General features: G+C 40.1%; 1 protein-coding gene, 1 non-coding gene and 1 pseudogene across 6 annotated transcripts; 2 read left to right on the top strand and 1 right to left on the bottom strand.

Moving 5' to 3' along the window:
- The first annotated feature begins 30,857 nt into the window (after window positions 1-30,857).
- Window positions 30,858-86,766, top strand: CRCP (CGRP receptor component). 5 transcript variants are annotated; one of them, XM_014794613.2, is made up of 6 exons: window positions 30,858-30,966; window positions 40,858-40,894; window positions 42,790-42,888; window positions 46,628-46,722; window positions 79,613-79,670; window positions 85,054-86,766. In XM_014794613.2, exons 1-6 carry the CDS (start codon window positions 30,959-30,961, stop codon window positions 85,201-85,203), a joined length of 447 nt encoding a protein of 148 aa, XP_014650099.1. In that variant the 5' UTR covers window positions 30,858-30,958; the 3' UTR covers window positions 85,204-86,766. The 5 variants fall into 5 exon arrangements, with proteins under 5 accessions (XP_014650099.1, XP_087273523.1, XP_087273524.1 ...); XM_087417397.1 differs by lacking the exon at window positions 79,613-79,670; XM_087417398.1 differs by lacking the exon at window positions 40,858-40,894.
- LOC147913640 (DAZ-associated protein 2 pseudogene) lies at window positions 70,746-75,974 on the top strand (annotated as a pseudogene).
- Window positions 86,767-91,711: 4,945 nt separating the features above from the next.
- Window positions 91,712-91,818, bottom strand: LOC147913641 (U6 spliceosomal RNA). Its single transcript, XR_015548640.1, has one exon. It is a non-coding gene; the product is annotated as a U6 spliceosomal RNA (small nuclear RNA).
- Between the last annotated feature and the right edge of the window lie 52,361 nt (window positions 91,819-144,179).

Here is a 144,179-nt window from a genome sequence, read left to right on the forward strand (position 1 = left end):
GGTACCTGGGCGCCAGCGGTGAAGGCAGCAGACTGCACCGGGCACTGAGACCGGGCTAGAGGTAGAGGCGAAGACATCGGGCCAGGCCTAGCGGGCTCACAAGATATGTAAGGTGAAAAGGCATGCCCGATCATTCATTCATTCAACAAACATGAGAGCAGCCGGGCAAAAGCCGGGAGGCCAGAATGTCAATGTCCTGCTTGGAGAACAAGAAACCGTTAGGGTGGCTGTAACAAAGGGTTAGGGGCTCCTGGATGGGGATGGGGAGGAAAGGTCAGAAGTAGGTTGGGGCAAGATTGTGAAGGGCTTTGACATCCAGGGAAAGAGTTTGGTTTTGGTCCTGTATGTCATAGGGAGCCCCTATGACTCTCTATGATTTTAAAATTGGCAGAGCCAAAATTTTTTTAGAAAAATAAATCTGGCAACAGTATTGAGAATGGAATGGAGGGGAGAAGAAGAGACCAATGGCTGGGATGCCTTGTGGGTTGAAGGTTTTCAGCCCTCACTAATGAGTGGAATTACTTGGAGTTTCTAGAATTTTCAGGCTATTTCAAGCCTTCTTAAATAGTTTTTTTTTTTTTTTTTTTAAAGATTTTATTTATTCATTTTTTCCCCCCAAAGCCCCAGTAGACAGTTGTATGTCGTAGGTTCACATCCTTCTAGTTGCTGTACGTGGGACTCGGCCTCGCGTTGGACGGAGAAGTGGTGCCTTGGGGCGCGCCCGGGATCCGAACCCGGGCCGCCAGCATCAGAGCGCACGCCCTTAACCGCTAAGCCACGGAGCCGGCCCAGTTTTCAAGCCTTCTTAAATGCTCTTCCCTCAGTGTCTGTCTTGCTACTCCCATTCGTCCATCGGTATTCTAGCCAAGCATCGTCAGTGTCGGGAAGACTCCCAGCTGGTCCAGGTGTCCAGCTCCAGGCTCCTGTGGAATCCTGTAGGAGCATCTAGCAGTCTTGCCCTGAAATGGGGGCATTGTAGTCGTGGCTTCTGGGTTTTCTCTCCCACCCAAATGTGAGCTCCTTGGAAGCAAGGCCTCGTTCACTTTATCTCTGTGACCCCTAGCTCTCTCCTGTCTTCTCCCACGGAAGCCCCAGAACTGGGCTGCAGCAGGCCACTAGAGACAAGCTGTGAGCCATGTGGTCCTGAAAACTGAGAGAGTGTTGTGGCAAGTCCCTGGGATCTACCTGCTAGCGTCAGAGGCCTGGCATCACTTCCTGGGAGGCCAAGCGTGAAAGCCAGTGGTACTTTGCAAACATGAGGTCACATTCCTGAATATCCAGCAACATACAAGGGTCAAGCCTTTTAGCAAATGAATTGAGGCTGGAAAGGGAGCTGGGGAAGATGTTTGACAACCACAATAGCCAGCATTGGTAACTCACCAGGTGCCAGGCTCTGCACTAAAGCCTTCACATGATTAATCTCATTTCATCTTCACAACAGTTCTGTTTACAGATGAAGAAACTGAAGCTGCAAGGGGTCAGGGGTTAGAGAATATGCCTATGGGCACCCAGTTAGAAGGGGACAGTCTAGCTGCCCACACTGTACCACATGACAGAAGAGAGACTGTCACCCCAGGTTTGCTTGCAGCAAATAGCAAGCTTGGCCTGTGTGGAGGCCACTGCAGGGTTGGGGAAGGGAACTCAGGAGAAGGAGGAAGACAAGGAGGTGGCATAAAGGCTTGTGAAGAAAAAGCCCCAGACAAATCAAAGAAGTCTGCAGCTAAGGCCCTCACAGTAGACACTAAAGTGGACATGACCTTTGATCATGAGGAAACATCCTTGGCATTAAAGACTCATGGGAGCAGAGTAGCCAAGTCCCCTCTGAAAAAGTTGAGGCCCCTGAGTAAAACCTCAGGGAGGCTGAGAGAGGCTCAGAGAAGTATGCCTGCCAGTGGCCAGTCTGTTACCAGCGCAGGGAAGATGGGCAGGAGGGACAGGTCATCTCTAATTACCAGGAGGCCACCCTCTGCTGCCTGTAATCCATAGAGAGGTCAGAAAAGGGCTCTGAAGGGTGACTGTCTCAGGCCTTCAGGAGGCAAAACTCAGAGCCAGCTCTGATGACCTAGTGGTTAAAGTTCAGCGCTCTCACCGCTTTGGTGGCCCAGATTCCTTTCCTGGTTGCAGAACCACACCACCCATCTGTCAGTTGCCATGCTGTGGCGGCAGCTCACATAGAAGAACTAGAAGGACTTACAACTAGGATATATAACCATGTACTGGGGCTTTGGGGAGGGAAAAAAAGAGGCAACATTCAGCCCTTACAACAGTCTAGCCACTCATGCCCCAAGTGGGAGATTCTGGTGGACCCTACGGTCCATGTGGGAGCATAACTGGAAGGAAGACTGGGCTCTGGGCCACTGTGGGAAGCAGTTGCAGGTGCCTCATTCTCAGAGACCTTTTTGATCACCATCATACACAGTTCCCCTTCAGACTACCAGGATAGGGTTTCTGGGGTTTGGGGACTGGGGTGAGTCCATTCCCAGGGAATTGCTAGGGTTGTCTGAATCCTATAATGCAAAAGAAATGGTAGCTGGGATTGGATCCAAGTCTCAAGCCTTATTAAAATGACAAGTGCCCAAATTCATTGCCAGGAGACCCAGACTACAGGAAAAGCTAAGGAAGTTCTTCAAGCTGAAGGGAAATGACATCAAATGGAAGCTTGGGTCTACAGAAAGGAATAAAAAACACCAGAAAAGGTAACTATGTATAGATGACTTTTTTTCTTTCTCATCTTAATTTCTTTAAAGACAAATGACTATTGGGCCGGCCCCGTGGCTTAGCGGTTAGGTGTGCGCGCTCTGCTGCTGGTGGCCCGGGTTCGGGTCCTGGGCGTGCACTGACGCACCGCTTCTCCGGCCATGCTGAGGCCGCGTCCCACATACAGCAACTAGAAGGATGTGCAGCTATGACATACAACTATCTACTGGGGCTTTGGGGGCAAAAAACAAATAAATAAAATTATAAAAAAAAAGACAAATGATTATTTAAACTAAAAATAATAACAATGTATTGTTAGTTTTATAACAAAGTGGAAGAGGATACTAAAGAATTATACTGTTGTAAGGTTCTTACGTTTTACATGAAGAGGTGTAATATTAATTCAGGGCAAACTAGGATAGGTTAAGGATTCATATTGTAATCCTTAGAGCAACCACCAAAAAAAGGTACATCTAAAAACCCAATAGAGCGGCCGGCCCGGTGGTGCAAGTGGTTAAGTGCACGTGCTCCACTGTGGTGGCCTGGGGTTTGCCGGTTCGGATTCCAGGTGTGCACCGATGTACCGCTTGGCAAGCCATGCTGTGGCGGCATCCCATATAAGTAGAGGAAGATGGGCAGATGTTAGCTCAGGGCCAGTCTTCCTCAGCAAAAAGAGGAGGATTGGCAGAAGTTAGCTCAGGGCCGACCTTCCTCACCAAAAAAAAAAAAAAACCCAATAGAGGAGATAAAATGGAATAAGAAGTCAGGAATAAAGGACACAAGTACAGATAGAAAAAAAATAGCACGTTGATAGACTTAAACAACTATATCAATAATTACATTAAATGCAAATGAGTTAAATACTCCAATTAAAGGCAGAGGTTGTCAAAATGTGTTTAAAAATTAAGATCCAACTATATGCTATCTACAAAAAATCCACTTAAAATATAAAGACAAAGACAAGTTAAAAATTAAGGGATGGAAAAGATGTACCATGTAAACGCTAATCATAAGAAATTTGGAATGGATATATTCACATCAGACAAAGTAAACTTTAATGCAAGAAATATTAACAGAGAAAAAGAGGATCATTATATAATGATAAAATAGTCAGTTTATCATTAAGAGCTAACAATCCTGAATGCGTATGCTCCTAATAACATAGCTTTAAAATATATGAAGCAAGGGTTAACAGAACTAAAGGGATAAATAAATAATCCTAAAATTATAATTAGAGATTTTAACTTCCCTATCTCTGCAATTGACAGAACTAGTATACAAAAAAATCAAGAAAGATATAGAAAATCTAAATAAAATCATCAACCAACTTGACTTAATTGATATTTATAGAACATGCCACCCAACAATTGCAAAATAAATTATTGGTGCCCTTTGAAAGCAGTAGAGTGATGATAATAATTTTTGTACTTAAAAATGACCCTTGGGGTCGGCCCAGTGGCATAACGGTTAAGTGCGCATGCTCCGCTTTGGTGGCCCAAGGGTTCGCAGGTTCGGATCCCTGGCGCGCAGCGACTCACCGCTTGTCAAGCCATGCTGTGGTGGCATCCCATATAAAGTAGAGGAAGATGGGCATGGATGTTAGCCCAAGGCCAATCTTCCTCGGCAGAAAGAGGAGGATTGGCATCAGATGTTAGCTCAGGGCTGATCTTCCTCACAAAAATAAATAAATAAATAATTAAATGAATAAATAAAATAAATAAAATTTAAAAAAATAAAAATGACTCAAAATATATTACAGTATAAATATATACCATGGAATATAAATCAGCAATAAAAAGAAATGCACTATTGATACATGCAATGACTTGGCTGAATCTCCAGGAAATTATGCTTAGTGAATAAAAAAGCCAATCCCAAAAGGCTACATATTATATGATTCTACTGATAGAACATTTTTGAAATGACAAAATTTTAGAAATGGAGGACAGAGTAACGGTTGCCAGGGATTAGGGATGATGGAGGAGGCAGTTATAAAAGGGCAACATGAGAGATCATTGCGGTGTTGGAACTGTTCAGTGTCTTGACTGTGGTGATGGTTACACAAACCTACACAGTTGCTTAAATTGTGTAGAACTTAACACACATACAGACACACATAAAAAAAGTACAAGTAAAATGGGAAAATCTGAATAAGATCAGTAGATTGTATCACTGACAATATCCTGGTTGTGATATTATACTATAGTTTTGCAAAATGTTACCATTGGAGGAAATGGGGCAGAGTGTAAAGGGATATCCCTGTATTATTTCTTACAACTGCTCGTCAATCTAAAATTACCTCAAGAAAAATTTCAATAAAAATATACTATACAACAAAAACAACCAACCACATAGATATAGAGATTAGATTGGTAGTTACCAGAGGGGAAGCAGGGAGAGGGGAGAGTGAAAGGAGTAAAAGGGCACATGTGTATGGTGGCAGATGGTAATTAGTCTGAGTGGTGAACATGATGTAGTCTACCCAGAAATCGAAATATAATGACGTACACCTGAAATTTATATAGTGCTTATAAACTACTTACCTCAATTAAAAAAACATATTATAAGAGCCATTCACATTCACTTCAGAAAATACCTACAATAAATAATGGCATGAGGTTATGTTTTTTTAAACGTTCTTATCTTTTACAGATACATATTGAAGAATTTTCAGGTGAAATGATATGATATCTGGAGTTTATTTAAAAATACTCCAGGGACTGGCCCTGTGGCGTACCAGTTAAGTGCGCATGCTCTGCTGCTGGTGGCCCGGGTTTGGATCCCGGGCGCGCACCGACACACTGCTTGTCAGGCCATGCTGTGGCAGCGTCCCACATAAAATGGAGGAAGATGGGCATGGATGTTAGCCCAGGGCCAGTCTTCCTCGGCAAAAAGAGGAGGAGTGGCATGGGTGTTAGCTCAGGGCTGATCTTCCTCACACACACACACACAAAAATACTCCAACAACAACAACAACAAAAAAGAATGAGGTGGGTGAGATAGAAGATTTGCAAAACGTCAATAGTAGTTGAAGTGGGTATGTTTGAAAATTTACAAGTGTTGAAAAATGCTCATGGTCCCACTGTTAAAAGTCTAATGAACCTGGATATACGTGTGTGTGTGTGTGTGTGTGTACGTATATATCAACTTTATTGAGATATAATTGGTATACAATAATATATAAATATTTAAAGTGCACAATTTGATGTTTTGACGTATACATACACCCATGAAACCACACCATAATCAAGAGAGTGAATGTATCCATCATACCCAAAAGTATCCTGGTCCCTCTCGCCATCCATCCCCAAGAAAACACTGATCTGCTTCTTGGAACCATGAATTAGTTTTCTATATCTATATTATATGTATATTATATGTTATATATATATAATTATGTGAATATTTATATATATATGGAATTGTATATATGTATAACCTTTTTTCTCTGGTTTTTCTTACTCAGCATAATTATTTTGAGATTTATCCATGTTATTACATGTATCAATAGTTTATTCCTTTTTATTTATAAATAGTATTTCATTGTACAAATATACTACAATTTGTTTATCCAACTGCCTGTTGATGGACATTTGGGTTGCTTCCAATTTTTGGTTATTACAAATAAAGCATGCATGTCCAAGCCCCTCTATGGACATATGCTTTCATTTCCCTTGGGTAAATACCTATGAGTGGAATGGCTGGATCATACGGCAGATGTATGTTTAACTTTTTAGGAAATTACCAAATAGTATTTCAAAGTGGTTGTACAGTTTTACTTTCCCACCAGCAGTATATGAGAGTTCCAGTTCTTCACATCCTTGGCAACACTTACAAAGGTCAATCTTTTTACTTTTAGTCACTCTTATAGGTGCATAGTGGTATCTCATTATTGCTTTAATTTGCATTTCCCTAATGACTACTGCTGAGCATCTTTTCATGTGCTTATTTGCCATCCATGAATCTTCTTTGGTGAGGTGTCTGTTCAATTTTTTGTCCTTTTTCAACTGAGTTGTTTGCTTATTGTTATGTTTTGAGAGTTCTTTTACGTTCTAGATACAAATCTTTCATCCAGATACATGCTTTGCAAGGATTTTTGGCTAGTCTGTGGATTGTCTTTTTTTTCCTCTCAACAGCCTCTTTCTTAGAACAAACTTTTTTTTTTTTTTGAGGAAGATTGGCCCTGAGCTAACATCTGTTGCCAATCTTCCTCCTTTTTTCCTTTTTTGTCCCCAAAGCCCCAGTAGGTAGTTGTATGTCATAGTTGTTCATCCTTCTAGTTGCTCTATGTGGGACGCCGTCTCAGCCTGGCTTGATGAGTGGTGCGTAGGTCTGTGCCCAGGATCTGAAATGGCGAACCCGGGCAGCCGAAACGGAATGTGCAAACTTAACTGCTACGCCACTGGGCCGCCCCAGAGCAAAAGTTTTTAATTTTGAGGATACAAGTCCCTTATCAGACATATGATACATGATCTGCAAATATTTTTTCCCATTCTATGGATTATCTTTTCACTTTCTTGATTGTATTGTTTGCAGCACAAATGTTTTTAGTCTTAATGAAGTCCAGTTTATTTATTTATTTCTTTTGTTGCTTGTACTTTTGGTGTCATATCCAAGAAAACATCACCTAACCCAAAGTCATGAAGATTTACTCTTATGTCAATTTTCAGTTAATTTTTCTGTATGGTGTGAGGTAGGCATCCAATTTCATTCTTTTCCATGTAGATGTGCAGTTACCTTAGCAGCATTTGTTGAAAAGACTATTCTTTCTCCCATTGAATTGTCTTAGCACCCTTGTCAAAAACTCAATTGACCTAAATGTAAGGCTTTATTTCTGGATACTCAATGCTATTCCATTGTTCTATATGTCTATCCTTATGCCAGCACCATACTATCTTGCATACTGTAGCACTGTAGTTAAGTTTTGAAATTGGAAAGTATGGATCCTTCAACTTTTTTCTTCTTTTTCAAAACTGTTTTGGCCATTCTGAGTTCCTTGCATTCCCTTATGAATTTTATAATCAACTTGTCAATTTGTGCAAAACAGTCGGCTGGAATTTTGATAGGGATTGTGTTGCGTCTGTAGATCAATTTGGAAAATATTGATATTTTAACAATATTAAGTCTTCCAGTTATGAACATGAGATGTCTTTAATTTAATTAGATCTTCTTTAATTTTCTTCAATAATGTTTTGTAGTTTTCAGGGCACAAGACTTGCACTACTTTTACTATTGTAAATGAAATTGTTTTCTTGATTTCATTTCCCAACTACTCACTGCTAGTGTACAGAAATACAATTGATTTCTATATATTGATCTTACATCCTGCAATCTTGCTGAACTTGTTTATCTAGTGTTTTTTTAGTCAATTCCTTATGATTTTCTACATAAAATATCATGTCATCTGCAAATATAGATAATTTTAATTCTTCCTTTCCAATCTGAATGCCTTTTATTCCTTTTTCTTGCCTAATTGCTTTGGCTAGAACCTCCAGTAAAATTTTGAATAGAAGTGGTGAGAGTGGACATCTTTGTCTTGTTCCTTATGTCTTATTCCCATATGAATTTTACAATCAACTTTTGGGTTTTCAGGGGGTATATGTATTGGCTGGACATTCTTTGCTTTCCCAGGCTTCCCATCTGCCCACACGTCCTCCTTGTGGGATCTCCGGTGGCAGCAGGTCCGGCAGTGGTGTTTGAACACCTATCAGGGCCGTCTGGAACTGCAAGGATGATTGTTCTGGTGGAACTTGCACCTCGAGCTGGCCTGGAGCAAAAGTCACTTGAACATTCAGTTTACACAGAAGGTTTCCTCCCAGAAGGAGAACAGGGCATTCAGGCATATAAAATTTTTCCAGGGTCCTGCCCAGTGGTGCAAGCAGTTAAGTGCACGTGCTCTGCTTCAGCGGCCCCAAGGGTTCCTAGGTTCGGATCTCAGGCGTGCACCAACGCACTGCTTGTCAAGCCATGCTGTGGTGGCATCCCATATAAGGTAGAAGAAGATAGGCACAGATGTTAGCTCAGGACCAATCTTCCTCAGCAAAAAAAAGAGGAGGATTGGCATTGGGTGTTAGCCAGGCCTGATCTTCCTCACAAAAATAAACAAATAAAATAAAATAAATAAAAAATAAAATAAAATAAAATAAAATAAAATTTTTCCAATTCAAAAGATCCAAGGTAGAGAATGGAGAGTGCATCCAAACAAAGCCAGCCAGTTGCCCTTGTCCATTTATGCCTATGGGATATGGTCACAGTAGAAATTGCCCCACTCCAGGAAGGGCCCCCCGGCCAAATTGTGTCCCTTGTCACTTCCGAGAAGGAGAGAGTCCCTCTCTTAGACCTGGCAATCCTTCAGGCATTTTCCCCTGGACAAGCCGTGGGCCTGGGACAAAGCGGAGGAGGGAGGAGGAGCCAAGGGACTCCTCAGTCCATTGTCCCCCTTTCGCTGATCTAGATATAACAGCATAAATGCTTAAACATAGGGAATTTTATTTTCCTTTCCTTCCTTCTTGTAGAACAGTTCTAGCTGCAAGATCATATCATAATTGAACGACCTGTTTGGGGGCCACTTTTCTTCTGAACCCAGTGACGGGGAGGTGGGGTTCAGGCTACATTACAGTAAAAGTACTTTGAAAAGACCCTTTTCTTTGTCATGAGCTCATAACTGAAATCAGCGCAATTGGCAGCATGCACCCTAGCAGACCCTTTTTTTGGAACAGGTGGAGTGGTGCCCATGGTGATAAAGTTTGTGTCTCACAATTAATGGACCAGGAAAAGGGTGCAGGGCTTGACTCCAGGCGTCCAGATAACTATCGGACTTATCCAAATCCCACTCTGCCGAAGCGTACAGTTCTCACACCAGTGCTAAACAAGCCAAAGAGGCAAGAGGTAAGATCTAATTTCCCAACACCGATGTAGGAGGTCATGTGCCTGGCAGAAAGTTTCTATTTTGCAGGAAGTCCAAGTCCAGCCTACTTTAAGCCCAAACCTAACTTCCACACAATGACAGCAAAGAAGGTGCCAGACAAGACAGACAAAAACGGGGAAAAGATGGTTGGGCTGTACTCTCACAGCTTCCGCCCAAGGGTTAACACACAAACAGCAGTGCCTGCACTGAGGCGTACAATTCCGGAAGGCTTGACACTTGACAGAAAAGGTCCCAAACTTTACCTCCCCACAGATGATGTAACGAGCACTGGAAGTATGCTGTGGGATTCTGACACAGAGAAAAACTGGCACACAGACTAGTGGAACAATACACACGCTCAACAGAACAGATCATACAGGCGTGTACACCACAGAGAAACCAGAGACTAGTCTTCCAGATAACATACTAGGCAGTCTGTACTTTCCTTTATCCCTAAACAATGGTGCCTAAACCAGATGGACCTTGGCCTGCCCAAGGTCCCCAGACAAGGAAAAAGGAATATAGTACCTGGGAGGTGCACTCTGGATGACTCACCTAGTTGCAGACGCAAGCTCGTCAGCATCCCGTCCAGTCCTTCGTTTCCCGATCACTGAGCATTAGAGGCAGTTTGCAAGCAAGGGGAATTCCCCAGGTGGAAAAAGCCGCCTGGCAGCCGCAGAGAAAATCCCAAAACAGCTTCCTCCAAGTCCACTAGCCATGGGCAGAGGCTAGGGTCCCATCTGGGTTGCCAGAATTTGATGCCGAGCAATGGGCTCACTTTGCTCGCTGCAATCAGAGCCAACCAATCACAACAAGTTAGGGATGGAGAAATGAAGTTTTAATTCGATTAGCTAGCATAACCAGGAAGACAGTAGACTAATGTCTCAAAAAAACATCTTCAAAGATTACAGAATCTTGAGGCAGTTACATAGGAAAAGTGGGCAGTAGGGAGGGGGTCCAGGGATGTTGGTCTCCAGGCATGAAGGGCTCCAGGCATTACATTGCTCCATTCTTCTATCAGCTGTGTTGGATACCTTGTAGGTGTGTTTCCCATTTGTGGTCAGCCTGTTCCTGGAGAGAAACTCATAGAACAAAGTTTTTAATTTATCAAGCTATTGGGGAGTACATATATAAGCGGAGGCCATAAATCAGGAGAGCATGTGAATTTTTTGGAGTACGTGCAAGACAGCAAGTAATCAGAGGGAGTCAAGATGGCGGCGTAGGCAGACTCTGAACTCACCTCCTCCCGTGGACACAGCCAATTTACAACTACTCGTGGAAAAATTACCCCTGAGACAGAGCTGAAAACTGGATAAGAGGAACTCCTGCAACAACGGACAATCCTAACTGGGGTGGAAGAGGCAGAGACTCCCTTCCGGAGAGGAAAAACGCCGCCTTCACAAGCCGCCAGCTTCACGGCCGCCGGGAGCAGCTCACAGGTACGCAGCCTCCCTGGAGACACGGGGCCCTGAGCCGGGGAGCGCCCCTGCTGTGGGCATTGTGTGGACCCAGCACAATCGAGACCAGCGGCATAATATCTGACTTTGCTGCTACTAAAGCATTGGGGAGCATCCCCAGAAAACCCGGCTCACAAAGAAACTAAAACTGGCTCTTAAAGGGCCCGCGCACAAACTCACCCGTTCCAGAAAGCATCCTAAAATCACCAGAAAGAAAGGTGCACACTGCTTTGGTGACAAGGGACTCACCTAATAGGCCCTGACTGCATCTCGGTGAGGGTGAGACCTCTCAGGGACTGGGACATTGGCGGCGGCCATTGTTGTGGCCTGGTGTGGCGTGCTGACACAGACGCCATTGGAGTTTTCCCTGAGACCTGCTAGCCCAGGGTCTGCTCCACCCGCTAGAGCACCGATTTAATCCAGCTCAGCCAGGGCAGGCAGCCCACCCTAGAGACTGGCCCCACCTAACAACAAACCCTCAGGCAACGTGTGGGCCTGCATAGATTGGTGACTGGATTTTCTGCAGCCTGGCAACTGAGCTGACTTGAGCGGGGCAGGGTGTGCACAAGGAGCGGGTGGGGAGTGGGGGGTGGTGGCGGAGTGTGTGGGGCTCCCGCGGTGGAGAGACTGGGTCCGCTTGGGAGGTCGGGCGCTCACGGGCAGGACTGTGTTGACTGTGTGTGTGGACCTGTGGGCGGCAGGGCTTGTCAGCTGCAGAAGACTTGTGCTTCTCAAAGACCCACATAGGAGGTTTGCCCCACCTTCCAAAGCCTGAAACAACTGGGTGCTCCTGTGCCTGAGGCCAGCCCCACCCAGCTGCAATCCTCAGAGAGCTGACAAGAGACCTAATAGGCTAGAGGTTTACAGCAATTCTAAGGCCCTGAGCCTAACAACCTGCCACGCTGGGGGCCTACTCACTTAAAAGAAATACTGCAACACAGATGTGGTATTAGAACTTGCAGCCAACTGTGCTGGGGCTCCTCACACCTGATAAAGAGACTGAAGGGCCCACAACAACTACAAGCAGCTGAGCATTACAACAGCTGGCCAGGAGCATAACTCAGCCTCCTGGAGCCTATAGGGAGAGCTAACAGGCCACAATAGAAGGACACACGTAGCCCACATAGGGGCCACCCTGGAACATGGAGATCTGAGAGAAGCACACTGGAAGCCTCCTAAGCCATCACTTACATAAGGTCACCTATCCAAGAGCAGGAGGCGTAGCTGACCTACCTAATACATAGACACAAGCACAGGGAAAGAGGCAAAATGAGGAGGCAAAAGAATACATTCCAAGTAAGGGAACAGGACAAAACCCCAGAAAAGGAACTAAGTGAAACAGAAATGAGCAACCTACCCGACAGAGAGTTCAAACTAAGAGTGTTAAGGATGCTAACTGATCTGGGGAGAAGAATAGATGAACTCAGTGAGAATGTCAACAAAGAAATGGAAGATATAAAAAAGAACCAATCAGAAATGAAGAATACAATACTGGAAATGAAAAATTCATTAGAGGGACTCAAAAGCAGAGTAGAGGATACAGAAGAACGGATCTGTGAGCTGGAAGAAAGACTAGAAGAAATTACCCAAGGTGAACAGGTAAGAGAGAAAAGAATTAAAAAGAGTGAGGACAGTCTAAGGGACCTCTGGGACAACATCAAGCGCACTAACATCCGTGTTATAGGTGTCCCGGAAGGAGAAGAGCGAGACAAGGGAGCAGAGAATCTATTTCAAGAAATAATAGATGAAAACTTCCCTAACCTAAGGAAGGAAACAGACGTCCAGGTACAGGAAGCACAGAGAGCCCCAAACAAGATAAACCCAAAGAGGCCCACACCAAGACACATCATAATCAAAATGTCCAGAATTAAAGATAAAGAGAGAATCCTAAAAGCCGCAAGAGAATGTCAAGTTACATACAAAGGAAACCCCATAAGGCTATCAGCTGACTTCTCAGCAGAAACCTTACAGGCTAGAAGAGAATGGCATGATATATTTAAAGTGCTAAAAGGAAAAAACTTACAGCCAAGAATACTCTACCCAGCAAGGTTATCGTTCAAAATGGAAGGAGAGATCAAAAATTTCCCAGACAAGCAAAAATTAAAGGAGTTTGTCACCAAGAAACCAGTGTTACAAGAAATGTTAAAGGGACTGATTTAAGGGGAAAAGAGAAGACCACAAATAGGAAAAATTATCTATTTCCACGATTAGAGCGTAATGGATACAAATGCACAAAAAGAAGTTGGATATGATATCAAAAACATAAAAGGAGGGAGGAGGGTAGTTAAAGAGTACAGCTTTCAGACAGAGGTCAAACTAAAGTGACCATCAATTCTGTATAGAAGAAGTAAGGAACAGAGAAGGACTACTAAAACACTGAGGGAAAAAAAAAAAAAGTTAAAAAATGGCAGTAAGTACATACTTATCAATAGCTACTTTAAACGTCAATGGACTAAATGCTCCAATTAAAAGGCATAGGGTGGCTGACTGGATCAAAAAACAAGACCCATATATATGCTGCATACAAGAGACACACTTCAGACGTAAAGACACTCACAAACTGAAAGTGAAGGGATGGAAAAAGATACTCCACGCAAATGGCAATGAAAAGAAAGCAGGGGTAGCAGTACTCATATCAGACAAAATAGACTTTAAAACAAAAACTGTAAAACGAGACAAAGAAGGGCATTACATAATGATCAAGGGAACAATCCAACAAGAGGATATAACACTTGTAAATATCTACGCACCCAATGTAGGTGCACCTAAATATATAAAGCAATTATTAACAGACATAAAAACAGAAATAGACAGTAACACAATAATAGTAGGGGACTTTAACACTCCACTTACACCAACGGATAGGTCATCCAAACAGAAGATCAATAAGGAAACATTGGCCTTAACCGACACACTAGAACAGATGGACCTAGTAGATATATACAGAGCATTCCATCCAAAAACCGAAGAATACACGTTCTTTTCAAATGCACATGGAACATTCTCCAGGATTGATCACATATTAGGCCACAAAACAAGTCTCCATAAATTTAAGAAGATTGAAATAATACCAACCATCTTTTCTGACCACAACGGTATGAAACTAGAAATCAACTATAGGAAGAAAATCAGAAAAGCCACAAATACATGGAGATTAAACAAAATGCTACTGAACAATGATTGGGTTAACGAAGAAATCAAAGAAGAAATCAAAAAATACCTGGAGACAAATGAAAATGAAAATACGACATGCCAGAATTTATGGGATACAGCAAAAGCGGTTCTAAGAGGGAAGTTTATAGCAATACAGGCCTATCTCAACAAACAAGAAAAATCTCAAATAAACAATCTAACAATGCACCTAAAGGAACTGGAAAAAGAAGAACAAACAAAGCCCAAAATCAGTAGAAGAAGGGAAATAATAAAAATCAGAGCAGAAATAAATGAAATAGAGACCCAAAAAACAATAGAAAAAGTTAATAAAACCAAGAGCTGGTTCTTTGAAAAGATCAACAAAATTGACAAACCTTTAGCTAGACTCACCAAGAAAAAAAGAGAGAAGGCACAAATAAGTAAAATCAGAAATGAAAGAGGAGAGGTTACAACAGACACCTCAGAAATACAAAAGATTATAAGAGAATACTATGAAAAACTATATGCCAACCAATTCGACAATCTGGAAGAAATGGATAAATTCTTAGAATCATACAACCTTCCAAAACTGGATCAAGAAGAAGTAGAGAATTTGAATAGACCAATCACCAGTAAGGAGATCGAAACAGTAATCAAAAACCTCCCCAAAAATAAAAGTCCAGGACCAGATGGCTTCCCTGGTGAATTCTACCAAACATTCAAAGAAGAGTTAATACCTATCCTTCTCAAACTCTTCCAAACAATTGAGGAGGGGGGGAAGCTCCTAACTCATTCTCTGAAGCTGACATTACCCTGATACCAAAACCAGACAAGGACAACACAAAAAAGAAAATTACAGGCCAATATCACTGATGAACATCGATGAAAATCCTCAACAAAATACTAGCAAATCGCATACAACAATACGTTAAAAGATTATACACCATGATCAAGTGGGATTTATTCCAGGTATGCAGGGATGGTTTAACATTCGCAAATCAATCAACGTAATACACCACATTAATAAAATGAAGAATAAAAATCACATGATCATCTCAATAGATGCAGAGAAAGCATTTGACAAGATACAGCATCCATTTATGATAAAAACTCTGAATAAAATGGGTATAGAAGGAAAGTACCTCAACATAATAAAGACCATATATGACAAACCCACAGCTAATATCATCCTCAATGGTGAAAAACTGAAAGCTATCCCTCTAAGAACAGGAACCAGACAAGGATGCCCACTGTCACCACTCCTATTTAACATAGTATTGGAAGTCCTAGCCAGAGCAATCAGGCAAGAGAAAGAAATAAAGGGATCCAAATTGGAAAGGAAGAAGTGAAACTGTCACTATTTGCAGATGACATGATTTTATATATAGAAAACCCTAAAGAATCCACCAGAAAACTTTTAGAAGTAATAAACGACTATGGTAAAGTTGCAGGATACAAAATCAACATACAAAAATCAGTTGCATTTCTGTACACTAACAACGAAGTAGCAGAAAGAGAAATTAAGAATACCATCCCATTTACAATTGCAACAAAAGAATAAAATACCTAGGAATAAACTTAACCAAAGAGGTGAAAGATCTGTACACGAAAACTATAAAACATTGCTGAAAGAAATTGAAGAGGACACAAAGAAATGGAAAGATATTCCGTGCTCTTGGATTGGAAGAATTAACATAGTTAAGATGTCCATACTTCCTAAAGCCATCTATAGATTCAATGCAATCCCTATCAAAGTTCCAACAACATTTTTCACAGAAATAGAACAAAGAATCCTAAAATTTATATGGAACAACAAAAGACCCCGAATAGCTAAAGGAATCCTGAGAAAAAAGAACAAAGCTGGAGGTATCACACTCCCTGATTTCAAAATATACTACAAAGCTATAGTAACCAAAACAGCATGGTACTGGCACAAAAACAGACACACAGATCAATGGAATAGAATCGAAAGCCCAGAAATAAACCCACACATCTATGGACAGCTAATCTTCGACAAAGGAGCCAAGAACATACAATGGGGAAAAGAAAGTCTCTTCAACAAATGGTGTTGGGAAAACTGGATAGCCACATGCAAAAAAATGAAAGTAGACCCTTACCTTACACCATACACAAAAATTAACTCCAAATGGATTAAAGACTTGAATGTAAGACCTGAAACTGTGAAACTTCTAGAAGAAAACATAGGCAGTACGCTCTTCCACATCAGTCTTAGCAACATCTTTTCAAACACCACATCTGACCAGGCAAGAGAAACAATAGAAAAAATAAACAAATGGGACTACATCAAACTAAAAAGCTTCTGCACAGCAAAGGAAACCATCAACAAAACGAAAAGACAACCTAACAATTGGGAGAAGATATTTGCAAACCATACATCTGATAAGGGCTTAATCTCCAAAATGTATAAAGAACTCAGGCATCTCAACAACAAAAAAACTACCAACCCAATTAAAAAATGGGCAAAAGACCTGAACAGACATTTCTCCAAAGAAGATATACAGATGGCCAACAGACACATGAAAAGATGTTCAAAATCACTAACTATCAGGGAAATGCAAATCAAAACTACAATGAGATATCACCTCACGCCTGTCAGAATGGCTATAATTAACAAGACAGGAAACAACATGTGTTGGAGAGGTTGTGGAGAGAAGGGAACTCTCATACACTGCTGGTGGGAGTGCAAACTGGTGCAGCCACTATGGAAAACAGTATGGAGATTCCTCAAAAAATCAACGATAGAACTACCATATGATCCAGCTATTCCACTGTTGGGTATTTATCCAAAGAACTTGAAAACACCAATTTGCAAAGGTACATGCACCCTGTGTTCATTGCAGCGTTATTCACAATAGCCAAGACTTGGAAGCAACCTAAGTGCCCATCAAGGGACGAATGGATAAAGAAGCTGTGGTATATATACACAATGGAATACTACTCAGCCATAAGAAACGACGAAATCCAGCCATTTGTGACAACATGGATGGACATTGAGGGTATAATGCAAAGTGAAATAAGTCAGAGGGAGAAGGTCAAATACCGTATGATTTCCTTCATTAAGTAGTAGATAATAACAACAATAAACAAACACATAGGGACAGAGATTGGATTGGTGGTTACCAGAGGGGAAGCGGGGAGGGAGGAGGGTGAAAGGGATAATTCGGTACATGTGTGTGGTGATGGGTTGTAATTAGTATTTTGGTGGTGAACATGATGTAGTCCATGCAGAAATAGAAGTACAATGATGTACACCTGAAATTTTTACAATGTTATAAACCAATGTTACTGCAATAAACAAAAAATTAAAAAAAAAAAAAAAAAGACAGCAAGTAATCACGCAGAAGAGGGGCTGCGGCCATTTAGTGTTACAAGATGGCCTCACTTATGTTCACTTACACTAATGGGTATGAGGTGATATCTCATTGCGGTTTTGATTTGCATTGCTCTGATGATTAGTAATGTTGAACATCTTTTCATATGCTTGTTGGCCATTTCTATACCATCTTTGGAGAAATGTCTATTCAAGTCCTTTACTTAACTTTTTGAACATATGGAACACAGTTATAATGATTATTTTAATCACCTCTGATTTATTAATTTCCTTATTACAGGTCATATTTTCTTGCTTTATATCCCTAGTAATCTTTGATTTGATGCTAGACATTAGATCTTTATCTTGTTACATGTCGGATATTTTTGTATGCCTATAAATCTTCTTGAGCTTTACTCTCAGATGCAGTTATGTTACTTGGAAATAGTTTGATCCTTTTGGGTTTTTCTTTCATTATTTCTTAGGCAGGTCAGGAGCAATGCTCAATCTAGTGCTAATTATTCCTCATTAATTTAGGAAGATCTTCCTGAATACTCTACCCAATGAATTATGAGTTTTCCCAGTCTGGCTGGTAAAAATAGTCACTATTCCCTTGAATCCTCTTGGATGGTTCTTTCCCCATACTCAGATAGTTTCCTCATATGCATGCATTGATCAGTAATTCGCTGAATACTTGAGGGGGACCCTCTGTAGATTGTCTGAGTCCTCTCTCTGTATAGTTCTCTTCTCTCTGTTACTCTGTTTTATGAACTCTAGAGGCCTGTGTTGCTTGAGGCTCTCCATTTTGTCTTCGGAATTCAAGGAGTCTGTCAGACTTTATGTCAATTCTCCTTCCCTTCATCACGTCCTGGGAACTTTCTCAAAGTAGTAAACTGGATTATTATAGGACTCACCTCTTTTGTTTCCTGTTCCTCAGTAATCACTATCCTTCACTGAAAACCTGTTCCATGTATTTTGTCTTTTTTTTTTTTAGATTTTTAAAATTTATTTATTTTTCCCCCAAAGCCCCAGTAGATAGTTGTATGTCGTAGTTGCACATCCTTCTAGTTGCTGTATGTGGGACGAGGCCTCAGCATGGCTGGAGAGAAGTGGTGCGTCGGTGTGCGCCCAGGATCCGAACCCGGGCAGCCAGCAGCAGAGCGCGCGCACTTAACCGCTAAGCCACGGGGCCGGCCCTATTTTGTCTTTTTTATTTTTGGTTGTTTCATGTGGGATGGTAAATCAGGTCCAGCTTACTCAGTCTTGGCCAGAAGCAAAAGTCTGGTGGCAGATATTTAACAAAGAAAAAGTAAGAGTGGTGGAGTTGAACTTACCTTGGTTTAAATCCCAACTCTGTCACTTAGTGTAAAATGAGGGGAAAACTTCTATATCCAAATGCCTATTTGATCTTTTTCCTTGGATGTTTAAAAGATATCTAAAACTCAACATGTCCAAACTGAACCCCTGATCTTCTCCCCAAGCATGGTCTCATTTTGTCCTTCCCATGACAGTAAATGGCAACTCCATCCATCTAGTTGCTTAGGCCAAAGACCTTGGAGTCATCCTTGACCCGTTTTTCCACACACCCAAATCCAATCAGACGTATAGGCCTGTTGGATCTACATGAAATTCTATTCAGAATCTTTCTCCCACCTCCATTGCTTCATCCCAGACCGAATCACCATCTTTTGCCCAGGCTATTAATTACAACAGCCTTCATTGGTGTTCCACCCTTGCCCTTCTAGAGTCTCTTCTCAACACAGGAGCCAGAGGGATCCTTTTAAAATTTAAGTTAGATCATGCCACATCTCTGCTCAAAACTCTCTTGTGGTTCCCCATTTCATTCAGAGTGAAAGCCAGCATCTGGCTGGAACTCAGTGACCTGCCCTGCTCCCTCCTTCCTTATCTCTCTATCCTCTTCTCCTGTGACTCTTCTGTCACTCAGTCACCCTCTACTCCAGCCACTCTGACACCTTGTGTTCTTCAAACATCCAGACGTGTTCCTGCCTTGAGGTCTTCATACTTTTTGCTGTTCCCTTTGTCTGGAATGTTGCCCCAGGTCTCACTCCCTCACCTTCTTTGTGTCCTCCACTCACATGTCACCTTCTCACAAAGTGAGGACTTTCCTTGACTACCTTGTTTAAAGGAGCAATTTGTTCTTCCTCCTCTATCTGCTTTCTCACCTTTATATTCCTCCATAGCACTTACCATTCTCTGACACACTATATTTGTCATCTACTTGCTTATTTGCAATCATCCCTGCACGCTAGAATGTGAGCAAGGAATTCTGTCTTTGTTCTTTAATATATTCTAAGCACCTAGAACATTGAAGGAACACAATAAGTATTTATTAAATGAAAAAAAATGAATAAATGAGTATAAATACCTAATTTGTATGATCTGTTGTGTAAATCTGAGTTAATAATATATTTAAAACCTCAAGACTATATCTGGCACCTACATAATCAGCACTCAGTAAGTGTGCTGTCATTGCTATTATCAATAATAACAACTGTGCTCCCAGGAAAAGGGGGAGACAAGGAGGAAAGGGAGAGGTTCTTACTTCATCACACCTCCTGAGCATCATCCTAGGAAATCTCAAGCTCTGGCTCCTGCTTGAGGAAAGGAGAAAAGTTAAGGAGGAAATTTAGAGGTAGACTGAGGTGTCTTGGATACCAAATCAAGTGGGTTCACCTTCTGGTGAGTTAAATGAGACTCTACACCAATGGAAGTTGTCTCACAAAGTAAAGTGTATTTGCAGCAAATAGGAGGCTATGAGGAATCATTTCCAAAGTCTTGGAGTCCCGAACAAAGGGAAGCAGGAACTTTTATTTCAGTTGGGGAATGAATATTCAAAACGGAGAGGCGGGTACACTGCAGATTGTGGTCATGAGGTTTAATCTTCTCCTGAAGAGATCTTCGCATTAAAAATAAGGCAAGGTCATGGGCGTAGCTCTCGTAGGGAGGCTTGGTTAGCTTCAGGGTGGTTGCTGGTTGTGACTCCTTAACATAAAAAAACCACTTGGAAAAAGAGTTAAATGCTTCCAAACCCACCCTTGAGTTCCTCAGGGCACTAGCAAGTGACATTTTCAGTATATAGATACAGCAATAAACAAAATAACAGTGATAGCTTATATTTCTCGAGCTCTAACCATGTGCTAGAAGGCACTATGCTAAACATCTTATATATTAATTATTTCCTTAACTCCTCACAACCACCCCTTGTGGTCAACGTTATAATTACTCCCATTCTACTGATTAGGATACCGAGTCTGGGAGAGATTAAGTGACTTGCCCAACACCACCCAGCTGGGAAGTGGCCGAGCTGGGAATTGAACCCCAGCAGTCTGGCCACAAAGCTTGTCTTCTGCGCAGGGCAGCAATAACATCCATTGGGGGAGCATGCCAAGAGGTTGATTTATCAGAAGTTAATTACCTGATGGGTCAAGTTAAGAACAACTGGCTAATAGGATCCTTACTAAATCTCACACGACAATCAACTGTTTTTCCAGGGCTTGTGAAAACAAAAGTCGGACGAGGAGTCTCAAGGCCTATGGATTGCCGTACTCTCCATTTGCTGAATTAAGATTACCTAGACATATGTGGGCTGAGTGTGCAGAAGCCAGCCTGAAAGAACGCTGCAAGGGATGGCAAGAGCCCCAATCCTGTTAGCTCGTAATGGAGACAGTTGTTGCTGACCCAGCTTGGGCAGAGGCCTTACCAGTGGCATTTTGGAGGGCTCAAGCAGCAGTCACCATACTGGAGGATGCTCTATGACAGGCTCTGAGAGTCAGAGGAGCCAGGGGTTGAATCTAAGCCACATCACTCCTTGGGTGTGGCCTGGTAAACGACTTAACCCCTCGGAGGTTCAGTAAAAAGGAGATAATGACACCCAAGCACTGGGCATTGAGTGAGGGAGAAACTGTATATGTATTATGTCTGACTTATACTAAGTTCTCAATAAATGGTAGTTGTCATTATTAATGAATGCAGCCCTCATGGGCCAGGATGATGCTGGTTTGGACTGCTATTTATTCAGTGCTTTTATGTGCAGTGTTTTACGTGTAAATCAATTATCTATTGCTGTGTAACAAAGCATCCCAAATTGTGAAACAACAACTGTCATAATTATTATTACCTTGGGTCATTCTGGAAGTTGCATGGGCTCAGCTAGGAGGTTCTGGCTTAGGGTTTCTCAGGCAGTTGCAGTCAGACACTGGCTGGAGCTAGGGTCATTTCAAAGGCTTCCACAGTCGCACGTCTGATGCTTTGGTGGGAAGAGTCAAGTGGCTGGGGGCTACAACAGTGTGTATAACTGTGTGGTCTCTCTATGTGGTACTTCCAGAATGGCAGTTTGAAGGTAGATGGGCTTCTTTCAGGTTGACTCAGGACTCTAAAGACCCATGTCCTGGGCTGGCCCCATGGCGTAGCACTTAACTGTGCGTGCTCCACTGTTGGCGGCCCGGGTTTGGATCCCGGACGTGCACCAATGCACCGCTTGTCAGGCCATGCTGTGGCAGTGTCCCATGTAAAGTGGAGGAAGATGGGCACAGATGTTAGCCTAGGGGCAGTCTTCCTCAGCAAAAAGAGGAGGATTGGCATGGATGTTAGTTCAGGGCTGATCTTCCTCATTAAAAAAAAAAAAAAAAAAAGACCCATGTCCTAAGAGACAGCACCAGGTGGGAGCTGTATCAGCTTTCCTGCCCCAGCCTCAGTAGCCATGCAGTGTCACTTCTGCCACCTTCTATTCATTAGAAGTGAGTCACCAAGGCCAGCTCATATTCAAAGTGTGGGGGAATTAGTCTCCACCCCGTGAGGAAGGAGTGTTAGAGAATTTGCAGACAGGTGTTTTTTTTTTTTTAAACAATTCTAGATGAGGATTTATTTATTCATTTTTTGCTAAGGAAGATTTGCCCTGAGTGAATGGTGGGAACCGAACCCGGGCCACCAAAGCAGAGTGTGCTGAACTTAACCACTAGGCCACTGGGCCGGTCCCCGCAGACAGGTTTTAAAACCACTGCGTATTTATTGTCACATTTAATCTTCTTAAGAGGCAGACGCAATTATCACGATTTTACAGATGAGGAAATTTAGAAGATGAGATGCTTAGAAGATTAAATGACTTGCCCAAGGACATAAAGTTAGTAGGTTGTGGAGCCAGGATCCAAACCAAGGCCAGCAGTCCAACCCTAGAACTTCTATATTCTTAATCCCTATGCTATACAAATTATACTAGACGAAAGACATAAAATATGTAGCATTTTTTTATGAGCTCTCTTATGTAGTGCTTACTGTGTGCCAGTTGTAAGCTCTTTTTAGGGAACTACGTAAGTTTCCTGGGAGAAGCACATGGTAGGGGCTCCAGAATTCAGGCCTGGGCTGACTCGGCTGGAGTGGGGGAGCAGGCCCACCAAGGACCAAGGACCCTCCAGAAAAAAGCTCCCTCCCAAGAGTGCAGAGTAAATACTCCTGCTTGGTTGGAAGGCAGGAGACTGTGCCTGTCATTCTAATTGTCCTCTTGAAGCCACATACCTGAGGGTTACCGTAAATATTCGATAAGAACATGATTACCTTTCTTTTTTGTGTGTGTGAAATTTTTGTTGTACATTATTGTTTGTCAGTCATCATATAAATGCCTCCCTTCACCACTTGTGCCCACTCCCCACCCCCCTTACCCCTGGTAACCACCAAACAATTCTCTCTTGTCTGTGTGTTGGTTTATCTTCCACTTATAAGTGAAATCATGTGGTGTTTGTCTTTCTCTTTCTGGCTTATTTCGCTTAACATAAGACCCTCCAGGTCCATCCATGTTGTTGCAAATGGGACAATTTTGTCTTTTTTAATGGCTGAATAGTATTCCATTGTGTATATATAGCACATCTTCTTTATCCAGTCATCAGTCATGGGACATTTGGGCTGCTTCCATGTCTTGGCTATAGTGAATAATGCTGCGATGGACACAGGGGTGCATAAGCCTCTTTGGATTGTTGATTTCAGGTTCGTTGGGTAGATACCCAGTAGTGGGATAGCTGGATCATAAGGTATTTCTATTTTTAATTTTTTGAGGAATCTCCACACTTTTCCATAGAGGCTGTACCAGTTTGCATTCCCACCAGCAGTGGATTAGGGTTCCTGTTTCTCCACAGCCTCTCCAGCATTTGTTGTTTTTTGTCTTGGTGATTATAGCCATTCTAATGGGTATAAGATGATATCTTAGTGTGGTTTTGATTTGCATTTCCCCGATGATGAGTGATGTTCAACATCTTTTCATGTGCCTATTGGCCATCTGTATATCTTCTTTGGAGAAGTGTCTGTTCATTTCCTCTGCCCATTTTTTGATTGGGTTGTTTGTTTTTTTCTTGTTCAGTTGTGTGAGTTCTTTATATATTATGGAGATTAGGCCCTTGTCAGATATATGGTTTGCAAATATTTTTCCCAACTGGTGGGTTGCCTATTCATTTTGCTCCTTGTTTCATTTGCCTTGTAGAAGCTCTTTAATCTGATGAAGTCCCACTTGTTTACTCTTTCTTTTGTTTCCATTATTGAGTAGACATGGAATTCCAGAAGCTCCCTTTATGACCAATGATGAATAGTGTACTGCCTATATTTTCTTCCAGGAGTTTTATAGTTTCAGGTGTCACCTTCAGGTCTTTGAGCCATTTTGAGTTGATTTTTGTGTATGGCGAAAGAAGGTGGTCTACTTTCATTCTTTTGCAAGTGGCTGTCCAGTTTTCCCAGCACCATTTGTTGAAGAGACTTTCCTTTCTCCATTGTATGTTCTCTGCTCCTTTCTCGAAGATCAGCTGCTCATAGATGTGAGGTTTTATTTCTGGGCTTTCAAGTCTATTCCATTGATCTGTGTGTCTGTTTTTGTACCATTACCATGCTGTTTTGATTACTTTCGCTTTGTAGTATGTTTTGAAGTCAGGGATTGTGACACCTCCAGCTTTGTTCTTTTTTCTCAGGATTGGTTTATCTATTTAGGGTCTTTTGTTGCCCCATATTGTTACCACCAGGCTGGCCCTCAATAATGTTGTTACATATTGTTACCACTGGGCTGGCCCTCAATAATGTCTTATAGTTTTCATTGTATAGGTCTTTCACTTCCTTGGTTAAATTTATTCCTAGATATTTTATTCTTTTTGTTGCAATTGTGAATGAGATTGTCTTCTTGAGTTCTCTTTCTGTCAGTTCATTGTTGGCATGTAGAAATGCAACTGATTTCTGTAAGTTGATTTTGTACCCTGCAACTTTTCTGTAGTTGTTGATTATTTCTAATAGTTTTCCAATGGATTCTTTAGGGTTTTCTATATATAAGATCATGTCATCTGCAAACAGCAAGAGTTTCACTTCTTTGTTGCCTATTTGTATTCCTTTTTTTTTTTTTTTGTGAGGAAGATCAGCCCTGAGCTAACATCCATGCTAATCCTCCTCTTTTTGCTGAGGAACACCAGCTCTGAGCTAACATCTATTGCCAATCTCTGCCTTTTTTTTTTTTTCCTTTTTCTCCCCAAAGCCCCAGTAGATAGTTGTATGTCATAGTTGCACATCCTTCTAGTTGCTGTATGTGGGATGAGGCCTCAGCATGGCTGGAGAAGCGGTGTGTCGGTGTGCGCCCAGGATCCCAACCTGGCCGCCAGTAGCGGAGCACGTGCGCTTAACCGCTAAGCCATGGGGCTGGCCCCTATTTGTATTCCTTTTATTTCTCTTTCTTGCCTAATTTCTCTGGCCAGAACCTCCAGTACTAGAACATGATTATCTTTCGACCTTGTTCCCAACACAGATGTAGATGAAAAGAAGTTAATCTTGTCAATTAGCTATTTTCTTTTTTAACCTGATGGGTAACTCAAGGGTCACAAGAATTTATGAGCTTGTTTTGCAGAAGAAAAAGAATGCCTTCAAGGGAGTTGCAATCACCAGATGACCAGCCCCAAGCTGCCATTGATGCCCAGAAGTCAGATTGCCCCAGGGCTTATTTGGAGTGAAGGAAACATGGATTACCCCTTTATTTCTCTGAAACTCCTCCTGCCAAGCCCCTTAGCTCTATAAAATCCCCTGATTTCTTCTCTTGTTATGGAGATTTGGGAGAACCTATCCTCCTCCCTTTGGTTTTGGCCAATTTGAATAAACTTTTTTCATCTCTAAGCACTGATGTCTCAGTGATTGGCTTACTGATCATTGGGCACAGGAACCTGAGATTAAGAGGTTTGGTATCACTCTCACCTGGCCCCACAGACTCAGCCGGAGAATGAAAATAAACTAAAGAAGCCCAAGGTATTTGAAGCAATGGTGTCAGGCAGGAGGCAAGCCTCAGAGCCTGGGAACAACAGCAGCCTACCCTGCTGCAGCAAGACAGCAGCCATCACTGCAAAGAAGTCAGAGGCGGCCACCATAGAGGGGCCCAGAGCTCTGGGTGTGCTCAGGCATGTGTGTGCACACAATGCCTTGAGACACTTGAATCTGTCTAGGAGCCGTTTGATGGCTACTCAGCCTCCTGCAGAAAAGATGGGGGCAGAGCTGGAGAGCAGCCTTTCTTGACTGTGGACAGTGAATAAGCAGGAGGACAGTCTACACGGAACAAAGGATTTGTATGGGAGTGTATTAGTTTTCTATTGCTGCTGTAACAAATGACCACACACAACACCACAGATTCACTATCTCAAAATTCCGTAGGTTAGAAGGCCTTACTGGGCTAAAATTAAGGCTGTAGTCCTTTCTGGAGGCTCCAGTGGAGAATCTATTTCCTTGCCTTTTCCAGTTTCTAGAGGCTGCCAACATTCCTTGGCTCATGGCTCCCCTCTTCCATCTTTTTTTTTTTTTTTGTGAGGAAGATCAGCCCTGAGCTAACATCCATGTTAATCCTCCTCTTTTTGCTGAGGAAGACCAGCTCTGAGCTAACATCTATTGCCAATCCTCCTCCTTTTTTTCCCCAAAGCCCCAGTAGATAGTTATATGTCATAGTTGCACATCCTTCTAGCTGCTGTATGTGGGATGCGGCCTCAGCATGGCCGGAGAAATGGTGCGTCTGTGCGCGCCGGGGATCCGAACCCGGGCCGCCAGTAGTGGAGTGCGCGCACTTAACCGCTAAGCCAGCCCTCCCCTCTTCCATCTTCAGAGCCAGCAACATTACATCTTTCTGACCATTCTTCCATAGTCACATCTTCTTCTGACTCTGACATCAGCTGGGAAAGAATCTCCTCTTTCAGGGACTCATGTGATTAGATTGGGTCCATCCAAATGATCTAGGACAATTTCCCCATCTCAAGGTCCATAACCTTAATCACATCTGCAAAGTCCCTTTGGCCATGTATGGTAACATATCCGCAGGTTCTGGGGCATTAGAGTGTGGACATCTTTAGGGAGTCATTATTCTGTGTACTATACACAGAGACTCCAGGAAAATGCCCCTATAGGGCTGACCACTTGTTCCTGCCCCCACGCCCCTTCCTCAGCTCTGCACTGCCATGTAACAAGTTCTATTACTCGAAGCCTCTAACTCAATTCATGTCAACTGTTCCAAGACAAGATAGGTAATGAAGGGCTTCATGGTTTTCCCAAGAAGACGGACAGCACATCTGCAATGAGGAGAACTAGATGACATCCACATATTATCTTATACTTAAAGCTTTCTTCATTCAAATCTTATTTCCTTGCTTTGGAAATGTAGGATAATAGTTAACATTCCCCCTCACCCCCATGCTTCCCACTTGCCAGGTGGTATTCTAAGCACAACAACTCTGTAAGGTAGAGAACACTGGTATTATTGTTTTACAGATGAGTTAACCAACGTACAGAAAGGTTAAGAAACTTGTTTAAGGCCACACAGCTAGTGAGTGATAGAGCCTGGATTTAACTCAGCCTGTCTGGCTACAGAGCCCACATCTGTAACCACCACACTTGATTGCCTCATTCCTATGTGTCACCAGGAACACAACCCATGATTGGATGTCACCAAGAGTCTACAATTCTTGCTCCTGGCATAGTAAAGAAGGGATCACAACCCCACTCTATTTTGCTAGTGTTTCCTTCAGAATCTTGACCATAGGCAAAGCTTCTGTGTCCATCCTCATTACCAGCTTGGGGGGCCAGAGTTGTTCAGACAATGGATGACACCCATTTTCAGCTGAGAGCTGAGTGCTGTACAGGACTTATCTGCCTCAGAAGAGTGAAAACCTTGCCTGGCCTCTCTCCCCTGAAATTTCCACCTTGGTGCATCAAAATAACTAAGGAAGAGTCTAGTGCAGAACAGGGAGGCATCCCTAATATTGGCAGCTTCAAGTTAGGAAAGCTGCAGGCAGGCGCTGAGTGGGGACGGGTCAACAGGAGTTTCAGCCATTGACTGGCCCAGCTTTGTTGGCTGGGATGTCTCATTGTGCAGGCTCCTTCTGGGCAGCCTTCCCTTGGGAGAGGGCCCCACTCCTGACTACCCGGCTGCCCCTACAGGATAGGTTAGGTGACTGCATATGGTCCCCAAAGTCCTAGGGTGTCCTCCCTTGGAGAACCCACAGCTTAGCCATTTTATTGCGGGGCCCCAAAACGCACTAGCCTCTCTTCCTTGGAAGCCCATCCCTGAAGCCTTGACCTTGCATGCTCCTCCCCCAACCCAGCTCAAACTCCCCTGGCTTTGGGACGCCTCTCCACCTCATTAGTCATTCCCTCACCTGCTCCATCAAGTTGAAACACAGTGTATTGTAGTTATTGATATCCAGAGCTGGTTCCCCAACTAGGTTGTGAGCTGGCCAGGGCAGGAGGCGTGTATTATTCACAGTTGTATCATCGGCACTGAATGGGCCATCACTACATGTTTGCTGAGTGACTAACACGATGAGCATCTTCAGCGCTTCGTGGGGCCCGCTCTCCTCAAGGGAGGTACAGGGGACTCTCCATATGAATCAAGCCCTTGGGTCTGGGGTGGCTTTTTATTTACTTGTTGATTTTTAAGTAAATTCATTGTTTTTAAAAAAATATTTTTGTAATTTAATAATAACATGTGCATTGAAAAATCTTTTTAAAATTCTGAATGTGTGAAGTTAAATGTTAAAAATTCCCCTTCTCTTCCGATTCAATCCCCACAGGCAAACACCAGTTAAAAAAATTCTAACAGCTTTATTGATATATAATTCAGATACCATACAATTCACCCATTTAAAGTGTACAATTCAATGTTTTGTAGTATATTCACAGGGATGTGCAACCATTATCACAATCTAATTTTAGGGCATTTTTGTTTCCCCCAAAAGAAAACTTGGTATCCATTAGTTGTCAATTCCCTTCACCTCCCATGCTCCTATCCCAGCCCTAAGCAACCACTAATGTACTTCTTGTCTCTATAGGTTTGTGTATTCTTGGACATTTCATATAAATGGAATCATACAATATATGGTCTTTTGTGTCTGGCTTCTTTCACTGAGCATGTTTTTGAGGGTCATCCATGTTATAGCATGTGTCAGTACTCCATTCCTTTTTATTGCTAAATAGTATTCCATTGTATTAACATGGCACATTTTCTTTATCCAATTATCGGTCACTATCAACAATTTAATACACCTCCTGTATTTGTTCAGATTGCCTGGGTTTGAATCCCTACTGCACAAGTTCCTAGATGAGTGACCTTGGGCAAATCATAATCTCTCCAAGTTCGCCTCAGTTTCCTCAATAGCAAAATTTGAATAACAATGGAATCTATCTCATAGAGTGACACGGATGTACTGTCACAGTAATTAATATTTGTTGAGCACTTACTATGTGCCAGGCATTTATAAGGATTATCTAACAGATTTATAATTTTCAGATTAAGGAATTGAGGTTAGGAAAGGTTAAGTAGTCTCCCAAGGTCAAACAGCCTCTAGGAAAGTGATTGAGGTAAACAGGATCACAGGCTGTCTGACTGCAAAGCCTGCACCATTAACTGTCAATACCATGGAATAACAAAGTGCTTAGCAAGGACCTTGCAAAGAGAATGAGTTTAGTAAATGATAACCAATAGAACACAAAAGTATAAAAAAGCAGAAAAAAATTAGCAATTGATTCATCATCTAAAGACATCTGCCACTGTTAATATTTTGGCATATTTTCCCCCAGGCTTTAAGAAATATTTCAAACAGGGCCTGGCCAGGTGGTGCAAGTGGGTTAAATGCGCACACTTCGCTACGGCAGCCCGGGTTCGTTGGTTGGGATCCTGGCATTCACCGACACACGGCTTGTCAAGTCATGCTGTAGCAGCGTCCCATATAAAGTAGAGGAACATGGGCATGGATGTTAGCCCAGGGCCAGTCTTCCTCAGCAAAAAAAGAGGAGGATTGGCAGATGTTAGCTCAGGGCCTATCTTCCTCACAAAAAAAAAAATAAGAAAGAAATATTTCAAACATACCAAAAAGTCCAGAAGATAATAGGCATCAACCTCCCACCCCTATTGTTTTGAAAAGACAAAATGTAGTAGATTAGGTGGTTCTATCTCCCATACCCTTAGGTTTTTTTTTTTGCCTATGCATTATTTTTTCTTAGATTATTAGGGTCACACCACATCATTTTCTATCATTTAAAAATCCTATCTTGAGCATTTCCCCAGCATACCAAATATGCTACCTGATTTCTCACGGCTGAATATTATACGGTATGGCTGCAACATGATTTATCAATTCCCCATTCTTCTGCATTTAGGCGCTCTCTGAGGAACAACGTCATTACACATGCGTCGTTCTTCAACCATGTGACAATTCCCTTTGGGTAAAGTCCCAAAAGGCCGGAAGGTCAGAGACCGCGTGCTTGTCGTTCAGGCTTTTTATCCTTTTTTTGCCAAATAGCTCTCAAGGAAGAATGGGAACAGAGAGAAGGGAGGCTGAGATTTTTTCTCACCTTTTAAAACATTTTATTCAATTATAACATACATACAGAAAGGTACACGATAAGTGTACAGCTCACTGAATTTTCAGAAACTGAATTTTCAGAAACTGAACATACCCGCGTACCCAACACCCAGATCATGAAATAGAACATTTCCAGCAGCCTAGAGCCGCCTCCACTCCACCCCACCTCCTCCGTCACTTCTCTCTCAGGGCTGGGATTTTAACGCTGCAAAGGCCTGCTAACCAGATTACGTCTTTGGAAGCTTCATTTATTAATACCCTAATATACGAAATCAACGACACATGAAATAAATTCTGTCTGCAAACGCCTAACAGTCTGAGGCCCGGCTGGGCGAAGGGCACAGACGCCAGCCCGCGAGTAGAGCCCGGCAGCGCGGAGGCCCCCCGCCCCAGGCTCCCGGCGTGCCGCGCGGCGATCCCGGCGTGCACCGCGGCGGTCCCCGCGCCAGGCTCCCGGCGTGCAGCGCGGCGCGCGAAGCCGGCGATTGGGAGCTCGGCGCTGAGAGGTGGCGGTGCGGCGTGGGGCTCGTTCCCTGCTGGCGGTTGGAGGCGACGAGACGGGCTCGACATGGAAGTGTAAGCAGACCGGGGCGCGTTCCCAGCTTTGTCCGACGCTTACAGCTGGGGACGGCTAGAACCCCTGGGAGCCAGAGACGTGGGCTTGGGGCGATCCCTCCTAGGGGCGTGAGGGCAGGGCGCCGGCCCAGTCTGGAAGGATCTGTGGGTCGGGGCGGCGGGGAAGAAAGGGACTCTCGCTCTGCCCCTCTGAACCTTCGGCTCCATTACACCCCCTGTGCTTGGGACACGGGCTGAGTGCTGCTAGGCCCGGCTGCCTTTCATTGTGCTTGCTCCCTCCTTCATTCATTGATTAGCGTTTTCGGGGTCACAGTGGGGAGCCCAGGCCGGTAGCCGAGGGGGGACTTAGAAGGTATAAAGGCCGAGTCCACCCTGGAAGTATCTGGAGGAGAGACGGAGAAGCTTTACCCGGGGCAGTGGGCTCCCGGGGAGCCCTGACTCAGAAGGGGTGGTATCTGAGTTTGATGAGCAGCAGTGAGCCCTGCGAGGGGAGGGGCGGGTTTTGTGGGGAGAAGGCTTGAGCCAGGACTGGGACCGCAGAAACAGCGCGGTGTGTGCGCGTGTGTACGCGTGTGTAGAGGGAGTAAAAGCCGTTCTAACAATTTAACTCCACATCGTCTGTTCCATATTTGCTCATTGTACCGCGTGCCAGTGGAAGTTTTTGCAGCTGCTCTGCATGTGGGTTTTTACGTGGTTGACATGGACTTGTAGGCATACCTATTTTGTGTTCTCTTTGGCACTGATTATTTAATACTCACATTTTGCTTTATGTTCTTTTCCCTCGTGTTTTAATGGTTATGTGTACTGTTTTTTCATACTTTTTAAGAACACAGTATATATATGTAATTGAAATGAAAGCTTCATGAAAAAACACTTACCTTTGCTATAGGCAGTACACTCTGATATTGTCTTTCCTCTTTTATTAAAGATGACTGTTGACCCACTAAATTGATTTTGCACTCCACTAATGGGGTTTAATCTGCAACTTGAAAAACATTTGTTTGTATTACTCTAGCCCAAGCCATCATTAATTTTTCCCTCTTTACTAGAGCATTTCCTGTCAGCATTCAAACCTGCTTTAGTTATCCATCTTAAAAAATCCCTTGTTCCCGCATTCATGCCTGCCTGTTGCTCCATTTCTGCTTTCCATCACAAGAAAACTTCTTAGAAGTGTTGTTTATCCTCTGATTCTCCCAGTCGTTCTGTTGGGCTTTCATCCTCACCAGTCTGCAGAAATCGGGCTTGTGAGGATCGCCTGAATCCTGCATCTTGTCAAATCCAAAAGTTGATTTTCTGGCGCCAACTTTCTTTTGTTGTTGTTGATTGATTGGTTGTTTTATTGATTATAATAAACTTTAAGAGAATACCTTCTAATTTCAAAAATTATATTCCATTGTTTACTGACTTAAATATAATGCTTTTAGTACCACTGCAAGTTGGTTAAAAAACAATATTTTGAGATTACATTTTCCTGTAACTTAATATGTCTTTACATAGAACACTGGCTGGAAACCAGAGCAGAAAATGAACAAGAAAACTAAAGACGTGTTTAAATAACAGAAATACCATCAGTGTTTATTATGGTAGATTATAGAAAGAAGGTTTAATTTTTGTGTATGCAGTTAGGCACTGATGGAGGCATTTAGACACCATTGATTATAAAGTGCATTAAATATAAATTTTGACTCCCTTCAAAGGAACAATTCAGTAAAACCTAAGTTTCTTTCTTGGAATCCATCAGTTCAAGAACATTCGTAGGTGAACACTCGTTAAGTACTAATAACAGTCTTTTATTACTTATACTCCTGCAGCAGTAACAGCAACATATTGAATTTGCATATATCACATTTTATCCAAGGACCTCAAAGTCATTGTATCAAGCAATGAGGTATTGGAAGCTCAAGGTTCCATAGCATATTGTCTGCTTTCTTATGGCATGGGGTGATAGAGTCTCAACAGTGGAACCAAAATAAAAGTTCAAAGAGACAAGCCTAAAGATCTTATGGTTTGTGATTTTTTTGAATTTCCAAATTTGCCACTTGTATCCTACCATACCTACAGCATTGACTATAGGTAAAAATGGTTTTTTTGCTATGAAAATGTTTTTTTTAAAATTTTTATTTAATTTTTATTTTATTCAGGTCATATTGGTTTATAACATTGTGTAATTTCAGGTGTACATTATTATATATCAGTTTCTTTATAGACTGCGTCGTGCTCACCACCAATAGTCTAGTTTTTATCTGTCATCATACATATATGCCCCTTTACTCCTTTCGCCCACCCCTCCACCCGCACTCCCTTCCCCTTTGGTAACCACTGATCTGTTCTCTTTATCCATGTGTTTATTTATCTTCCACATATGAGTGAAATCATGTGATTTTTGTCTTTCTCTGTGTGGTTTATTTCAATTAACGTAGTACGCTCAAGGTCCATCTATGTTGTTGCAAATGGGACGATTTTGTCTTTTTTTACGGCTGGCCTCAACTTTCTTGATCTCTTAGCAGCAATTGATACAGAAGCTCTAGAGACTCTCTTGGCTTTGTGACATGCTCTCCTGGATTTTCTCCTACATCAAAGACTACTTTTCAGTCTCCTTTCCTGGCTCCTCCTTCCTCTCTTGCTTGGCTTCTAAATCTCGTGGCACCTTAGGGCTTGGTCCTGGGACCCTTTCTCTCCACACTCTCTCCCTTGGTCATTTTACCCATCTATCTGCTGATGATTCTCAAAAGTATATTTCTAGCCCTTTTCTCTCATCATCCATCCAGTTGTTTATACCAAAAATCTAGCCCTCTTTCCTCACCCCTAGATCCAGTCCATCAGCCAGTCCTGTCATCTCCACCTTCAGAATATATTTTGAATGTAGTTACTTTTCACCATCTCCACTGCTGACTTTGTAGTCCATCTTCTCTGGTGTGGATTAAGCAATAGCCCTTGGCTTCCATTCCCCACCCCCCTTCTATTCTCCACATAGCAGCCAGAGTGAGCTTAAAATATTAATTAGATCAAGGTACTCCATGTGTAAAACACTTCATTGGCTTTCTGCTGTACTTAGAGGAAATCCATATTCCTTACTGGGCCCTTTAAGATTCCGTATAACCTCACCTACTCACCAGTCTTAACTCTTGCCACTGTCCCCATCCCCCAAACACACACACTTTCCACTGGCAGTCAGGTAGTGTTTGTAACCTTCCAAGCCCTTTCCTACCTCAGGACCTTTGCATTGCTATTCCTTCTGCCTGGTAGACGTTTCTCCCTGTCGTGCACCTCTCTTATCCTTTTGATAGCTCAGGTTGAGTGCCCCTTTTCATGAAGTTGCTTTTCGTTTTCAGTCAATCCAAAATAATCCTCCTTTTTGTCTCTCATTGCACCTTGGTTTACTTTTCCCTTGAGTAATCACAAGTTGTAATAATAGGTATTTGTGTACTTTTTTAGAGCCTTGTCTCCCTCATGGGAGTGAAAGTTACATGAAGGCAGGGATCAGTGTCTTCACCTAGTGCTTAGCACTGCATCTGGCACATAGTAGGCATTCAGCAAATACTTGCTCAATGAAGTAATGTAACAATACTTCATTAATTTAGTGAATATAAATTAATTCACTAGCTTCCTAATTGCTGGGCATATAGACTTTCTGATTTTCCTAATAGTTTGAATAGTTTGAAATAGTTTGAATCAAGAGTTTTTTCTTCTGTAGCAGCCTGTTTACTTCTCCCAAGGGGTCAATCACTTATTGAAACCAATCAAGAATTTTGCAGAGCCAGCCCTGATGGCCTAGTGGTTAAAGTTAAGCGCTCTCACCGCTTTGGCGGCCCAGGTTCATTTCCCGGTCTCGGAACCACACCACCTGTCAGTTGCCATCCTGTAGTGGTGGCTCACATAGAAGAACTAGAAGGACTTACAACTAGGATATACAACCATGCCCTAGGGCTTTGGGGAGGAAAAAAAAAGAGGAAGATTAGCAATAGATGTTAGCTCAGGGCTAATCTTCCTCACAAAAAACAAACAAACAAAAAAACAAAACCACCAAAAACTAGTGCTCCATAGAAAAATAAATAATAATTTTAAAGATTTTATTTATTCAGTTTTTTCCCCCCAAAGCCCCAGTAGATAGTTGTATGTCATAGGTTCACATCCTTCTAGTTGTTGTACGTGGGACTCGGCCTCGCGTTGGACGGAGAAGTGGTGCCTCGGGGCGCTCCCGGGATCCGAACCCGGGCCGCCAGCATCAGAGCGCACGCACTTAACCGCTAAGCCACGGAGCCGGCCCATAAATAATAATTTTAAAAAAAGAATTTGTCAGCCAGCAGTTTATGGGAAAAGGAGGTTTTCTGAGGTAGGCACGTGGTTTGGGAGTGGAAGGGCCCCTGAAATGGAAAGGTCCAAGGCCTAACTTCTTTTTTTGTGTGTGTGAGGAAGATCCCCTGAACTAGCATCCATGCCCATCCTCCTCTTTTTGCTGAGGAAGACTGGCCCTGAGCTAACATCCGTGCCCATCTTCCTCCACTATGTGGGACACCACCACAGCATGGCCTGACAAGCGGTGTGTCGGTGCATGTCCAGGATCCGAACCTGGGCCACCAGCAGTGGAGTGTGCGCACTTAACTGCTATGCTGTGGGGCCGGCCCAGGCCTAACTTCTAGTTCCCGCCTGGCCTCCAGCATGAGTGGTGACTTCTCTGGCAGTGTGGTGCTTAGGATTTTTATCAGAATCCTGAGTCTTTGCGAGGGCAAATATATTGTACCTCCATCAGGCACTCCTAGGACCTGGAGTGACGAGGATTGGATGGAAAATTCCCCTGAGTTTTCACTACGTTTTCTTCAATCACTGAGTAAATACCTACTGAATGAATACTACATATAGACATACACTAGAGATTTTTTAAAGGTGAGGAATATTTATGCTTTATTTGGTTGGATGATAGAACTTAAAAACTTTTTGACCATCATTTGGGAACTTATTTTCCTCAGGTAAAAGGATACAAAATATTCATAGCAAAATTAAATATTTCTATATATAAGGTATTTGCTATTTGGCTAACTTTGTCTAATGCCTTGGGATTATTTATATTTCTAGAAAGCTTTGTGTTCACTCTTTTATTTTTTTTGTGTGTGTGTGAGGAAGACTGGCCCTGAGCTAACATCTGTTGCCAAACTTCCTCTTTTTTGCTTGAGGAAGATTGTCCCTGAGCTAACATCTGTGGCACTCTTCCTCTATTTTGTATGTGGGATGCCGCCACAGCATGACTTGATGAGCGGTGTGTATGTCTGTGCCTGGGATCCGAACCCACGAACCCTGGGCTGCTGAAGCAGAGCTTGCAAACTTAACTACTATGCCACCAGGCTGGCTCCCACTCTTTTATTCTTGAACTTAATATACATCGTTAGCGAAAATGAACTCTATTTATCTTCTGTATCATCTTTTTGAGCTAGGGTCAGAATTTCCTTCATTTTACAGCTGGAAATACTGAGATTTAGAGAAGTTAGCTAATAGGTCTTCCAACAATTCAGTAACAGGACTAGAAAGAGAATACTTGCTTACTCTCTCCCAAGAGAAGGCTGTAGGTTAAATTGTTTGTTGACTTTGAAAGCTACTCAGTTTTCTTGTACCAGAGTTTAGTTTTTCAGAACATGACTTGAATCAATAACAGGTTGAACATAGAAGAATTTGAGCAATCCTGTCCGTTAGTGCATTCGTAAGAGTTAACTGTGTGGCAATTAGTAGACACTGTTTGCATGGGCTTTTTTGTGTATGTGTGTACTTCTAAGGAAAGTCTGTCAATAGATCATTTTGTTCTGTTTATTCAGAATTCAGTTTTCCAAAGTAGTTGCTTACATCCATTAAGTTGACTTAGCAAGTTAAGCAAATTTTACAGATTAAATTTCAAATAGCAAGTCAACTTCAGTCAACTAATTCATTGCTTAAGGAAATTAGGTGATTACCTGCCTATAAGTAGATTCAGGCAGTCTTTAAAATTCACTTGATATACTTGCTTTAAACACCTGTAAATAAAATCAGTACTATTCGAAGTCCTTCAGGAGAATGTGCAGTTTTGTGTAGGTAGGCAGTTTCTAGAAGTCTGAATGCTTGTGAGTATATTACGTAATACTAAAGTGTTAGCTGTAGAGCAGACAGTTCCTGCTCAGTAGCTATCAACAGCTTGTAAATATATAATTGACAGATGTGTCAACTGACGGATTCTAGTAACCGTAAAAAAAATTGGAAGAAAATGCATCTTATGTCCTCAAATGTTAAATGTCTTTTTTTTTAACTTTATGGAATTCTTTAGTTTTACATTTCCATTTTTCTCAACTTTTTAGCTTGAAAAATTTCAAACCCATGGAACAGTTGCAAAAAGAACACCACAAGTACCTTTATACCCTTTACCTAGAGTCACTATTTGTTAACATTTTGATGTATTTGCCTTATCTGTTTTACATGTGTGCGTGTTCTCTCTCCACACACACACACACACAGACAGACACACACACACTCTTCACTGAACCATTTGAGAGTTGTAGATATCATGTCATTTACCCAATCCTAAAAACTCATTCTCTTATATAACTATATCACACCCAGGGAATTTAGTGCTGATATAACCACTATTATTAAAATACAACTTACATTCAAATTTCCCCAGTTGTCCCAATAATGTCATTCTAGCTAGATTTTTCTTTTCCTGATTGGGGATCTAGTCAAGAATCACACATTGGGGCCAGCCCCGTGGCGTAGCGGTTAAGTGCGCGCGCTCCACTGCTGGCAGCCCCTGTTTGGATCCTGGGCGCGCACCGACGCACCATTTGTCAAGCCATGCTGTGGTGGCGTCCCATATAAAGTAGAGGAAGATAGGCACAGATGTTAGCCCAGGGCCAGTCTTCCTCAACAAAAAGAGGAGGATTGGCATGGATGTTAGCTCAGGGCTGATTTTCCTCACACACAAAAAAAAGAATCACACGTTGTGTTTAGTTGTCATGTTTCTTTAAATCTCTTTTACTCTAGGAACAGTTTCCTAGCCTCTTTTTGTGACGTTGGCATTGTAACAAATAACATTGATATTTGAAGAATCTAGACTGGTTGTTATGAAGTATGTTTCTCAATTTGGATTTGTCTGATTATGTCCTCATGACTAGCTTCCAATTAAACATTTTTTGACAGGATTGCTGTAAGGGATGTGTCTTTCTCAGTGCATCACGTCATTATTGGTGCTGTTAAATTGGGTAACTTGATTAAGTTTGATGTCTGTCAGATCTCGCCATATCCTGTTCCCAACGACCTGCCACTTAGTGGTGGTTACAGTAAGTTCTTCAGGATAAAAACTGCCTTTAAAAAAAAAAAATTTCCCAATACGCAGTTCATTTAGGACTTCGTAAAAGGTGGATACTATACTCATTGACATTTTACTGGGTAAAGGAAGGCCTAGCATATATTGGCATTTACTCCATTAGTATTTGGCTGGGTAATAGAAATTATTTATCTTCCTAATAAAAGAATCAGTGAATAAATCAGCTTCTGCCAGTCAGAGTCTGCAAGATGCAGTACCTGTTTAAACATCCATTGTTCTCCTGGTCACAAAACAGGTTCATTAAAATACCCATGAAAGAGAGTTTCCCTTCTTTTTTGTATATTGAGTCTAGAAAAGGCAGATGATGTTCTTTGGATTCTTGCATTAAGAATATTGGCTTGGGCAGTGGGGCAATAACTTGGAAGAGCCAAGGACAGATTTCCCAGGGCATGGAATATTCTGCATGACAGAGGAGGGAGGATGATTTGGAAATGAACTTGTAGCAATGGCGCCTGGGATGGCTCCATTGGTCTTGAGGAAAAATAACATTTGTATTTTTCCTTAGTCTGTTTCAGGAAGAGATGTCTTTGTTGCCTTGTGTTTTAGGGCACACAGGGAGTGGTAACTCAGTGTCAAGCAAAGACAGGAGGAAGCCTTGTAGGCTGACTTCCTGATTAAGAAGGCAAAGATGACGTGTGGTTTGATTTGTCATTTTCAATTTTAAATGAACCATATCACATACACTAATTATGCATTATCCTTCCTGTGTTAGGTTGCTTTTAAACGTGATATCCTTTGTGACCTGAGTGCAGCTGTGGTCATTTGGGCAAAGCAGCACTTTTGTGAAATCCTAGCTGTTTGTTGAATAACTAGTAGCATTTGGCAAGCTTCACATGATGATTTGATTGCAGTGCTGACGTCACTGTGCTGATGACCTAGGGCCTAGGTCGGATCCTTGTGTTAACCACCTGCTAGTTTTGCTTTATTTATTGACTGGGGAAATCATCCATCTATTTGGCCCATGTTTTTGAAATTTTGTGTTAGCATTTTCATTATATAGCCCTACTTCTGGTCTAAGAACATACAGTAGTCTTTGTTGTACATTATGTCAAGTCCAAACTTCTGCCTGAATTTTTAGGATTCTGCATTACCAGTTTCCACTTGTCCAATCCAATCTCATTTTTCACAATTCCATAGTTATCTTCCACTTCAGTTAGGCTTCTTACTGTGTGATCTAAAGCAAGTTTTTTTAATCTCTGAGCTTCAGTTTCATCATCTATAAAGAAGGAATCATAATAGCTCCTATATTACAGTGTTTTTAATAAGAATTAAGAGAGACGATATCTTTTAAAAATAATAGCCTCTATTTAGGGAAATCTTAATAAGTACCAAGAACTGTGCTACACTTTTAAAATGTGTTGTCTCATTTCATCCTCATAACAGTTTTATGAGGTAGGAAGAGGTTGTGGTGGTGGTAGTAGCACAGGTGGTGGTGATAATAGATGGCATTTATTGAGCACTTACTGTGTTCCAGGTACTTGACATGTTTAGTTTAATCCTGTAAACAATCTTACAAGGTGGGTACTGTAATTGCCATTTTATAGAGAAGGAAATGTAAGCATAGAGACATTAAATAACTTGCCCAAATTCACATAACTAATGTACGTACGGTGGAGCTGGGCTTAGAATCCAGGCTACACTTCTAGGTACTAGTTTAGCCCCATTTTTTGTTTTAGATGGGGAAGCTTGTGGGGAGGGCGGGTAATTAACTCACTAAAACTCACATACCTTGTAAGTGGCAGAGCTGGAATATGAACCCAGATTTGTCTGATTTCAAAACTGTGTTCTTAATTACTACGCTATACTGCCTCCAGACTACTAAAAACAATAGATCCTTTCTGATGTGATATTGTAGAATGGATCAAAAGTCACATTACTGTACTCATTCATAGATGAAAGATGACGTTTTGCCTTGATCGGCTTTTACATAGGGTACCAGGCTTTTGAGCACTGCTTGACACATGAACTCTCCCTGTTGAATTGATATAGAAGATGAACACCTTTGTTGTTTGGTGGATATCTGGCAGGATTCCTGACGTTGCTATAATTCCCAGTGATGATGTTAGTGTTAAGGATCCCATTTCTGGTGATTTAGCAGGCAGACTTGGCTGTCCATGTCAGTAGCTAGTGGGAGGCAGATGGTGCTGGGGAGAGGACATGGTTGTGGGATGAGACCACTCTGTTTCTCCAGTTAATTCTAGCACCCTCACTCTGTTTATTGACATCCCCCATCCCCTGTGGTTTTGCCCCAGTGATGTCTGACTTCTCTTAACTTCTGTCTTCATAGATTACTGATAAGTATAGTATTTTAATCACCTATCTGATGATGGATGTGTGATATGCAATGGCTGTAAAAAGGAAAGTTTCCTCTGAAATCGTCCATTGCCAGCTAAACCAGTAAGACTTAGGACATTTCTCAGTTTTAGGTTGTAGTCCCTAAATTCCTGAACTGGATTACTGAATCTTGACAGAGGAATTATTTTACAGATATTTAATTCACTCAAAGGGATGTGGGCTCACACTAATGATAATTTGCTTTTCTTTTGCAGGAAGGATGCCAATTCTGCACTGCTCAGTAACTACGAGGTAGATAGCTGTGAAGTGGACTATTGTCTTTTCCTCTCTGATAGTTTGCCCTTTGCTTCTGAAGATTATTGAATTAGTTTTGGTTACAAGTGACTGAATTCGTTTGGATTTTCCACTTTAAAATAGGACAGATGGCACCATCTGGTGGACCTTGGAATATTCTGTGCTTGGTAAATCATACACAAGAATTCAGGGAAGCTGAAAAACTTTAATTTACAGTAGGCAGCCTTCCCCAAATCCCAAAGATTTTAGATCTTCATTTGGGATGCCTTCATGAGATGGAAGCATCTATTTTGGAACTGTTTCTCTCTGCAAAAGTTTTCTATTAAAGTATTTATGCCTTTTTCTAATTACCATTCTTTACCTATAAAATGCTTTTATATTTATTTTGATCCTCATAATAGTCTTATAAGTATTAACACTTTCATTTTGAAAATGAGAGGTTAGTTGACTCACTATTATGAATAATTTAGTAGGAACTAACAGATTTGGAATTTTGGGGCTTGAGGGTTAGGTTGCTGGGGAAAGGGAGGAAAGAAGGAAAGAGGTTAGTGAGAGGGGAGCTATAACATTATTTTTGCCTACCTTTTAAATTGCCTGGATCCTGTTTGGTACTAGCGAAACCATCTGATAGGTTAACTCCAGGTGTAGAGAGAACCATTCATACATTCACTGTTGTCTTTTCATATGCCAAAGTCTAAACTCATGAAGACTTATAGGAGATTTGGGTCTCCACTGTGTGATGTATATAGAAGGTAGTGGAATTAACATAGTTAGCTATATTCGTTTGTTCCTGAAGGTTCATCTTAAGTGGTTGCTGCCCATAACAGGAAAGAAATAGTTGCTGGTCAAGCCATTGGCTTTTAGGAACCTCTTTGTCTAGTTCGGAATCTGCTAGGTGTTTGCGTGTTATGTCCACTGGGGAAACGTTGCATTAATTGGGTCTCATGCCACTATTTCTGAAAGAAATGACAGGCAGAGGAGGGGTTGCATTGTGTCTAGTAAGGTCTATGAGGCTATTCTTCCCTCAATTCTCTGGTATAATCTCTAAAACAGGAAAGAGCTATCCTCCCCATTCTTCCTTAGTACTACTACACGTAAGTGTCTCCTTTGTGGGGAAAATTTACTTCTAAAGTTCTACAGCATTCTTTCCCTTTTTTTTGTGAACCATATTTTATCACTTGCCTCTTAATTTCTCTTTTCCAGAAATAAATTATACTATATTTTCATATTAGAGAAGCAGAATCCTTTTTTAAAAAAAAATATTTATTTTAGGAAAATTTACTTTCAGAAACTCAGTGTATTACTTTTGAGATCAGAGGAGATCAGCAATATTGTGTATATTGATAGGAAACATTTGAAATATTTTTTTTTTTTTTTTTTTTGTGAGGGAGATCAGCCCTGAGCTAACATCCGCACTAATCCTCCTCTCTTTGCTGAGGAAGACTGGCTCTGAGCTAACATCTATTGCCAATCCTCCTCCTTCCCACCCCCCCAAAGCCCCAGTAGATAGTTGTATGTCATAGTTGCACATCCTTCTAGTTGCTGTATGTGGGACGCAGCCTCAGCATGGCCGGAGAAGCGGTGCGTCGGTGTGCGCCCGGGATCCGAACCCGGGCCGCCAGTAGCGGAGCGCGCGCACTTAACCACTAAGCCACCGGGCTGGCCCATGAAATATTTTAAGTAAACTAATGAATTTGGATTATTTGACTTAGATAAAAGAGCATTTTAAAAATATCAGATGCATCTCACGCTCATATTTGCTCTAATTCAAGAGTTAGGGAGAGGGTTTGTGGGAAGAATAGAAATACTATTTTTCCTTCAAAATCATTGACCTTGGCATAGATATATTTCTCAAATTTATTTATAAAAGTGCTTTGTATATCTCTTCCTAGGTGTTCCAGTTGCTGACTGATCTGAAAGAGCAACGTAAAGAAAGTGGAAAGAATAAACACAGTTCTGGGCAACAGAACTTGAATACTATTACCTATGAAGTAAGCCTAGGCTTCTGGAGGGTTTACCTGAACTACCCTTGAGGGGGGTTGGTTTATTCTGCTGATGACTGGCCATCGAATCAAGATTGCCTGTTATCTGATTTGAATATTTTTACTATAACCCAGTTTTTATTCTGTTTATAAAAGTGGAAAGCGTTCGGTCAACCACGAGGATCAGCCAACTACAAAATTAATAGTTGTTAACACCACTTGCAAGTCAGGGATCCCCAAGACCACCCTCAGGTTCAATAATGCACTAGAAGTACTCACAGAACTCACTGAAAGCTATTATATTCACATTTATGGTTTATTACAAGGGAAGGATACAGATTAAAATTGGCAAGAGAAGAGTCAAATACAGCAGATTCCAGGAGAAATACCAGAGGCAGAGCTTCCATTGTCCTCTTAATGTGGAGTCAGGACACAGTTCTCTCTCAAAATTGTTGTGTGACAATATGTGTAGAATATTGCCAGCCAGGGAAGCTCAGATGAGCTTCGGTGTCCAGAGTTTTTATTGGGGCTCCATTACATAGGCATGATTGAATGAGTGATCACCCGTGTAGTTCATCTCAGCCTCCAGGTCAGCTGATACAGTATAACCCAAAGCCCCTACCCTAAGTCACATTGTTAAGACTATCCAGTATGATTTAAGGTCCCAGAAAAAGATACTCCTATTAGATATAACATTCTAAAAGTCTGGAGATTACCTCCCAGAAACTGAGGGCAAAGGCCACACCTTCTTTTTGGGCAAAGCCAAATTATTCATTATACAAAAAGTGATACTTTTTATTGTAAAAAACTTAGAAAGTACCAAAAAGCGTAAAGAAGAAAGCAAATTCATGCAAATTTATGAAAGTAATTCATAATGTTGGTATCTAGTTGACATTTTGCTGCATTCTCTCCCAACCTTATGCTTTGTCCTAAAAGAGGAAAATTTAAGCCATTATATGTCATGTATGATTTTGTATCTGTCATTTTAATTTATATTTTCTTGCTATATTCTTCCAAGTCCAGTTTTGTCTCTAAGAGGATTTGGTTTTAATCATCTTTATCTTTTGAAGATACTATTAAACTTGAATTAACTTATCATAATCCCTTTTAAGGAAAATGAGAGGTTTAGCTTTTTGTCACCATTCCTCCCCATCCAAGTCTGTTCATGTAATCATGTGTTTAAAACTCTATCATTCGTTTATTCATTCATGTTCTTTTACATTATATAGTTCATCTCTTTCAAAGAAGAAAAAAACATTTGTTGGTAATTAGTTTTATAACCAAATTTCAAACTGTCAAGTGCTTTTAACTACACAATCAGTTTAAGCTCACTGCCAGTCCTTAAGTTCTTGCTTTCAATTCATAGTGCCTTAAGGAGAGTTATTGTGGTGGTAAATGTTTTGAGACTTTTTATTTTACTTTTTTGTGAGGAGATCAGCCATGTGCTAACATCTCCCAATCCTCCTCTTTTTGCTGAGGAAGACTGGCCTTGGGCCAACATCCATGCCTATCTTCCTCTACTTTATATAGGATGCCGCCACAGCGTGGCTTGCTAAGCAGTGTGACGGTGCGCACCTGGGATCCGAACCTGCAAACCCCGGGCTGCTGCAGCGGAATGTGCGCACTTAACCTCTTGCACCACCGGGACGGCCCCTGTGTTGAGACTTTTTATGCCTCAGAATATATTTCTAGTGTGTGTTTTTTATACCTCAGAATATATTTCTAGTGTGTGTGTGTGTTTTTTGTTTTTTGTTTTTTTTTTTGGTGAGGAAGATTGGCCCTAAGCTGCCATCTGTTGCCAATCTTCCTCTTTTTTTTTTTTTCTTTTTTGCTTGAGGAAGATTGGCCCTGAGCTAACATCTGTGCCAGTCTTCCTACACTTTACATGTGGGTTGCCACCACAGCATGGCTTGATGAGTGGTGTAGGTCTGCGCTCAGCATCCGAATCTGTGACCCTGGGCCACAGAAGTGGAGCACGCCAGACTTAACCACTGCGCCACCAGCTGGTCCTGCTAGTGTTCTTAATGTGAATGAGAACTCATCTGAATATGGAGTTCTTGGGTTCAACTTTTATTCTTCAGGGCTCTATAGGCATTACTTGGTCTATTAGTATTTGTTGGTATGGAGGAGTCTGAAGCCAGCCTGATATTTGAATTTTTGAGAGACTCTTTACTTAGATGCTTCAGGCTACTGTTTATTTTTCAGGTTTGAAATTCCTCTCAAATTATGTCTAGGTGGGATTCTCTCTTTTAAAAAAAATAAAAACCTTTTATTTTGAAATAATTTTACTCTTACAAAAGAGTTATAAAAATAGTGCTAAGAGTTCCCGTGTACCCTTTTCCTAGTTTTCCCTAATGTTAACATCTTACCTAACTGGTACAATTATCAAAACTAAGAAATTAACATTGGTACATATTATTAAACTAAACTGAAGATTTTATTTGAATTTCCCCAGTTTTTCCAGTAATGCCCTTTTTCTGTTCAAGGATCCAGTTCAGGACACCATTTTGTATTTAGTTAATATGTATCCTTAATGTCTTCCAATCTGTAATAGGTCCTTAATCTTTCCTTCTCTTCCATGACCTTGAACCTTCTGAAGAGTACTGGTCAGATAGTTTGTAGAATGTCCCTCGATTTTGGTTTGTCTGATGTTTTCTCATGACTAGACTGAAGTTATGGGGCTTTTGGGGAAGAATACCACAGAGATGATGTGCCCTTCTCATTGCATGATATAGGGTACATGATATCAGTGTCTTGTTACTGATGCCATTAACTTTGATCACTTGGTTAAGGTATCTGCCTGGTTTCTCCACTCTAAAGTTACTACTGCTTTTCCATTTCCATATTCTTACAATCATGGTCCTCATAATGACGTTTTGGTCAACTATGGACCGCGTATATGATACTGGTCCCATAAGATTAGTACCATATAGCCTAGGTGTGTAGTAAGCTAAACCATCTAGGTTTGTGTAAGTACACTCTATGATGTTTGCACAGTGACAAAATCACCTAACGATATGTTTCTCAGAATGTATCCCCGTTGTTAAGCGAGCATGACCAGTTAGAAAGGAGTCACCAAGTCCTGCCCACATTCAAGGGGAAGAGGATTAGGGTTCACCTCTTGAAGAGAAGGATATTGAAGAATTTGAGGACATATGTTAAAACCACCATAGTAATTAATCAATATTTTGGGGATGATGCTTTGAGGCTCTGCAAATATCGTACTTCTCCTTAAGCCTTTGCCCATTTTAGCATTCAGTGGTAAGTCATTCCTGCAGTAATTATTACTATGGTGCAATTGCCTAATGGTGATTTATTTCCCTCATTCCTTCTACTTTAATAATTAGAATTCTTCTGTAAGAAAGGGTTGTTCCTTCTCATCCATTTATTTATTTATTCAGTCATTTATATCCATATGGACTCATGGCTAGTTATTTTATTCTTGGGGTTCCCTGTCTTTAAAAAAATTATCTGAAATATGTTAACACAATTGTCAAATTGGATTTTTTCTTGCTTTTTTAAGATCAGAAAAGTTTTCTTCTAAAATTTCATTATTTTTCCTGTTTTAGCTATTGGTTTTCTTTTTGAGGAACTCGTATTATATGAAGATTGATTCTCCTGAAGGCATTTGTTTTATAGAAGATTTTTGAAACAAATTTTTAGAATATTAAATTATAGCCATTGCCTTCTCTTTTTCTCATTCAGTATTCTTTATCTTATGTTTGCTTTTTTCTTTTTTTTTTTGTAGACATTAAAATACATATCAAAAACACCATGCAGGCACCAGAGTCCTGAGATTGTTAGAGAATTTCTCACAGCAATGAAAAGCCACAAATTGACCAAGTAAGTAAAAATTATCTTAAGTAGGAAAAGAATGACACATAATGAAAATGATAGCTTATAAAAGCCATCCTCAGCAACTCTGTATTTATCTTTAGTTAGAGTTTGAATTATAGTTAACACACAATGCTCTTTTAAAGTAGGATCATGATATTGTAGATGAGACAGTTGAGACTTAGACATAGGGATCCTTCTAGAGCCAGGAACAGAACTTAGTGGGTTTTTTAAATCTCAAAATATTTTTTTGAGTCCCAGTTCTATGACCTGTCCCATCACCCCCTTGCAGCATTCAGACCAAATTAGTTGAAAAATGAGGTTCACAAATTAAAGTGCTTTTTATAAAGTTGATCACTTAAGTCATTTGACATTTGTGTTTGCTTGGGGCAAAAATGGCTTGATAATATTCTATCTGCTCTTCTAGTGCCTGATGACTTTCTTGAATAAGTTAAGCTTGTAGAATTAAAAACATCATTGAGAATTAGATCAGGAGTTTACATAAGAAGAAAACTAGCCCTGGTCTTTTAGAATTAATTCCAGAGCTGATAAATCCCAAAAGCTTTTGTCATTTCATTCAGGATAATCAATAATTTTCTTTTTTTTTTTTTTATTTATTTTTCCCCCAAAGCCCCAGTAGATAGTTGTATGTCATAGCTGCACATCCTCCCAGTTGCTGCATGTGGGACACAGCCCCAGCATGGCCGGAGAAGCGGTGCGTCGGTGCGCACCCGGGATCCGAACCCGGGCCGCCAGCATCGGAGCGCACGCACTTAACCGCTAAGCCACGGGGCCGGCCCATCAATAATTTTCTTTTGGAGGAACCATTTGCTGTTATTTCAGGCACCCAGTTGATACACTATCAGTAAACTAAGTGCACTTCTCCCCTTGCCTCTCTTCTCCAAATGAACTCTGAAGACAGACATCTTTCAAATGTGTTATCTGTGTGTGTGTGTGTGTGTGTATGTATATATTTTGTTTTAGTATTATTTTTAAAATTTATTTATTTATCTTTGGTGAGGAAGATGAGCCCTAAGCTAACATCTGTTGCCAATCCTCCTCTTTTTGCTGAGGAAGATTGGCCCTGGGCTAACATCTGTGCCCATCTCCCTCTACTTTATATGTGAAGCAATGTGTACATTGCGCCCGGGATCTGAACCTGCAAACCCCGGGCCACCGAAGTGGAGTGCACAAACTTAACCATTGTGCCACCGAGCCAGCCCTTGTTTTATTTTTTTATTTATTTTTTTTTTAAAGATTTTATTTATTTTATTTTTCCCCCCAAAGCCCCAGTGGATAGTTGTGTGTCGTAGCTGCACATCCTTCCAGTTGCTGTATGTGGGACTCGGCCTCAGGATGAACGGAGAAGTGGTGCCTTGATGCGCACCCGGGATCCAAACCCGGGCCACCAGCATCGCAGCGCGTGCACTTAACCACCAAGCCACAGGGCCGGCCCCTTGTTTTATTTTTAATTGTGGTAAAATACACAGAACATAAAATATACCATCTTAAATTTCTAAGTGTACAGTTCATTAGTGTTAAATATATTCACATTGTTGTGCAGCCGATATCCAGAACTTTTTAATCTTGTAAAACTGAAACTCTGTACCAATTAAACAACTCCCCATGTCCCCCTCACTCTAGCCCTGACAACTATCATTCTATTTTCTGTTTCTATGAAATTGACTACTCTAGATACCTCATAAAAGTGGAATCATAGAGTATTTGTGTTTTTTAAAATATCTGATTGTTGCTTAATGATTTTTTGTTTCACCATTTTAACCAATTTTAAGTGTGCAATTCAGTGACATAAGGTACATTCACATTGTTGTAATACAGCCATCACTGCTATCCATCCACAGAACATTTTCCATCTTGCAAAACTGAAACTCTGTACCCATTAAACAATGGCTCTCCATACTTTTCACCCTCTAGCCCCTGGCAACCACCGGTCTGCTTTCTGTTTCATGAATTTGACAACTCTAAATACCTCATATGAGGAAATCATATAGTATTTGTCTTTTTGTGACTATCTTATTTCATTTAGCATAATGTCTTCAAGGTTGATCCATGTTGTAGCATGTGTCAGATTTTCCTTCCTTTTGAAGGCTGCACAGTATTCCATTTTATTTGTATACCACATTTTGTTTATCCATTTATTTGTCGATGTATACTTGGATTGCTTGCACCCTTTGGCTATTGTGAATAGATGCTGCTATGAACATGAGTATACAAATATCTCTATGAGACTTGTGTTCAGTTTTTTTGAGTGTATACCTAGAAGTCAAACTGCTGGATTATACAATAATTCTATTTTTAATATTTTAAATAACTGCCATACTGTTTTCCATAATAGCTGCACCATTTTACATTCCCACAAGCACTTTGTGAGGGTTCCAGTTTCTCCACATCTTCGTCAACACTTGTTATTTTCTGGTTTTTTGATGATAGCCATCTTAATAGGTGTGAAATGGTATCTCATTGTGGTTTTGTTTTGCATTTCCCTAATGATGGGTGATGTTGAGCATCTTTTCATGTGCTTATTGGCCATTTGTAATCTTAATTGGAGAAATATCAATTCAAAATTCTTTCCCCATTTTTGAATTGGGTTGTTTCTTCTTTCATGTTGAGTTTTAGGAGTCTTCTGTATGTTCTGGATCTTAACCCATTATCAGCTATATAATTTGCAAATATTTTCTCCCATTCTGTAAGTTGCCTTTTCACTCTCGATAGTGTCCTTTGACGCACAAAAATTTTTAATTTTGAAGTCCAGTTTGTCTATTTTCCTTTTGTTCCCTGTGCCTTTGGTGTCATATCCAAGAAATTGCTGTCAAATCCAATGTCATGAAGCTTTTTCCTTATGTTTTCTTCTAAGAGTTTTATACTTTTATCTCTTATGTTTAGGTGTTAGATCCATTTTGAATTAATTTTTGTGTGTGGTGGAAAGTAAGGATCCACCTTTATTTTTTTTTTGTGGATATCCAGTTTTCCTGGCACCAATTGTTGAAAAGCTTGTCCTTACCCATTGAACAGTCTTGGCCCTCTTGTTGAAAATCATTTGACCACATACTGGAGGGTTTATTTCTGGGTTCTCTATTCCCATGGGTCTATGTGTCTTTGTTTATGCCAGTATTACACTGTTTTGATTACTGTAGCTTTGTAGTAAGTTTTGAAATCAGGAAGTGTGAGACCTCCAACTTTGTTCTTCAAGGTTGTTTAGGCCATTTAGGGTCTCTTGGGATTCCATATGAATTTTAGGATGGATTTTTCTTTTTCTTTTTTTTCATTTATTTATTTTATTTTATTTTTTGTTTGTTTATGGCAGTAACATTGGTTTATAACATTGTATAAATTTCAGGTGTACATCATTGTACTTGTGTTTCTGCATGGATTACATCATGTTCTCATGTTCACCACCCAAATACTAATTCCAGTCCATCACCACACACATGTGCCTAATCATCCCTTTCGCCATCCTCCCTCCCTGCTTCCCATGGTAACCACCAACAATCTCTGTCTCTATGTGTTTGTTTGTTGTTGTTATTATCTACTACTTAATGAGTGAGATCATATGGTATTTGACCTTCTCCCTCTGACTTATTTCACTTTGCATAATACCCTCAGTGTCCATCCATGTTGTCACAAATGGCTGGATTTCATCGTTTCTTATGGCTGAGTAGTATTCCATCGTGTATATATACCACATCTTCTTTATCCAGTCATCCCTTGATGGGGACTTAAGTTGCTTCCAAGTCTTGGCCATTGTGAATAACGCTGCAGTGAACACAGGGGTGCATGTATCTTTGCGCACTGGTGTTTTCACGTTGTTTGGATAAATACCCAGCAGTGGAATAGCTGGATCGTGTGGTAGTTCTATCCTTAGTTTTTGAGGAATCTCCATACTGTTTTCCATAGTGGCTGCACCAGTTTGTGCTCCCACCAGCAGTGTATGAGAGTTCCCTTCTCTCCACATCCTCTCCAACACATGTTGTTTCCTGTCTTGTTAATTATAGCCATTCTGACGGGTGTGAGGTATATCTCATTGTAGTTTTGATTTGCATTTCCCTGATAGTTAATGAAGTTGAACATCTTTTCATGTGCCTGTTGGCCATCTGTATATCTTCTTTGGAGAAATGTCTGTTCAGGTCTTTTGCCCAGTTTTTAATTGGGTTGTTAGTTTTTTTGTTGTTGAGATGTATGAGTTCTTTATATATATATTTTGGAGATTAACCCTTATCAGATATATTGCTTGCAAATATCTTCTCCCAATTGTTAGCTTGTCTTTTCATTTCGTTGACGGTTTCCTTTGCTGTGCAGAAGCTTTTTAGTTTGATGTAGTCCCCTTTGTTTATTTTTTCTATTGTTTTTCTTGCCTGGTCAGACATGGTGCTTGAAAATATGTTGCTAAGACTGATGTCGAAGAGCATACTGCCTGTGTTTTCTTCTAGAAGTTTCAGTTTCAGGTCTTACATTCCAGTCTTTAATCCATTTTGAGTTAATTTTTGTGTATGGTATAAGGTAATGGTCTACTCTCACTTTTTCGCGTGTGGCCGTCCAGTTTTCCCAGCATCATTTGTTGAAGAGACTTTCCTTTCTCCATTGTAGGTTCTTGGCTCCTTTGTCAAAGATTAGCTGTCCATAGGATGGATTTTTCAATTTCTGCAAAGAATGCTATTGGGGTTTTGATGGGGATTGCATTGAATCTTTAGATTATTTTGGATAGTACTGACATCTTAACAATGTTAGATCTTCCAATCCATGAAAACTGGATAGTTTCTATTTATTTGTGTCTTTAATTTCTTTCACAATGTTTTGTAGTTTTCAGTATATGAGTCTTTCACCTCCTTGGTTAAGTTTAGTCCTTAAGTATTTTATTCTTTTCAATGCTATTGTAAATGGAATTGCTTTCTTAATTTCTTTTTTAGATTATTCATTGTTAGTGTATAGAAACACAACTCTTGTGTGTTAATTTTGTGTCCTGTAACTTTGCTAAAATTGTTTGTTCATCCTGACAGTTTTTTCTGTGGAATTTTTAGATTTTTTCTACATACATATCATGCTGTCTTGAACAGAGATAATTTTACTGCTTCCTTTCCAAATTGGATGCCTTTTATTTCTTTTTCTTGTCTAATTACTCTGGCTAGGACTTTCATTACTATGTTGAATAAAACTCGTGAAATCAGGCATCTTTGTCTTGTTACTGACCTTAGAGGAAAAGCTTTCAACCTTTCACCATTGAGTATGATGTTAGCTGTGGGTTTTTCATATATGGTTGAGGTGGTTTTCTTCTATTCCTAGTTTGTTGCATATTTTTATCATGAAAGGGGTTGAATTGTGCCACATGCTTTTTCTGCAATTGAGATGATTTATGTGGGATTTTTTCCCTTCATTTTCTTGATGTGGTGTATTATGTTGATCAGTTTTTGTATGTTGGACCATCCTTGCATTCCATGAATAAATCCCACTTGGTTATCATGTATAATCCTTTAATATGCTAGTATTTTGTTGAGGATTTTGCACCAATATTCATAAGGTATGTTGGTGTTTAGTTTTCTTGTAGTGTCTTTGTCTGGCTTTTGTATCTTGGCCTCATAGAATGAGTTAGGAAGTATTCCCTCCTCTTCAATATTTTGGATGAGTTTGAGAAGGATTGGTGTTAATTCTTCTTTAAATGTTTGCTAGAATTCACCTGTGAAACCATCTGGTCCTGGACGTTTCTTTACTCTGAGGTTTTGGACTACTGATTCAGTCTCCTTACTGGTTATAGGTCTGATCAGATTTTCTATTTCTTCATCATTCAGTCTTGGTAAGTTGTGTGTTTCTAGGATCATATGTACAAATTTCTGAGGGAAGATTATTTACTTGTTACCCAAAGTCATTCTGTTCTTTGGTATGTTAAAAGCTTTAAGGAGGATTCACTTGAAAAGGTCGGTGGATCATAGAAGATCTTCCTTATTGGAAGCCAGTAAAAATTATACCAAATTGAACCAGGGAAGTTTCATATCTCCACCTTACAATGACAATAACTTCCATTTATTGAGCCCATTTAGTGTTCCATGCATTTAACATTCTCATTTAATTTTAATTTTCACAACAACCTAGTGGACTGCTGCTGCTATATAGACTGTACTGCAAATGAGAATATCTGTTTTGAGTTCATTACTTTAGGTTTCTAGCTTAACTTTTCGCTTTTTGGCTCTCTTTGCTTTTGACTCCTGAATGATAAAGCACTGTTATTCTACCCGTTGTGATGAAATCATTTCATTCCAGCTAATGTAAGTCAATCAATCTGTCACCTCTTTGAGTTATTTTTTCTCCAAACACTTTTAATGGGGTAGAACAAGATGCATGAAAGGTCACTTTGTGAGAGTGCCTAAAGGTGTAGTCAATTCAAATCATTAGTTTAGTCTGAATTTTATTTTTTTTATTGTGAAATTTTTGTTGTACATTATTGTTTATCAGTCACCATATAAGTGCATCCCTCCACCCCTTGTGTCCACCCCCCACCCCTCTAGCCCCTGGTAACCACCAAACAGTTCTATCTGTCTCTGTTTTGGTTTATCTTCCACATATGAGTGAAATCATGCACTGTTTGTCTTTCTCTTTCTCGCTTATTTCACTTAACATAATACCCTCCAGGTCCATCCATGTTGTTGCAAATGGGACGATTTTGTCTTCTTTTATGGCTGAGTAGTATGCCATGGTATATATATACTACATCTTCTTTATCCAGTAATCAGTCAAGGGACACTTGGCTTGCTTCCATGTCTTGGCTATAGTGAATAATGCTGCGATGAACATAGGGGTGCATAAGCCTCTTTGGATTGTTGATTTCAGATTTGTTGGGTAGATACCCAGTAGTGGGATAGCTGGATCATAAAGTATTTCTATTTTTAATTTTTTGAGGAATCTCCACACTGTTTTCCATAGAGGCTGCACCAGTTTGCATTCCCACCAACAGTGGATTAGGGTTCCCATTTCTCCACAGCCTCTCCAGTATTCGTTGCTTTTTGTCTTGGTGATTATAGCCATTCTAACAGGTGTAAGGTGATATCTTAGTGTGGTTTTGATTTGCATTTCCCTGATGATTAGTGATGTTGAGCATCTTTTCATGTGCCTAGTGGCCATCTGTATATCTTCTTTGGAGAAGTGTCTGTTCATTTCCTCTGCCCATTTTTTGATGGGGTTGTTTGGTTTTTTTGTTATTCAGTTGTGTGAGTTCTTTATATATTGTGGAGATTAATCCCTTGTCAGATATATGGTTTGCAGATATTTTTTCCCAGCTGGTGGGTTCCCTATTCATTTTGATCCTGGTTTCATTTGCCTTGTAGAAGCTCTTTAATCTGATGAAGTCCCACTTATTTATTCTTTCTTTTGTTTCCCTTGTCTGAGTAGACACGGAATTCAGAAAGATCCCTCTATGGCTGATGGCGAGTAGTGTACTACCTATATTTTTCTCCAGGAGTTTTATAGTTTCAGGTCTCACCTTCAGTTCTTTGATCCATTTTGAGTTAATTTTTGTGTATGGTGAAAGAAGATGGTCTACTTTCATTCTTTTGCAAGTGGCTGTCCAGTTTCCCAGCACCATTTATTGAAGAAACTTTCCTTTCTCCACGGTATGTCCTTAGCTCCTTTGTCAAAGATTAGCTGCTCATACATATGAAGTTTTATTTCTGGACTTTCATTTCTGTTCCATTGATCTGTGTGTCTGTTTTTGTACCAGTACCATGCTGTTTTAATTACTGTTGCTTTGTAATATGTTTTGAAGTCAGGGATTGTGATTCCTCCAGCCTTGTTCTTCTTTTTCAGGATTGCTTTAGCTATTCGTGGTCTTTTGTTGCCCCATATGAACGTTAGTATTCTTTGTTCTATTTCTGTGAAGAATGTCCTTGGGATTCTGATGGGGATTGCATTGAATCTGTAGATTGCTTTAGGTAGTATGGACATTTTAACTATGTTTAATCTTCCAATCCAAATACGTGGAATATTTTTCCATTTCTTTATATCATCATTGATTTCACTCAATAATGTCTTATAGTTTTCATTGTATAGGTCTTTCACTTCCTTGGTTAAATTTACTCCTAGAAACTCTTTTTGTTGCACTCGTAAATGGGATTGTCTTCTTGAGTTCTCTTTCTGTTAGTTCGTTGTTGGTGTATAGAAACGCAACTGATTTCTGTACGTTGATTTTGTACCCTGCCACTTGGCTGTAGTTGTTGGATTCCTTAGAGTTTTCTATATATAAGATCATGTCATCTGCAAACAGAGAGTTTCACTTCTTTGTTGCCTATTTGGATTCCTTTTATTCCTTTTTCTTGCCTAATTGCTCTGTCCAGAACCTCCAGTACTGTATTGAATAAGAGTGGTGAGAGTGGGCACCCTTGTCTTGTCCCTGTTTTCAGAGGGATGGCTTTCAGTTTTTCCCCATTGAGTATGATGTTGGCTGTGGGTTTGTCATATATGGCCTTTATTATGTTAAGGGGACTTTCTATACCCATTTTGTTGAAAGTTTTTATCATAAATGGATGTTGGATCTTGTCAGAAGCCTCTGCATCTATTGAGGTGATCATATGGTTCTTATTCCTTGTTTTGTTAATGTGTGTATCACATTGATTGATTTGCGGACGTTGAACCATTCCTGTGTTCCTGGTGTAAATCCTACTTGATCATGGTGTATGATCTTTTTAATGTATTGCTGGGTTCAGTTGGCCAATATTTTCTTGAGGATTTTTGCATCTATGCTTATCAGGGATATTGGTCTGTGGTTTTCCTTCTTAGTATTGTCTTTGTCTGGCTTTGGTATAAGGGTGATGTTGGCCTCGTAGAATGTGTTGGGAAGTGTTCCATCTTCCTCTATTTTTTGAAATAGTTTGAGAAGGATAGGTATTAAGTCTTCTTTGAATGTTTGGTAAAATTCTCCAGAGAAGCCGTCTGGTCCTGGACTTTTATTTTTTGGGAGGTTTTTGATTACTGTTTCAATCTCTTTACTTATGATTGGTCTATTCAGGTTCTCTATTCTTGTTCAGTTTTGGGAGGTTGTATGACTCTAGTTATTTATCCATTTCTTCTAGATTGTCCAATTTGTTGGCATATAGTTTTTCATAGTATTCTCTTATAGTCTTTTGTATTTCTGTGGTATCTGTTGTAATTTCTCCTTTTTCATTTCTAATTTTATTTATTTGAGACTTCTCTCTTTTTTTCTTGGTGAGTCTGGCTAAGGGTTTGTCAATTTTGTTTATCTTCTCAAAGAACCAGCTCTTTTCCTTCATTGATCCTTTCTACTGTTTTTTTAATTTCAATTTCATTTATTTCTGCTCTGATTTTTATTATTTCTCTCCTTCTGCTGACTTTAGGCTTTGTTTGTTCTTCTTTTTCTGATTCTGTTAGGCAGTTTGAGGTTGCTTATTTGGGCTTTTTTCTTGTTTGTTAAGGTGGGCCTGTATTGCTATGAGTTTCCCTCTCAGGACTGCTTTTGCTGCATCCCATATGAGTTGGTATGGTGTATTTTCATTTTCATTTGTCTCCAGATATGCTTTGATTTCTCCTTTAATTTCATCAGTGATCCATTGGTTGTTTAGTAGCATGTTGTTGAGTCTCCACAGCTTTGTCACTTTCCCAGTTTTTTCCTTGTAGTTGATTTCTAACTTCATGGCATTATGGTCTGAAAAGATGTTTGTTATGATTTCAATCTTCTTAAGTTTATATAAGCATGCCGTGTTTCCCAACACATGGTCTATTCTTGAGAATGTTCCATGTGCGCTTAAGAAGAATGTGTAATCTGCTGTGTTTGGATGGAGTGCTCTGTATATGTCTATTAAGTCCATCTCATCTAGTTTTTCGTTTAGATCCATTATTTCCTTATTTATTTTCTGTCTGGATGATCTGCCCATTGATGAGAGTGGGGTGTTGAGATCCCCTACTATTGTTGTGTTGTTGTTAATATCTCCTTTTAGGTTTGTTAATAGTTGCTTTATGTACCTTGGTTCTCCTGTATTGGATGCATATATATTTAAAAGTGATATGCCTTCTTGGTGGAGTGTCCCTTTTATCATTATATATGGCCCCTCTTTGTCTCTCATTGCCTGTTTTATCTTGAAGTCAACTTTGTCTGATATAAGTATGGCAACACCTGCTTTCTTTTGTTTGCCATTGGCTTGGAGTATTGTCTTCCATCCTTTCACTCTGAGCCTGTGTTTTTCTTTAGAGCTGAGATGTTTCCTGGAGGCAGCATATTGTTGGGTCTTGTTTTTTAATTCATCCCACCATCTGTGTCTTTTGATTGGAGAGTTCAGTCCATTTACATTTAGGGCTTGTTGTTGTTATTTTATCGTTCTTTTTCAAGTTCTTTTGCAGTTCTTTTGTTTCTCGTCCCGTATGTTTCAGACTACCACTTTAGTTTGGTAGTTCTGTATGGAGATTCTCTTAGTTTTCTCTTTCTTTATTGTGTGTGATTCTGTTCTGATTATTTGGTTAGCGGTTACTATGAGGTTTGTATAAAATAATCTCGTGGATGTGATAGTCCATTTTTTGATGGCCTCTTATTCCTTTAGACTAAGTTGATTCGATCCCTTTCTTTTTCCCCTTCTACATTATTGTTGTCACATCTTATTCCTTCTTGTGTGGTGAGTTCATGTTTAACATGATGAGGTTATATTTATGCTTGTTGCTTACCTTCCCTTGATCTTTGGTTTTATATTGTTTACTAATCTGTTTTAATAGAGGACTTCAATTTTTCTGGTTTTGTCGACCTGTTTTCCTCCTTGTTCACAACTTTGAATCCCTTTCTCTTTTTTTCCTCAGGGATGAGGGCCCTCTTGAGCACTTCTTGTAGTGGGGGTCTTGTGGCAATGACCTCCCTTAGCTTTTGTTTATCTGGCATAGTTATTATTTCTCCATCTTATCTGAAGGATATTTTTGCTGGATACAGTATTCTTGGCTGAAAGTTTTTGTCCTTCAGAATTTTGAATATATCATTCCACTCTCTCCTAGCCTGTGAAGTTTCTGTCGAGAAATTGGTTGAGAGCCTGATAGGAAATCCTTTGTATGTTATTTTCTTTGCTAGCTGCCCTTAATATTTTTTCTTTATCGTTGATTTTTGCCGGCTTTACTACTATATGCCTTGGAGAGGGTCTTTTCCTGTTGATATATTTAGGAGATCTATTTATTTCATTCATTGGTATTTCCAGCTCCTTCCCCAGATTTGGGAAGTTCTCAGATATTATTTCTTTGAACAAGTTTTCTGCTCCTTTTTCCCTGTCTTCTGCCTCTGGAATACCTATAATCCTGTTGGATTTCCTAATTGAGTCGGATGTTTCTCGGAGAGTTTCTTCATTTCTTTTTAGTCTTAGTTCTCTTTCCTCCTCCATCTGGAGCATTTCTGCATTGCTGTCCTCGATATTGCTAATTCTTACCTCCATATTGTCAGCTCTGATGCTTAAGGCTTCCAGATTTGTCTTTATCTCCTCTGTTGTGTTTTTCATCTCTAAGATTTCTGATTGGTTTTTTTTATAGTTTCAATCGCTTTTGTGAAGAAAATCCTGATTTCATTGAATTGTCTGTCTGTGTTTTCTTGTATTTCATTAAGCTTTTTTATGATGGCTATTTTGAATTCTCTGTCGTTAAGGTTATACATTTCTGTGCTTTCTGGGTTGACTTCTGGGTGCTTGTCATTTTGCTTTTGGTCTGGAGATTTAATATATTTTTGCATGGTGCCTGTTGGTGTTGGCTTACTTTTCCTCATAGTGAAAATATATGGTCACAGTTTCCTCTTGCTGCCACTGGGTGGGGGTCAAGGGCTGTGTATTCTGGCCCACCTCAATCCACGGGCACTCTCGTTGGCCCCTGGCTGATCTGAGGCGTGGGTGAGTGGAGGCTGCTGAGGGGGAAGCATGGGAACAACTGGAGCTGGAGCGTGGGAACAGCTGGGACTGGAGGGCAGGTAGGCCGAAGCAGCTGGGGCTCTGGTGCAGGTGGGTTGAAGCAGCTGCAGCTGAAGTGCCACTGGGCCAAAGAAGCAGAAGCTGGAGTGCCACTGGGCCAAAGAAGCTGGAACTGGAGTGCACTGGGCTGAAGAAGGAAGAGCTGGAGCGCCGCTGGGCCAAAGAAGCTGGAACTGGTGTGTGCTGGGCCAAAGAAGCTGGAACTGGAGTGTGCTGGGCCAAGGAAGCTGGAACTAGAGTGCGCTGTGTTGAAGAAGGAGGAGCTGGAATGCCGCTGGGCTGAGGAAGCTGGAACTGCAGTGCGGTGGGCCAAAGAAGGAAGAGCTGGAGCGCTGCAGGGCCAAAGAAGCTGGAACCAGAGTGCGCTGGGCCAAAGAAGCTGGAACGAGTGCGCTGGGCCAAAGAAGGATGAGCTAGAGCGCCGCTGGGCAAAAGAAGCTGGAACTAGAGTGCAGTGGGCTGAAGTTGCTGGCACCAAGTCAGCTGGAGCCTGAGCACAGGCCAAGCTGAAGTAGCTGGAGCCAGGGGGTGGGAGGGCAGTCAAGCCGAAGGAGCTGGGGCCGTGGCACAGTGGAGCTGGGGAAGCTGGGGCCGTGGCGTGGTGGAGCCTGAGCTGCCCCTGCCTCTGGTGCAGGGGCGCAGGCTTGCCCTGCTGCTGATCGGGTCCGGGCACCTGTGGGCTGCTGCCTGCGGGGGTGGGGTGTGGTCACGCATGCTGCCCCTGCTGGTGGGGCCCGGGCGCCTGAGTGCCGCTGCCTCTGGGGATGGGGCTGAGCCGAAGTGCCGCTGTACTGAAGCGCTGGTTGGGCGGGCCAGGTGGGGGAGGGGTGCTTACTTTTGCCTCCCCCATCTCAGAGATTTCTCGCCTTGCTGTCGCTATCTGCTCTCCTGAGGGGCTAGCTTGTTGAAACTACGCTCGCAACAGTTCCGCTCCCTCCGTAGGGGTATACCTATGGGCTGTGAGGGGTCTTGGAGAACGCTGTTGTTCACACGGTGAGCTGCCCCTCCCCCTCCTTTGGGAGCCGTGTGGTCTCAGTCTCTGGGTCGCAGTCCTTGGGGAAGGAAAGGAGCTCCTCTTACCTCCTTCCACTTACTCTTGGGATTCCAGCACCTCAGTCCTCGGGTGTACAGCTGCCTGGGTGCCTCAGATGTCCCCTGTGTTGTGTGAATAGCTTCTGTTGGAATGTCAGTGTCCTTTTTTTGTGTCTTAGAGGGGGAGAGTTCAGTGGGAGAAGTTCACTCCGCCATGATGCTGACGTCACTCAGTCTGAATGTTTTTTGACCATTGCAACCTTTAATGTTGATAAAAACAGACTTGAAATAGGTTGTATTTACAATGACGAGAGCAGTAACTGAATCCTCACTGGTGTTGTGGCTTTGTTGCCTGCCTTAGGTACAACCCTCATAGCTAATAATTGTGGTGTTTGAAGTTGTTGAGTGTGCCTGGCCTTTTCTTGTAGCTGAAAACCATTTTAAGAAGTGCATATAATCAGATGGTTCAGAAATTGGAGGTTAGCTCAGAGAATAGGCTAACTTTCAATGGGAATGTTTCTATAGAATATGAAGGAAAGGAAAGGTGAGAAGAGAGCATGTAAGTTTAGGAGAATTAAGGTTTTGACTGTTTTATATATAGTGCCTCACTTAATCCTGACAACCAACTCAGTGTTTTACAGATGAGTGAACTGAGCCTTAGATTAGTTACATACGTGCCGCCAAATCAGGCACCTAGTAAGCAGTAACCCAGTAGTGAATTCTTCCAGCATAACCACAGTTTCACATAGTTTTTCTGAGAAAGCTAGTAAGTGTGTGTATCAAGATAGTAGACCCAGGGGCCACCGGCCAACCCCGGTGTGGGTTAAGTGCACCCACACCACTTCGGTGGCCCAGGTTTCACATGTTCGGATCCCAGGCGTGCACCAACGCATGGCTTGTTAAGCCATGCTGTGGCGGCGTCCCATATAAAGTAGAGGAAGATGGGCATGGATGTTAGCCGAGGGCCAATCTTCCTCAGCAAAAAGAGGAGGATTGACATCGGATGTTAGCTCAGGGCTAATCTTCCTCAAGAAAAAAAAATATATATATAGTAGACCCAGTGGGCCCTTTGGGTGTCCTTGCTTGGGCATTGAGAAGGAGCTTTTTCTTCTAGGGGAAAAGAATAGAGCTACTCCTTTCCAACAGCCAGGCAAGGGAATTTTTCACCCTTGAAATCTTAGAATTAACTCTGGACTTATATAAATATTCCTTTTAAAATGATTTATCATGTCATTAATATGCAAGCAATTTGTGTATATTACAGAACAGTTCCATCACTCCCAGAAATTACCACATTCTATCCTTTTGTAACTAATTCCTTCCCCACATCCAGTGCCTGGCAACTGATCTGTTTTCTTTTCCTATAGTTTTGCCCTTTCCAGAAAGTCATATAAATGGAATCATACAGTATATAGTCTTCAGATTGTGCCTTCCTTCACTTAGCATAATGCATTTGAGATTTATCCAGGTTGTTGCAAGTATCAGTAGTTTGTTCCTTTTTATTGCTGAGTAGTGTTCTGCTGTGTGGATGTACTGCAATTTGTTTATTCAGTCACCACTTGAAAGACATTTAAGATATTTCCAGTTTTGGACAATTATGAATAAAGCTACTATAAATATCTCATATGGGTTTCTGTATGAACATAAGTTTTCATTCTGGGTAAACACCTAGGAGAGGAATTGTTGGGTCATATAGTAAGAATAAGTTTAACTCTATAAGAAACTGCCAGACTCTCTTCTAAAGTGACTGCACCGTTTCGCATTTGCCTTAGCAATGTAAGAGAGTTCCACTTACTCCATATCTTTGCTAGTACTTGGAGTTTTTAGTATTTTTTATTTTAGCTGTTCATATTGGTTTGAAATGGTATCTCGTGGTTTTAATTTGCATTTCCTTAATAATGAGTAATGTTGAGCATCTTTCTTGTTCTTATTTTGCTTATCTTCTTTGATGAAGTGTCTATTCAAATATTTTGCCCGTTATTTTTTTGTTTTGTTTTGTTTTTTAGTTTTGAGAGTTCTTTTTATATTCTGGATATAAGTCCTTTGTTCAGTATGTAATTTGAAGATGTTTTCTCCAATCTATGGTTTGTTTGTTCATTCTCTTAACACATTCTCAGAGCAGAAGGTTTTAATTTTGAAGTAGTCAAATTTGTCTTTTCTTTTTTCTCTTATTCATCTTACTTGTGATGTTGTATGTAAAAACTCTGCCACTCCCAAGGTCACAAAGATTTTCTTTTATATTTTCTTATAGAAATGATCCATTTTGAGGGCATGGTGTGAGATATGGGTAGAGATTCATTTTTTGTGTGTGTATAGATTTCAGACGGTTTCAGTACCACTTGTTGAAAAGACCATCCTTTCTCCATTGAATTGCCTTTAGTTTTGTAAGAAATCTGTGGAGTCTCTCTTCATTCTATATTCTGTTCCATTGATCTATGTATCTGTTCTTTTGCCAGTACCACACCGTCTTGATCATTGCATCTTTATAAGTGTTGAGATCAAATAATGAGTTCTTCAACTTTGTTCTTCTTTTCCAAAATTGTTTTGGCTTTTCTAGTTCCTTTGCCTTTTATTTATTTTTTCCCCCAAAGCCCCAGTAGATAGTTGTATGTCACAGCTGCACATCCTTCTAGTTGCTGTACGTGAGACGCGGCCTCATCATGGCCAGAAAAGCGGTGCATTGGTGCGCGCCCGGGATCCGAACCCGGGCCGCCAGTAGCGGAGTGCGTGCACTTAACCGCTAAGCCACGGGGCCGGCCCCCTTTGCCTTTTATATAAATTTTTTAATTCAATTTTTAATTGCTTTTTTGCTTTTTGTTTTTGTTGTTGACCCCCTTCACCAGTTTCTCTCACCCTCACCTCCTGCCTCTGCAGATGAACCACTTATCTGTTCTCTGTATCTGTGAGCTTGGGTTTTTTTTTTTTTTTTTTTTTTTTTAAAGATTTTATTTATTTTATTTTTTTCCCCCCAAAGCCCCAGTGGATAGTTGTATGTTGTAGCTGCACATCCTTCTAGTTGCTGTATGCGGGACTCGGCCTCAGGATGAACGGAGAAGTGGTGCCTCGATGCGCACCCGGGATCCGAACCCGGGCCACCAGCATCGCAGCGCGCGCACTTAACCACCAAGCCACAGGGCCGGCCCTGAGCTTGGTTTTTGTTGGTTTGTTTTTATTTTTTAGATTCCATATATGAGAGATAATACAGTATTTGTCTTTTTTTGTCTGACTTATTTCACTTAGTGTAATGCCCACGAGGTCCATCTATGTTGTCACAAATGGCAAGATTTCATTCTTTTTTATGGCTGAATGATATTCCATTATGTATATATGCCACAATCTCTTCATCCATTCATCCATCGATGGACACTTAGGTTGTTTCCTTATCTTGACTTTTGTAAATAATGCTGCAGTGAACATGGGGTGTATTTTTTCGAGTTAGTATTTTTGTTTTCTTCAGATAAATACCCAGAAGTGGAATTGCTAGATCATATGGTAGTTCTATTTTTAATTTTTTGAGGAACCTCCATACTGTTTTCCATAGTGGCTGCACCAGTTTACATCCCCACCAACAGTGCACATATATAAATTTTTGAATCAACTTGTTGATGTCTAGAACAGATCTGACTGGGATTCTGATTAGGATTGTGTTACATCTGTAGGTAAGTTTTGGGGGAGAATTGATATCTTATCAATATTGAGTCTTACAATCCATGAAAACAGTGTATCTCTCCATTTATTTAAGACTTGAGTTTCTTTCATCACTGTTTTGTAGTTTTAAGCATACAGATTCTGCACAAATTTTTTTAGATTTATACCTGTGTATTTCATAACTTTTGGTGCTATCATAAATATTATTGATTTCCAGATGTTCATTGCTAATATAGAGAAATGCAACTGAGTTTTCTGTGTTGATCTCATGCCATACAACCTTACTAAATCCACTTACTAGTTCTAGGAGCTTTTTTAGTATATTCCTTTGGATTTTTCTATGTAGACAATCATGATATTTGTGAATACAGGGAGTTTTATTTCTTTCTAATCTTTATGCCTTTTATTTCTTTTCCTTGCCTCATGCACTGGCTAGGACCATAATGTTAATGTATGATGTTGAATAGTAGTGGTGAGAGCAGACATTCTTACCTTGTGTCTGTTCTTAGGGGAAGGCTTTCAGTTGTTCACCATTAAATATAATGTTAACTTAGGTTTTTCATGGATGCTCTTTATCAGGGTAGGAAGTTTAGTTTGCTGAGATTTTTATCATGACTGGATGTTGAATTTTGTCAGTTGTTTTTTCTCTGTCTATTAAGATGTTCATGTGGTTCTTGTTCTTTAGTCTTTAAAAATTTATCTTTTTGCTCTTAGGCTGTATCTTTTTAGTTTTTAGTGGTTGCTGTAAAGATAACAATATGCATACCTAACCATTTATGGTCCAGATAGAGTTAATATTTTACCACTTTGGGTAGAATGTATGTAGATCCCTTTATCTTCTCCCTTTTATATTATAGTTGTCATATTTATTACATCTACATACATTGAAAATAGTATTTAGCAGTATCTTAACATATACTTTCTGTACTCTACATATTTTAAAGAGCTTAAAAGGACAAAAATAGTCTTTTATGTTTACCCAGAATTTTACTATTTCTTTTGCTCTTCATTCATTCCTTAAGTTCCATGTTTTCTGCTTATCATTTACTGCAGCCTGAAGAACTTCTTTAGCACTTCTTTTAGAACAGGTCTGCTGGCTACAAATTTTCTTAGTTTTCTTTCAACTGAGAATGTCATTATTTTCTTTCATTCAATAATTTCATTATTTTCTTTCATTTCATTATTTTCTTTCAACCCAGTGAAGGATAGTTTCACTGGGTGGAGTGGTCTTTTCTTTTCATTACTTTGAAGATGTTATTTCAGTCTCCTCTGACTGCTGTGGTTTCTGATGAGAAATCTGTGGTCATACAAATATATAATGTGTTATTTTCCTCTGCTTTCAATATTTTTTCTTATCTTTGGCTTCAAAAATTTGATTTTCTTTTTTTTTTAGTCTGTCTTGGCTGAGCTGCTTGATTACATACATTTTTGTTTCTTACCAGATTTGTGAAGTTTTGGACCGTTATTTCTTGAAATATTTTTTTCTACCACAATCTCTTCCTCCTTTCTTTCCAGAACTCCAAAAACACAACAGTTAGAACTTTGATAATTGTCCTACAAGTCCTCAGCGCTCTGTTCTTTTTTCTTTTTTGACAAGGAAACTTTTTATTAACATTTCCCAAACAATCTATATGTTCATCTCCCTCAGCTCCTTTATTGGAGCATGTCTGACCCTAATTATTATTTTTTTTTTTTGTGAGGAAGATCAGTCCTCAGCTAACATCCATGCCAATCCTCCTCTTTTTGCTGAGGAAGACTGGCCCTGAGCTAACATCTATTGCCAATCCTCCTCCTTTTTTTCCCTTTTTCTCCCCAAAGCCCCAGTAGATAGTTGTACATCACAGTTGCACATCCTTCTAGTTGCTGTATGTGGGACGCCGCCTCAGCATGGCTGGACAAACGGTACGTCGGTGCGCACCCGGGATCCGAACCTGGGCCGCCAGTAGCAGAGCATGTGCACTTAACCACTAAGCCACGGGGCTGGCCCATGTCTGACCCTATTGACACAAAAAACTTTGGATAATAGAAACACAAGTAGGGGATCAGGAGTTGGGGAAGAGAAGAAAATGATGCATCACTTTTCTTCTAGATCTACTTTGGTTCTTATAAAGATAGAGATCTCAGACTATAGAGGTTATATGTCTTTATGCTTGCAATTTCAGCTAGACTGTACCTTCCCACGTGACTGTATTTTTTCCTCATCAGTGGCTCCTCTGTAGACTATTTATCAATAGAGTCTACAGAGCAGTCCTGTCTAGTAGAACTTTCTGCAGTAATGGAAATATTCCTCTGCTCTGTCCTACACAGTAGCTTCTAGCCACATGCATCTATTTATCATTTGAAATATGGCTAGTGCAACAGAGGAACTGCATTTTTAGTTTTATTTAATTTTAATTAAGTTTAAGTATTAATAGCCACCTGTAGTCGGTGGCAGGCATGTTGGACAGTGCCATTTTATAATATAGTCATGCATTGCTTATTGCTGGGGATAAGTTCCAAGAAATGTGTCATTAGGCAATGTCATGTAAACATTGTAGAGTGTGCTTACATAAACCTAGATGGTATATCCTACTACACACCTAGGCTATATGGTACTAATCTTATGGGACTCCCATTGTATATGCGGTCCGTCATGGACCAAAACATTGTTATGTGGCACATGACTGTACCTCCTTTTGATTGACTTGATTTCACAGCTATATACAGAATTCAGGTGGCCTTTTATGTCCTTTGCTGAATGATTCTAAAGCTTGAATCACTGATCTTTTCCTGAGGGAAAAGTGAAAAGGCCATCCTCAAATTTGATATCTCTTCTATGGCCTCCTATATACTCCCCACCCCCTATGGTGGCTGAGTGCTTCCAAAGGCATTTCAGCTCTTGCATCATCAAGGCTTGTCTTTGAAACCCCAGAACAGAGTATCTGGTTAGCTAGATTCTTAGAAATTTCTGTCAAATCAGAACAGCCATTCTACCTGAATGACTCCATTGGCTGGATTCTTATTGAGAGGTGAGAGAGTCAGAATTTGGAGCCAAAAGCCTTTAGAAATCATGAGACCCAGTGTTTTCCAAGCGTGGTGCAGGAAATGCCATGGTATATGAGATGATTTTAGGTGGTACAATAATGTACTTTGATGTGCTATTTTATTTTAATTTCATTAGTTAAACTTATTTTAATGTGTCCTATTGAGTTAATATTTGCATGGTATATCATTTTCTATTTCCTTTGTCTTTTGTGATACTGCCCATATCTACTCAGTGGCACAGTCGGGAAATGGCATGGGGAAAGTGGATTACTTTTCTTTTCAATTTTTTTAATTGTGGTAAAATATATATAACATAAAATTCACCATCTTAACCATCTTTAAATGTACACAGTTCAGTGATACTAAATACATTCATAATATTGGACAGCCATCACTACCATCCATCTTCATAACTCTTTTCATCTTGCAAAACTGAAATGCTATACCCATTAAGCAATAACTCCCCATTCCCCTCTCCTTCCAGCCCCTGGTTTAACATCCTAAAATTATAACACTCTAATTTGAATTTATATTAGCTTAGCGTCGATAACATGCAAAATCTCTGCTTCTTTACAGCTCCATCCCCATCCCTTGCAGTTGGTGATATAACAGAATTACATCTTTATACATGTTTGTGTGCCCCAAAACATAAACTGATAATTATTTTAAATTATGTAGAAAACAAAAAGTGGAGTTACAAACTGTTGTTACAATAATACTAGCTTTTATAAGTGCCCATGTGTTTACCTTTATGAAGATCTTTAATTGTTCATACAGCTTCAAGTTACTGTCTAGTATTCTTTCATTTCATATTGCAGGACTCTGTTGAGCATTTCTTCCAGGGCAGGTCTAGTGATAATGAACTCCCTCAGCTTTTGTTTATCTGGGAATGTCTTAATTTCTCTCTCACTTTTGAGGGACAGTTTTGCTGAATATAGGATTCTTGCTTGAAAGTTTTTCTTTTAGCACTTTGAATTTATTGGCCCAATGTCTTCTGGTCTCCAAAGTTTCTGATGAGAAATCTGCTGATAATGTTAATGAGGATCCCTTATATATGACAATTCGTTTCTCTCTTGCTTTCAAGATTCTTTGTCTTTTGAAAGTCTGATTATAATGTGTCTCTGTGTGAGTCTCTTTGAGTTCATCTCACTTGGAGTCGTTGAGCTTCTTGAATGTTTATATTCATGTGTTTCATCAGTTTGGGAAGTTTTCAGCCATTATTTCTTCAAATATTCTCTCTGCCCCTTTCTCTCTCTCTTTTCTTTCTGGGACTCCCAAAATGCATATGTTGGTCTGCTTTATGGTGTTCCATAGATCCCTTAGGCTCTGTTCACTTTTCTTGAATCTTTTTTCTTTCTCTTCCTCAGATTCAGTAATTTCCATTGTCCTGTCTTTAAGTTTGCTGATTCTTTCTTCTGCCTGCTCAGATCTGCCTTCGAATCCCTCTAATGAGTTTTTCATTTCAATTATTGTACTTTTCAGCTCCAGAATTTCTTTTTGATTTCTTTTTTATTTCTTTCTTTTTCTTTTTTTTTTTTTTGTGTGTGAGGAAGACCAGCCATGAGCTAACATCTGTGGCCAATCCTCCCCTTTTTGCTGAGGAAGACTGGCCCTGGGCTAACATCCCTGCCCATCTTCCTCCACTTTATATGGGAGACCGCCACAGCATGGCTTGACAAGCAGTGCGTTGGTGTGCGACCGGGATCCAAACCCCAGGCCACCACAGCAGAGTCCGTGCACTTAACCACTATGCCACCGGGCCGGCCCTTTATTTCTATCCCTTATTGATATTTCCATTTTGTTCATACATTGTTTTCTTGACTTTCTCCACATCTTTCTTTAGTTCTTTAGGCATCTTGAAGACCATTGTTTTAAAGCCTTTGTCTAGTAGATCTGCCATCAGGTCTTTTTCAGGGACATCTTCTGTTGCTTTACTTTTTTCCTTTGAATGGGCTGTACTTTCCTGTTTCTTTCTATGTGTTGTGATTTTTTGTTGAAAGCTGGACATTTCATCTAATAATGTGGTAACTCTGGAAATTAGATTCTCTTCCTTCCACAGGGCCTGCTAGTTTTTGATACTGTTTTTTTATTATTGTAGGCTGGCTCTGTACCAAGGATCAGCCTGTAGTATAAACTCAAAGTCTTCCCTGAGCTTACCCCTTTCCCTAGACATGTGCACTCACTTTCTAATTTTCCGTGTATATGCAGTTGTTTTTGAATGTCCTAGCCTTTAGTGTCTGAGCTTTAGGGAAAAGGAAAAAATGAAGGGTGGAGAAAAGAGCCCTTTAAATCTCCTAGAAGTCACTTCAGCTGGAGGTGGAGGGGCTTTCAGTGATGAGGGGGGTGCAACAATGGCCACTGACCCTTTGCCTGCAATCAGAGACAGCAATCAGTGATTACAGCAAAGATCCTGATATTTGGAGGACAGGGTCCTTTTTGCCCTCTCTGGCTTCCACAAGCTGTGTGCAAGCTACTTCAGGAACAGATGCACAGCTGCCTGCCACTGGAGTTGGAGGATGGGTAGGTGCCACTGTGCTAAGATCTAAAACTGAGCAAAATTAACTGAAATATACCTTCCAGGCTTTCCCCTGGAAATTCCATGTCTTTAGTAGACTCCAGATTCTCCTAGTGCAGTTGTTGTCTAGATGGGAAGATAGATTTCTGGTACTTCCTATTCTGCCACCTTCCCAGAATCATCTCTGTTCTTTTTTTTTTTTTTTAATTAAGACTTGATGTTTTTAGATCAGTTTTAGGTTCACAGCAAAATTAAGGGAAAGATACAGAGATTTCCTGTATGCCCCCTCCCCCACACATGTGTAACCTCCCCTATTATCAACATGTCCCGTCAGAGTGGTAAATTTGTTACAATCAGTGAACCTACATTGATACATCATTATCACCCAAAGTCTGTGGTTTACATTAGGGTTCGCTTTTGGTGTTCTGTGGCATTCTGTGGATTTGGACAAATGTGTAATGATGTGTATCTACCATTATGGTATCATACAGAGTATGTTCACTGACCTAGAAATCCTCTTTGCTCCACCTATTCATTTCTTCCTCTCCACCCATAATCCCTGGCAACCACTGATTTTTTTACTGTCTCCATAGTTTTGCCTTTTTCAGAATGTCATGTAGTTGGAATCATACAATATGTAGTCTTTTCAGATTGGCTTCTTTCACTTAGTAATATGCATTTAAAGTTCCTCCATGTCTTTTCATGGTTTCATAGCTCATTTCTTCTTAATGCTGAATAATATTCCATTGTCTGAATGTGCCGTATTTTATTTATCCATTACCTACTGAAGGACATCTTGGTTGCTTCCAAGTTTTGGCAGTTATCAAAAAAGCTACTATAAACATTTGTGTCTAGGTTTTTTGTCAGCGTAAGTTTTCAGCTCCTTTAGGTAAATTCCAAGGAGTGTAATTGCTGTATCATGTGGTAAGAGCATGTTTAGTTTTGTAAGAAACTGCCAGACTGTCTTCCAAAATAGCTGTACCATTTTGCATCCCCACCATCAATGAATAAAAGTTCCTGTTGCTCCACATTCTTGCCAGCATTGGGTGGTGTTAGTGTTCTGGATTTTGACCATTCTAATAGATGTGTAGTGGTATCTCGTTGTTTTCATTTGCATTTCCTTGATGACATATGATGTGGAGCATCTTTTCATATGCTTATTTGCCATCTGTATATCATCTTTGGTGAGGTGTCTATTCAGATGTTTTGCCCAGTTTTTAATTGGGTTGTTTTCTTATTATTGAGTTTTAAGAATTTGTGTATTTTGGATAACAGTCCTTTATCAGATGTATCTTTTGCAAATATTTTCTCCCAGTCTGTGGTTTGTCGTCTTCTTTTCTTGATGTTGTGTTTCATGGAGCAGATGTTTTTAATTTTAATGAAGTCCAGTTTATCGATTATTTTTTTCATGGATGGTGCCTTTCGTATTGTATCTAAAAAGTCATCACCATACCCAAGATCATCTAGATTTTCTCCTATGTTATCTTCTAGGAGTTTTATAATTTTGCATTTTACATTTAGGTCTAGTTGTTGTCTAGGTGGTAGAGTCAGATTCCTGGTTCTTCCTGCTCTGCCATCTTCCCTGAGTCCTGTCTGTTCATTTTTCCCCTTTACCCCCATCTTTGTTGTTCAAATAGGATAATTTCTATTGACCTATCTATAAGTTCACAGACTCTTTCTTCTGTCATCTCTATTTTTTTAAAATTAAGCCCACTCAGTGAATTTTTCAGTTTGTGTATTATATTTTTCAGTTCTAAAATTTCCATTTGCTTATTACTTATAATCTCTGTCCCTTTGCTGAGAACTTATATTATTCTATTCATTTCCAGAATGTTTACTTTTACCTCATGTTGTTATAATAGCTACTTTAAAGTCTTTGATTTCCAACATCTGGGTTGTCACAGGTTTGGCATCTGTTGATTATCTTTTCCCTTGAGAATGAGTCATAGTTTCCTCATTGAGGTAATATTAGATTATATCCTGGACATTTTGAATATTATATTGTTTAGATTTCTGGATCCTCTTAAAAGCCTCTGGTTAATATTCTTTTAAAATTTCTTTTAGCAGGTAGTCAAGTTAGTTAAGTTCACACCTGAAGTCTGTCTTGCCTTCCATGCGCAAGGATTTCAATGTCAGTTTAGTTTTTAAAACGTTTGTAGCTTTGGATCTTTTTTGCATGAGACTCGAGTGGTGGTGTAACTTGTTAACTTCTCAGTGTCTTTGCTGTGCTGAGTCTGTTTGCTCCATGCTGTTTTGGGGCTGTTCTGCACATGAAGCTCAGGCTGAACCTAGGATTTGTGCAGGCTGATACTCAAATTTAGGGGAATCCTCATTTCTAGCTCTCCTCTCTGAGATTGCTCCCATATTCTCTGGCCCACATGGGCCCCCTTTTTTGGTCTTCTGGCTGCAAGTGCTCGGTTTCTCTCCAAGTTTTAGCTGCCCACATGTGCACGTGTTACTGGTGCCACCCTTGGGCCAAAGCAGGGAGAGAATAAAAAGAGAGAAGGGGAGAAAAAAGATGTTCTTTGGCACTCTGGACCACAGGGGCTCCCTTCCTGTTGACACCTACTGCCAGGGCTCCCAGGGGAGCTACCCTCAAGTTGTGAGCTTCACCCAAATCTCTGGATCTCAGGGGCCCTTTTTGCCCTTCTTCTGGCCAGAAAGATGGAATTTCTCTTGGAATGTTAATTGCCTGTGGAGCTACTGCTATAGCTCTGCTAAGGGCAGGCCTGAGGATCAAGGCTATGAGAGAAAAGGGGGAAAAAAACCCTCACATCTATTCCCACACCACCTAGTCCTTTCTTCAAGTTTTGTTTCTCTCTCCAGTCCGCCTACTTTTGTTTTCTTTTCAGAGTCATCAGGTTATTGCTTTTGTATTTTGTCCTTAGTTTTTTTGTTTTAATCAGTGGAAAGATAGGCTTTGGTGGGCTTCTAACATCTTGTCTACAACAAAAGTCCTAATGGTTGATTTTTAAGACCTTTTCTTAGTTATTTGTCTGGTCTGGTGATTTGCTTCCCAATCCCTACATCTTTTCTGCTACAGATAGGTACTAGGCTTCCATTCAAGAAACTCACAAATAGGAATTTCCTTGTGAGCTGATTCATGATTAGCCATAATCTATATAAATTTAAAACAGACTGTAATATTCAGAGAAAGATTATTTTCAGTTTGCTTTTTCCATTTTTGATCCTAAATTCGAGGATTTGTAAAGTCCTTTGTGATCTTTTAGTGTCTACTTTTCATTAAATGGTTGATTCCTGGGACAGATTAATATGCCAGGGTTTTTACAGAGGTTATCATGTCTCTGCAGGCAGTGTTGTTCTACAAAGAACCAGTAGAGGGGGCTGGCAGGCTTCTTTCACTGTGATGGGCCTGGCTTCTCCTCTGCTAGGTTGCTGACCATTGCAGCCCACTGAATTCATTTGGCCTCAGTGCCTGGTGACCCAGGGTGCTACCTGCTATATACCTTCAAAACCTGGACCATCTTGTGCTAGCCAGTGCAGTTTAAGACAGGAATCACCTTTATAGTAGAAAGTGCTGAAGTGGTCTTTAACCCTTATATCTAAATATCACCTGTTAGAGTTTTTCTCTACCGTTCTCTCAGGGAGAGGAGATTCAAGATAATAGCCCTTAACTGGTCAGTTCTAGTAGTGCAAACTGGAGTTCCATTAATTTGCTTAAATACCTCCACTACTAGAGTCCTTGAGGGTATGGTAGGAACCATGTTTTATTTGATTTCATAGCCTTATTCAGCAAAAATGGTAGTGTTGAGACTCAACTGGAAGACATTTTGACACTAAGTCCCGTGTTATTTTTTCTATAGCATGTTAATTTCCCAAAGCATTTGGTTCTTTAATAATTTTAATTTTTGTCTTGAGCCATTTAGTTCTTAAGAATTGCAGCCTGGCCTGCACTCTCAGCTCTCATTCTGAGATCTCCTTTCTAAGGTGTACAGCTATGTCTGCCAGGAATAAAGGAAGGATTTGCCTTTAAGACCCAGCTTAGGTAGATATGTAAATAACTTGGGTCCCTAAAAGGGACTCTTCTGTGTACAGATTACTTGGGGTTTGGCACCATATTTGGGACATGGGCTTCTGGGACCGGCAAAACTCAGAGTAGATGGTGAGTTGTCAGTTTCCCTAGTGTCTGGAGTGTGGTTACCCTGCTTTCAGAACATGGAACCCTGCGCCATGTCTCCCCAGTGTTCAACAGTTGTCTCTCCCTTGAACTTCTCCTGGAAGTCAGTACTGCCCTAGCTCTTTCTTTAGTTTATCCTGCTGATTACATTTATCTCATGCCAGCTTTGTCTCAGTTGTTGGGGATACAAAGATGGATACAATATAAGTGCTATGGTAGTGGCAACATGGTAGAGAGACACTGAAGTATCAGAATTTGCGTATATCATTTTATCTATAGGAAGTGACACTGGATTTTAATATAAAGGAAGAGTCAGCCAGATGCAGGTGAGTTAGTGCTTTCTAAGCAGAGGGAACATGACGTGCTAAGGCATGGAGTCAGGAAGTAGCCTGATGCTTTCCTGTGTAGTGTTTGCAGTTTCATTTAATTGGGATGTGAGTGCTAAGGGGAGATGAAGCCATAGGAACCTAATGGAGACTGACAAAGACCAGATTTCACTGGGTTCTGGAGGCTGAACTAAGGAAATTTAAGTTCATATCAAAACCTGTGGGAACAGTGGGAGGATTATAAGGAGGATAATGAGATGACCAGATTTTCAACTTTTAAGATACTTTATTTGTAAGAGTGAAGATAGATTGAAAAGTGGCAGACCTCTGAAGATAGAGGCCATTGTCTTCTAACCAAGAAGAATTGAAGTAGCTTATAGAAATGGTGAGGCAGGGGCAGATATCTTGAAAGAAATATAATCAGTAATTCTTTGTGACTTAATATGGGCAGTGAGTGAGAGGAAGGAGTCAAGGATGACCTGCAGGTTTCTGGCCTAGGGGTTTGGCTCTTCACCAAGATGAGAAGTACAGAGAGAGGTTTGTTGGGAAGGATAGTCAGATCACTTTAGGATGTGTTGCATTTGAAATGTGTCTGAGATGTTTAGGTGGAGAATGTCTAGGTGGCAGTTGGTTACAAAGGTCTGGAGCTCAGCTCACATAGCATGAAAACATGAATTTCTTGGTTAAAACCTATAGTAGCAGATGAGATTGTAAGATCTGGATGAGGAACTCAGTAAAGGGGTCAGAGAGTGAAAGAAGGCACTGTGGGACTGCTACAGAGGCAAGCAGAAAAAGAGAAAACCTAGAAAGAGATGAAGAAGGAATAGTCAAAAAGATAAGAGAATTGGGGAAGAATGGTGTTATGGAAGCCACAAGGTAGATAGTTTTAAGGAAGGAGTGTTCAGTGATGTCAGGTGTTACAGAAACAGGGTAGAGCAGGACAGAGAAGCATCCACTAGAGTTGTCAATATGCAGGTCACTGGCCCTTTAGCAAGAACGGTTTTGGTGATCTTTTGGGGCAGGAACTAAAGTGCAGAGTGTTGAGAAGTGAAGGGGAGAAAGTAGAGACAGTAAAAGTAGTCTTGCTTATAAAGTCAGGGGCCATGTTTGTAACCCCTGCTCCCCCAAACCTGGAGCCAGCAGCACATGCAGTTCTGTGGTTTAGTCCTGCAGTGGGCAGCTCCTTGGGTGGAAGAGCAGAGAAGTTGCTTGTTGGTTTGACTCTGAGTTGGTGGGTTTTTCAGGGAGGAGGTGTGAATGTGTTTGTTGCTAGAAGACTTACAAGATCCTTTTTATAACTGTAGGAACATTTCCAGCAGTTCAGAGCCTGGCAGAATAATGACTGTTCGATGAACTGAGTTCCATTGCTTTGATTGATTTGTAACTAAGATGCTCATTTATTCAGCTATATCTTTTCTCTGTTCCTGCCCTTCCTCTGTTCTTTATTCATACTGTTTGGTGATAATGGTTAAAGTAAATAATTTTGTTTTGAGTGAGGGTTCATATTTTCCAACTCAATTGGGCCTTCAAAACTGCTTACTGGTCTTATTCCTAGTCCCCTCCTTACCTGATTGTCTGCAGCTTTTAGTCCTGTTAACCCTCTTCATATCCAGACCTCTTAGATGGTAACTTCACTTCTGCTTCACTGAGAAAATTATCCAAAATGAGCTCACTTCCCTTCAGATCCCCTCAAATTTGCTTTTTCTTTCCACATTGCTGTGGTCTCAGTGGAACATGAGCCACTTCACTGAAACTTTGGACTTTTGTTTTTCTGAGGGTCTTTCCCCTACTCTCATATAGTTTCAATCTCTCCACATGCGTATCTCCTTAGCCAGCAAACATGCTTCATTCTCCCTCCAGAATTTGCCCTCCTCAGGCTATAATTGCTTTTTTACTTCTATCCTGTCAAGAGGTTATTTCAGTCTGTGACACTGAGCAGAACTGGACCCATAGCCACCATGAACAGCAAAGGTCAATATCCAACACAGCCAACCTACCCTGTGAGCCTCCTGGGAATCCAGTGTACTCTCAGACCTTGCACCTTTCTCAGGGTCTGCCCTATGCTGATGCTCCATCTGCCAATTCAGAGATCTGTCGTCTGAGCTTTGTGCACCCAGGGGCTGCCACAGTCTCCACCATGTTAGCCGCTTTTCCTTGCACCTCGCTGTATCTTCCCCTGGCCCAGTCAGTGGCTATTGGTCCTTTAGGTTCCACAATCCCCATGGCTTATTATCCAGTTGGTCCCATCTATCCATCTGCTTCAGTAGTGCTGGTGGAAGGAGTGTATGATACAGGTGCTAGATTTGGAGCTGGGTCTACTGCTGGCAATGTTTTTCCTTCACTCCCAGGATGCCCTCCCCATGCTGCTCAGCTTGCAGTCATGCAGGGAGCCAGTGTCTTCGTAACTCAGTGGAAGGGAAACTTCTTCATGGGTGGCTCAGATGGTCGCTACACCACCTGGTGAGGAACCAAGGCTACCTCTGTGCCAGGAAAGACATCACATATCTTCAGCACTTCTCACAATGTACCTCCTTTAGTCGTATTAACCTGAAATTGCAGTTTAGACTTGTTGGGATGTCTTTCTGTTGCCCAAACTTTCAGGCATTTTTCAAACTTAATAAGGAACCATGTAATGATAGCAGTACCTCCCAAAAGCATTTTGAGGTAGAGGAGATAGCCATTCATAAAATGAACATGGGTAAAGTAGCCTTGAGGCTCTTCCTTTGATTCCTCCAGAGTAATACTGTACCATACCATTATTGGCTTTTAGTAATAAAACATCAAATTAGTTTTGGAGGGAACTTTGATCTTCCTAAACAGTAAAGTTGCCAAATTATTGTGATTGGTCTTTAATCTCCTGTAAGTCTCTGATTTATATTACCTGTCTTAAATGAAGTGTATTAGTTATCTGCTTTTCCCTTTCCATCCTTTGCCCCACATCCCACCTTCAACCATAATCTTTCATTCCCTCCCACCAGTCTCCATTGAATCAGTGGTGTAGGACAGAAAACCTAATTTCAGACTAATTTCCTTCTCTCCTCGCACTTCTCCCCACTTGTCATCTTTTTTTTTCCTGAGGAAGATTCACCCTGAGCTAAGGTTGCCAATCCTCTTTTATTGCTTGAGGAAGATTGGCCTTGAGCTAACATCTGTGCGAGTCTTCCTCTATTTTGTACGTGGGACACCACCACAACATGGCTGGTGAGTGGAGTAGGTCCATGCCCGGGATCTGAACCCACAAACCCGGGCCACCGAAGCAGAGCATGCAGAACTTTAACCACTTGGCAATGGGGCCAGGCCTCCTACTTGTCATCTTTTAACTAGTCTTTCTCGAGGATCCTCTGAAACCCTCTCTGTGCCCCAAGCACAGACGCCATTACTTCTGCTTTTGCATCTTCTCAGGCAAAAGTAGAGGGTGCCTTTTGGATCCTCTTTATAGGTTGTCGCTTCATTCATGAATGAAACCCAAATTTGCTTTGGTGCCAGAAAAACGGAGGTTTGTTTGAACAAAGGATATCAACAGAAACTGTACTGGAAACAGGTTTGTTTAAAATATGAGAGGCAATGAGGAGGATGTCTTTCAAAAGCCTGATGACTTTAGAGCAAAATTAAGGGGAATTTTCAGATCAAGAATCGGTTACCATTTATTATGTCAGAGTGCCTGATGCAGCCACTCGTGGCTCCCAAGAATTCCTAAGCTGGGTTAATGGGGTCATATTGTGAATGCCTCACTACAAAATGACTTAAGTCCAGTAAAATCTCATTAGGGTTAAGAATATTTTGGAATCCTTAATATTTTGATTTTTTTTCTGAAATTGGATTTTATTTTATCTTATAATTTCAGTTCATCTCTGTTTGCTGTCCTATACATCTGGTCTTTTACTGTACCATTGACTGTTGTAGAAGTTCATCGTTGTATGTCTCTACACTGTGGTGCACTTAACTTGTGGATTTTTTATACAAAACATGTAGAATAAAGACTGTTTTGAAGATTTGAATAAAGTGATGACATTGCATTACAAGAAAAAAAAAGAGCTTATTTCCTCTACAATTATTCCTCAATTTCCACAATCCAGTTATCACCACAACTGAACTACTTGCACAGGCCACCAGTGCCCTCTTTTTTGGCAAATCCAGTGACTTCTATACTATCAATCTACTTTCCTCTCTTCAGCATTTGACATTGTTGATAATACCCTCGGTCCTGAAACTTTGCTCTCTTGGTCTCCCTAACACCACTCTCCTAGGTTTTCTTTTTTCTCTCTTTGCCCCTTCTTCTCTTTTGGCGTCTTCTCTCCTGGCCCCTTAAATGGAGGTGCTTTATGGTGTTCCATCCTGGGTCTTCACTTACTCTGTAGTTGATCTCTGGACTATGATATCTACTCTCATGGTGTCACATAACTCCTTGCTAATAAATCCAGCTCTGGTCTTTTTCTTAGTGCTAGACCAAACTAGAACGAAAACTAGGCAAACTGCTCAACGGAGACCTCGTCATTGTTGTTCTGAAAGTACCACAAACTCAAATTCAAATTCAAATTTCAATTAACATACTTTTCCCAAACAGGCTGTAAACCTTGACTCTTCCATTTCCGTCACCCCACCTCCCACCCAAACTGGGCAGTTGTCAGGTCCTGTTGACTGTACCTGAGGGTGACCAGGAGCATTTCAAATGTCCCATTGTCATCCCTGCTGCTGCTGCTGCCCAACTTCACGACTTCATTTTCTCTCACCTAGGAGTATGTCACTCCTTTCCTTGGTTGCTCTCTAGTGTCTACAAACTAACATCCACCCTCTTGGCAGTCAGGGCCCTTTGTGATCTTGTCCCAGATAACTCATTCAGCCTCGTGTCCCACAGCCTCTCAAGCAGCCATTTCCTAAAACTCTGAATTTTTGTTTTTATGGACATTTACTTGTGCTGTTCCTGCCCTGACTGCCCATTCCTCCCATCCTTTTGCCTGGAAAATCCTTCAGGGCTCAGCAAGGGTCTTCTCCTCCATGAAGTCTTCCTCTTTGAGTCTAGAGTAAATGTTTGGTGATTATGAGGAGTAGAACTTAACTACAACTGCCTAATAATGACTACCATTTATGGAGAAATTACTGTGTGACAGTCATCATCTTGACACAGAATACTAGAAGCAGATGGCTAAGAACACGAGCTTTGATGGCAGAGTCCCGGCTCTGCCGTTTACTAGCTGTGTAACCTTGGACAAGTTATTGACCATCTCAGCATCGATTAAGTCTGAGAATTAAATGTGCTTGGCATATGGAAAGTAAGCAATAAATGGTAGCTGCTGCCACTATAAGTGGAAAGATTTTCCTCCTCAGAACCCCCTCATGAGATATTAAGTACTATTATCATTCCTGTTTTAAAGATGATGAAACTGAGGCTTAGAGAAATTGGGTAACTTGCACTCCTTCCCCTAATGCATGGGTACTGTGGCTTATTCATGTTTTTATTCCAGAATGTCTTTAAACCTAATAAATATTTATTGAATTGAGTTGAAAGATAAGTCTGGAGCTCCAGGATCAGATTGAGAGAGAAATTTAGAAATTGTCGCTTGCATAGGGGTAGTAATTGAAGCCGTTCTCTTTCCTTTCAAGTCCTGTTATCTTTGAGAGTCCACACATTTCAACCACCCCTTCAGCAATGAGCTATATATATTGCCTTGTAACAGATGGTAATTATCTTCAGCTGTTACTTAAATCTCTTGTTAAAATTTGCTTGTATTTATCTTCTTTCCCCAACTGGATTGTAAGCTTCTTGAGGGAAGAGGACTGTACCTTATACTACTGTGAATTAACTCCTGCCCCTTATAGTCCTTGTTTATGTTTACTAAAATAACCAGTCAAATCTGAGTAACATTTAATATTAGTCTCAAAAAGGAATTCTCAGCCATTTCTAAGTGATAACCAACTAACCAAGATGATTTTATTAATGTTTACTTTCTATACTTTGAATTAAGAAAATGTTATTTTCTTCACATTTTCCAAATAAAATTTATTAAAACTGCACCTTTACTATTTGCTGCATTTCTTGCAATCCATGCCTCTATACCCTTTAAGATTCTAATACACATTTGTACCCTTGAGTAAGAGTGGCTGATATAGGCCTCTCCTGTTCTCAGTCTCTCATTTTACGGTTGAAGAACCTTGAGGGCCACATTCCAAGTGGTTCTCCCATTTGTTTCTGGCAATGTGTTCTCTAAACAGCTTGGTCAAGACTCAAGATTCTGAGGGGTATAAGAGTTTTAAATGCTGTGTACTTTTCTTCTGACAGAGCTGAGAAGCTTCAGCTGCTGAATCATAGGCCTATGACTGCTGTTGAGATCCAGCTGGTGAGTGAAGGAGACCTGAACTTGGGGAGCTTGATTTCTGGGTCTGCGATGTAGAAAGGGTGATAAAGGCTGAGAACAGACAAGCTAGGAACTGCCATTTCTTGAAAAGACTACACGACCACCCCATTTTATAAGTGAAAGGAGACCTCACCAATTTTATCCTAGTTATTAGGGACTTAGGGAAAGTAGAAGACTGGAAGAAATTTAATTCCTTCTATAGGGTTTGGGCCTAGGGTTTTGGCAGCTCTTTGTCTCCCCTGATGTCCTAAGCCTTTCTGGCCATTGCTTCCCTGTAGGGGTTATTGCCAACCAGATGTTGCATAAAAACATAAGATTCAACATGACTGGTGAAATTTATCTCCCCCCACTCCCACCCTTCAACCCCACTCTTCCTGTGTTTGTTTTCTTGGTTAATGGAGCATATGTGCACTTTCCCACATGCTCTCTTTCTCCCTCACCCTCCTGGCCCAGTCTCCCAGGGCAGAAACCTGGAAGTCATTCTCTTCCTTTCGTCTCATATTCAGTTAGTCCCCAGGTTCTGTTGCTTCTATCTCCTCTTATTTTTTCTTCTCTCCCTACTGCAGTGCATTGATTTCTGTCATCATTTCTCAGCTTGGCTCTTACAGTTGTCCTCTCACCATTCTCCTGGCCCCCTCAGTCTGGCCTCCTGAGTCCATCTTCTACACCACTATCATAGTTCCCTTTCTAAAACCACAGATTGACTATCTTGTTTCCCTGCATAAAACCATTCAGTGGAGCCTCATCACTTGTAAAGTCTACATAGCAGTCATAGCATACATACAGCTTTAGAATTGTGGAAAGTAGCCGGAAGAGAAGCTGGAGATGGTATAGGGGAATGTGAAAATGAGGTCCAGTGATACGGAGTGGTTGCTATGCTGGCATGTTGTGGCAGTTTTCTTCTGTGGTACAGGGCAGAGAGCATCATTAAGCTACAGATATTAGGTAGGCTAACTGCCAGTAAAAAAACTTTGGCTGGAGAATAAATGAGATGAGAATAAAGCAGTTTCCAAAGTCAGTTTTAGAAGTATTTAGCTCTTTGTCAAATTTCCTTCAGAAAAGTGTGAAGAAAAATGGCCAAAAATACCTATAATGTTTAGAGTTTCTTAAAAAAAAAACACCTTTTTTAAAAGGGTTATGGGGTATTTAATTTTTGATTAAAACTTTTATTGTCTTCCCAGCGTTGTTTTTGCCCTTCAAAATGCACCCAAAATTAGAAAAATTCCTTCCATAGAGGGTGCCTTTCTGGGGAACTGGCCTTTAGGCTAAACAGAGATCCTTTTTTGTACCCTCATTATTCTGATCCTTTCGACTGTGTTGGAGATTCAACTTAGAAAAGAGAAAAAACAAACAAAACAGCAAGAAACTAATCCCTGTCCCTCTGGGTTAAAGATCACATGTCCTGTCTCCTCCAGCTTTAATCAGCAACATATGTTATTCATGGCTTAATAACAGATGGAGAGAAGAGATGAGGAAGATTAGCATGACCTCATCCCAGAGCCTGTAGAAAGCCCTATCATTACTTGGTAAGATTAGCTGCTACTAAGAGTGCCTACTACATGTCAGACTTGGAGCTAGGGGCTTTCTATATGTCACCTTTAATGCCCTCACCATAGTCTTGGCTAGTGAGTGGCTGATTTGGTCTGTCTGATTCAAAAGCCTTACCTTGTTCCTCCAAGCCATGTGCTTTTGCATGGTGAAAAGAGAGGTGTGTGTGGCATCCCCTCAGACTGTTTATTCTCTTCTCCTTTCCACAGGTAGGTGGGCCTTGCTAAAAATTGTATGTTGTTTCCAGCAGTTGGACCATTTTGTAGCCAGACTTCTCCCAGCCTAGTATTTGGCTACAAAGGGTATCAAATCATTTACGAAAGCTTGTAGCAGTATCTCTTCTCACCAGAGAGGGGTAAGAAATGAAGTTTTTACATAGAGTGGAAAGGGCAAAGGACTTGAGAATTTCCCTGTGTTACCCTTACGGCCATTTATTCTCTCTGGGTCCAGAAGTAATCCCAGCATCCTACATTTGTTAGTGTTCAGTTCAGAGGCTGAAACTTCTCTTTTGTGGTTATATCTCAGCCATGCTTTGCTGTGATCCTCAGATACACAGTTGACTGCCTGCTGTCTGTGAGGAAATAAGGAAGCCACCCAGCTTCTGTGACTTCTGCCATGCCCTGTTGTGTATTCATTTGGGACAGTGTGTGAGCTCTCTGGCCTGCAGACAGGACAGTTAACCCCATGACCTTACAGGACACTGTCCTGAACAGTACTACCATCTATGCCTGTTATAATTTAGTGATTATAAAAAGCCTTAAATTATATAGAGTTTTATGACTTACAAAACACTATAATGTATATTCTCATTTGGTCCTTACTATAGGCATTACTTTCATTTTATATTAGACAAAATTGAAATTTACAGAGGTTAAGTAAACTGTTTTGGGTCAAATACCTAGAAGTGTCTGTTGCTATTAGATTTTGAGTTTTTTTGAGGAAAGTAGGTGGTTAGGCTTGGCAACTTAGAATGAGAAACAACCATTTTTGGAGTACAACAGCCCAGTTTGACAGCCCCTGGGAATTGATACAATCTTTGTATATGATAAAAATTTATCATTTATCTTGACCCATCTGCAAATACTTGGATTTTTACATTTCATTTGCCCTTATATTCTGAACAACTTGAAACCTTTGGTGTTTGAGAATGTTGAGATGGTGCTTTGCATTTCTTTATTTGGGCTCTGTTTATTCTGTGTTGAGAAGAAAAGGTGAGGAATAATATAGTTATTATCATTTACCCTAGTGATCCAAGAGGGATTAGTAAATTTTTGGTTTCTGAAAGTTTCCTTTTTGTGTATATTTCATTTTGCGTAATGCAGCTTAAGTTTTCTTCCTGTGACTGAAAATTGGGTTAAAAAGAAAAGTTGCTGACTATAATTGTCCCTGAGGCTTGTGTGCTGATAAAAGCCTCTGCTTTTGGCGAATTTGGCAAAATTAGAAAGCTCTTTAGGCCTATTGCCAAGAACACACCTAGCTGACATCTGATCGGTGCTGCATCTGTCAAACCCAGAATTTCAGATGCAAGAAGGCAGCCTGTTCAAGTCCTCTCTGTTTGGTTTTCTAAAAAGCAAGGCCTCTCAGAGGTCATATAACCAAACTCTTTGAAACTAGTGAACTCTAGTCTGGGCCATAAAGCATATCTGAGAGAGGAAATGATAGAAACCTCCTACTCGAGGGCGTGGTGTTTTATTTTTTTTTTTTTTTTTTTTATTTTTTTTTTTTAAAGATTTTATTTATTTATTTTTCCCCCAAAGCCCCAGTACATAGTTGTCTGTCATAGCTGCACATCCTTCTAGTTGCTGTATGTGGGACACGGCCTCAGCATGGCTGGAGGAGTGGTGCCTTGGTGCGCACCCGGGATCCGAACCCGGGCCGCCGGCAGCGGAGTGCACGCACTTAACCGCTAAGCCACGGGGCCGGCCCTAGGGCGTGGTGTTTTAGAAGGAGCTGGGATTCAAAGTCAAAAGACCTTGCACTACTTGCTAGGAGACCCAAATCAAGTTTTCCTTATAACCCTGAGCCTTCACTTACTAGTCTGTAAATTGTCCTGACTTTAAGTACAGCGTTCTTGAGAAGCTCTGGTGGCAGTGATTCCGGGAAAGGCCCTCATGAACTGTGGAGCATTGTAGAGATACTGGTGGGCGGTTGTCACTGCTCTAACAACAGCCTCAATCTCCTGCACCCTCTTCCCCTGAGGCAGGAAGCAGTTCATCATCAACTCCATATGCCAGTTATTCATAACTTGCAGACATTCTTCTCTCAAGTGGAGACCATCTTTTCTCAAGATTAAATAATCAAATTGGATATATCCCGTCTTTCTCTTCCTTCATTCTTTGGAGGCAGTCTATGTTAGATTACTTCCTTTTACAGACCCTAATTTTGCATGTCTGATTTTAAAAAATAGGTTTTTGAGGATTGTTTCTTTTTTCAGTAGAGAAGTTACATTTTACAGAGCCTTTGAATCTTTAGAAAATGGTCGATTTATTTCACAGCATGATGGGAAGTAGCCCCTTTGGTTCACTCAGGATCTTCTCCACCCTAGAACACCCAGGATTATTCTCTATTTGTGGGAACATTTTTGGACTGAGATGAATGAAGAGACTGATGTTTTGCCAGGAGTTTGCAGTATGATCTTGGACATGTCACCTGACTCCTTTAGCTTCTGTACTGTTATCTATAAAGCAAGGCAGTCACACTGAAGTCTTTTTCAGGATCGCAAGCCTGGCCTGTCATCTTACTTTACTTAAATTTGCAAGGATTTCTTTCTGGAACTCTTTTTGGTCTTAGTTGCCAGATTTCAGAGATTGCTGTGGGAAATGCCATAGAACAGGACCCTGGACACCTTTAGCTGAGAAAGCTGTTTGTAACAGATGGCTAATGCTACCAAGTGAACGTGGTTAAGTAACTTGACTGCCTGTGTAGTGCTTTTTAAAAGGTGGCTACATTATGTTTGTATTCATTAATATATTGAGAATTAAAGGTGAGGCTAAGAAAACTGGCTCATGATTATGGATATCATCTGTGTGTTCAGATTTGTAGGACCTTGTCGGAAACCGGGCTTTAAGTGGACCTTTGATGGGGCAGTGGGGGATTGTTTCCCAGCTGCCGTTCATCAGACTCCTGTTCTGCATTCCCAGGAGATGACCAAGGCCACATGGTGTGTGTTAGATTGCAGGTGTTAAGAGTTGGGCAGGCCTGGCTTGGGATTCTAATTCTGCCCTTTATTAGGATTGTTGTGAGGGTCAACAGAAATAATGGATGTGAAGTGCAAGGTGCAACACCCGGCCCATGAGCTCCCTAAAGGGCTGTTGTTAGTGGTGGTGGCAGTGAGGGTTAGAAAAAATATATAAACTATTTGGCACATAGTGGGCAGTCATCCAATGAGTTGTTGATATACTTCATAAGTTACAGATGTGCTTGTGAAATACGAAAGTATATAAGGTGCCATTTCACTCCCCAGAGGTTAGTTTTCTTTGTGTATACAACATGTTTGTGTTTGTATGTGGATGGGTATAGAACTGTTAAGGTGTTCTTTTTCTTTAAAGAAAAATGCTAACCTATAACTTGCTTTTTTCACTGACCCATTTTGAGCAGTCGCATTGGCTTACCCTGGCATTTGAGCTGGCTTCTCCCTCCCGTGGAGCCAAGATGGAGAGGATCTAGAGACCTGAGGTGACTCAGGAGCTAAGCCCTGAGCTATGTGTGCCAAGAGGCTGTGCCGAGACCGAGAACAACATAGGCGGGGGAGGGCAGGGGTGGATCTGGCTTGTGAGGCTCATTTGTAACCCCTGGAGGGTTTTCTTTCCTCCTGCAGATGGTGGAAGAGAGTGAAGAACGGCTCACGGAAGAGCAGATCGAAGCACTCCTCCACACCGTCACAAGCATTCTGCCTGCAGGGCCAGAGGCTGAGCAGAAGAAAAATACCAACGATGACGTGACAATGGATGAAGAGGACCCAGCATAGAAGAACACAGCTAGCCCAAGTGTCTCATGAAGTTGAAAGGCCTAGCAGTCATTTCCCGGATGTTCAGAGGATTGTTTATTTGGTTTTACCCTCTACCCCAACAGGCCTGATTTCATGGTTTAGTTGGGTAAATCTCAAATATAAGTTAAAAAGAAATTCTTGTGTCTCTGGGACAAGAAACATGGGTGAAGATAGGCTGAGGTTGTCGGGGCAGAAAGAGAAGAGGACAGAGTCGAAGAGGACAGTGACTGTGGAACCTCTGTGGTAAAATGTTTCTTCTATGGCCTTTGCCACAGTTGTGGGAAGGTCCCTGTACACAGCTAGTAGAATACTTGTGTTGTCTTTGATGGGCTGTGTCCTAATTAGTTTCATCTGCTTCCCTAGGAACTTCCCAAGCCGGGGCACAGAGTGCTACTGGGGTGAGAGCTGAGTTATGAGAATTTGGTTAGACGTCTAAAACCGCCCAGAGCAGCAGATCGTTGCTTTAGGTTAAAATGAGCCACCGAACTTGGCTCACCTTACAGGAATCTTTTCCTTGAGAACAGCAGAGATAAGAGCCCGGCCATCAGGTCTGAAGGCCCCTTTCTTCTGTTGACGTGGGCTTTGTGTACCAGCTCACTATTTAGTCATAAAGGTTAGGGTACCAGCTCATTCCAGTTGAAAAGAGACTCCAGAATGAGTGACAGTGGCAACAAAAATACAGTGTTGGCTGCCTTTTGGACCATCTTCAGTTCCTGACCTGAGACAGGAGCCCTGGGTAGGCACCTTCTGTTGAGGCCAGGTCGTTTGCACAATGGGCAAATGGTTTGCATTTTGAAAAGGCACAAATACGTAGCTCTTTTCAGGGACAGCATATGAAGAACTAGAGGTTGGTTAATAAGAATTTGAATTTGTTGGCTGTTGCAGGGTTGCATCAGTTTTTGAATTTAAAATATTAGGATAATTACCATGTGAAGAACTTGTAATATTCAGGCTTTGGAGAGTTTAGTAGCTCCAGACATGTGGTTGCCTTAGGTCCTAGGAATACTGCTAAAAATTAATTTCCCACATTTGCTCTCTACCCTATTTGGGGAAGAAAATGCCCATAGACATTAATTTTCCAAATTGGTACTCATTTTGTTGTAAGATTACATAGTTTCCGTGTTGCTGTTAATTGGATTACTTTCTACCCCCTTGCAATTCCCAGGTTATTTCAGCCTCCCTACCACCCCTGCCAGTTGCAATTATGTCAATCGTAACCTTATTATCTAAGGATCAACTGAGATCTGCTTATAGGCAACATTGAAATTAACAAGGCATTTATATTTAAGTCTCTCTTGAGTACTGGGAATTTTACAAGGAGCTGTTGATTTATTTGTCAAGGCATATATGTGCTTATGTCATTGTTGTTTCATTTTAACCTTGAATGTGTTAGATGCTTTTTCTTGATGGATATAGAGCTTAATCTAGTTAATAATAAATTGTTTCCAGGTGACTGCCAACTTTTGATATTTTTATAAATCTTTGAAGAGTTTGTTTTGCCACGTATAGAAAGAAATAAAGTGACTGACTTAAAAGCTAAAATATGTGATTTAAAAAAAAAATTGAATCTATTTAGATCTAAATTCTGTGTTAGATTTCAAGAAAATTTTAAGTTTCTGTATTTGGGACTTGAATTTAGCCTCAGTTTCTGATTAAGCCAGGCAGGCTCTGGGAGACTTAACCTTTATAAGAAACATATTCTGTGTAATATTCCTGTCACATTAATAATCATTTCAGAAATAAAAACTAATTTACCTAAGAAACTTAACGAGGATCACATCTAGGAAGGAGAGCTGGAGAGGCTGGGAAAATTGCTTTTCATTTTATATCCTTCTCTATGGTTTCAGTTTTTGACCATGTGACTGTTTTATTCTTTTCTTTTTTTTTTTTTTTTTTTGGTGAGGAAGATTAGCCCTGAGCTAACATCCAATGCCAGTCCTCCTCTTTTTGCTGCAAAGATTGGCCCTGGGCTAACATCCCTGCCCATCTTCCTCTACTTTATGTGGGACACTGCCACAGCATGGCTTGACAAGTGGTGCATAGGTCTGCACCCGGGATCCAAACCTGTGAACCTCGGGCTGCCGAAGCGGAGCACACGAACTTAACTGCTATACCACCAGGCCGGCCCCTGTTTCATTCTTTAGAAAGAAAAAAAGCCTGTGCATTTGCATGTTGTCTTTGGCCTCTGTGAGAGTTACTGAATGTGTAGTTGACAGTTAAATTATGTCCCAAACGTGGAGGCTGATGTCCAGTCCAGTCACTCCAGAAGAGGCAGCTCTAAGAAGAGCTGGGGCAGGCGTTGTAGCATATGAGGAAGGCGGAACTTTGAGAACTAATTCCAGCATCTGGCCCAGTGACTGTAGCTAGACATATTTTTGGGTCCTCCAGCCTTCCTTTGTTATTCCAGACTTTTGTAGGCTCTCAGTTCACTTTTTTTTAGGGGAAAGCTCTGGTTTTTAACATGGGGACACTTTTTAGTTATCTGTAGGGAAGGTACTATTGAGCTCTTGAAAAATTAAGTTGACTCCCAGTTACAGGTTTACCCAAATATTTTCCTTGCCTCTTTTTGCTTAAAAGTTACAGTATGACCTACTTCCACTTCAGAAGACTTCCCTTTTATTCAGGGCTTGTTCATAAAATAGTGGGTACCATTTCCCTAATCAGTCATTGTGTAACCACACCAGCTCTCAAGAGCTTTGTACCCTAGTGAGAGGTGAGTAAATTAATGCTCCAGTATATTCTTTGTAAAATCATTTTCTCTTCTTGAAACCAACTTAACACCACTCATGCAAATGAATCATTTCTCAGTAAAATTTAAAACAGATCACACAGGGCTGGCCCCGTGGCTTAGCAGTTAGGTGCGTGCGCTCCGCTGCTGGTGGCCTGGGTTCGGATTCCAGATGTGCACCAACGCACCGCTTCTCCATCCACGCTAAGGCCGTGTCCCACATACAACAACTAGAAGGATGTGCAGCTATGACATACAACTATCTAGTGGGGCTTTGGGGGAAATAAATAAATAAAGTTATAAAAAATAAAACAGATCACATACCCTGAAAAGAATCATCAACCTTATTTAATTACACAATGAACAAAGGGGATAAAAGGAAGCAAAACTGCCTAGAGATCCTTTTATATATTTTTTAAATTAGCATATAATTCACATACCGTAAAATTTACCCTTTTAAAATATACCATTCAGTAGTTTTGACTATAGTCACAAAGTTGTGCAACCATCACCATTAGCTAATTCTAGAATATTTTCATCACCCCAGAAAAAAGCCCCATACCCATTAGCGGTCATTTCTCCATTCCCATTTCCCCATAGCTCTTGCCAACCAAAGCCCTTGCTATCATATCTAAGTAGATTGCCCATAATCTACTTTCTACTTTCACTGTGTATTTGCCTATTCTGGACTTTTCATATAAATTGAATCATATAATATGTGACCTTTCGTATCTGACTTCTTTCACTTAGCATAAATATTTTCAAGGTTCAAATATGTTGTACCATTCCCTGTTAGGGATGAACAATATTTCATTGAATGGATATACCACATTTTGTTTGTTCATCAGTTGGTGGACATTTGGATTGTTTCTACTCTTTGGCTCTTATGAGTATGTTCCTTGTGAACATTCATGTACAAATTTTTTGTGACCGTATGTTTTCTCTTCTCTTGCATATACTCAGAAATAGAATTGTTGAATCATATGATAACTCTGTTTTAACTGTTTGATGAACTACCAAACTGTTTTCCATAGTACCTGTACCATTTCGTGTTTCCACCAGCAATGCATGATGGAATCCAATCTGTCTTGTTATTGTCCCTCTTGTTGATTATAGCCATCCTAGTGGTTGTGAAGTGCTATTGTGGTATTGATTTGTATTTCTCTAATAGCTACTGATGTTGAGCATCTTTTCGTGTGTTTATTGGCCATTTGTATATCTTTGGAGAAATTTCTGTTGAAATCCTTGGCACATTTAAAAAAAAATTAGTAGACTTTATTTTTTCAGAGTTTTAAGTTTACAGAGAATTGAGCAGAAAGTACAGACATATATAGCCCTTTGTCATCTCCCCCCCAACCCCCTTGCCGGCACACATACATAGTTTCTCCTATTATTAACATCTTGCATTGGTGTGGTACATTTGTTACAATTGATAAGCCAATATTGATACATTACTACTACTTAAAGTCCATAGTTTATGTTAGGGTTCATTCTTTGTGTCGTACATTAGAAAGTGCAGTGATACATACAGAGACTGGGATGTGTCCACCTTTGCGTTATCATCAGAATATTTTCAACACCCTAAAAATACCCTGTGCTTCACCTATTCCTCTTTCCCTCCCTTCCTCCAAATTCCTGGCAACCACTCATCTTTTTACTGTTTGCATAGTTTTGCCTTTTTCAGAATGTCGTATAGTTGGAATCATACAGTAAGTAGCCTTTTCAGATTGGATTTTTCACTTAGCTGTATGCTTTTAAGGTTACTCCATGTCATTTCCTGGCATGATAGCTCATTTCTTTTTAGTATTGAATAATATTCCATTGTCTGAATGTACCAGTTTGTTTATCCATTCACTTATTGAAGGACATTTTAGTTACTTCCAAGTTTTGGCAGTTATCAAAAAAAGTTGCCATAAACATTTATGTGCAGGTTTGTGTGGACAGAAGTTTTCAGCTCATTTGGGTAAATACCAAGGAGTGTGATAGCTTGATCATATGGTAAGAGTATGTTTAGTTTTGTAAGAAACTGCCAAACTGTCTTCCAAAGTGGCTGTACCATTTTGCAACCAGTCAATGAGAATTCCTTTTGTTCTATATCCTCACCAGAATTTGGTGGTGTCATTGTTTTGGTACTCTAATAGGTAGGTAGTGGTATTACACTGTTGCTTTAATTCCCTAAGGCTGTACGATTTTCAGTATCTTGCTTCATATGCTTATTTTCCATCTCTATATGTTTTTTGATGAGGTGTCCAGATCTCTTGCCCATTTTTTAATTAGGTTGTTTGTTTTCTTTTTTGTTGGGATTTAAGAGGTTTTTAAAGTATATTTTGGATACCAGTCCTTTATCAGATATGTGTTTTGCAAATATTTTTTCCCAGTCTGTGGCTTGTCTTTTCATTATCTTAGCAGTGTCTTTTGTAGTGCAGAAGTTTTTAATTTTAATGAAGTCCAACCTATCCACTTTTTCTTTGATGGATCATGCTTTTGGTTTACCTAAAAAGTCATAATGAAGCCCAAGGTCACCTAGATTTTCTCGTATGTTATCTTTTGGAGTTTTATAGTTTTGCATTTTACGTTTAGGTCTATGACTGATTTTGAGTTAATTTTTGCAAAAGGTACAAGGTCTGTGTCTACATTCTTTTTTTATTTTGTGAGGAAGATGAGCCCTGAGCTAACATCCATGCCAATCCTCCCCTTTTTGCTGAGGAAGACTGGCTCTGAGCTAACATCTATTGCCAATCCTCCTCCTTTTTTTCCCCCAAAGCCCCAGTAGATAGTTGTATGTCATAGTTGCACATCCTTCTAGTTGCTGTATGTGGGATGCCGCCTCAGCATGGCCAGACAAGTGGTGCGTCGGTGCGTGCCCGGGATCCGAACCCGGGCCGCCAGTAGCGGAGCGCACGCACTTAACCGCTAAGCCACAGGGCCGGCCCCACTACATTCATTCTTTTACTTGTGAATATCCAGTTGCTCCAGCACCACCATTTCTTGAAAAGACTATCCTTTCTCCATTCAGTTGCTTTTGCTCCTTTGTCAAAGATCAGTTGACTAACTTTGTGTAGGTCTATTTTGGGGGTCTGTTCTGTTCCATTGATCTATTTGTGTATTCCTTCATGAGTATCACACTGTCTTGAGTATTGTAGCTTTGTATTAAGTCTTGAAGTCATGTAGTATCAGTCCTCCAGCTTTGTTCTTCTTTGCCCGTTTTTAATTGAGTTGTCTTTATTGTTGAATTGCAAGATTTCTTTATCTATTCTGGATACTAGATCCTTAGCAGATGTATGATATACAATTATTTTCTCTCATCTTCGGAGTTGTGTTTTCACTTTCTTCACGGTGTCCTTTGAAGCACATAAGTTTTTAGTTTTTTTTTTTTTGTAAGGAAGATCAGCCCTGAGCTAACATCCGTGCTAATCCTCCTCTTTTTTGCTGAGGAAGACCGGCTCTGAGCTAACATCTATTGCCAATCCTCCTCCTTTTTTTTCCCCCAAAGCCCCAGTAGATAGTTGTATGTCATAGTTGCACATCCTTCTAGTTGCTTTGTGTGGGACGCGGCCTCAGCATGGCCGGAGAAGTGGTGCGTCGGTGCGCACCTGGGATCCGAACCCCGGCTGCCGGTAGCGGAGCACGTGCACTTAACCGCTAAGCCACCAGGCCAGCCCATAAGTTTTTTTTTTTTTTTTTTTTTTTTTAATTTTTTGTTTATTGCAGTAACATTGGTTTATAACATTGTAAAAATTTCAGGTGTACATCATTGTAAAAAATATGGAACGCTTCACGAATTTGCGTGTCATCCTTGCGCAGGGGCCATGCTAATCTTCTCTGTATCGTTCCAATTTTAGGATATGTGCTGCCGAAGCGAGCACCAGCCCATAAGTTTTTAATTTTGATGAAGTCCAGTGTATCTATTTTTCCTTTGGTTGCTCCTGTTTTTGGTATCATATCTAAGAATCTACTACCTAAGCTAAGGTGACGAATATTTACTCCTATATAACTTCTAAAAATTCTGTACATTTAGGTCTTTTGAGTTAACTTTTGAGTTAACTTTTGTATATGGTGTGAGGAAGGAGTCCAACTTCATTCTTTTGCATGTGGATATCCATTTGTCCTAGCACCATTTGTAGAAAGCTATTTTCCCCCAAGTATTCTGTCCCTGAAAAGAAGGTGACTAAGTTTCATCATTCAGGTCCTGTGGACTCCTGAGTTATCTGTCATCTTGGTCTCTTATTAAATATGATAATCTACATCAGCCTCTAGCCCCTTTAGACCTCACTGTATTGTTTAAAGCAAACTTTTCAGTAAAGGGCCAGGTAATATTTTAGGTTTTGCAGGTCATAAGGTTACTGTCACAACTACTTAATTCTGTTACAGCACAAAAACAGCCATGGATGGTACATAAGTAAATGAGCGTGACTGTGTTCCAGTAAAAATCAGGGAGCAGGCTGTAATTTGCTGACCCCCTCATTTACATGGTTCTATAGCAGGGAGCAGAGGGTTCCCTGTCCACTAATAACCTTCCTCATGAGGTCCTCAGTGTGGCTTACTTTTCTGCAGGACTCTTTTCATGGATGCTTCAAGAGCTGGCATGCCCAATCCTGGTGGAGATTCTACCTATTAGCATGATGCAGAAGTCTCCTGGAGTGTGTTTAGTCTTGACTGCCTTACCTACCACACAGTATGAGGCTGCATTGAGGATTCTATGTTCAGTCATAACCACTATAATCTTGGGTGTCTTGTTCAACAAAGGTTTATTGAGCACACAGTATTTGTCAGGCTTGGTACTATATACTGGGGCCACAAAGTCAAACCTTAAGTTGCTTATGGCCTGCAAGATAAGACAGGTTAATTAATGACTCTACTGTTTCCTCTCTGATCTATTGTGTGCCCTGCTTGTACTTTATATCCCTAAAATACTTTTTCTTTACGTCATATCTTCAGCTCAGAAACCAAAAGTCTTCCTACGGCATCGAGAATAAAAATTCTGTAGTTATATCAGCTAAATGGAGAGCTGGGAAGCTCCAAGCTCTTGTTCCTCCACAGAAACATTGAAAACAACCAAACCTAGCTGAAGTGAGCTTGTGGGAGTTCTGGAAAACAGTCGAAGGTCTACAGTAACCAAGTGAACAGCCAATCAAGAAAAAACTACATTCAAAATGGGAAAAAAATTCATGGAATTTTTGTTCACCCTTGTTCCCCCCACCTGCATGCACTCTTGGTCTGGAGGAATTAGCAGCCAATTTCCTAGTGCCCTCCCTCAAACTAGAGGGAGCAGAGCAAACATTATTTGCTATGTTCTAACTTGTCTGGGGGCTGCCTGAAGGACTAGTTTCTGTTTCCTCTAATTGGACCTCTGCAGGAAAAACTCAGTAGAAAGTGGCAGGAACTGCTCATAAAATCTATAAGGAGACTAAAAGCTGTAGACAGCTGGGGCAAGACATTATGGGTGGAGGGAGACATACAATAGACCATCTAAAGCTTCAAGGAGAAACTGGAGTGAAACTCTGGGAAATTAAGACATGTAAAAGCAGAGAACATAGAGGGAAATCAAAAACAGTATGCAGATCCAGGTGAGCTACATGCTAAGAAAACACCTGAACACTTAGCTTTCTACTTTGGCTGATCCCAAGGCTCAGAACATATCCTACTAATTAGTAAAAGATTTCACTGGCACAGACCCAGTCTGCAAAGACTGGGAGAAGTGGCTGTTCTTTCAACTGCCCAATTTTTGACCAAAAAAATCACAAAGAGCAGGATAACCTGGCCCATTCAAAGGAAGAAAATGAAGTGACAGGAATCTTCCCTGAAGAAACATAGGCATCAGACTTACTAGATAGACTTTAAACAGCTCTCTGAAATATGCTCAAAGAGTTAAAGGAAAATGGACAAAGAACTAAAGGAAACCAGGAAAATGATATATGACTAAAATGAGAATAGTAATAAAGAGATAGACCCAAACAGAAATTCTGGAGCTGAAAGATACAATAACTTAATTGAAAATCTTACTATGAGGGTTCAACAGTGGATTTGAGCAGGCAGAAGAAAGAATCAGCAAACTTGAAGGTAGTGCATTTGAAATTACCTTGTCTGAGGAGCAAAAAGAGAAAAGAATGAAGAAGAACAAACAGATCCTAAGGGGCTTATGGCACACCATCAAGAGGACTAATATATGTGTATGGGAGTACCAGAAGAAGAAAGAGAGAAAAAGGAAGAGATTATTTGAAGAAATAATGGCCAAAAACTACCCGAATTTGATGAAAGACATGAATCTACAAATCAAAGAAGTTTAAACTCCAAGTAAGATAAACCCAGAAAGACCCATGCCATTATACTCAAACTATAAAAAGACAAAGACAGAATCTTGAAAGCAAGAGAAAGGTGACTTGTCACATGCAAGGTATCCTCAAGATTCTCAGCTGATTTTTCAGCCGAAACCTTGGAGGCCAGAAGGGAGTGGGATGATGTATTTAAAGTGCTGGAAGAAAAATACTTTCAATTGAGACCCCGATATCTGGCAAAACTGTCCTTCAAAAATGAGAGAGAATCACCTCACACCCATTAGGAGGCTACTATAAAACAAAACAAAACAGAAAATAACAAATGTTGGGGAGGATGTGGAGAAATTGGGACCCTTGTGCACTGTTGATGGGACTGTAAAATGGTGTAGCATATAGAAAACAGTGTGGCAGGTCCTCAAAAAATTAAAGAATTACCATATGATCCAGCAATTCCACTTCTGGGTATATATCCAAAGAATTGAAAGCAGGGTCTCAAAGACATATTTGTGCACCCACGTTTAATAGTAGCATTATTTACGATACCCAAAATGTGGAAGGAAACCAAGTGTCCATTGACAGATTTGTGGATGAAAAAAATATGGTATATACATACACTGGAATATTATTCAGCCTTAAAAAGGAAGGAAATTCTAGGGGCTGGCCTGGTGGCATAGTGGTTAATTTCAGCGCATTCTGCTTCAGCAGCCTGGGGTTCCTGGGTTTGGATCCTGGATGTGGACCTAACACCACTCATCAAGCCATGCTGTGGCAGTGACCCACATGCAAAATAGTGGGAGAGAGCCATGGATATTAGCTCAGGGCCAGTCTTCCTAAGGCAAAAACAGGAGGGTTGGCAACAGATGTTAGCTCAGGGCCAATCTTCCTCACCAAAATAAGAAAAAAACAAGGAAGGAAAATCTGACACATGCTACAACATAGATGAACGTTGTGGGTATTATGCTAAGAGAAATAAACCGGTCATGGAAGGACAAACACTGTATGATTCTGCTTATATCTGCTTATATGAGATACCTAGAATACAGTCAAATTCATAAAGACAAAAGTAGAATGGTGGATGCCAGGGACTGGGTGGAGGGGATAATGGGTTGTTTAATGGATATAGAGTTTCAGTTTCACAAAATGAAAAGAGATCTGGAGATTGGTTGTACAACTATGTGAATGTATTTAACACTAGTGAAAACTACAAAATGTTGCTGAAAGAAATTAAAGAAGATACAAATAAATGGAAAGACATCCCATGTTCATGGATTGGAAGATTTAATATTGTTAAGATGTCAATACTACCCTAAGTGATCTACAGGTTGAATGCAATGCCTGTCAAAATCCCATTGACATTTTTAGCAGAAATAGAAAAATCCGTCCTAAAAGTCATATGGAATCCCAAGGGACCTCAAATGCCAAAACAATCCTGAAAAAGAAGAACAAAGTTGGAAGTCGCACACTTTCTGATTTCAAAACTTACTACAATGCTACAGTAATCAAAACAGTGTTGTACTGGCACAAATATAGAGACCAAGAGAATTGAATAGAGGGCCCAGAAATAAACTGTCATATTTATAGTCAATTGATTTTCAACAAGGATGTCAAGATCATTCAACGGGGAAAGACAGTCTTCAACAAATGGTGCTGGGAAAACTGGATATCCACATGCAAAAGAATGAAGGTGAATCCTTACCTTACATTATATACAAAAATTAAAAGACCTAAATGTAAGAGCTAAAACTGTACTCTTAGAAGAAAACATAGGGAAAAAGCTACATGACACTGGATTTGGCAATGATTTTTTCGATGGGCACAGGCAACAAAAAAAAAATAGATAAATTGGTCATCATCAAAATTTAAAACTCATGCACCAAAAGACACTACCAAGAGAGTGAAAAGGCAACCCACAGAATGGGAGAAAATATTTGCAAATCATACATCTGATAAGCAATTAATATGTAGCACATATAAAGAACTCCTACAACTCAACAAGAAAAAAACCCAACAACTTAATTCAAAAATGAGCAAAGGACTTTGAATAGACATTTCTCCAAAGAAGATATACAAATGTTCCATAAGCTTGTGAAAAGATGTTGAGCATCACTAGTCATTAGGGAAATGCAAATCAATACCATTATGAGATCCATACCCATTAGGATAGCTATTATAAAATAAAACAGAAAATAACAAGTATTGGTGAGGATGCGGAGAAATTAGAATCTTTGTGCATTGCTTGTGAGAATGTAAAATGGTGCATTTGCTGTAGAAAACAGTATGGTAGATCCTCAAAAAGATAAACATACAGTTATCATATGATCTAGCAATTCCACTTCTGGGTATATACCCCCAAAGAATTGAAAGCAGGAACTTGAACAGATATTTGTATACCCATGTTCATAGCCATATTATTTGCACTAACTAAAAGCTAGAAACAATCCAAATGTCCATTGATCGATGAATGGATAAACAAAATGTGGTATATATACAGAATGGAATATTATTCAGCCTTAAAAAGAATGAAATTCTGACAGATACTACATGATTAAACCTTGAAGATATGCTAAGTGAAATAAGCCAGACACAAAAGGACAAATGTTGTATGATTCCACTTATGTGAGAGACCTAGAATAGTCAAATTCATAGAGGCAAAAAGTAGAACGGTGGGTGCCAGGGGCTGGGCAGAGAGGGAATGGGGAGTTACTGTTTCATGGGTACAGAATTCCAGTTGGGGAAGATGAAAGAGTTCTAGAGATGATGGTGGTAATGGTTACACAATAATGTAAATATACTTAATGCCACTGAACTGTGTATGTAAAGATGGTTTAAAAGGTAAATTATGTTATGTATATTTTACCTCAATAGAAAAATTTTTCAGAAAACCAGAGTATGGAAAGCAGAAGGAGCAGATATGTTAACCAGGAATATTGGTGTGGTTAAATAAATTGAGCACCACTTTGGCTCTGAGCCTTCTGGAACCAAAAGAAAAGAGTACTTCTTAACACAATGTTGAGAATGTGTTGATTGGTTCCAAGGGTTTAGGGGAAACTATTGCATTGGTTTAAATTGTGGCAGCTGAAATTCTGAACTGCATACATACATAATTAGATCATGACAGTAGCAAGTTAAATATTGAATATGAAAACATATAGACATTCAGAAATTATGATTTTTTGGTTAATAGAGGAAATAAGGATTTTAGAAAGCAGTATGTATTTACAGTCTTCACTTTCCATACTATAGATTAGTGATTTTTACACTATTCTATTCAACCCTTGAGTTACTAAGAGAGAACTTTAGAAGCCAACTCATGGGTCTCAAGGACAAAAAAAAGGGTAGGGCTATAGCCAAGCATTCCAATACAATCAGACCAATCATGCTTCAGAATTTCTTCAAAACAGGGTCCATTGCTTTGCGTGTACTTTGATTGGTTTTGGTTTTTTTTTAATTTTTTTCAGTTTTTTTAAATTGAGGTAACATTGGTTTACATTATACAAATTTCAGGTGTATATCTTTATATTTCGATTTCTCTGTAGATTACATCATGTTCATCACCCAAAGACTAATTACCATCCATCACCATACATATATGCCTAGACACTCTTTTTGCCCCCCTCTCTCCCCTTCCCCTCTGGTGACCACCAGTCTAATCTCTGCATCTATGTGTTTGTTTGTTGTTGTTGTTGTTGTTTTTATCTTCTTTTTTTTTTTAGATTTTTATTTTTATTTTATTTATTTTTCCCCCCAAAGCCCCAGTAGATAGTTGTATGTCATAGCTGCACATCCTTCTAGTTGCTGTATGTGGGACTCGGCCTCAGGATGGATGGAGAAGTGGTGCCTCGGTGCGCGCCCGGGATCCGAACCCGGGCCACCAGCATCAGAGCGCGTGCACTTAACCACCAAGCCACGGGGCCGGCCCCATGTTTTTATCTTCTATTTATGAGTGAGATCATACAGTATTTGACTTTCTCCCTCTGACTTATTTCACTTAGCATAATACCCTCAAGGTCCATCCATGTTATCGCAGATGACAAGGTTTCAACCTTTTTATGGCTCAGTAGTATTCCACTGTGTATATATACCACATCTTTATCCATTCATCCGTTGATGGGCACTTACGGTGTTTCCAAATCTTGGCTATTGTGAATAATGCCACAATGAACATAGGGGTGTATCTTTATGCATTCATGTTTTCATGTTATTTGGGTAAATACCCAGCAGTGGAATAGCTGGATCATATGGTAGTTCTATTCTTAATTTTTTAAGGAATCTCCATACTGTTTTCCATAGTGGCTGCACCAGTTTTCATTCCCACCAGCAGTGTATGAGAATTCCCTTTTCTCCACGTCCTCTCCAACACTTGTTATTTCTTGTCTTGTTAATTATAGCCATTCTGACAGACATGAAGTGATATCTCATTGTAGTTTTGATTTGCATTTCTCTAATAATTAGTGACGTTGAACATCTTTTCATGTGCCTGTTGGCCATCTGTATGTCTTCTTTGGAAAAATGTCTGTTCAGATCTTTTGCACATTTTTTAGTTGGGTTGTTTGATTTTTTATTGTGGAGATATATCTGTTCTTTATATATTTTGGATATTAACCTCTTATCAGATATATGGTTGGCAAATAAATATCTTCTCCCAATTGTTAGGTTGTCTTTTCATTTTGTTGATGGTTTCCTTTGCTGTGCAGAAGTTTTTTAGTTTGATGTAGTTCCATTTGTTTATTTTTTCTGTTGTTTCCCTTGCCTGGTCAGACATGGTACTTGAAAATATGCTGCTAAGACCGATATTGAAGAGCATACTGCCTATGTTTTCTTCTAGAAGTTTTATGGTTTCAGATCTTACATTCAAGTCTTTAATCCATTTTGAGTTAATTTTTGTGTATGGTGTAAGATAATGGTCTACTTTCATTCTTTTGCATGTGGCCCTCCAGTTTTCCCAACACCATTTATTGAAGAGACTTTCCTTTCTCCATTGTATGTTTTTGGCTCTCTTGTGGAAAACCAGCTGTTCGTAGATGTGTGGGTTTATTTCTGGGCTCTCGATTCGGTTCTGTTGATCTGTGTGTCTGTTTTTGTGCCAGTACCATGCTGTTTTGATTACTATAGCTTTACAGTATATTTTGAAATCAGGGAGTGTGATACCTCCAGCCTTGTTTTTTTTTTCCTCAGGATTCCTTTGGCTATTCAGGGTCTTTTGTTATTCCATATAAATTTTAGGATTGCAAACCTGACCTAGTCTGGGAGAATCAGGGAAGGTTCTATGAGAAAGTAATGTTTGGACTTGAAGGATGAGTAAAAGTTAGAGTAGGAAAAAACATTGCTTGAAGATATTTTTGTGTTTTTCCTTCTCTATGCTTTTGTGTATACTGTGCCATCTGCTTTTACTACACACCTTCTTCAAGTATCCAAATTCTAACTCAAGATTTGGCTCGTATCCTCCTTTCTTCAGAAAGCCCTTCCTGATCATCTTATGCTGCAGTATTCTCTCCTCGCTATAAACTGGACAAGTTTGTTTGTTACTAGCTATAAGCTATGCACAGCCTTGTGATGTTTTTGCGATTCTCACCTTGCCCTGTTACATAAATCTAGAAGTCACTCTTGATTCCAGCCTCCATTCCAATCCATTAGCGTATCACTTCTGTTTTATTTCCATGCAGAGTTTTCTGGGAAAGCAATGATTAGAGGACTTGGTTTGAATAATCGTAACCTTTTTTACTATAAAATAAAACATAGATACCCCCCCCCAAATCATGTCAATTATAAGGAGATGGATTACAAAAAGAATTTACAATTATTATTTATAGCTTATAAATTCTAAAGAAGTTATAAATTCTATAACTACCACTCAGGTCAAGAAATAGAACTTTACCAGCCACTCCAGAAACTCCTTTTGCAAATATTTGCCCTGTACCAAATACAATCGCTTCCCTCCTGCTTAAAGTATCCACAATCCAGACCTTTATGGTAACCACTTCTTCAGCTTTCTTTATGGTTTTATTACCCAAGTGTGCATCACTTACCACGATAGTTTTCTCTTGCACTTTTGTTATTTTTTTAACTCGTCTTTTATCTTCAAATCACTCTTTCTTTTTCTTACAATTTCACAATGAAGATCCCAGGCTGTTTGACCAGTAGAGTTTCCCACAGTCCTGGATTTTGCTGATGGCATACTCATGGTGCAGTTCAACTTGTTCCTCTGTCTTATGTTTTTCCTGCAATTTAGCAACTGTATCCAGAGGGTTGGTCAGATTCAAGTTTGACCTTTTTGGCAAGACTACAGGTGGTACTGTGTTCTTTCATCAAAAAACACATAATGTTTGTATTATGTCTGTTTGTCATATTAACAGCTGTTGATGCTGAGTGTCTGGATCCATTAATTCATTGGGGGTTGCAAAATGGTGATATTCTAATTCTATCATTTCTTCTTTACTTATTAGATGGAATATTTTTGTAATATGTTTCTCCTCATCTGCTATTTGGTTACCTTTGTTGGGGAAACATAATTAAAAATAAGATCTTCTACCAACAGAGAAATTTTTCTCCACAAAATATAGGAAAGAAAGAAAACAGTTTTATTATTGAAAAAGCATTAAACCAGATAGCAATGCACATTATAGCAAGCCACTAAGGAGATTGCAAAGAGAAATAAGTCACCCTTTTATTTGTTGCTTTTGCTGTCAAGTCGATTTCAACTCCAAGCAACCCTGTGCACCGCAGAGCAGAACCCTGCCCAGTCTTTTTGTGCCATCCTCTCACCCTCCGGTGCTATGCCAGACACTCCACTGCTATTCATAGGGTTTTCAGGGCCAATTGTTTTGGAAGTGGGTGGCCAGCCCCCTTTTCCTACTCTCTCTTAGTCTGGAAGCTCCACTGAGCCCTGTCCACCATTTGAATTACTGGTGGCATTGCTTTCAGCATCACAGCAACACACAGCCACCACAGTATGATAACGAATAGATGGGTGGTGTGGTTCCCTGGCTGAGAAATGATCCCAGGCCGCAGTGATGAGAGAACTGAATCTTAACCACTAGACCACCAGCACCCTTTTATATAGCTAGGAAAATACAATCCATTACATACATATTAATTATCTTTAGCAAAGAAAAAATAAAACTTCTATCTTTATAACAAGCGGGATGTTACATCATGGAGCCAAGTGCCTAGGCTTAAACTCCCACAGAGTAAGGTAACAGGGTGCCATCCTCCTTGAAGTTCACATTTCAATGAGATGGCCCTCACGCCTCCAAGGAAGGCATTCCTGACATGAAAAGCTGGCAAGAGATCTATTTAACTTTTTAAAAGTTTTACATATCTCTCAAAGAGACAGAGAAAGCATTTATAATTTCAAGTTTTCTAAAGGAAATGCTGAAAAGAAGGAAGGAGGAGAAGTTCTCTTTCCCTTTAAGCATCAGGGAAATTAAATTTTTTTTTTTGGTAGATTTTTATTTACCCTACACCCAGGAGTAAAATTCATGTAGGGTAGGTGTTACCACACAAAATTGGGGTTCTCTTGCCCAATGCGCGTAAACAGCCAATTAATTACAGCATCAGCCTTTGGGAAAAGAAATCAGCTTTATTCTGTGAGATTGACCTGCAGGGAGACAGGGATGCATGCCCTCAGATTCGTCTCCACAATTCAGGATTTGGGGTAGAATCTAAGAGGTTAGCGATGATGGGGTTCAGGGCAGGCTGCTGCAAGATGTACCACTCTGCTATACAGATTATTTTGAGCTGAAGACAATAAAGGCTCAGAAGACTCAGAAAGAAACTTTGACCTCTCCTGCTACTAACTGCCTAAAATGATTTAAGATAGAAGGCCTGTCCCCAGGACAGGCCATTACCATAGATAACTCAGGGTATGGATAGATTGGGAGGGTCCTGACTAAGCCCATTCTTATCAAAGCTCTGAAAACCAAGTAAAAGTAGAAGTTACCATTTGTAAGAAACATTTACATTTGTAAGGGAAATCTCCATTTGTAAAGGTATCTCCCTCTCAGTTCAAGAAGAAGGGGGAATGACCTTATCTCTAGAAACTCTTATCAATGCAGAAGGTGAGGATTTAAATCTGCATACTCTTGTTTATTGTATTTTTCTGGTAATCTCCCATAGCTGGGTCCCTCCACTCCCAACATCCTCCTTTGTCTTTACTTGAATATGCTATTTAAGATGAGAACCTCTGCCATTTTGTCGAGCTACCCAGTTTCCTGTATACATATTATAAAGCTTTGTTTGATTTTCTCCTGCTATTCAGTCTCATGTCAATTTAATTTGTAGCCCAGCCAGAAAGGACCCAGAGTGAGTAGAGGATAGTCCTCCTCCCCTACAGGGAGAACAGGCTGGCATGCAGAAATGCTGGAGGGACATGTTTTGATTGGTGGGCTTCAAGCATTTATGAGGGTCTAAACGTTTATGACAGGGTTCTAAACATTTATGATGAGGTGGGGAAGGAATTTTAACACCAGATCTTCCTGAATTAGGGACCCCCACTTCTGATAAGAGGCCAACTTTCAAGTTCTGGTCGTTTCCTGGTCCTTTGGTTCCATTGGGGGGAGGATTTTTGGTTTTGTGGTCATTTCAGGTCAAGATTTCTGCTCATGCTCCAGCTATGTGCCTTTGCACATTTTCTGAAAGGCAATTCTTAATCACTCTATTGATAAGAGATGGGGTCAGTTGAACTGGTCCTGGAGGGCCCGCAGTTATACAGGCAAGATACATGTTTGATTCTTTCCCTTTATTTACCTATTTTCAAGATAATGAATTGGCTCCTAATCATCCTCTGAAGGTGACCAATTAGTTTTGTTTGTTTAAGTACCATTGTTAACTCATGGACTTAATCCATTATTGATGTTTCAATCTATATAATTATTATCCTTAGTGCATCTCAATTTGTCCTCTGGCTGGTGGAAGCCACTTCAAAGTTGACTCCTGAGTCCTTTTGACATAAATGTAGAAGTCTTTGTGAGTTTCCTTGCAATCAGGTATGAGAAGAATTCCAGGCTCATCTTGTACCTTTCCTACCCTGGAATCATCCATTTCTTCAAAAACCCTGGTTTTGTAATCACAGGACCAGGACAGAATTTGTAACCCCAAAATATGCCTCTTTGGCATAAGAATTATTTTAGGCTGATTATATTTAAGAAACAGCAGACACAGGGAAAAGCTCTGAAAATCTAGTAGAAGTTACCCATTTGTAAGGGAAATTTACAGTTATAAGAAAAAGCTCCATTTTTCTTGCTTTCTGTACTAGGAAGGAGAGGATGACTAAATCTCCAGAAACTCTTATCAACAGACAAGGGAATGACTTAAATCTACATAACAACTTTACCCTTGTTTACTGTGCTGACCTTATCTTAACAACAGAATGTTAAGGCTACTTTTCAGGGGCAGGTGAGTCAGCCAGGAGTATGCACAGAAGAGAAAATTTTGATCTGCCCATCAAAACTCATCCTGCCAGCACTTCCACATACCAGCCTGCCCTGCCTGATGCCTTAAACCTTACCCTATACCCTGGATCAGGGAGATAGAAGAGAGAGGCTTCCTTCTCTCTCCTTACCAGTCGATTGCATAATAAATTTTCTTCCCCCAAAGACCAGGGTTACCACAGTATTGGCTTCTGTGCGCATGGGTGGAGAGAGCCGCTGCTTGATAGCAGTATCTTCTAGTGCGAAATGATATTTCAAGACCATATCTGCATTGCTACTGATTGGTCATTGTTTCTAGGCCTTTTCAGTCAAAAGAGCTGGGAATATACACACACACACACACACACATATATTATATTTACATGTTTATATATAGTATATATATAACAAATTTTATATACAATATAAATTTTTATATATATACACACACTAATACATACATACATGCATATATATATGCTAGGAATATATATATAATGTACATATAATAATATATAATATAAACATAAATAATATACATAAATATATAAAATATAAATAATAATATAAATAATAATATCCAATAATTATAATAATATTATATATTACATCTATATCTATATATATAGTGTGTACATTTTTTAAAAATTTTTGTTTATTGCAGTAACATTGGTTTATAATATTGTATAAATTTCAGGTGTACATTGTTATGCTTCTATTTCTGCATATGTTACATCATGTTCACCACTCAAATACCAATTACAACCCATCACCACACACATGTGCCGAATTATCCCTTTCACCCTCCTCCCTCCCCCGGTCCCCTCTGGTAACCACCAATCCAATCTCTGTCTCTATGTGTTTGTTTATTGTTGTTATTATCTACTGCTTAATGAAGGAAATCATACGGTATTTGACCTTCTCCTTCTGACTTATTTCACTTTGCATAATACCCTCAATGTCCATCCATGTTGTCACAAATGGCTGGATTTCATCGTTTCTTATGGCTGAGTAGTATTCCATCGTGTATATATACCACATCTTCTTTATCCATTCGTCCCTTGATGGGCACTTAGGTTGCTTCCAAGTCTTGGCTATTGTGAATAACGCTGCAATGAACACAGGGGTGCATGTATCTTTACGCATTGGTGTTTTCAAGCTTTTTGGATAAATACCCAGCAGTGGAATAGCTGGATCCTATGGTAGTTCTATCCTTGATTTTTTGAGGAATCTCCATACTGTTTTCCATAGTGGCTGCACCAGTTTGCACTCCCACCAGCAGTGTATGAGAGTTCCCTTGTCTCCACATCCTCTCCAACACTTGTTGTTTCCTGTCTTGTTAATTATAGCCATTCTGATGGGCGTGAGGTGATATCTGATTGTAGTTTTGATTTGCATTTCCCTGATAGTTAATGATGTTGAACATCTTTTCATGTGCCTGTGGGTCATCTGTATATCTTCTTTGGAGAAATGTTTGTTCAGTCTTTTGTCCATTTTTAAATTGGGTTGTTTCTTTTTTTGTTTTGAGCTGTATGAGTTCTTTATATATTTTGGAGATTAACCCCTTATCAGACATATGGTTTGCAAATATCTTCTCCCCGTTGTTAGGTTGTCTTTTCTTTTTGTTGATGGTTTTCTTTGCTGTGCAGAAGCTTTTTAGTTTGATGTAGTCCCATTTGTTTACTTTTCCTATTGTTTCTCTTGCCCAGTCAGACATGGTGCTTGAAAATATGTTGCTACGACTGATGTCAAAGAGCGTACTTCTTATGTTCTTCCGGAAGTTTCATGGTTTCAGGTCTTACATTCAAGTCTTTTTTGTGTGTGTGTGTGAGGAAGATCAGCCCTGAGCTAACATCCATGCCAATCCTCCTCTTTTTGCTGAGGAAGACTGGCCCTGAGCTAACATCCATGCCCATCTTCCTCCACTTTATGTGGGACGCTGCCACAGGATGGCCTGACAAGCAGTGTGTCCGTGCACGCCCATGATCCAAACTCGTGCCGCCAGCAGCGGAGCACGCGCACTTAACCACTACGCCATGGGGCCGGCCCCCATTACATTCAAGTCTTTAATCCATTTTTTACTCTTCCTCTTTTAACCCTTGTTTAGTCTTTGTTCTACAACTGACTATATATATCTATAATGCTCATCACCATACCTTTTGATCATATCTCTCTAGTTTTCATTATGTTTATATCTCTAGTTTTGATTACCTGAAGCTTGTTCTTTAGTAGATTCTTCATTAAGAGCTCATGAAAACAATATTCCCTGAGCTCTTGCATGTTGATAATAATCTATGCTCTTTATATTTGAAAGTCAGTTTTGCTGGACATAAAGTCCTTGGGTCACATTCTCTTTTCCTTGAATATCTTAAATATATTACTCTATTTTATTCTGGCATCAAGCATTGCTGTTAAAAAGTCTGGCAATATCCTCACTTTGTTTCTCTTTTAAGCCACTTGCTTTTTTTTTTTTTTTTCCCTTGGCTAGATGCTCAAAGGATTTTTTTTCTCTTAAAGTCTAGTGAATTTACTAGAATATGTCTTGGTATTGGTTGTTTGGGTCAAGTATTCTTAGGTAGATGGTGTGTATGTAGTTTCAAATATTCTTTTTCTTAAATTCAGGAACATTTTCTTGAATTTTTGTTTTGTTTTGTTTTTTTGTTTTTATTTTTTAGTGAGGAAGATTGGCCCTGAGCTAACATCTGTACCAATCCTCTTCTATTTTGTATATGGGATGCTGCCACAGCATGGCTTGATGAATGGTGATTAGGTCTGCACATGGGATCTGAACCCGCACACCCTGGGCCGCTGAAGTGGAGCACATGAACTTTACCACTGTGCCACTGGGCTAGCCTCTTCTTGAATTTTTTATTTTACATATTTCCTTGATTTTATGTATATTTTATATCAAGATATATACATCTTGATTTTTTAATATATTTTCTTGATTTTAATATTTATTCTGTTAACTTCCTTCAGTTCTCTACTTCAGAGACTTCTATATTCTGTATTGGCTCTTCTTTGCCTATCTTCCATATTTGTCATTTTCATTCAAATCGTTTTGTTTCCTTCTATGATTTATTTACAATTTAAATTTTTTTCCACTCTTCTATTTCCCTTAAGACATTTTTTATTGTGTTTATTTGCCCTTTTGTTTCTTCTAATTTATTCATTCCCCCCCCCCTTTATTTCTACTTTGCTCATTTCTGAGTTTCTAATTTCATTTACTGTGGTTACTTCATGTCATGTTTCATTTTCTTAATTTTCAGCTAATTTTAAAACACTAGGTTACAATTTGAGTTGTTTCGTGGGCATGTCTTTCTGGTGTGCTATCATTATCTTACAGAAATGTTATTCTGCTCTTTTTTCTTTTTTTTAATAATAACTTTGTATGGAATTTGATCTCAATAATTTTTTGCTATTCATTTTCATGTGAAATTAGTTTTCTGGAACTTTTAGAAGGAGTTGTGTGGTTCAGTATGGTTTTTCTAACTTCACAGAGCTCCTTCTTTTGTTGTTTTCATATAATATTCAAAGCTATGGTGGCTTACTGACTCTGTTCCTCTCCCACACTTTTTAGACCAAGGATTGGCAAAGGCTGCCTGTTTTTGTAAATAAAGTTTTATTGGAACACAGCCCTGCCTGTTCAATAACATTTTGTTTATGGCTACTTTCAGGCCAAATTAGCAAAGTTGAAGAGTTACAACATGGCCCCTATAGCCTACAAGCCAAAAATATTTACTGTCTAGCCTTTGAAGACCCATGATTTTGACCTTTTCTTTCTTTGTGTCTCTTCTGCTCAATTTTGATTGTGGGGGACACTGTCCTAGAAGTGAGTCCCCACCAGTCACTTTTGAGGTTCGCAGGCACCCACACTGCTTCAGACCTCAGCACTCCTTGCTCATATTTTTAAAATTATGGTGAAATATATATAACACAAATTTTAACTATTTCTAGGTTAACAATTCAGTGGCATTAAGTATATTCACAATGTTGTGCAACCATCACCACTATATATTTCCATAACTTTTTTTATCTCAAACTGAAATTCTGTACCCATTGAATAATAACTCCCCACTCCCTGCCTTCCTCTAGCCCTTGGTAACCTCTATTCTACTTTCTGTCTCTATGAATTTGCCTATTCTACGTACCTCGTATAAATGGAATCATACAATATTTGTCCTTCAATGTCTGCCTTATTTCACTAAGCATAATGTTTTCAAGATCATTTGTGTTGTATCAAAGTTTCATTCCTTTTTATGGCTGAATAATATTCCATTGTATGTATACATCACATTTTGTTGATCCATTCATCTGTAGGTGGATGCTTGGGGTATTTTCACCTTTCGGCTATAGTGAATAACGCTGCTATGAACATTGATGTACAAGTATCTGTTTGAGTCCCTGCTTTCAATTGTTTTGAGTATTTATCTAGCAGTGGAATTGCTGGATTATATGGTAATTTTTCTATTTTTAAGTTTTTGAGGAACTACCACAGTAGCTTTCCCATTTTTCCACAGTAGCTGCACTATTTTACATTCCCACCAGCAATGCATGTGGGTTCCAGTTTCTCTACACCCTTGCCAATATTTTTTTTCCATTTTGTTTTCATTTTAATAATAGCTGTCCAATGGGTATGAGGTGGTGTCTCATCATGGTTTTGATTTGCATTTCCCTGATGATTAATGATGTTGAGTATCTTTTCATGAGTTTATTGAATATTTATGTATCTTCTTTGGAGAAATATCTATTCAAAATGTCTATTCTTTGAATTGCATTTCTTGTTGTTTTCGAGTTACAGGAGTTCAGTTCTTTATATATTCTGGATATTAATCCGTCATCACATATATGATTTTCAAATATTTACTCCCATCCGTGAGTTGTCTTTTCACTCTCTTGATAGTGTCCTCTATTTTCCTTTTTTAAATTAATAAGTAATTTATGGGGAAATACTTTAAGATTATATAAGTATCCTCTTTCTCATCAAACTTTCTCTCACTAGTTTAAACATTTATTGATGATTCTTTCTTAAATCAATGGCTACTATTTTTGAGCAGCAACCATGTTCCAGATACTGCATCAGGTGCTTAACACACATTATCCTACATCACAGATGAGGAAACTGAAGCAGAACGGGTAAAACAGTGGCCCAAGGACTCATGGCTAACAAGCAGTAGAAATGAGCGTGGACTCTAGGACTGTCTGCTCCAGAGCTAGAGCCCGTGTACTACAGCTTGGGAAACAAGCGTTAGCTGGAAACTTGGACTCCAAGCATCAGGTCTATTGAGTGAGCCTGTTTCTGATGCTCCTTCCTTGTGCTTCCCAAACACGCCCTGACCTAGAGAGGGGGTAGGGCAGGCAGACTTCAGGGCTGTGGGCTGTGACATGCTGGTTGTGATCTGCAGTCAGGAGCCAATTCCCTGACAGAGTACTAGCTACGCACACTGATCGCCTGTTTGAAGCTTCATGGGTCACTATGTATCTGCAGTGTCCTGCAGATACTGGGTCAGTAGCTGGGTTCCCAGAACCAGAAGCCCCAAGTTGTTCTTTCACATCAGAGGGGTGGAGGGTCTTAGTACCCTGGCAAGTTCTGGGTTAAACATCCCTGTTCTTCCCTCTTGTGGGGCCTTGGCTAGAAGGACCAGAACACAGGCAGGGTGGGGTCCTGGGGCAGGGAGCCAGAGCCCTGAGTCACAGGGAGACCAAGGAGTCAGGGCCAGGGCAAGGCATGCTGAGCCAGTAAACCTGGAGCAAAGCCATGGTCTGAAGGCTGGGAGGAGGGAGAAGTCCCCAGATATAGGCGAGGTCACAGGAGGGGAGATCACAGTCAGGATCAGAGCCAAGAACAAGCTCCCTCACCAGGATCCCGCAGGGCTGGTATAGGAGATCCTGAAACTGTGTCTGGAGGTCTCCAGTGCTGGAGGCTTGTTCTCCAGGGCTGACAGTGGCCTAAGCCTGGTAGATTGGCTCAGGCGGGGGATGCACAAGACCAGAAGTGTGCATTAGTCACAAGTGTCCTCTTGGATCAGACTTCGTGGCGACATTCACCTCTCCAACTACAGCTGGACATCTCCAACAGGCCCCTCAGGCCCCTACCCACCTCAGCTACCTGGGGTTCAGCCTCTGTATTTTGTCAGCTGGGGTCACCAGCTCAGCCAGTTATCTGCTGAGATTACTCAGTCAGGCCCAACCCTCTCTTTGGATGAAAACTGCATTCTTCAAGAGCTTTACTCTCAGAGACTGTTTCTGTAACTTTTTTTTTTTTTTAACCCTCTGGAAATAGTTTCAAATGTACAAAAAGTTGCAAAAATAAAAGCAGCACAATATAAAAATACACATTTTTTTTCCTAAACTATCTTAAAGTGAGTTAAATACACCACAGCCCTTTGCCCCGAAGTACTTCACTGTATAATCATTGCTGTTTTTTCCTCCATTGCAAATAATAAGCAATGTGGGGAGATTGTGTAAATATTGTGTTCTTTATCAAAATTGCCCCCTGGATTTCTCATCCGCTGATGATTCTTGCCTAATCCATTCTTTACCATGATGGTTGCGAAACAGTGATTTGCCAACTCCAGCATTCTCTCCACATTTTCCATTCTGCCCTTAGTATTCTCCTGTGAATGAGAGACCTTCCTGCTCCCATTTATGTATTTGTGAACTCATGAATTCCTATTTTTTTTCAGTGACTTATAATTTAATACTTAATTATTTTGGTGTTCAAATTGTCCCAGATTTGCCAGTGGGAACCCTTTCAAGCTGTCTCCTATGTCCTTGTAACATAACTCCGTTTGATTTTAAAGCACTTCCTTTCTTTCCGGTTTAACAAGGGATTCTGAGCATGTCTTGTACCAGCCCTGGACTGGGTCACTTCTCTGAGGAGCCTGATTCCTTTTATTGGTGAAGGTATTAGAGATCAAATTTGGAGAATTCGTTGTCCTCATTGCTACTGGAATGTCTTTGCTTCTTTACTCTTTCAACGGACAGAGCTAGGAAATATATGCATGCGTATGCACATATACATATTTGCATATTCATATGTGTGACATAAATATGCACGTGCATATTTTAGAAATCATGAATTTACACTGATACCTCTTCAGAGGGTTATTTCTTGCCTTCCCCATTCCATATTGGTAGGTCCCTTCTCCCTCAATGAGAATCCTGGCTCCCAGCTGTATCGACACACTTGCTCAATCCTATATTACATTTGAAGTAGTTTATTACATCTAAAATGGTTTCTTAATGCTTTGCCCACATGATTACAAACAGCAGACCTACGAAGAAGAGTTCAAGATTTGTTTGCAATTCTTCCCCCTCCCCACCACACCCCCTGCCCCAACTGAGGGTATGTAGTCAAATACTGTGTTATGTTACTTCGAATTAGTTCTTTTTCTTTCCGTTCAGTGTGGTTATGGTACTTATTTGAAGTATGGTTAGTTTCATTGTTTCTGTTTGCTTTCAGTTTTGTTTTACTACCTCCTTTCCATTCTCACTGATTTAATTTTACTTTTGAATATGTGGGATATTGCCATGGTTTCAAAAGTCAAAACTATACAAAAAAGTAGGCTCAGAGAAATATCACTTCCATCTATTCGCCTCCACCCCTTGAAGGTAACCAACTGCATTGTGTTCTGATTTATCCTCTTGTGTTTTATTTTGTAATGATAAGCAGATATAAGTATGTTTTCTTATTTTCTCTTCTTTCTCATGCAAAAGATAGCATGCTATATACGTGTAGTATAATAAGAAATATATTTGGTCTTTGTCTCCGGTTCCTGGCACAGAGCTCCTTGAAATCCTTGGAATTTCCTGAGTGATGGGAGTGTCTTTAGTTACTCGTAAGGAGACTCTATTTTGAGCACACCTGAGTTTATGCTGATGAGGTGACGTGGTGGGGCCCCTAGATAGCCTCAGGATAGGCTGCTCACCAGAAAGACCAAGTGATGAGAGGGTCGAAACTTTCAGCCCCACTCATTGACCTCTTGAACAATGAAATTTGATGAGGTTGGTGAATGCATCCACATGTACCCCAGTTCCATGGGGACAGACGATCCGGTGCTTGGGACCCTTCTGGACCCCACCCTATGAACGTCTTCATCTGGCTGTTCATCTGTATCTTTTATAATATCCTTTATAATAAACTGATAAACATAACTAAATGTTTCTCTGAGTTCCATGAGCCTATCTAGCAAATAAATCAAACCTGATGAGGAGTTCATGGGAACCTCTACTTTATAGCTGGTCAGAAGCACAGGTAACAACCTGGATTTGTGACTGGTATCTTGGGGGGGGCGCGGCAGAGGGCAATCTTCTGGGACTGAGATCTTAACCTGTGGGATCTGATGCTGTCTCCAAGCAGATAATGTCAGAATTGAGTTAAATTATAGGACATCCAGCTGGTGTCACAGAATTGCTTGATGTAGGAAAAACTACCACGTGTTGGGGGACAGAAGTATTCAGAGTATTGTGTATAGTGTAAAGGAAAGCAATAGAGTTTTTTCTTTACAATATGCTTTTCTGTAATATAATTTCTTCACTTATCTTCTGGAAATCGTTCCATATCAGTTCATAGAAATCTTCCTTATTTTTTTTACTCCCTTAGCTCCGTTGTATATAGTCACCCAAACTTCTCTCACTGGACATTTAGGTATTTTCCAGTATTTTCCAGTTAAAAATAATATTGCAAGGAATACCCTGTGTATATGTATTTTTGTATTATTGACAGTATATCCTCAGGATAAATTCTTAGAAGTGGGACTGCTGGGTCAAACAAGGTGTATTCCCTTTCTATTGCTGCATAACAAGTTACCACAAATTTAGCAGCTTAAAATAACACCCATTCATTAGCTCATAGTTCTATAGGTAAGAAATCTGGGCAGTCTTGACTGGGTTCTCTGCTCAAAATATCACAAAGCATAAATCAAGATGTTGACTGGGCTCTTATCTGAGAGCTCTAAAAGGAATCCACTTCCAAGAAAATTCAATGGCAGAATTCAGTTCCTAGGACTGAGATCCCCATTTTGTTGCAGGCTCTCAGCTTCTGCAGGCTGCCCCCAGTCCGTGCCATGTGGCCCTTCCATTTTCAAACCAGCAATTTGTGTCAAATCATTCTTGCTTGGAATCTCTCCAACTTCTGTCAAAGATAAACAAACCTGGACACTAGTTAGTGGTAAGGACAGATTTTAATCAGTAACAACTATTGCAATAGGGAAGAGGCTAACGTGAATTGAACTCAACTTCAACTTGTACAGAGATGAACTTGGTATTTTAAAATGAGAATGAAGGAATCGAGAGGGGGAGGTGGGTGGAGGTTCAGTAGAGTCAGGGAAGTGAAAAATTGCAAAGGACCAGTTAGTGTAAGTGTAATTAGGCCAGCTGTGTCTGCTAGCTGGCAGTTATTGAAGTTACAATTCTATCCTCCCATAGAGATGGGGAGACAGAGGCGCTATTGTCAGGTATTGGCTGAAACAAAGAATAAATTCTTTTGGGCAGCCTTGAGCTTTCTCAGGCAGGCACTTTAAGAGAGGCTAGGATGACTCTAGGGACGTGGCCTTGAGCTGTTAGGAACTATGTTAGTGTCTGTTCGAGTCTTTATAGGCCAAGGTTGAGGCCTAGTTGAGAAGAGGGCTCAGAGGAACATGGCTAGAGTTTGGTCAGGGAGAGAGTCTATGTCACTTCCTCTTCTCCTACCAGACAAAAAAACTTTGCTTTTAAAGGGTTCATATTCACATCTATGGACAGCTAATTTTCGACAAAGGTGCCAAGAACATACAATGGAGAAAGGAAAGTCTCTTCAACAAATTGTGTTGGGAAAACTGGACAGCCAAATGTAAAAAAAAAAGTAGACCATTATTTTACACCATACACAAAAATTAACTCAAAATGGATTGGAGACTTGAATGTAAGACCTGAAACCGTGAAACTTCTAGAAGAAAACATAGAAAGTATGCTCTTCGACATTGGTCTTAGCAACATATTTTCAAGTACTATCTCTGATCAGGCAAGAGAAACAATAGAAAAAATAAACAAATGGGACTACATCAAACTAAAAAGCTTCTGCACAGCAAAGGAAACCATCAATACCACGAAAAGGCAACCTAACAATTGGGAGAAGATATTTGCAAACCATATATCTGATAAGGGGTTAATATCCAAAATATATAAAGAACTCATACATCTCAACAGCAAAAAAACTAACAACCCAATTGAAAAATGGGCAAAAGACCTGAACAGACAATTCTCCAAAGAAGATATACAGATGGCCAACAGGCACATGAAAAGATGTTCAACATCACTAATTATTAGGGAAATGCAAATCAAAACTACAATGAGATATCACCTCATGCCTGTCAGAATGGCTATAATTAACAAGACAGGACACAAGTGTTGGAGAGGACGTGGAGAGAAGGGAACTCTCATACACTGCTGGTGGGAGTGCAAACTGGTGCAGCCACTATGGAAAACAGTATGGAGATACCTCAAAAAATTAAGGATAGAACTACCATATGATCCAGCTATTCCACTTCTGGGCATTTATCCAAAGAACATGAAAACAGCAATGCGTAAAGATACATGCACCCCTGTGTTCATTGCAGCATTATTCACAATAGCCAAGACTTGGAAGCAACCTAAGTGCCCATCAAGGGAGGAATGGATAAAGAAGATGTGGTATATATACACAATGGAATACTACTCAGCCATAAGAAATGATGAAATCCAGCCATTTGTGACAACATGTATGGACATTGAGGGTATTAACTAAGCGAAATAAGTCAGAAGGAGAAGGTCATATACCATATGACCTCACTCATAAGTAGAAGATAAAAACAACAACAAACAAACACACAGAGACAGAGATTGGATTGGTGGTTACCAGAGGGGAAGGGGGAAGGGAGGAGGGTGAAAGAGATTAGGCACATGTGTGTGGTGATGGATTGTAATTAGTCTTTGGGTGGTGAACATGATGTAATCTATGCAGAAATAGAAGTATAATGATGTACACCTGAAATTCATACAATGTCATAAACCAATGTGACCCCAATAAAATTTAAAAAAATTAAAAAAAATAAATAAAGGGGTCATATTATTAGATTAGGCCTACTTGGATAATGTCCCTTTTGCCACAGAACATAATCGTGGGAGTTACACCAGGGGTAAAAGGTTATAGGGACCATCTTAAAATTCCCAGCCCTCCTTCCAGCAATTGTCCTGGCCAGCACACAACTGGATCACACAGGAACCAGGATAAGAGGTCTGAACTGTTTGGGGCTCTGAGTAATGCTGAGGCTAACTCAGCCTCTGGTTACCAGGAATGGGGAAGAGCCTGAGGGTCCCAATAGGAAATTTCTTGGTACTCACAGTGTTCACAGGAACAGTGATGGAGGCTACAAACAATGTCTTAGAGAATGAGGGATAGGGGCACCCCCGTGAGTTACCTTGAGTAAAGGACAACTACAGTATAACTGTTCTGTGTGGCTGAATCTTGTCTGTACTTTTGTGCAATAACATACACCCACCACACATACCCTTGGTTTCAACCTTGTTGAGTGACTTCGCCCTTGGCCTTTGCTCTTGGAAGCCATAACAGTCTGAGTGGCTGCCAGGAGCACAAGCTCTGGGTCAGATGAATCCAGGCTCTGCCATTTACTAGTTGTGGGAAACTGAAATTGCTTAACTTCTTTATGCCTTTATTTCTTCATCTATGAAATGTGAATAATAATAGTAGCTACCTCCTGGGATAGTTGGGGGGATCAAATGAAACCGTGTTCATAGAGTGCTAATGCATTCCTGGCCTACAGTAAATGCCCAATAAAGTAGGCTGTCTGAGTTTGTCACCCTGTCTTGCTTCATTTCTGACTCTATGTTTCAAGTTCTTCTTGGCTCTCCTGTGGTCCTTAGTGTAGCCTCTGGATTCTCTCAGCACAAATGGCTCTTGGTTCCCAAGTGTCCTGTCCTGAAGCTTGCCCTTCTCTCATACCTGCTAAGAATGTACCTTGCATATCAGACATCTGCTTCCAGACACCCAAACAAGAAGCAACCTTCTACCCTCAGAAGGGGTAGAATGTCTCTCTCTGCTTAGCTCATTTCCAAATGCAAGTCTCAATAAAAGGCATCTCTTCTGTTTATCTCTTGTTATGTAACAAAGTACCTGAAAACTTGGTGGCTTAAATAACCACATTATTTTGATCACGATTTTGTGAGTCAGGAGAGGGCTTGGTTGAGTGGTCCGTCTCTGATCCATGCTGGGGCAGCTGGGGCTGGAGGATTTACTTCCCAGATAGCTTCTTTACTCCCATGTCGAGCTCTCTTGTCCTCCAGGGCCTTCAGGATGCTTGGGCTTCTCACAGCATGGCTGTCTGAGAGCAGTCAGACTGCTCACATGACAACTGGCTTCCCCCAGAGCAAGCATTCCAAGAGGCCCAAGTGGAAGCTGCAAGGCTTCTTCTGAACTACACTCAAAGTTTGAGACTGTCATTTCTGCTGCATTCTTTTGGCCAGACAAGTCTCCAAGGCCGGATCAGATTCTAGGGGAGGGGAATTAGATTCCACTCTCAACGGGAGGAATAGCAAAGAATGTGTGCGATCTTTAATCTACCACAGGATCTGATGAGTGGAAGCTAAATCCCATCTGGAACCCTGCTGCAGTGGAGTCTGGGTCGAGTAGTTTTAGGATTTCTAGTCTGTGCAGCATAGATGGAGGATGGGGCACAGGAAAGAGTGTGAGGCTGTCCATCTGCCATATCCAGCAGGGGCTCTCAGCATTCAGTCATGTCTTGGTGATCAGATTCTATAACCAGCTTCCCTTCGTCCTTGGTGCCAGCATCCTTGAGCATCCTTCCATTTCAAATGGAAATTGGGCAAGCCCTCAATCTAGCCTATCCTTTAGGTCAAGGATTTTATAATTTTTTTAATCGAAACTTATAGCAAAATACAGCTTATATCAGGTTATGGGCATATATATGTAACTGAAACAAAAGTTTCATGAAACAATCCTTATCTTTATGATATGCAATGTTCTCTTATAATTTGCTCTTCTCTTATATTCTATTCTGTTTCTTTTAAACAAAAATGCTGGTTGTGGGGCCAGCCCCGTGGTATAGTGGTTAAGTTCGGTACACTCTCCTTCAGCTTTGTGGGTTTGGATCCTGGACGTGGACCTACACCACTTGTCAGCCATGATGAAGTGGCAACCCACAAACAAAATAGAGGAAGACTGGCACAGATGTTAGCTCAGGGCTAATCTTCCTCACCTAAAAAAAAAAAAAGCTTGTTATGCCTCCACTAAATTAACTTCATGACTCACTAATGGGTTACCACCGATAGGTTGAAAAGCATTGCTGAAGATTCTTGTGTCTCTTCCTTTAACTAGGGAAGCGAAAACTGGAAAGAAAGAAATGAGTCAATAGGAAAAACATTGTATAAGGCCCAAAAAAGAAAATATCTCCTCAAAGTAGATTTACTTAATTCAGCAGAAATGTAGTCAAGTACATCATTGTTTCACAATTACTCATTCCCTTCCTTATAAGGTGATTACACATACCCCCCTTGCTAAGCCTTCCAGTGTGAGTCTTGGCCATGTGACTTCTTTTGGCCTTTGGCATGTGTGCAGGCATGGCTCATGTCATGTCTGAGCACAAACTTTAAATGCAATTGCACAGTTTGGCTTGGTCTCTAATGATTCTACCCTTTGCCGTGAGAACAGTATGTTCCAGATAGGTCAGTTCCATCAGCCTGGGTCTCAGGGAGAGAAAATACATGGAGCCAAAGAGCAGCCTACCCTCAGCCCTCATGGAACATGAGAAACAAATATTCATTGTTGTGATCCGCTGAGATTTGGCATTGTCACTGCAGCAAAAGCTGACTAATCTAAGAAGCAACTTAATGAAAAAACAAACAAAAAACCAAACAGCAGTATATACAAAGAAAAACATAAACTTCCCCTTCACCAACTCCCTACTCCTTCAGGAGTCGTCGTTGATAACATTTTGATGCACATCCTTTCAGAGAAGGAAATTTTTGAAATGGCTATTTCCTAATTTTAATGAGATAAAATTAATGCATAATTTTCCATAAATAAAGTTTTATGGAGACACAGCCGGGCCTGTTTGTTTCCACATTGTTGAGGGCTGCTTTCACACCAAAACAAGAGTTGAGTGTCGCAACAGAGACTGTAATGCCTAACGTGTTTACTCTCTGGCTCTTCACGGAAAAAGTTTGGTGACCTTTGATCTAGGTCCACCAAATGTTAACATCTGGCATTTTGCCACTTTTGTTTTATTTCTCTTTCTTTTATATGTGGATTTTTTCTAAACTATTTAAATAAAATGTAGACATCATGAGACTTCATATATGTCAGCATGTATCTCCTAAGAGTAAGTGTATTCTTCTCCATAAACCACATTATAATTATCACACTCAAAGCATTTAACATTGCATCAATTCTATTAACTAATATTCACATTCCCCCAAATTGTCCTTAAAATGTCCCTGATAGCCTTTTTCCCCCTCAATTCAGTGTGTAATTAAGGATTATACAATGCATTTATTTATTACATGTCTTCAGTTGCCTTTAATCAAGAACAGTTCCCAGTCTTTTTAGACTCGCATGAAATGGACATTTTTGAAGAGTCCAGCTGTTCCACAGATTGTCTCTCAATTTAGATTTGTCTGTTTTTTGCCCCTCAGTATTGGATTCAGGTTAATCATTTTTGGCAGAAATTATACATAGGTGATGTATGTATACATCCTGATGTTGCTTTGCCCAATTATTTGTGCTGTAAGTTTTGTCACTTGTTTATGTGGTGTTTTCCAGATTTCTCTGCTGTAAAGGTCATCTTTTCCCCTTTGTAATTAATAAGTCATCTGTGGGGAAATTCTTAGAGCTGTGTGAATAACCTATTCCCCAACACCCTTTTGCCCCGTGGTTTTAGGCTCCATCGCTGATTCTTACCTGAATCAATTATTGTCATGCAGGATGTAAATGAACATCAATATTTTTTTAAATGGTCCCCAAGTGATTTTAAAGTGCAGTCAGAGCTGGGAATCACTAGACCAATGCTTCTCAATCTGTTTACGAATCCTCTGGGGATCTTGTTAAAATGCAAATTTGGATTCAGCAGAACTGGGGTAGAGTTGAGACGAAGCATTTCTAACAAATTCCCGGGAGCTGCTGGTGCTGCTGGTCTGCGTGGACCACGCTTGAAATATCAAGGGTCAGTCGAGACTCCAGACAATACCTACAATTCATTCTGGATACAATGCCTTTCTTTCTTAATTTAATTTTGCCTTGTGTGTCAGTCAAGATTCTCAGTTACAAACATCAGAGCACACTCTAGTCTGCCCAGAAAATGCATTATTAATGGGCATTGGGGAATTCTCAAAACCGCTTGGAGCTGAGCTCAAGGGAATAGTGCCCAGACCACGTTGCAGAACTGACCTAATGAGGGAACCAGTCTTCCCACTGCCAGGCACGGAGCCCATCTGCTCTGATGGCAGGGATGCAAACCAACTGCACACACTATCGCCACAGCACCAATGCCACATATGTGCCTGGAACTCAACCTCACAGCTATTGCCAGCCTCAAAAGTTAGATGTCTGTTGTCACCCTCCCCAGCAAATGGACTCCACACACAGTCCACTTTCTCATGTTGTTTATTTCTAAACTAAAGTTTCACACAAGTATGTTGGATTGCTGGAACCTAGGTCACACGCCCATTCCTTAGCTGCAAGGGAGGCCAGGAAATCAATTTTCTGGCTTCTCTCTTGGGGGATGGGGAAGAGACAGGATTTATAAGGCAGAAAACCCTCCAAAAAGGCAGCTCCAAAACATAACAAATGTTCAGCACACAGTTATTTGAAAAAATAAACATAATAACTGCTGAGAAATCTGTAAAGAATAAGAGTAATAGAGACTTTGTCTTTTAAAAAAATTTTTTATTTTTATTTTTTTATTGAAGTGTAATTGACATACAACATTATTTTAGTTTTAGATGTACAACATAATGAGATTTTCTCTTGTACATGGAAAAATATACTGTAAAACTGTAATAGTGTGTAATGCCAGAATGAGAATAAGTAGATAAATCATTGGTGTGTGTGTGGAGGGGGTAATTTGGGGGGGAAAAGGACTTAGATCCAGGCCTCACATTAATTATAAAAATTAATAACAGATAGATTGAAGAGTTGAATTTATTTTTTAACACATTAAAATCTTAGAATAAAATAGAGAAAAATATTTATCAAATTTTATGGTGGAAAGGAACATTCTAAGTTTAATAACACTGGAATAACTCACAAATAAAAAAAAATAGGTTTACCTTTATAAAATACAGAACTATATACTTAAATAAAATCAAAGGCAAACAATCAACTGGGAAAAATGTACAATAAAGACAACACATACAGAGTTAACACTTTAATATATTAAAAATTCATATAAGTTGATTTAAAAACTGCTAAGAACCAATAGGTAAATGAGTAAAAGATATAACTAGACAATTCACCAACACACAAATACAAATCACTAATGATGTATAAAAACTTTCAACCTTAAAAATAAAACAGCCAGTTATTTTACCAGTGAAACAAGTGTATTTGGGAATAGCCAAAGAACTGCAATTTGGACATGCATGCTATGGCGGACTATAGGCAAATCCAGCAAGCAAAGGAAAGGAAAGTTATTTTATAGAGAAAAAGAAGGAGGCTGGGAAGGGTTATTTTGAATAAGTTTATTGGAGGAAAGTGAGAGTTCAGGGTGATGACAGGTTCTCTTGGCTTAGCTGCTGGGGCAGTCGATTTCCTCCAGGAGATGCAATGTACGTTTTCCTGTTGAGGCCTGTAATTGACAGTTCTTTCCTGTTGACAGTTCTGCTTGTTGGGGTCTGTAACTGACAATACTTCCTGTAATTGACCTCGAGTGGTCATGGGAGCACCCCCTTCTGGCCTCCTGAATCCTTTTTTTTTTTTTGAGCAAGATTGGCCCTGGGCTAACATCTGCCAATCCTCCTCTTTTTTGCTGAGGAAGACTGGTCCTGGGCTAACATCCGTGCCCATCTTCCTCCACTTTATATGGGACTCTGCCACAGCATGGCTTGACAAGCAGTGCGTCAGTGCGCACCTGGGATCTGAACCCGAGAACCCTGGGCCGCTGCAGCAGAGCGCGCGCACTTAACTACTTGCGCCACCGGGCTGGCCGCGTGAATCCATTTTTAAATGAAGTTTCCCTTTATTAATTTTCATATTTCCCCGCTTGATCAAGACTTTCTCCGAAACCATTGCTGATCAATAGTCAGGTTCTCTGCATGTAGTAGTTTGTCCTTTGGTGCCAGGAAGGACCTTTCCTGCTTGTCATGTCCCACGTTGGAGGGAAAGTCCATAGTAGTTGGAAGCCATTTAGGCCACACTTGAGTAACAAGAAAAGTCAGGAGGGATAGCTCTCAGGCACTTCTCATCTAAAGTTTATATTTCTCCAAGGTCATAGGCATTGGAGATTATCTCAAAGTGCTGGGCTAGCATCATCTTATTGGGTATATAATTTTCACAAAAGGTTTGATAGGCAAAAGATACAAAACAAAATAATTATATAAAATAGAGTTAAAAGTAACATGACAGTTCCAGATTGTGTGATGGTCCTAAACTAGGATCCCAGACCTGAAGGCAACCAGCTAAATAGAGGCTTAACAGGGTGGACCAATGAGAAGCTTCTGATATGTTATGAAGAGAAAACAGAACAGTAAGTACCGCAAGAGCTTACTCAAACTGAAAGAATTGACCAAGTGCATTGGGAAGACACAGTGCAGGAATAAACATGAAGCAATAGCTGATGAACTCTTTGCAGAAATAGCAAAAATTTCAAAGATATATTAAAACAGTATTGTTATCTCAAAAGAACTGTTGGGGAACCAAATGTGTTATCCAATAATACAGCCTGTGAGGCTGCAAATTTAGAGACCATGAATTTGAATAAGAACTCAGAGTCAGTTAATAGTCCAGGTGAAAGAAATATTTCTGTGAATTCTGAACTTTCTAACACTCTAGAAAAAGCAAGTGAAAGATTAATTTGTCATGGGATCGTGATGAGGCTGTTTCTGAAAGGCCATAATCAGAAGAAAAGTTTTATCTCTTTCTCAAGGGTTTGAGAAATGTAGACAAGGGCATTGTTTTTCCACAAAAGAGAGAGAGAAAAAGCAACAGAGATAAAAGGGTATACACACCTGAGGAGGAGGAGGACCTGGTATAGTCCCTTCCAAGGAGACTTTAAGGGCAGTAAGAAAATTGAAAATGTTAGTTTTGAGAGTCATAGCCAAACATTTGAGGTCACTAGAAGAATTTAGGATCCAGTCCAGCTTACAGGTATATAACAAAACCTTAAAAACAATTAATAGGACTAGAATTTAGTATCTACAAAGGTGCAAACATAATTTATCTCTCCACAATTACCCCCATTTTTATCAAAGATAATCAAATATCTGAGTCTATGTATAACTCTCTCAAATATGACATTCCAGTCACAGCCTTGGTGATATAGCCAATATTTCCAATTGTGTCCTATTATAAGGAGAACAGATTCTCATTGAATTTATGAAAATGTATTGTTACGAAAAGAATACTTAAGAATTTTCAAATTCTGGAAGGATCAAGTAGGGAGAAAAAAGATAAATGTTTTAACCCTTGTTGTAAAGACACATTTTTCTCAAAAGAGAGAAGAAAAGGGAGTCTTTAAATTCACTTCAGTGTGATGATCTTAAAGTTATCAAACGCCTGCATGACAGAGTATTTGTCAAGATCTTTTCCATGAATTTCTCTGAAGATATAACATATTTGCAAAAGCACCAGGGCAAAGAAAAAGACTTAAAAAGATAGCAATGGTTAAAGATCTGATGAAGTTTCATTATAACGTAAATGACAAGTAAATTTTGTCATTTCTGTGATATACATTTTAAAATTATGACTGATAACATTCATTACCCCAGGACATATCAGAACTTTAGGAATTTTCATACAGTCTCTAGAACATTTATTTTATTTATCTATTTATTTATTTTTTGTGAGAAAGAGCAGCCCTGAGCAAACATATGATGGCAATCTTCCTCTTTTTTGCTGAGAAAGATCAGCCCTGGGCTAACATCCATGCCCATCTTCCTCTACTCTATATGGGACGCCACCACAGCATGGCTTGATAAGCAGTGTGTCGGTGCATGCCTGAGATCTGAATCTGTGAACCCCAGGCCACCACAGCGGAGCGCACACTTAATCACTGCGCCACTGGGCCAGCACCTCTAGAACATTTATTTTAATAACATTCACCTATATAATATAACCTAAGAAGATTTATCATTTATTTGACAATGTTTCCCATGTAATTTGATCTATGAAATAAGTCTAATTAGTTTAACATCTCACTTTTTATGCGAAGAGAGAACAAATCCTTTAAGTAGTCCCTGGGACCCTCTGGAAATTCTCAAAGTTACATTCAGGTCAAAAAGACTTTATTTAGAATTTGATTTCTGGAAAGTTTGCTAAAAATATTGGAAGATTTTGGACATTTGACCAAATAGAGTCACAGAAAATTATAAAATAATACTTAATTATCTATTCAACCATAGTGACAGAGATTTTGAAGACAAATATAGAAGGTTATATAGCTGCAAAAATCTCAGCTCTTTTAAATAGAAAAGACTCACCTTTTAACATAAAGCATAGGAAATAACTGATAAAACTAAAAAGGTAAGGAAAAATCTTTCAAAATCTCTTATCAGAGATCAGACCAATAGCCCAATCAAACTTGGTCCTTTTACTAGATGAAAGAAATTTGAGTTCCAACTTTACATAAGTACATTATAGATATTAAAGCTTATTTTAAAACCCATACAGCTATTTTATTTAATCTTATCTAGCTTGATCACATAAAAAATTTCTTTCCAAAGATTTCTGTTTCACAAACCTTCCACAACTTTCTTTTTTATATTCAGATTTTTTCCTTTCTTAATCTGGCAACCACTTTACTTTAGGACAAAATTACTTTCTCTCTCTCTCTTTTGTTTTTTCAACAAATAGATATCTCTATATCTCATATCTTTTTCTAATGAAAAACACATGTCCTACTTTCTTTGCATCTAGTAGCTTTAATCACATATGTTACAATTCTTAATCTTAGAATCCTTGATTCCTTGAGAAAGCTAAGAAGTAATCAATTGTGGAGTAGTAAATTTATAAATACATTTCATAATTTCTAGAAGCATATGCCCTTTTAAATAGTGCAATCTTTCAGTGTGGCACAAGACATGGTTGCTAATAGACTCAAATTTATCTTTAGTTTCTTTGCAATGGAGAGCCCAAAGTAGATAAACCTATTGTTCAGTAATTAATGTTTTAGTATTTTATATTGTTTGGAAAATAATCCAGATATTCAATGAAATTCCATCATTTATTTTAACTTTAGCAAAAACTCTATAGTTTTAAGTTATTGGAAAGATTTGGGGATGTTATTTTTTAAGCACACATACCATAAAACATAAATATTGCATCTAAAAACTTTTATCCAATTTTCATCTATTTAAATAAGTTGTTCCCAACAATCATGTTTAGATTACTCACAAAAACTTCATGAGTTGTTACAAAGTCAGCCATCACCTCAAGCAAATTTTCTTGTTGACAAACTTTGCAACAGAGGTAACATGAACTTATTTGACCAATAAGCCCATATAGAATAAAATTATTATATTTAATGTTGATAATTCTAAAGACATGTCTGTTTCAATTAAACCAACAAACTTAAACTAGTTTTAATTTCAAATATTTTCACAGATCAGGAGAACCTGAAAAGCATTTGGGTTAGATTCTATTATGTTTTTGAGAATTTTTAGGAATACTTAGTTTATATAGCACTTGATTTTCCTTAAGCCAATTAAATAGAACTCTTTTACAAATTAATTTTGGCAATACCATCTGCAGGTAGAAAAATATCACATACATACACAGACATACTTAACATATAGACAGACATAGAGACCTTATAGCTTTTGTTTAAAAAATTTTAGCCATGTCTCAGGTGCAAAGTTCAAAGGAATAGTTGGATCCAAATTGTGTTTCTGGTAAATGGACTAAGTTATGTTTACCTGCTCAGATGACCAAAGTTTCAACACTAGAGAAGAAGAGGAGTTCAGAGAAAGGAAAAGGGTTAAAAGAGTTTTGAGAAAGGAGGCAGAGAAGCAAGTCCTCTCCAATTATCTATTATATCAAAGGATATTGAAACACTGAAAATAGCAGCAATTGAGAAAAATATGTCAAGTGAAAATCAGAATTCAAGTACTGGTGTCATAAATAACAAATTTAGACATTCTGAAAATGATGCTTCCTCATTGGACTCAGTATGCTCACAGAAAAGTATTTTCTCAGAATTTAATAAAACCACTAGAAATTGTTGATTCAGAAACAAAATTGGAATACATTGAAGAACAAGCTGCGTGCCCTTACCTAAAGCCTGTAGAATCTCCCAGAAACTCTTTACACAAGAGGTAAAAGATTTACATTGAAGGGCTTCCTTATTTATAGAATATTGATTAATTTTGGGGAGAGGTTTTGAAGAATCTATTTGAATTTTAATAGGAAATGCACTATGTATTCTGCTGATGTCAGTTGTGGACTTTGCCCATAGGAAGGGTGGCAGCTGATCTAATAAGGATAAATGGCTAGTGTCTTTAAAGTTAGTTTTAACATCATCAATGACAGAACAAATGAAAAATATTGTAGGGTCATTTAATTTGTCCAGTTGGCTATTTTGGTTATAGCTGTTATGGCTGCTATCAAATTCTGGAATTATTTCCCTTCTTGGGAGAAAGAAATTCCAACGTGATAATTTTCTAAAATGTCTCAGCTTAATAAATGAATAGGGGCAGAGAAACTAAGGAGAAAAGGGTGGATATCTTCTCAAAGAGCCTGAACAAAATGGAATAGATTTAGAGGCAGGAATTTGTTGAGGTTTATTAGAGATTCACATTATGTGAATCATTTTAGTGCTGAGGCAGGGGCTACTTTATAGCAACGGTGTTGCATGCCCAATCTGGAAAGTTGTTTTTCTGATTGGGAAGAGTTCCTGTAGTACCTTGGACCCCTATAAGTTTGTTAAGAGAATTAGAATGGGGAAACTGAGGGTATAGAGGAGGTGGAGGTGGTGCAGAAGGGAAGGAGGAAGATGACACCAGAGCTGGGACCTGAGCATAAGATAAAGAAAACAGGGGAAGGGAAAGAGAGGCCTTAGAAGCCATTTTGTCTTTCCTCAGTTTTTTAGTTGTTGCAGCTAATTTAGACATGGTGTCTTGTAGTGAGGTGATTTTAGAGTTTTGTGCACGTTTGGAAGCCTCCAGGTATCAATTAGAATAAATATGCCATTCATTCTGCTAAATTTTAGAACCACAGTCTTCCAATTTGGTTATAGGAAAAATAAGTGTGGGAAGATCAAAAGTTCCCCATAAAGGCCATTGTAATTCTGGACTACTTGTGGTCAGTTTGGCCCACTTGGTTAAAAATGCACATATTTAGGGACCCATGGTTCTTAAACATAAACCCATCCAGGGTCCCTGAAGGAGGGGTTCCCTTAGAACATTTAGATGACTAGGATCCCATTTGCAACCAGTTATTTCCCCAGAAAAAAATGGGTTTATTCAGGATTAGCAAAGACTTTCAATTTGGGGTCTGCAGCTATGGCAAGCCACACACAATTCCCCAGCAGCAAAGGGAGGAGAAACTCTTTTATAGAAGGGAAAAGAAAGTTGGGAGGGCTATTCTAAACAAAGAGTCCACTCGAGTAACTGAGAGTTTGAAGTGTAGGGGCTTTTCATTGGCTGAGTTATAACAGTTTCTCATTGGCTGAGCTTCTTGCCAGTCAAGAAGAGGAGTTTTCTTATTCCTGCTGGGCTCTGGAATTGGTGTAGGGTATGAGAGCTCCTCCTTTTGGCCTCTCAATTCCAATTTCATCAGGTTTCTGTTTACTAATTTCCACATTTTCCCCTTTTGATCAACATCTTTCTCTGAAAGCATTACTAATCAAGAGTCTGGATTTTCTGGTTTCAGCAGCCTATTTGTCTCTTGATGCCAGGAAGGACCTTTCTTGGGTATCATATCCCACATTGGAAGGAAAGTGCACAGATTGGAAACCTATTTTGGCCACAATTTGAGTAACAAGGAGGGGTAGGAGGGAGAATTCTCAGGCATTTTTAATCTAAAATCCATATGCTATCAAGATCATAGGCATTGAAGATCATCTGAAACATAATGTCATCATCAAAGGTTTGGCGGACAAATTTCCAACATGCCTAGTCCAGACATCTTGAGAAAGTTGTCTCATCAGATGTCATCTGCTTAAATTCTCAGAAATATTTACTGTTAAGTTGCCAGATGATGTGCAGGTCCAGTCAGCATTTGGTGATTTCTTTAGGTGTGTCACATGAATCCAAGAGTCTATTCCCTGGAGTTTTGTGGCACAAGAGTTAGCTAACAGTATCTGATAGAGTTTTTATACAGTGAGGTTGAAGAGAGTCCTGCTGGAGGTATCTTTTCCAATAGACAAAATATCCAGGTTGCAAGGTGTGATGCTTAAGGTCTTCATCTCCCTGGAGCAAACTGTGAAAAGATTGATCTACCAAAACATGGTTATTTTTAACAGAAGTAATTAGACATTTGCCATATTGGAGTATATCTCCTATGTGAGCTGTGGGTCAAAAGAGTCCGGAGCCGAGTGATGTCAGCATCATGGTGGAGTGAGCTTTTCCTTAGTCTCTCCTCCCTAAGTTACAACCAAACAGACATTCATTAACCAACAGAGAATTCCATATAAAGCACAATAGGATGTCTGAGAGATCCATGCAGCCATACACCTGAAGGTGGGGGTACTGGAACCCCAGGAGGCAGTGGAAGGAGGTGAGCAGATCCCCTCCACCTCCTCAGTGGCTGTGATCTATGTCACAGGTCCTTATGCAGCAGCTGGCACACAACTGTAACAGGAGGCAGGGGAGCAGGCAGGCCTATGTGTGAACACTTTCTCTTTCAGAGTTGCAGCCTGGCACAAGGGAATGTTCCACACTGAGTGCTGTGGCTCAGCCACCACGTGGGTACCTCCAGCAAGCCCAGCAGCCCAGGGGAACTGCCCATGTGTGCAGAGCAGGCCTGCAGGCATGTGAAAGAAAGTGTCCCTCTCCTCCCACCTAGCTCACCAGTTCAGCCAGTCCCCAGCCAAGGCAGCAGATCTGCACCAGGGCACCTGCATGTGTGTGTGTGATCCACCAAGCAGCTGTGGCCAGCGGGCAAACACAGAGGATCTCTACCAACACAACTTCTAGCAGATGCAGCATGTTCAGAAAACACAGCTCCTGCCACCTGCCAGTGGTGGCAGGTGAAATCTCTGACCTGATACTACCACTATGCGCCAGCAAAGGATCACTTCATCAAACACCATGAAGAACTACATTAACACTCCAGAGCAGGAGGAAACTGACAAGTCTCCAGAAACCAATCCTGAAGTCACAGAAATTTACAATCTAAATGACAGAGAATTCAAAATATTTGTCATAAAGAAATTCAACAAGTTACAAGAAAACTGAGAAAGACAGTTCAATAGGGCCGGCCCCGTGGCTTAGCGGTTATGTGCGCGCGCTCTGCTGCTGGCGGCTCGGGTTCGGATCCCGGGCGCGCACCAACGCACCGCTTCTCCGGCCATGCTGAGGCCACGTCCCACATACAGCAACTAGAAGGATGTGCAGCTATGACATACAACTATCTACTGGGGCTTTGGTGGAAAAAATAAATAAATAAAATTATTAAAAAAAAAAGACAGATCAATAAACTCTGGAATAAAATTAATGAGCAGAAGGAATTCTTCACAAAAGCAATTGAAACTAAAAAAAAAAAAAACAAAAACAAAAAACCAGAAATAGAGATGAAGAAAACAATTAATGAGATTTAGAAAATCTAGGGGCTGGCCCAGTGGCACAAGCAGTTAAGTGCGTGTGCTATGCTGTGGCAGCCCAAGGGTTCACAGGTTCGGATCCTAGGCATGCACTGACACACCGCTTGTCAAGCCATGCTGTGGCAGCGTCCCATATAAAGTAGAGGAAGATGGGCATGGATGTTAGCTCAGGGCCAATCTTCCTCAGCCAAAAAAAAAAGAGGAGGAGGATTGGCATCGGATGTTAGCTCAGTGCTGATCTTCCTCAAAAAAAAAAAAGAAATGTGTTCTCTTAAAAATAAGAGGCATTTATTAATTTTGGGGGTTGGACCCATGGCATAGTGGTTAAGTCCAGTGCACTCTACTTCAGTGGCCCGGGTTCATGGGTTCAGATCCCGGGTGTGGACCTACACCACTCATCAAGCCATGCTGTGGCAGCGACCCACATACAAAATAGAGGAAGGCTGGCACAGGTGTTAGCTTAGTGCTAATCTTTCTCAAGCAAAAAAAAAAAAAAAAAAAGAGGAATATTGGCAACAGATGTTAGCTCAGAGTGAATCTTCCTTAGCAAAAAATAAAAACTAAAAAAATGTAGAAAAGTTAAAAAACAGAGCTGACATTAGGGAGGACAAAATTAGCAATTTAGAGGACAGAAATATAGAACTGCTTCAGGTGGAGGAGGAGAGAGAAATAAGACATAAAAAAATGAAGAAATTCTTTGAGAAATATCCCACTCAATTAGGAAATGCAACATAAGGATTATAGGTATTCCAGAGGGAGAAGCAAGGGAGAAAGGAGCAGAGAGCTTTTCAAAGAAATAATAGCTGAGAACTTCCCAAACCTGGGGAAGGAACTGGTCTTAGAAGTATACGAAGCCAATAGAACTCCTAATTACATCAATGCAAAAAGACCTTATCCAAGGCACATAATAGTAAAACTGGCAAAAGTCAATGACAAAGAAAAAATATTAAGGGCAGCAAGGTAGAAGAGAATAATTTACAAAGGAACCCCTATAAGGCTTTCAGCAGATTTCTCAGCAGAAACTTTACAGGCTAGGAAAGAATGGAATGATATATTCAAAATACTGAAAGACAAAAACTATCAGCCAAGAACACTCTATCCAGCAAAGTATCCTTCAAATATAACAGAAAAATAGGGCCGGCCCTGTGGCTTAGGAGTTAAGTGTGCACACTCCGCTACTGGCGGCCCAGGTTCAGATCCAGGCATGCACCGACGTACCACTTGTCCAGCCATGCTGAGGCAGCATCCCACATACAGCAACTAGAAGGATGTGCAACTATGACATACAACTATCTACTGGGGCTTTGGGGGAAAAAAAAGGAGGAGGATTGGCAATAGATGTTAGCTCAGAGCCAGTCTTCCTCAGCAAAAAGAGGAGGATTGGCACGGATGTTAGCTCAGGGCTGATCTTCCTCACAAAAGAAATCTATATAACAGAAAAATAAAAGCTTTCCCAGATAAACAAAGCTGAGGGAGTTCATCGCCACTAGACCTCCCTTACAAGAAATGATCAAGGATGATCTCATACTTGAAACAAAAAGGCAAAGGTTTACAAAGCCTTGAGCAAGGAGATAAATAGACAGACAAAATTAAAAAATTGCAGCTCTCTATCAGAACAGGTTAGCAAACTCTTAATTATAAAAAGTAAAGGGAAGGAAAGCATCAAAAATAACTATAAACACTTGTTTTTAATCACAAACTCACAACAAAAAACAGAATAATTTGTGACAATAACGTAGATGGGGAAGAGGAAAGGGATGGAATGTGCTTAGGCTAATGGAAATAAAAAGCTATCAGAAAATGGACTATCTCATCTGTGGGATCTTTTATACAAACTTCATGGTAACCACTAAACAAAAAATCAGAGCAAAGACACAAAGTATAAATAAAGAGAAAACTGAGAAAACCACCATAGAAAACCACCAAACTGAAATGGCAGTCAGAAATACAAGGAACGAGAAACAAAGGAAATATAGAACAACCAGAAAACAAAAGATAAATGGCAGTATTAACCTCTTATATATAAATAATCATTCTAAATGCAAATGGATTGAATTACCAATCAAAAGACAAAGAGTGGGGCCAGCCCAGTGGTCTAGTAGTTAAGTTCGTATGTTCTGCTTCGGCCGCCTGGGGTTCACAGCTTTGGATCCCAGGTGTGGACCTATGCATCGCTCATCAAGTCATGCTGTGGCAGCATCCCATATACAATATAGAGGAAGATGAGCACAGATGTTAGCTCAGGGCCAATCTTCTTCACCAAAAAAAAAAAAGACAAAGAGTGGGTGGATGGATTAAAAAACAAGATCCAACAATATGCTGCCTCCAGGAAACAATCTCAGATCTAAAGACAAACAGAGGCTTAGAGTGAAGGGATGGAAGATGATACTCCAAGCAAATGGCAAGCAAAAGAAAGCAAGTATTGCCATACTTACATCAGAAAAAGCAGACTTCAAGATAAAAAAGACAATGAGAGACAAAGAAGGGCACTATATAATGATAAAAGGGACATTCCACCAAGAGGACATAACACTTATGAATATATATACACCTAACACGGGAGCACCAAAGTATATAAAGCAACTATTAACAGACCTAAAGGCAGAAATTGACAGCAATACAATAATAGTAGAGAACCTCAACACCCCACTTACATCAGTGGATAGGTCATCCAGACAGAAAGTCAACAAGGAAATAGTGGACTTAAATGAAAAACGAGACCAGGTGGATTTAATAGATATTTGTAGAACATTCCATCCCAAAACAGCAGAATACACATTCTTCTCAAGTGCACATGGAACATTCTCAAAGATAGACCATATGTTGGGAAACAAGGCAAGCCTCAATAAATTTAAGAAGATTGAAATCATATTAAGCATGTTTTCCAACCATAATGCTATGAAATTAGAAATCAACTGCAAGAAAAAGGCTGGGAAAGTCACAAATATGTGGAGAGTAAACAACATGCTACTGAACCATTGGATCAATGAAAAAAACAAAATATACCTGGAGACAAATGAAAATGAAAACACAACATACCAACTCTAATGGGATGCACAAAAGCAGTGCTATGAGGGAAATTTATAGCAATACAGGCCCACCTCAACAAAGAAGAAAAATCTAAAATGAGTAATCTTAAACTACACCTAACAGAACTAGGAAAAGGAGAACAAACAGTGCCCAAAGTCAGCAGAAGGAGGGAAAAAAAAAATTAGAGCAGAAATAAATGAATAAATGAAATAGAGACTAAAAACAAATAGAAAAAATCAATGAAACTAAGAGCTGGTTCTTTGAGATGATAAATAAAATTGACAAACCTTTAGCCAGACTCACTAAGCAAAAAAGAGAGAAGGCTCAAATAAATGAAATTAGAAATGAAAGAGGAGAAATTACAAAGGATACCACAGAAATACAAAGGATTATAAGACAAAAGATTATACTATGAGAGACTATGTGCCAACAAATTGGATAACCTAGAAGAAATGGATAAATTCTTAAACTCATACAACCTCCCAAAACTGAATCAAGGAGAAATAGAGAATAGAGAATCTGACTAGGCCAATCACAAGTAAAGAGATTGAAACAGTAATCAAAAACCTCCCCAAAAACAGAATTCGAGGACCAGATGGCTTCTCTGAAGAATTCTACCAAATGTTCAAAGAAGATTTAATACCTATCCTTCTCAGAGTATTCAGAAAAATTGAAGAAGGCAGAATGCTTCCTAATTCATTCTATGAGGCCTACATCACCCTGATACCAAGTAGATCATTATCTTTCACCATACAAGTTAACTCAAAATGGATTAAAGACTTGAAGGTAAGACCCGAAACCATAAAACTCTCAGAAGAAAATATAGGCAGTACACTCTTTGACAATGGTCTTAGCAGCATCTTTTCATATACTATGTCTACTTAGGCATGGGAAACAAATGAAAAGATAAAGAAATGAGACTACGTCAGACTAAAATCTTCTTCAAGGCAAAGGAAACCAAGAACAAAACAAAAAGACAACCCACCAACTGGGAGAAAGTATTTGCAAATCAAATATCCACAAGGGGTTAATCTCCAAATTATATAAAGAACACATACAACTCAACAACAAAGCAGTAAACAACCCAATAAAAAAATGGGCAGAGGATATAAACAGACATTTTTCCAAAGAAGGTATACAGGTGGCCAACAGGCACCTGAAAAGATGTTCAACATCACTAATCATCAGGGAAATGCAAATCAAAACTACAATGAGATATCACCTTACACCTGTTAGAATGGCTGTAATTAACAGGAGAAATAATAACAAATGTTGGAGAAGACGTGGAGAAAAGAGAACCCTCATACGCTGCTGAGGTGAATGCAAACTGGTGCAGCCATTATGGAAAACAGTATGGAGATTTCTCAAAAAATTAAAAATGGAAATTCCTTATGACCCAGCTATCCCACTACTGGATATTTATCCAAAGAACTTGAAATCAACAATTCAAAGACACTTATGCATCCCTATGTTCATTGCAGCATTATTCACAATAGCCAAGACATGGAAGCAACCCAAATGCCCATCAACTGATGAATGGATAAAGAAGATGTGGTATATATATACAATGGAATACTACTCAGCCATAAAAAAGGCAAAATCATCCCATTTACAACGACATGGATGGACCTTGAGGGTATGATGGTAAGCAAAATAAGCCAGACAGAGAAAGACAAATAGCACATGACTTCACTCATATGTGGAAGATAAACAAACACATGGATAAAGAGAACAAATTAGTGGTTACCAGAAGAGAAGGTCGTGGAAGGAGGGCAAAAGGGGTAAAGGGGCACATCTGTATAGTGATGAATAAAAACTAGGCTATTGGTGGTGAACATGATGTAGTCTATACAGAAACTGAAATATAATAATGTACACCTGAAATTTACACAATGTCATAAGGCAATGTGACCTCATTAAAAAAAAAAAAAAAAGCCCCAGGATCGTTTTTTTGGGGGGAGGAAGATCAGCCCTGAGCTAACATCCATGCTAATCCTCCTCTTTTTTGCTGAGGAAGACCGGCTCTGAGCTAACATCTATTGCCAATCCTCCTCCTTTTTTTCCCCCCAAAGCCCCCAGTAGATAGTTGTATGTCATAGTTGCACATCCTTCTAGTTGCTGTATGTGGGACGCGGCCTCAGCATGGCCGGACAAGCGGTGTGTCGGTGCGCGCCCGGGATCCCAACCGGGGCCGCCAGTAGCGGAGCGCGCGCACTTAACCACTAAGCCACGAGCCCCAGGATCTTAATAGTAGCTAAAGCAGCAGGTATAAGTATAGCATCTAATAATTCCTGAACATAGATGCCGTTTTAAATTTTATTTCTGCTAGAAGTAAGGAAGCCATGTTGCTTCCACAACATTCCAAAATCATGAGCTACTCTGAAAGCATATCTCCTATCAGTATAAATATTGGCAGTTGAGCCCTTGGCTAAGGTACAAGCTCTTGGAAGAGCATATAATTCAGCCTGTTGGGCATAAATAGCCATAGGTAAATATGCTGCCTCCACAATGTCAAAAGGAGTTGCAATAGCATACCCAGCACAATATCACTAACCACAGCAACAGTGAACCATGAGAAGTTGGTGTGACCCAAAGGAGTTTCACAAGATCATCACAAGGAGTTAGGAGATAATCTGTCAGCATTAAGCAGTCATGAGTGACTGTTGGTAATGGAGGGGGGAAGAGTAGCAGTGTCAAGGTCGTTACAAAATAAAAGAGTTACATGAGAAGCAGTCAACAAATGGATTTCATAGGAGGTGAGGCAGCTGGCTGAAATATATTGAGTGTGATGAGAATTCAGGGGGTCTTCTACTGCATGAGGTACAAATATGGTTAAAGGGAATCCCACAATGATTTTCTTGGTGTCCTTAACCAAAAGGGCAGTGACAATGATGTCTCTAAGGCAAGGAGGGTATCCCCATGCCACAGGGTCCGGTTGCTGGATACAATACCCTATAGGTCAATGGTGATTTCTGTGTTTTTGGATGAGTACCTCAAGGGCATTTCTTTCCTTTTCATATACCAAAAGGAAAAAGGGAATCTGATAATTGGGATGTCCAAGGGCAGGTGGGTTCATCAATCTCTCCTTTAAGGCTTTAAAGGCTATGTTGTCTGGTTCTTCCCATAAAATTGAGTTGAGGTTGTTGTTCTTTAGTAAAACATACAGAGTTTTGGCATAAGAGAGAAAACTGGAATTCAATTTTGGCAATAACTGACTAGCCTGAGAAAGCCTCACAGTTGATTTTTAGCTCTGGGTTTAGGGAAACTTAGGACACCACGAAGCCTAGATCCAGATCTAGGTGTAGCTCTTGTTCTCATATCAGATGCCCTAAACATTGAACCTGGGTTTGGGCAAACTGCAATCTCTCCTTGGTGACTTTATGTCCCTTTAAGGCTAAAAGCTTTAGCAAGTAGGTGCTGCCTTCCTGTGAGGAGGCTTGGGAAAGAGAACAAAGAAGAAAATTGTCCACATATTGCAACAAAGTAGAACCCCCAGGGGACTTTATATCGCCCAGATCAGCCTTTAGGATTTGCGAGAAATAAGAAAGGCTCTCAGGAAAACCCTGAGGCATTACTGTTCAAGTGAATTGTTTTCCTTCCCAAGTGAAGGCAGAAAAGTATTGACTAGCTTCATCAACTGGAATGCTCTAGGACTTAAGCAGAGGAGTGAGTGATCTGCTTTAATCTGCATTAATATGTCAACTGCATTAATCAGTTACAATAAAGAATTTGCTTCCAGTGGGAATAGATATTCAAAAAGAGGAAGATTGGCAACAGATGTTAGCTCAAGGTGAAGCTTCCTCAGCAAAAAAAAAGACGACATCTCAACCTAATAAATGAATAGGGATGGAGGAACTAAGAAGAAAAGAGTGTATGTCTCTCAAAGAGACTAAACAAAAAGGAATAGGTTCAGAGACAGGAACCTTTTGAGGTTTATTAGAAATCCCCACTATTTGAAGTGTCTTGGTGCTCCAAGGCAGGGGCTGCTTTATAGTAATAGGGTTGAGCACCAAGGGCCTGGCTCTGGTGTCAATTAGGACAGAAAGAGATTCATCTCCAAACTGGAGAAATGTTTCTCCAAGCCAATTAAGAGGGAAGATTGGGAAGAGCCCCTGTAGTTCCTCAGAGCCCCATCACTGAGAATTTGGAGGACATTGGAAAGTCTGGTTAGAGGGCTGAAGGTGTCTGAAGTGCTTAAATTTATAATCTCTCTTCCAAACTCCTGGCTCTTTGCAATAATAGCAGAAACTAGGAGGTTTTTGGCTTTGTGAAGGGAACTTCATTTGCTGGAATTGAAAGTTAAGGATTTTTGAGGTCTTTCTTTTAGGTGACTCATCTAGAGGGTAAGAGTGTTGGTTTGCCAGATTAACTAAATCTGGAGTGGACGTGGTTTCACATTTTGTCCTGGTCCTTTTTACTAGAAGGGAAGGTCCCAGTTCAGTGGGGATAATAACTCTATTAGAAACATAGAGTTAAAAGCTATCTGGGTGGAACCAATATCTGAAGGAAAACCAGAATTTTATTTAAAAACAATCTGAAGCCATAAACATGTTCATCAGGTTTTTGTACACAAGCCCGAATTTTGTTCCAATCAACAGACTTTGGGAAAGCCCTAGGAATTGCCTGATGCAGCCTTCTAGCGATTGCCTGAGCCTGATCATACAACAGGTCATCAGGTTGGTCTCCTGACTATAATTCTAGAGACCTCTCAAGATTTTCCCAATTAGCAGTTTTCATCCAATGCTGGGCCTGGTCTTCACTGACAATCTTGATATAAGTCAGAGAAACCAGGTTGATAAGTTTGAACGACTATATTAAATTCCTCAGCAAATCTGTGAAGATCTTTGGTTACTTTCTCTTTTTTTCTTTTTGCTGAGGAAGATTCACCCTGAGCTAACATCCATTGCCAATCTTCCTCTTTTTTTGCTTGAGGAAGATTAACCCTGAGCTAACATCTGTGCCAATCCTCCTCAATTTTTTATATGTGGGTCGCCACCACAGCATGGCTAGACAAGTGGTATAGATCCACGCTTGGGGATCCGAAGCCGGGAACCCAGGCCTCCAAAGTGGAGTGTGCCAAACTTAACCACTACACCACAGGGCCATCCCTGGTTACTTTCTTTTTATATGTGAGCCGCCACCACAACATGGCTACTGACAGATGAGTGGTGTAGGTCTATGCCTGGGATCTGAACCCAGGCCACCAAAGAGAAGCATGCTGAACTAACCACTAGGACACCGGGGCTGGCCCAAGATCTTTGGTTACCTTGGGAAAATCTGTGACTGTGGCTCACAGTTCAGCTTTAGTCCAGGGAGTTTAAGAAATTAAGAGTTTAGCCTTTGGATCCTCAGAAGGTTTAATTTTAAAGGAACAGGTTCTGATAGGTTCAGAGGAAGAGGGAGTGGGGAAAAATACAGGGAAAAGGCGAAGTTCAGCAAGAGAGCTAGTATGGGGGAACTGAGGGTATAGAGGAAGCATAGGTGTATAGAAGGGAAGGAGGCAGATGGCACCCAAGCCCCGGGGACTAAGCACGAGGAGATGGGGGAGAAGAACATGATGCTTTGGAAGCCATTTTATCTTTCTTTAATCACTTGTTCACCTCAGTTCATTTTAAAATTTTATTTTGCAAAGAGGCAATTTTAGACTCCAGATAAAGTTTGGAAGCCTCAAAGTACCAATTGAAATAGGCGTTCCATTCGGTTTTGGAAATTATAGAGCTATGGTTGTCCAATTCTGTTTTAAGGAAAATAAGTTTGGGGAATTCAAAATTTCCCCACAATGGCCATTGGTATTCTTAATTACTTTTGGTTAAATTGGTCCATGTAGTTAGAAAAGTTCATGAGGAATGACCGCAGTTTTTAAACATAAAATTGGCTGAGGTCCCTGTAGGGGGACACCCTCAAAATATTTAGAGAACGGGGATCCCATTTCTTAGAAGTTTCTTTCTAGAGCAAAGAAATAGTTCTCAAACAGCCTAAACAGCTCAGATAGCTTAAACAGCTCACAACTCAGCTTGAACAGTTCAAACAGCTTTCAGTCTTAATACCAGCCAGTTCTAAGGGAACAGTCTGATTTCATTAAGGTTCACTGAAGGTTGAATCAACGCAGTTCCAATAGAACAGTCTGCTCCCTAGGGAATTAGGCTGAAGGCTGGACCAGCACAGTTCCAATGAAACAGTCTGCAAATCAGACTGAAGGCTAGTACAGTTTCAGTAGAAACAGTCTGGTTCCAAAAGGAATTGGACCAAAGAGTAGGGCAGTTCGAAGGAATGGCCTGATCCAAAGAGTCAAGCTGAAGTGCCACCCAGGTACTTGCAGAGAAACAAAGCCTTAAAATACATGTTGAATAAAGCCTGGAGAGCCTCAAACACAGAGAGGGAGGAAGCTCAGATCCAGGAGAAAGATTTACCCTCAAACTCCAGAGTCGGTGAGAAAAGCTTGCTAATGTTGTGGGTACCACACTTGTTTGTTCACCAGCCTCAGAGTCATCAGAGGTCTTCTCTGGACCCCTGTACCTGCCACAAAAATGTTGACTTTAAACAAATAGCCAGTTATTTCTCCAGCAAAAATGGGTTTATTCAGGATCAGCAAAGCATTGCAATTCAGGGTCTGCAATTGTGGTGAGCCACGTGCAAGTTCTCAGTAGCAAAGGGAGGAGAAACTCTTTTATAGAGGGGAAAAGGAAGTTGGGAGGGCTATTGTAAACAAAGAGTCCGTTGGAGGAATTGACAGTTTGCAGTGAAGTGGCTTTTCATTGGCTGAGTTGTAACAGTCTCTCATTGGTTGAGCTTCTTGCCGGTCAAGAAGAGGAAGTCTTTCTTCTTCCTGTTCGGCTCTGCTATCCATGTAGGGTATGAGAGCTCCCCCTTTTGGCCTCTTAACTCCAATTTAATGAGGTTTCTGTTTATTAATTTCTACACCCTATTTGAGGCAAAACAGGGCACAATTTGGGCAGTCAAAAGAATAATAACTGCAATGGATTGAAACATATCAAGAATATAATAATCTAAGTATTCATCATACTAAAAAACAAAAGCAAAAGATCCTCTTCTTTTTTTCATTGATGTTTTAATAGTTTATAACATTGTGAAATTTTGGGTTGTACATTTTTGTTTGTCCACCACCATATATATATCTCCCTTTACCCCTTGTGCCCACCCCCTACCCCCATTGCCCCTGGTAACCACAATACAGTTTTCTCTGTCCATGTGTTGGGTTATATTCCACATATGAGTGAGATCATACAGTGTTTGTCTTTCTCTTTCTGGCTTATTTCACTTAACATAATACCCTCCAGGCCCATCCGTGTTGTTGCAAATGGGACGATTTTGTCTTTTTTTATGGCTGAGTAGTATTCCATTGTATATATATACCACATCTTCTTGATCCAGTCATCAGTCGAGGGACACTTAGGTTGCTTCCACTTCTTGGTTATAGTGAGTAATGCTGCAATGAACATAGGGGTGCATAAGGCTCTTTGGATTGTTGATTTCAGGTTCATTGGATAGATTTCCAGTAGTGGGATAGTTGGATCATAGGGTATTTCTATTTTTAATTCTTTGAGGAATCTCCGTACTGTTTTCCATAGAGGCTGCACCAGTTTGCATTCCCACCAGCTGTGTATGAGTGTTCCTGTTTCTCTACATCCTCTCCAACATTTGTTGTTTTTTGTCTTGGTGATTATAGCCATTCTAACGGGCGTGAGGTGATGTCTTAGTGTTATTTTGATTTGCATTTCCCTGATGATTAGTGATGTTGAACATCTTTTCATGTGCCTATTGGCCATCTGTATATCTTCTTTGGAGAAGTGTCTGTTCATTTCCTCTGCCCGTTTTTTGATTGGGTTGTTTGTTTTTTGTTATTCAGTTGTGTGAGTTCTTTATATATTATGGAGATTAATCCCTTGTCAGAAATATGTTTTGCAAATATTTTCTCCCAGCTGGTGGGTTGTCTGTTCATCTTGATTCTGGTTTCGTTTGTCTTGTAGAAACTCTTTAATCTGATAAAGTCCCACTTGCTTATTTTTTCTTTAATTTCCCAACTCTGGGTAGGCATGTCATCTGAAAAGATTCCTTTATGACCAATGTCAAATAGTGTGTTGCCTGTATTTTCTTCTATGAGTTTTATAGTTTCAGGTCTCACCTTCAGCTCTTTGACCCATTTTGAGTTAATTTTTGTGAATTGGGGTAGCAGATGGTCCACTTTCATTCTTTTGCATGTGGCTGTCCAGTTTTCCCAACACCATTTATTGAAGAGACTTTCCTTTCTGCATTGTATGTTCTTAGCTCCTTTATTGAAAATTAACTGTCCGTATCTGTGTGGTTTTATTTCTGGGCTTTCAATTCTGTTCCATTGATCTGTGTGTCTGTTTTTGTACCAGTACCATGCTGTTTTGATTACTATTGCTAAAAGGTCATCTTTTTTTTTTTTTTTTTGGTGAGGAAGCTTGGCCCTGAGCTAACATCTCTGCCCATCTTCTTTCTTTTCTTTTCTTTTTTTTTGTGAGGAAGATCAGCCCTGAGCTAACATCCATACCAATCCTCCTCTTTTTTCTGAGGAAGACTGGCCCTGAGCTAACATCTGTGCCAATCTTCCTCCACTTTATGTGGGACGCCGCCACAGCATGGCTTAACAAGCGGTGCATTGGTGCCCGCCCAGGATCCGAACCTGGGCCACCAGCAGCAGAGTGCGCACCCTTAACCACTATGCCATGGGTCCGGCCCATGCCCATCTTCTTCTATTTGGTGTCTATGTGGGACATCACCACAGCATGGCTTGATGAGCAGTACATAGGTCCATGCCCGGGATCTGAACCTGCGAACCCCAGGCCGCTGAAGTGGAGAGCACAAACCTAACCACTACGCCACCAGGCCAGCCCCCTGAAAAGGTCATCTTCTGAAGTTTCTAGGATACCAACTCATTCTGAAAATTGGTAAAGGAAGGAAAGAATTAAGCATTTATCCTGACTTTCCTTATCAACTGTATTTTACGATAACCCAAATGGTTGAGGAAAGTTCTTCTTTTAAAATAATTACAGGAAAATGAATTATAGGATTAGAAAAATCTCTATTTTCCATCCCTAATGAAATAAAAAATTTAGGCAGTGATCAGCAATGCTGTTGAAAGCATTAGGTAAAATGTTGATAGAAACTTTATAACGGAGGGCCGGCCCTGTGGCTTAGCGGTTAAGTGCGTGCGCTCTGCTGCTGGTGGCCTGGGTTCGGATCCCAGGCGCGCACCGACACACCGCTTCTCCGGCCATGCTGAGGCCGCATCCCACATGCAGCAACTAGAAGAATGTGCAGCTATGACATACAACTATCTACTGGGGCTTTGGGGGGAAAAATAAATAAATAAAATCTTAAAAAAAAAAAAAAGAAACTTTATAATGGATAGCCCAGGCTGACAGCTTCTGAACCCATTGATCAATCTTAACATCACAAAACTGGATAGCCACATGCAAAAAAATGAAAGTAGACCCTTACCTTACACCATACACAAAAATTAACTCCAAATGGATTAAAGACTTGAATGTAAGACCTGAAACTGTGAAACTTCTAGAAGAAAACATAGGCAGTATGCTCTTCGACATCGTTCTTAGCAACATCTTTTCAAACACCATGTCTGCCGGGCAAGAGAAACAATAGAAAAAATAAAGAAATGGGACTACATCAAACTAAAAAGCTTCTGCACAGCAAAGGAAACCATCAACAAAACAAAAAGACAACCTAACAATTGGGAGAAGATATTTGCAAACCATACATCTGATAAGGGGTTAATATCCAAAATATATAAAGAACTCATGCATCTCAACAACAAAAAAACTACCAACCCAATTAAAAAATGGGCAAAAGTCCTGAACAGACATTTCTCCAAAGAAGATATACAAACGGCCAACAGACACATGAAAAGATGTTCAAAATCACTAACTATCAGGGAAATGCAAATCAAAACTACAATGAGATATCACCTCATGCCCATCAGAATGGCTATAATTAACAAGACAGGAAACAACATGTGTTGGAGAGGATGTGGAGAGAAGGGAACTCTCATACACTGCTGGCGGGAGTGCAAACTGGTGCAGCCACTATGGAAAACAGTATGGAGATTCCTCAAAAAATCAGGGATAGAACTACCATATGATCCAGCTATTCCACTGCTGGGTATTTATCCAAAGAACTTGAAAACACCAATTTGTAAAGGTACATGCACCCCTGTGTTCATTGCAGCGTTATTCACAATAGCCAAGACTTGGAAGCAACCTAAGTGCCCATCAAGGGATGAATGGATAAAGAAGATGTGGTCTATATACACAATGGAATACTACTCAGCCATAAGAAACGATGAAATCCAGCCATTTGTAACAACATGGATGGACATTGAGGGTATAAAGCAAAGTGAAATAAGTCAGAGGGAGAAGGTCAAATACCGTATGATTTTCTTCATTCAGTAGTAGATAATAACAACAATAAACAAACACATAGGAACAGAGATTGGATTGGTGGTTACCAGAGGGGAAGCGGGGAGGGAGGAGGGTGAAAGGGATAATTCAGTACATGTGTGTGGTGAGGGGTTGTAATTAGTATTTTGGTGGTGAACATGATGTAATCTATGCAAAAATAGAAGTATAATGATGTACACCTGAAATTTTTACAATGTTATAAACCAATGTTACTGCAATAAACAAAAAATTTTAAAGAATTAAAAAAAAAAAATCTTATCACACAAAGGGACAACCAGATGTTCTGAGCCTTTGATGTGATGGAATAAGAAGCACACCATCCCCAGTGAAGTATTCTTGTCCAAAAAAAAAAAAAAATTAAACACTAACCTAATCAAGCCTCTATCTGGAATATCAGGAAATATGGAGGCTGGAGAAATGTGTTAAACGTCGTCATAAGGATATAATCAACCAAGTCCAGTTTATGGGAAATTCACAGGAGCAGTAAGTTAAGACATATATCAACCAAGACATTCTTTGGATCCTGATTTGAACAAATCAATATAATTTCAGACTATCAAGGAAAATTAACATGGACTGAGTGTTGGAAGATATTAATGTACTATTGTTAATCCATTAGGTGTGATAATGGAATTGTTCTTATGTTTTGTTTTTTTAAAAATCCTTATCAATTAGAAATACATACCAAAAATGTCTAGGCTAAATGATGGATTAAAATACTTCAGGAAAAAAAATGTAGAGGTGGAGAATAGATATATGAAAGAAGACTGGCAAAATATTGATAAATTGCTAAGGCTGGGTCCTGGTGCATAAGATGAACTATGCTTTTCTCTTTGATATTTTGTTTGTTTAAATTTCCATTGTAGGGGCCGGCCCCGTGGCTTAGCGGTTAAGTGCGTGCGCTCCGCCGCCGGCGGCCCGGGTTCGGATCCCGGGTGCGCACCGAGGCACCACTCCTCCAGCCATGCTGAGGCCACGTCCCACATACAGCAACTAGAAGCATGTGCAGCTATGACAGACAACTATGTACTGGGGCTTTGGGGGAAAAATAAATAAATAAAATCTTTAAAAAAAAAAAAAATTTCCATTGTAAGAAGCTGAATAAAATAAAAGATCTTTCACTTTAACTCTGTAATTCTACTCCAGAGGGTCTATTCTCAGAAAAGAATCTAAAGTCTAGGAAAAATTTTTATGCATAAAGATATCAGTCCCACCATATTATGAATGCCAAAATTAAATCCACCTAAATGTCAAACAACTGGGCAACAATTGTGTAAATTAGATCTATCCCTCAAGGGACTATTGTGTGGCCATTAAAAACAGATGTTCATGAGGAGTTGTAATCCTATGACAAAGTGCTTCTGTTAAAATATCAAGTGCAAAAAAATAGGTCACAGGATTTTATATAAATCAGTATATCAGTCAGCTTTTGGCATGTAACAAATGTAGTCACTTAAGCAATCAATATTTATTGTTTCCCTTGTTTTGTGTGTCTGGATGTTTTGTGTCTGGTTGTGGATAGTCTGGGAGGGCCTCACTCACATGTCTGGTGGTTGACAGGCTGATTGGTGTAAGGGGGCCTCATCAGAAACACTTCATCTCTGTTCCATGTGATCTCTAATCCTCCAAAAGCCTAGCCCGGGCTTCTTCTCATGGCAGTTTTGTGGTTCCCAAGAGCAGCGAAAGAACAAGCTCCAACATGCAAGCACTTTTCAAGCCTCTGCTCACCTCACATTTGCTGATATCCCATTGGCCAAAGCCATTGAGGATGACCAAACCCAGAGTCAGTGTGGGAGGGCAATAGACAATGGCTTGGATACAGGGAGACGTCAACAAACTGGAGGCTTTTACTGCAAGAATCTACCTCAAATATGTTCTCACCTATGATTTTTAAAAACTGTATATTAATAAGGAAAAAGGGAATTATCATAAGTTCATAGTGATTATCTCTGAGTGGTATTTTTTTTTCCATTTTAATACTTTGCTTTGTGTTCTAAAGTGTTTGTGATAAGTATGTATTTTTTTTATCATTAGAAAAAACAAAGTTAAAAGAAAGAAGGAAGAAAGGGAAGGAGGGAGGGAGAGAG

This window comes from Ceratotherium simum, chromosome 26, assembly GCF_057802395.1.
Source record: "Ceratotherium simum simum isolate JZ-2026a chromosome 26, ASM5780239v1, whole genome shotgun sequence".
In the NCBI taxonomy this organism is placed as follows: domain Eukaryota; kingdom Metazoa; phylum Chordata; class Mammalia; order Perissodactyla; family Rhinocerotidae; genus Ceratotherium; species Ceratotherium simum.

Coding starts and splice junctions, on each gene's coding strand:
- CRCP (XM_014794613.2), top strand. Junction 40,895..42,789: donor CACTGCTCAGTAACTACGAG/GTAGATAGCTGT, acceptor ATCTCTTCCTAG/GTGTTCCAGTTGCTGACTGA. Junction 42,889..46,627: donor TGAATACTATTACCTATGAA/GTAAGCCTAGGC, acceptor TTTTTTTTGTAG/ACATTAAAATACATATCAAA.